This window comes from Chrysemys picta, chromosome 10 (genome assembly GCF_011386835.1).
Source record: "Chrysemys picta bellii isolate R12L10 chromosome 10, ASM1138683v2, whole genome shotgun sequence".
Taxonomy (NCBI): Eukaryota; Metazoa; Chordata; order Testudines; family Emydidae; genus Chrysemys; species Chrysemys picta.
The window spans coordinates 2,510,867-2,655,045 of record NC_088800.1 but is presented as its reverse complement, the minus strand read 5'-3'; the positions used below and the strand labels follow the sequence as shown (position 1 = coordinate 2,655,045).

General features: G+C 45.1%; 1 protein-coding gene across 3 annotated transcripts; it reads right to left on the bottom strand.

Annotated features, from left to right (window-relative positions):
- Window positions 1-75,071: 75,071 nt before the first annotated feature.
- UACA (uveal autoantigen with coiled-coil domains and ankyrin repeats) lies at window positions 75,072-143,932 on the bottom strand. Of its 3 annotated transcripts, none has more exons than XM_065559126.1 (19): window positions 143,776-143,932; window positions 106,177-106,310; window positions 103,846-103,934; window positions 102,965-103,029; window positions 101,389-101,446; window positions 99,183-99,253; window positions 98,961-99,067; window positions 97,491-97,672; window positions 96,820-96,857; window positions 95,244-95,330; window positions 93,381-93,488; window positions 90,640-90,672; window positions 89,849-89,947; window positions 89,580-89,610; window positions 88,601-88,653; window positions 81,444-84,155; window positions 80,150-80,302; window positions 77,879-77,944; window positions 75,072-77,130 (listed from the first exon to the last, which is right to left on the bottom strand). In XM_065559126.1, the coding sequence occupies exons 1-19, from the start codon at window positions 143,833-143,835 to the stop codon at window positions 77,059-77,061; spliced, it is 4,218 nt and encodes a 1,405-aa protein (XP_065415198.1). In that variant the 5' UTR covers window positions 143,836-143,932; the 3' UTR covers window positions 75,072-77,058. The 3 variants fall into 3 exon arrangements, with proteins under 3 accessions (XP_065415198.1, XP_065415199.1, XP_065415200.1); XM_065559127.1 differs by having other exon boundaries at window positions 95,244-95,312; XM_065559128.1 differs by lacking the exon at window positions 143,776-143,932 and adding an exon at window positions 111,000-111,461 and having other exon boundaries at window positions 95,244-95,312.
- Between the last annotated feature and the right edge of the window lie 247 nt (window positions 143,933-144,179).

Genomic DNA, 144,179 nt, shown 5'->3' with positions numbered 1-144,179 from the left:
CATTGGGATAGCACAGAGCCAGCGGGAGAGACAGGAAGAGGGCTTGTATCGGCCAACTCCTCAGTCCGCGCTCTCACGACATATCCTTAATAACAGCATGATGCTGTGCTGGTCACATTAGCATATCAGGATTTATATCTGTCTTTGAGATCCATTCATACGCTAGCAGACTTCTGCAGTGGCTTGGCTTCTCCCCTAAATCTAGGGTACGAGTCAGTTATTCTTTCAGCTGTGGAGGAACAAGGATGCTCAACACGTTCACTGAAATTTCTAAACAGGACCTGAATTAAGAAGCTTACGCCCTCCTACACCCCAACCGAACACGCAATTCTATGTGTCACTAATTCTTCCCGGGTGCTTTTCCATGGAGGAATTTACAGTCTAAAACTTGGGCTACAATTCAAAGGCGGCTCTCCTTGTTTTCACGAATTGTCCTGTAAGAGAGTCAGAGCCCCATAATCAGCTATGGGCTTCTCCTGCAGTGCTGGAGGAAACGTTTAAAGGCACTTGGATTTGCAAGGAGCATCAACAGGCCCATGAAGAAACTGATGGGAGTTTATCAGTATTTATTATACCGACTCTTCCTGCGTGCTCTCCACGGCTCCTCAGACGAGTGACAGTCAGCAGATCCCAGACCTCAGAGATCAAGATGGGTAACACCAGCTGCTTGTTGCGTGGAGTGAAGCAGCACTGATAACACTTAGGAGACAGTGTTCAGCTCTTAACATTTCCATGTCACCCAAACCCATCTTGCCTCTGTTGAAACTACGTGTCAAAAGGTTAGCGGTTAGTCATTCCTTGGGATTTTTTTCTTGTGGCCTGCTCTAGGTAGAAATTAGTCAGCTTTCCAAAGCAGAAACCTCAAGCGATAGCCACATTTCAGAACAAACTCATCACTGTCACCATTCCCCACAAACCACTTCCTTCCAGATTACTGGCAGGAGGTCAATGCAAGTTATTAAAGGAGCAGGAATTCTTGCACTTATCTGTATTGCACATCTGATAGCCAGAAGTGCCATCACATTCATCTGTAACACAACTGGCCACACAGAGAAGCGCCACTCAGTTGTGCCCTTTGCCTCCTTCCATTTTATGGCCAACAGGCGGTGAAAGCAAACAGTGTTGTAACTAGCCTGTGTGCCAGGAGTAAACCTTAAAGGTGTAGTGAAGAAAACAACATGGATGGCATTTGCATTGGGATAAACGGAGGATTGCTGGTATCCAAAAACAAGCAACCCCCTCGGTTGGCCTCACGCCTCCACACACACACCCAGTAGGCTGTATTATCCAATTAAAGGGGTGACGGACAACGATTGTCTAACCCAGCCTAAGTCAGGGCTTCCTTCTGCTTTTGTAGCCTCTGCCCTTCCTCTTAGTACTGGTCAATAGTTGCCAAACAGAAGGCTGGCATGCTGTGCTTAACTTGTAATGAAAGAGGTGCCGGGGCTCCAGCAATGTTTTTATTTTCATAACTGACACGGCAAGCCCAGAGGTGCCGGGGCTCTGAACCGCCAGGCCCAGATGCGCCGGGGCTAGGAACTGCCAGGCCTATAGTTGCCGGGCTCTGAACCACCAGGCCCAGAGGAGCCGGGGCTCTGAACCGCCAGGCCCAGAGGTGCCAGGGCTAGGAACTGCCAGGCCTATAGGTGCCGGGCTCTGAACCGCCAGGCCCAGAGGTGCCGGGGGCTCTGAACTGCCAGGCCCAGAGGAATGGAGGCTATGAACTGCCAGGCCCAGAGGAATGGGGGCTCTGAACTGCCAGGCACAGAGGTGCCGGGGCTCTGAACCGCCAGGCCCAGAGGGGCCGGGGCTCAGCCCTGGCAAGCCCCAGCACAAATAAGCACTGCTGTCACATCTTACTCAGCACAGAGAGTGGGATCAGCCTCGGAGGAAATCAGCCTCTCTGCTGAGGGACCTTTGTCTGGATGCAGGGCGGGCTTAGCACTGAATCAAATGTATGGGCCAGACTACACCAGGGACAAACCAGCTGTGGGGAGTGAGAATGGCAAACACAGGAAGTGGCTAACGTTGAAACTGAGCTAAGGTTCAGTGGCTCAGACAAAGTGGGTTGAGCAATTTCAGATCTGCTGGTGTTTAATGCTTTCTACACCTGCTAGCCCCACAGAAGCTACACCCCGCCTGATTCAAGCACCAGTAGAATTGTCAGCTTAGGCAAACACTGGAAAACTTGAGTGCCTGAAGTTAGGCACGTGAATAAAGCGGCCGGGGGCATTTCTGAGTTTCTAAGCAGAAGTGGTCAAAGTTTTCTCAGGGAGTCAAACTGATATTTATTTTGGGTTGAGTTCATTGAGTTGCATTCAGTGTGTTCAGGTCCAGTTCAAGCCACCAAAAAAAAATTACGGCTCAGTTACCAGTTCAAATCAAATTCCAGTCTTAGTGGAAGTAAATTCAAAGAGCTGAAACTTAAAATTGAAACTATTTTGATTTTTGACCTTTTTTTTTTTTTTTTTTTAAACTTTACATGAGTTTTCCTACTGTTTGCGTGTTGTCAAATAAACACGCTTTTGTTTTTTGTGAACAATTTGGGGGCGCGAACGAACATAACAACCTGTAAGATTTGCTGTCTCTTATTGGACCTCCGCGGTGAAAGGATCAATTGGAGTTTGGAGCATGGACCCTGCCTCCAGTGGGGAAAGTGGAGAGAAGAGCTGCCCCAGGGATTGGGGGTGGGTGAGAGGAGGCCTGTCTGAGGGGGAGAAGGATTAGGGAGTCATTACATTTTCCTTGGGCTTGAAGAGTTATTGTTAACTTCTGAGACCAGGGAACACCCCACCTCTTCTCTCCCCAGGAGGCAGTCTCAGAGATGGTTCATCTGTCTCCGGGGCCCCTGCTGCCTCATGTGTTATCCAGGCTTCCCCTCTCCCTCCCTGCTCTCATGGGCTGGCCTCCTTCTCTTCTCCTTCTCCTGGGCCAGGCCTTTCTGGTAGCAATCACATGCCTGTTTGTTATTGTCTTGGCTTGTTTTATAATGCAAATATGATCACCGTTTTTTAAAATATTAAGCTTTAAAAAATGCTGACCCTTTATTTTAACTGGTAACCCTTTTTTCAGTTCAGTTCTGGGTTGGGTTACTAAGGTAAAACAAAATTCTGGTTCTGGTTCAAGTAAAAATACCAATTCAAACTGGTTCTCCGGTTCAGTTCCCTGAATTTTCCAAGGGGGGGGGGGGGGAAATACACTGAAAAACTGAACTAATTTTTTCACAAAAAAATGTTTCAACAAAATATTTCAACTGGAAATTTTGAAACTTAATTTTTCCAGTTTCATTCCCATTGAAATTTTCATGCATGTTCGAAACCCAAATTTTCAAAACGTTGAAGTTTTGTTTTTTCCTGTTTCTCTTTTTTGGACGCTAAATCGAATAGAAAGAATCATATTGAGGGCAGGGAAAGAGGTCTCCCACTTTCTCTTTTTCTTTTTTCCCCCACTCTAACTTCTCAAATCTTCTCCAACATTGGGAAAGCGACAGGGAACAAAAGCAAACATAAGACTGCTACTGCCACTTTCCCAAAGTTACAGATGTTTGGAGACGTTATTGTGGAAAAGACAAAAAAGAAAAAAGAGAATGTGTGCGAGTGGGGCAGGGCTCCTGGAGACAGGTGGGGCACCACACTGCAGGAGCACAGTGAGTTCTCTACCGGGGGCAGCACATGGAGGCTCGGGCTTCAGCCCTGGGGTTGTCGGGAGGTGGGCTCCAGCGGTGGGACTTAGGGAGCCTGGCTGCACGGACCAGGGTTCCAGCCATGGGGCTTCAGGCACCAACATCCAGCTCCAGCTGCAGGATTTCGGGCGCTGATCCCCAGCTCTGGCCACGCGGCCCTGGCCTGTGGCCACGGGGCTTCCGTGCAGGCTCCAACCCCTGGCCACGCGGCAGCAGGCTCCATTCCCCGTCTCTGGCCACGCGGTGCCGGCCTAGGCCCCGACCCTCAATCCTAGCAGCAGTTGCTGGCCCTAAGCACCGACCCCTGACCCCAGCGGCAGCCGCTGGCCCCGGCACCAACCCCCAGTTGTGTGCTCTGACCCCCAGTCCTAGCTGCTGACCCCGGGTGCCGACTTATAGACCCAGCCATGCGGCAGCAGGTGCTGACTCCAGGTGCCAATCCCCGGCCCCGAGCGTGCAGCAGCAGACACCGATCCCTGACCCCAGGCATGCAGCAGCGGGTGCTGGCTTCAGCCTCGTGGGGGCAGGCACTGACTCCCGGATCTGGCCACGCGGCCCTGGGTTCCAGCACCCAGCTCCAGGCTCTGGTTGCGTGCCCTTGGGCACTGGCCCTCGGCTCCAATTCTCTGCCCCGGCCATGCAGCTCCTGCCTCCATGCAGCTCCTGCCCCCAGCTCCGGGCTCTGGCCACGGGCACTGACCCCTGGCTGGCCAGCAGCGGCCGCCAACCCCCGGCTCCAGCCACGCAGCTGCGGGGCTCACCACCCACCATCCTCTCTCTTGGCCCCACATCCATGCCCTCCTCCCCATCACCCCTGGATCCCACCGGCTTCCTGGCCCTGCATCAACCCCTCCATCACACGGACCCCCACTGCCTTCCCAGCCCACATCCCCCACTGCCTCGACCTCTGACCACCACCACCCCCCACACACACACACACAACCCAGGGCTTAAATTGTCCTGGAACTTGCTGAGAAAAGTGATATTAACAAACATGCAAGTATAACCTTTCACAGCCTTCCAGATAACTACTAAGTGTCCTGTGAAAAGTGATTGATACACCTCTACCTCAATATAACGCTGTCCTCGGGAGCCAAAAAATCTTACCACGTTATAGGTGAAACCGCGTTATATCGAACTTGCTTTGATCCACCGGAGTGCGTAGCCTCCCCACCCCCCGGAGCACTGCTTTACAACGTTATATCAGAATTTGTGTTATATTGGGTCACGTTATATCGGGGTAGAGGTGTATTAACAAACATACAAATATCACATTTCACAGTAATATTTTTATTATTGAGTCTGCAAAAAAAAAGCCTACATGTGTATGTGCTGTTTATCTGTTTTTCCTACAGTGAATCAAGTATTTTAGGAAGAAGGGTCAGGGTGGCCACCAGTAAGAGTTAGTGGCCGCACTCTAAGGCCACCAACATTTTTGTTGCGAGAACCCCTGCCTAGTGACTAAACTGAAAACAGAAGGACACAAACTAAAAGTGTTGAAATCAAAAGATCAGAGAAATACAGTGGATTCATTTCATTTTCCTATTGGTTAGTAAAATCCTGCATAGTAAACATAGAGGGATTCATTTCTTTTTCTTACAGTAGGCTGGAGTAAGTGCCCACATACATTTACTGAGACTTGTGCCAGTTTAAGAAGCAGCTAGATTAGTTTCTGAAATTACTCAACAGAAACTAGCTTCACCCCAATGTGTCTGAGCCAAAGAAGCTTAGTTCGGTTTCAAAGTTGACCACTTCCTCTGTTTGCCATTCTCAATTCCCACAGCTGGGTAGATGCTGGGGTAGTCTGACCTGTGTCACCCAGAGGTGGTGCATGTTTCTAGTCAGTGCTAAGCGTGCCCCACACCAGCACAGACTGCCCAATAGTGGCAAAACTACTTTCCTCCAAGCTGGAGCCCATCCCCTCCCACACACCTAGGAGAAGGGGTAGCCAGGCTGCTAAAGCAAACAGACTTTGTGGCCGCAGCATGTGGCTGGGTGGTGGGCGGCAGCCACTTCTCGCTCTCAGCACGAAAGAAGAAACGGAACCTGCTATTCTTGCAAAACCCTCTTTGGTGTGGATCATTCGGCTCTCGCTCTGCTGCAAAGCGCGTGAACACTCCTGGCTCGCCAGACCTGTCAGAATCCAACTCCCCATCTGGTTTAGATTCCAGCTGCTGGGGACTGACCACAGCCATTTGTCTCTCTTTAAAATGGATGTAGGCGTTTGCTTAAAAAAAAAAAAACAAAACAAAAAAAAACAAGCAGCCACCTTGGCCTATCTGAAACTGCAACACGCGGTGTGTTATTTGCCTACAAGACAGCACAGGGTGCGGTGCTGGGGGGGGGGTAGCTCCCCGGCGCTTGCCAAGTGACTCTCCAGCTATGAGTAGATTGACTGGAGCCGCAAAATCCATTTGCCTACGAGTACAAAACCACAGCGGAGGGGCTCACTTTCAGAAGCATGTGTTCCACCATCTGCCTCCTGCTTTCCTGTTCTCAGATGAGTCTGCCCAGGCAGGCGCTTTATGCCTTGGGGAGGGCAGGCAAGCCGAGAAGCCAGGGCTTTTGGAGAGCTGCACAAGACGCTGTAGCAGTCCCCAGAGGGATTGGCCCTTTGGGTCACCCTGGAGCAGAATTACAATTGCCACCCTCCAGCCTGCTCCACAGCGGTGCAGGGACACAGGCTAGGCCTCAAGTATGAGCAATACTGCACCGGACAGGACCCCAGTGGTCAGAGCGCGTGAGCTATATTGGAATGCATGAATACCTGTGTCACGTCACCCCCTTCTCTCTCTCTTTGGAGCACTGAATGTTGCCCTGGGCTCTCACCCAGCCAGCCCACGGGTTTCAGCAAGAACGTGCCAGGTCCATGTGATTTTCCCCTCCCAGGCCCTTCTGCCCACACCAGTGGCAGGTTTTACAGTGGAGGGTGTTTGGCCGGCCAGCAAAATGGCAAAGGTTCAAACCAGACAGTACACAAGAAGGCCGCTCCAGAGCTAGATTTCTGCAGTGCAGTCAACGTGCCTTCTCCTGAGGAGACGTGCATGAGAAACATCCAGCCACCCAGGGAAAACCAGGAGCACGCTGTACTCCCTTTACTGGGATAAAACTGGATCGTTTATCTGTGCGGACAAAATGGGTGAGGAACAAGGCTAGGTAGGCCTCTGGCACCTTGCCACCATCTTTCTAGAGGTACAACGTGGGTGGCAGGTGACTCATCTGCTCAATTGCAGCGTGTTACAGGTGCCAGTGTGGAGAAATCAAACCATCAAGAGTTAGAAAAAAATAAAAACAGCCACAAAAGGAGGGTGGGAAGGGGGAAATAATGAGTAATTAGAGGCTGTGGTTAGCCTGTAGCTGTAACACTTTGCGCTGTGATCCTGTCAGATGCCTCCAGCTTCAGCAGGGTTGGGTGGGGTCGTCACTTGGATGGAAGACCTACAAAGAAGCAGCCACGTGCTGCAAAATGGTGATTCAGGGGTGATGTTATCCCTCCATCTGAGACACTGCTGAGCCTGCCCTGCTGTTGTCTAAGGGGGCACACCGCTGTTAGGATGAGATGTCAGAATAGGGCCTGACTGCTTATGGTTACGAAAGATTGCATGGTGCTTTTTTTGTTGTTGCTGCTGCTGGCTAAGTTAGGGTGTTAACCCCAGGGCCCAAGCCAGACTCTACTTTCAGTAATTACCATCTGCCTCCCCACACTGTGAATTGCATATCGCGTTCTTCACCACTTCCTCCCTGAAACATTTCACGCCGGGCTGTGCAATAGCAAACAGCTTCTGAGTTACACCCAAGCTTTGGGTGACGTGTTCCCTTAGCTGCCCTCACAGGGGTGAGGTGAGGTGTGAGGTTTGAAAAGCACTTTGAGATCCCAGAGTGAAAGGTGCCACAGGATCAGAGTTACCTACTGGGTAAAAAAACACATGGACGGCAAGTGGGTATTACCCGAGGAGGCTTGGTGGGAATTATTTCCTGGCACTAATTCACTGTCCCCCCCCCAGGACTGGAGTCAACCAAAAGGCAGTCAGGTGTCTGGCAAAGCGAACGCGTGTGTGCATTTCCTGAAATGCAAGGCCAGCCGATGCTGGGCTGGGAGAGCAGAATTACAGTCAGAGTTCTCAGGGAAACAGGGCTCTTGCAGCTTGCATTAGAGTTCAGACTTCTTAACAAAGTGCATTTTCAACGACAAGGAGCAAGCCCCACGCTGCAGTGGAAATCCTGGGGGAGCAGCCTCCTTCAGTGACTTGGTTTTGTTGTATAGATCCTAGAGCAGTGGTTCTCAAACTAGGGCCGCCGCTTGTTCAGGGAAAGCCCCTGGCGGGCCGGGCCGGTTTGTTTACCTGCCGCGTCCGCAGGTTCGGCCGATCGCGGCTCCCACTGGCCACGGTTCACCACTCCAGGCAAATGGGGGCTGCGGGAAACGGCGGCCTGTACGTCCTTCAGCCCACGCCGCTTCCTACAGCTCCCATTGGCCTGGAGCAGCGAACCGTGGCCACTGGGAGCTGCGATCGGCCGAACCTGCGGACGCGGCAGGTAAACGGCCGATTGCCACCCTCCAACCTGCTCCACAGCAGCCTGCCAGGGGCTTTCCCTAAACAAGCGGCGGCCCTAGTTTGAGAACCACTGTCCTAGAGGATTCCCCTACATTCACGCCCAGCCAATGTATTACGGTAGCTATTCAGGGTGCTAGCATTAGTAGAGAAAGCACTCCACCCTACTCAGAGTTGTGTCCACGCAGTGGTCAATAGAAGACTCATTGAATCCAAAATCTTCACAGAGATCAGTGTGACATTAATCTGCGGGGCTGCAAGAGGAGAAGTAGTAAAATCAAATCTACTTCGATCAGTGGGATAAGGAGTCAAGTGCTCCAGGCCACCCTCCAATGAAAGCAAACAGATCTGTGTTCAGGGGAAGGGAATGACCTCACCATGAGCCATGCTGTTCTGGGATGCACATTCCATGTAATTACAGGTACTGAGAGTCAGTTTCTGTTACACCAGTTTAAATAGGGAATATCTCAGTTGCTTTCAATGGAGTTGTTCCAGATTAAAAAGTCATGATCTGACCCTGCATCCTAGGTTAACACAAGACAACCTCTAATCATACCTGGAACTAGATATTGCATGCTGCAGCCGAATTAAAAACACCACCACCACAATTATACTCTAAAAGAATGAGTGAAAGAAACTGCAAAGTATTTCTAGAGGAGGATGTTGAAAATGAAGCAAAAATTGTACTCATGGGTTTGGCTGGTTTCCAAATGTCTCTTATTGTAGCATCATATCACTTGGAGAAAATTTATATTCCCATCCAAAGCTACAGTCCAAAAATCACATGTCACTTTCCCCCCAGTTGCCCTAAGTACAAAATGACTTTCATGAATGACAAATTCTTGGCAGAGGACAGAGCAAGTTTATGATGCTGTACTGGTAACAAAAATACTTTGAACGAGGAGTACTTGTGGCACCTTAGAGACTAACAAATTTATTTGGGCATAAGCTTTCGTGGGCTACAGCCCACTTCACTTTCAAAATGTGTTAGTATTAAGACAACGTTCAAACAATTCACACTAATTAAACAGCATCTAAACTGTTGATTCCGGACAAAATTCCTCTCATCCTGCTCAAGGGATCACTCGAGTGTTCTCTGCATACATGCCCACTGCGGTCAGAGTGGTGTGGAGAATTGTGCCCTAAACTAAGGAATTCCTTGCTAGGGCCATTTCTTGGACTTTCACTTCAAAACATTTGCTAGAGATCATGAAAGGTGCCAGATGAGCAGTGGGAAATGCTCACTGGCTGGTCTACATCCTGGCCTTCCCCACCATTCACCACTGACTCAGCACCACTCATGGAACCTGGTGTCGACAAGGTTAAATGTTGTGCTGCCTAACCTGGCTCAAAGCACATCTACACAACATGGGAGTTTAATCACCAGCGCATTGTCTTAGACTAGTGCTCCCACCTTCGCAATCAGCAGCACTAGTCCTAATGTAGAGAAGGCCAGGTAACGCACCTAGGGATTAGAACCCAGGTCCGCGTGGCATGGGACGGCTGATAGTCTCACAGTGCCATTCGGAGGCCATGCAAAGGTACAGCCAGGGAGCTCTATGGAGAGTAGGCGCCACAGGAAGTACTGCCCAAAAGATTCAGATTGACGGTACCCTGCAGCCCTCTGAGTGGCCACGCACCCTACTTAACCCGAAGGGTTGTCCGCGCAACCACACAGACTTTGACCCTCTGCAATTCCAGACCTTGCTTGATCTCCTGCTCCCTCTCGATTCTAAGCTGGGACTGCCCCTGATCTCCATCTTCAACCCCAGCCTGACCCTGACTCTTGCTTACGGAACCTGGCTCTTACGATTCCTTCAGTTCCTGCCTGGCAATTACCATCCCCTGGTGGGCAGACCTCAGCCCAGCCGTGGCCGCTAGGCCGGACTGCCTATGCCCTGGTCCATTACAGCACGAGTGTTTTACAATGTATTGCCAATGGGCTTCATCCCTGACCAGTGGGACTGAAGCACTTTCTTACTTTCTTAAATGCCCCTCAAACAACATTTTGGAAGGAGCACCCCAACCTGTGTCAGATATATTGATAGCAAGTGGTTGGGCCAGTTCTAGGTACTTTCCTGATAGGAGCCCTAATCAGGTCTCTAGTAGGGATAGTTGAAAGTCTTCTGTCAAAACTGTTTTTGATGGGGGGGTGGGAATCAGGTTTTCAACTAAATGAGATTTTTCATGAAAAGAATCTGCTTTCTGAGCAAAAAGTTTGTTTTTTTCCCCTTTGGAAACTGGAATGTCCAGAAACTGAAATGTTCAGGTTTTGGCTGAAAACAACTGTTTTGATTCTGAAATGCCACCACAGTGCTTCATGGGAGTTGTAGTGCAGGTACCTCAGCCAGTCAGGCTTCATTTTCCATGCCCCTGGCAGTGAGAGAGACAACAACTGCGGTGAATCATGGGAAACGTAGTCCAACCAGTATGGGCCATGAACTGAGGGAGGCAGTGGATTCTCCCTCACTTGAAGTCTTTCAGTCAAGATAAGATTTTTTTTAAACAGCTCAGTCACAGGTTATAGGAAGCACTGGGTGAAATTCTTGGCCTGTGGTATACAGGACATCAGACTAGATGATCTCCATGGATCCTTCTGGCCTTAGAATCTATGAATAATGGCAGTTACAATGGTGCTTTTAGTAACGCAGACAATGTATTCACTAGGAACAGACCTGGAGACCCCCAAACTCATTTCAAACAGGCCCAATACCTATCAGAGGGTTACACTTGTCACGTTTTTTTTTTTTAATTAATGCTACACAAACATTTTTTGGAATTAGTCACATGTGTTACCCCTGGAAGCCATTTTTTATTTATACCATATAATAAACGGTGGCATGTCCAATTGGGACCCATTGCAGATCAGACGTTGGCTCGGCATTAATGAAAACGGAAGTGCCCAGGGAGCAAGGACTGAGAAAGCCTCCCCTTCTGTATAGAACCTTTTTAGCGCTTTTATCTGAGCAACTGAACATTTTAGGGTTGAGGGGTTTTTTTTTGTGTGTGTGCGCGCGCGTGTGTGGTTCTTGCTGTAATCTGCCTTGAATATTTGATATGGACTCCCTTGTGAGAGCAAGAAGTGGGCGCTGGAGGAAAAGCTCTCACAAAAGAAGAAGTAGTAATGAGCACCCATGAGTACCCTCTCGGTTTCACAACTGCCTGTGTTTAAAAATGAGCAGAAATTGGGCAAGTGGTTGTCATCTGGGAACTGAGAAATCTCTAGCTCTCAGCAGCACTCTGCCTTCCAGTAGCTCAGTACAGCCGAGCATCACTTGTTTATTCCAATTGAAGTTGACACCACAAGTATTCTAGACCAACCAGAGGAGCTCATGTGTGTTCTGTTTTATTTCCAGCTCAGATTAACAGCATCTCTTTAATTTCTAATGGCCCGTTCTGGGATTTGCAGACAATGTTCAAACAACATTATGGGCTGGGGTACTGCATGCCCCTCAACTTTTGTATTCCCCTGGCGGCCCCTATCATTTTGCACAAAGTTAGAGTTCTACATCCAAATTATAAAGGACAAACTTTCAGGACGCTTTTCATCGCACGCACGTCTTACTCGTGTCCAGGTCTCTGAATTTCACACAGCAGACACGATCCGTCTTCTTTTCAAAGGCTAAAAATTCCCTTTCATTTCCACCGCCCCCCCCTCCGGTGCAAACTCTGTATTGATCTGCACAGGGCCTCTGTGCTTCAACGGTGAAATAAATACATTGCAAAATTTCTGCACCTGTTGTAGTGAGTTTGCTGTGACTGTGTGTAACTCATACCGGCAGAGCCGCCCTCTAACGACTGGTCCACAGAAGATAAGAGTCCTTTATAGTTGCCAGTTAAGGGAATTACTTTTTTAGCTCAAGCAGTAGGCTAAAGCTTTCAGCAAGGACAGTCCTGGGTTCAAATCCTGCTGCTGGCCCAAGCAGGAATTCTTGTATGTGCTCACTCCCTTTCACTATTCCCCACTGGGCGGTGTTCTGGCAGACAGGATTACTGGCAGGAAAGTTTGCCAGAATCGTTCATTTTAAAGGAAGTATTGCAGGTTAGTGAAATGCAAATTCTGAATTCCCCCATTCACGCCATAAGCATGAGGCTGATCGAATCAGGGAAACAGACCCAGTACCATGTGACCGAAAGGCCCAATAATAGCATGACTTTTGAATATCAGAGAACATCAGTGAGGATACTGAGCTGCAGGAAAAGGCTCCGCATACAATATATTTTCACAGCTGCCGAGTAAGAGCCCAGTCCTGGTCACGTTATCCACTGAAGTGAGTTACTTGTAAGGCCAAACCATGGTATCCTTACACGTCTGTTTCCCCGAGTTACCAGGCCTTCCACAATGACAGCTACCCAGCAAGGCCACAGCTAATAATAGACACGATGTTTCCCAGCAGTAGTAATAGGAGTGATTCACGCACCACCTACATCACCTATGTACATTCGGGCACAGGGACCGGGCACTTGGCTATCATTCCCAGCCACCTCTCGGTCATAGTTCACCTCGCAGAACCAGCCAATATGGGCCTCTAGCCCATCACAACCCCTCTGCGAGTAACACATACTGGAGCACCCAGCGCAAACAGGTACTGGAGATATCAGCACCCAGCCGGGGCCACCTGCTGGGGGACTTAAATCACTGCCCTCAGGAGGTACCCCCAACACCTTTGCTCGTCTCCCCTTGAATAGCCTCTCAGGACCCATAGCCCCAAAAATCTCAGAGTCGTTAGCTGTTTATCGGGGGCAGCTCGTTAACTTCAGCCAGCGTCAATGACAGGGCCGCGATCGCGATCAGTGGCGGCAATTGGGAAAAAAAAAAAAGCCGCGATCGGCGTCGGCAATTCAGCGGCAGGTCCTTCGCTCCTAGAGGGAGTGAGGGACCTGCCGCCCCCGAATTGCTGCAGGTGCCGCCCCTCTCCCTTGGCCGCCCCAAGCACCTGCTTGTTAAGCTGGTCCACAGAACAATGACATGGGCTGGTAACAGGCGACCACCCCTAGCATAAGAGCAGAAGCCATATCAGCGAGGCTGGCTTGGCATAAGCAGGTCAATGAGGTCCCAGGTGTTTGGGGACCCTCTCAGTAGCTACATCACCTCACGGCTAGTGTCCCTCCCTTTTGGCCCCCTTCTGGTAACAGGAACGTCAGAGGAAGGAGTTATTCCGGTGTAAACAGTGCGAAATGGGGCCCAGTGACTCTGAAGCAAATTGTGAATGCTTGGCTAAGAACGCCAGACAGACATCTCCCTCCCTTTTCAGTGCTGACTGAGTGCCCTCTGCTGGCAACCGTTCCCGGCTGCTGGATTAATGCAATCCATCCCAGTGCCGTGTGGAGAGTTCACAGTCAAGGGGGTGGCTAAGCTCCGATGCCCCGTTTACTAACTCAGCTGGGTTTCTGAGCACTGGCAACATGGAGGCAGGCTGGGTTTCCACACTCCTGCTCCATCGACGGCCCGAGCAGTTCTCTGCCACATTTCTCTGTGCTCGGAGAACAAATACTAGTGCTCTGACTAAGATCTGAGAGACCTTCTCAGTGTTTTTCTGGCAACTGTGATGCTCTAGAGACACGCTGGGCAAAGGGCAGCTCGCTGGCCGCAGTTCAGGAAGCTGTTTCCAGCCTGCCAGCAACGTGATTGAGGAAGGGATGGTCTGCTGGGTAGGTGCTGCGTATTTTAGCATTGAGCAGTCAGGAGAGAAGGTCTAATAACACGGCTGCACTTAAGTTCAAGGAATACGTATGGATTCCAACATCAAGAGATGGGTTAAAGATAGACCCGCAGGCGAAATGGTGACGGTTACATCTCTTCCTGCACTTATCTCTATCCCTCCACTGTGGCTCTCTGGAAGAGACCAGGGAACGCTATTAAAAAAATGTCATGTTAGTTATCAATCATCAATTCACAGAACAATTCACTACTCGACGCTCTTTGCTTAACACCACACAGGGCTCTTCATTTAAGTAGCCTTGTCAAGAAGTGCCTGCGTTCAAGCAGCCTTTTCTGACAAGCGCGGAGGCAGGACTTGCCAGAAGGTGAGCTAGGAGAGTCCAGCCAAGCTTTTAAAGTGAGCACATTATTCTCCTGCTGCAGGATCTTGCTGCCCACCCATGGTGCTGCAGGGGAAGTGTCAGGGCTGATTTCCCACTCTGGCACTTCGAGTGCAGAAGGTGGGTCTGGCAAGGATTCTAAAAATTAATTCTGGCCGCTCCAGGCTTGTGTTAAACTCCCAAGGTTACAAGCTTTTCTCTGACCTTGGATGGGTAGATGCTGCCACCACTCAAGTGCAAAAACCCCTTTGAGAACCCAGGAAGGCGCAGTTGGGAATTCCTTCCTGTGGGGTACCCTCACACACACACACACACACACACACACACACACACACGGGGGAAGAGCTGAGAAAGAAAAAAAGGAGATCAGCTGTTGCCACCAGCTCATTAAACAACAAGCGCACAAACCTCTTAAGACACAAAAATCCAATTCTATTCTTTAAAAAGGTAAATTTTATTAATAAAGAAAAAGAAAGAAAATACATCTGGGAACTCAGGCTATTGCTAGATTTTAAAAGAGCAACTACAAGGATTAAGCACCAAAAATAGCTTTCTTGAGGTCCAGCTTAAAGGTTACAAGCAAAACAAAAACATCTGGGGTTAGCCCAGAGGAATCCACAAGCCATAAAGAAATCAAAGGGATAAACCTAATCGCATCTTTCTAGACATTTCCTGATCTACTTACATGTCTGGGGTTTTAAATGAGTAGTTTCTAGGTATGATACTGATGATTTTTCATACCTGGCCCAAGCTTCTTACAGCATAGCTCTGCCCTGTCCACCTCTCCCCGGGAGAACAACAGACAGACAAAAGGAGAGTCTTTACTCCATTTTAAAAAGTTCTAGCCTTCCCATTGGCTCTTTTGGCCAGGTGTCCATTCACTTCCTTTTATCTATGCATAGCAGTGAGACTTTTAACCCTTTACAGGTAGAGAACAACTACTATGAGCGATTTTATAGCTACTGGCTGGCTGGGTGTCCATAAAAGGGAGCTATCTCCCTCCCTTCATTTATCACAGGAAGGAAGGGACCCAGGTCAAACTGATCCCTGACATCACTTGGTTAGTTCCAGCTGAGTTGCTCCTGTTTACACCTGAGGCCCAGCGTTTTCCAAAGACTTTAAAAACCCCTCTTCACCCCAGACACCCCATTAAGTGTTCCCCTGTTACCCAGGGGAGAGGGGCAATTTATCGTTGTGCCATGGCCCCCCTTAGCCAGCTCAGAGGCTACAAAGATGCTAAATCCAGCTCAGCAGCAGGGCTGGCCCCAGCGAATGGCTGCTCCCTGCCCCTCCATAGCCTCTGATATCGGGGGGCAAGGCTGGGAAACGGGGTGTGGGCAGAGTGCTCCATGCTCCAGTTATTGCCAGCTGCCACACCAGCTCCTTGGCATCAGAGCAATAGGTAGGGCTGAATGTGGCCTAAAGCCACCCGTAAGCCCTGCTGGAGCTGGTGCCGAGTGGAGCTGGGTTGCACTGAGGATTGGGCCCACGGCGTTCCCACACCTCCGTGCCAGCCCCGTTCAGCTCCTTGTTCACGTCGCCTCATTCCACAGCCCTGAGGAAGGGAGAGGCTCAGCTCCCCCCCCCCCCCAGCCCCCGCCCCACCCTCCCCAGCCAGGTAACAGATGCACAGACCACATTCTGGGCTCTCAGGAACCCTTGTGGGGCACCCCACAACCCCACTAACTTCAACTGTCCTCACCGTGTACCTCGGCCAAACGGGCCCAGGCAGTGCTCAGGCGTCAGACCTCGCCCGGCCGAACGCCTGGCAGCCTTTCTGAAGTGAGCTCTGGTCAAACCTCGGAACGCGCTTGGAAACGCAGCCCCACGAACAAGACCCTGTTACACTGGACGGGAGGAGGAGTGGAGATCTGACCCATTTTCACTCTTTTCGAAGCGGTCGTCTGCAGCAGTCACCGGTCATTTTGCCCAAGCCACATAGTGTAGTTTACGCTGATTCAGTGCGTGGCCTGGGAAAGTCTATCGCCGAGTTTCCACTGCTGTCAAATGAGGATAATACTTAGCACCTGCCTCAGACAGGGGAGCGAAGGGGAGGAGTCATCACTCAGCAATGTACGCTTTGAATACGTCAGGACAGATTCTCCCTTTAGCTACTGCTGTTGGACACCTCCTGGTCTGCACCATGCAGCCCTATCGTCAGCAGAAGCAACTCTGGTGGGGGATCACCCCTGTGCAGCCCCACATGTCTCCGATTCTATGTTCGGTGCAGATGGACTCTCTGGAGAATTTATTTGCCAAACCCACCAGTCTCGACTGTGCAGATTTTTCAGAGGTTTACAGCTCTGCTAACTTTGTGCTAATATACATAGGGAGGACAAAGAACACATAATCTGACCCTTGGGTGACCCCCTGCCGTGCCAAATTTCAAGTCCCTGCTACAAAGCAGGGATATATGAGAGCTTATCAATGAAATCTTGTTTTGTTTTTGTTTTTTACATGACAAAACATTTTTTTCTAACCCCATTCTTAGAAATACCACTTTAGCTGAAACTTCCCCAAAACAAGATTTCAGGCCGAGGCAGACACCCCGCTTAGGAAATTTCAACACAGTTTAGCTTGGAGAAAGTAATCAGCAACTGAAAACAAGGGTTTATCATAGAAAGCGTTGGGTAGGTGACCCCACCTACACGGACTATAATTATACGAATACGTTCAGGCTAGATCCTCTTGGCTTGCTGTCTGCCATAGTCAAGTCCATATTTTCACAGCCATCCGTGGGAAGGACTATTGATCAAAGAATACTAAAAGCCCAGCCTGACCTTTCTGTTTGTGAGACGTCTCTTTGTAACTGATACAGTCTCAGATAGCACTGTAGACTCAGGGCTCTTCTACTCCTTTCAGAGATTTCTGGAATGTTTTAGAATTTGCTCTGCTCAGCTCCCCTTTTCAAAGGACACAAACCTAACCTTTACGTGTCACCAACCTTCCCAACTCCCCAAGAAATGCAATGGCCAATTGATGTTTAAAGTGTAGCAGACATGTTGCAATGTCTAGGGCTTTCCCATTTCCTGTGGCACCATTAAATCACAGCCACCATATTGGTTGCCTCTGATGACAGTACGGTCCACATCTGCTTAGATGCTCTGCTAAATCGACGACTCTCTGACTCAGTTTCCCCATCTGTAGAATGGGGAGAATATTTCCCCTCTCTCCTCCTTAAGCTTGTCTATTGAAATTGTAAGTTGTTTGGGGCAGGACCGTCTCTCACAATGGGTCTGTCCACCACCTAGCACAATAGGGTTTCCATTTCAGTTGGGGCCTCAAGGTGCTACCATCTGAACATATGTTTTTAAAGATTCCAAAGTGGCCTCTGGGATCCTCAGCCTGGGACAGATCCTTATAGCCAGTCCAGAGGCTTTGAAAACCTCTCCAGTGTTTTGACAGCAGATGTCATCTGTACTTACACATTAAGGAGGCACTGGACATTTATATTGATATCAAGAATATCCAGAGTTGTTATAGCTAATGATGATAAAAAATTGGAAGGGATATTAAACCTCATGCTTCAGGGTTTAAAGCCAGTCTCTAACTAGGGTGACCAGAGAGCAAATGTGAAAAATCGGGACAGGGAGTGTGTGTGTGTGGGGGGGGGGGTAATAGGAGGCTATATAAGAAAAAGACCCAAAAATCGGGACTGTCCCTATAAAATCGGGACATCTGGTCACCCTCTCTCTAACTATGGGAGATTAGAATGAGATTAATGTAGGGGGCAGATTATCCAACCACTGTGCGGATCTTGCACCTTCTTTTGAAGCATCTGGTGCTGGGCACTGTGGGAGACAGGATCCTGAACTAGGTGGACCGTGAATCTGATCCAATCTGGAAATTCCTATGTTGCTAATCAGCTCTTACCTCTTCCAAAGCAGCTATGGAGGCCCACTTGTGGCTGCCATTTTGGATTCACTCCTCTGAGGAGCAAGTTTCTGCGGCCATTTTGGAAGCCTTTTCTCCACAGAGATGTTGAAACTTGAAATGAACCTCTGAAAACAAACCAGCCGTAAGTTTTAACGCCTCGAGTGTGGCTATGGGTGAGCAGCTTCACAGAGAAGCACACCCAAGTTGGCAACTGCCGTTGTTATGTACACAAGAGCTCCTTGTGGGACAGGAACGTTTGGAGCCTATCAACAAGACCTCCAAACAATGGCATCTCAGCTTTGATATTTCAATCCCTTTGGCTCTTCTTGTGGAACAGCTATAAAAGCAAAAGAAGATTCTTCGGCATGCCCAATTTGTGGTCTTCCTCTCATTACTTCCACAGATTTAATTTGAAGTGATCCTCAACACCTCAGAGCTCTTTGTTCCTCAACCCTAAAAACTAATTACATCTGACAAAGGAAAGTTTTCCGATTTCATTTCTTTCTACTGAAAAAAATTACAAGAGAAACACCAGAGAGTAGAGAAATACAACACAATCCCATTAACAGAAACAAACATTCCCTAAAAAGCTTCTCATTACATGAAGTCTTAAGACCTTTACTTAATGATCATAATGAAATTGCTTTAAATTACAAATATTCCTGAATGTGAAACCCTCACAAGAGAGTAACTTGTACTACAGAAGGCCTGGAAGGCGTAAGATCAGAAAGCAACACGCTCTATCTAGTGCTTAGAACAGGAGACTTGTGGGTTCAGTTCCTGATTCTGCCAAGAGCTGCTATTGGACCTCTTGCAAGTCACATTAGGCTTAAGTATTTTCAAAGGGAACTTAAGGCAGCCTCCATTGCTGAGTCCCCAAAATAACTGCAGGTACAATTAGTTGCAGACACAAATGACGGCATGTAAACATCCAACCACCTGGCTGTGCCCACAAATCAGGTGGGCTCGTAATGCAACTCCTAGAAAGATTCCCAACACCAGACACTGCTGTGCAAAGGGGCTGACAAACCCCACCAATATAACCTCATGTATTTGTTTAAGCCAATGAATGAGATTAAGGGGGAAATGTGGTGTTTGGAGCTTGGAATGAGAGCCAGGAAGACGGATGCCACTGCGACAAAGCACAGCATATAGACAGGACAACCCCAGAAGCAGCAAGACTGGAGGGAAGCCAGCATGTTCTAGGTTACACTCTCCCTTCCAGTGGCTTGGAGTTGGGGAACAAGTCTATGCCAGAGGGAAATGGTGGCCCACCCATGGGCACCAACCTGCAGCGCTCAGCATGTTGGGTTTACATAGCCAAAGAGGGCCCAGCTGAAGGGAAGATGCCGCCGTCTGACAAAACTTTCTCCTGTTGCAGCTGGATCCTTCAGGCCAAATTCTGCTCTCACACCTGCATCGAGCAACCCATTGACGCCAACAGAAGTAGCTTGCAAACACACAAAAGCAGAATTTGCTCCTCACGTGCATCCTGTCTCCGTCTGAAACAATGTCCTACCCCCGTCTATTCCCCTTCACCAGACAGGCTGTTAGGGAGAATGGGAATCCTCCCCTTTAACTGCACAGGCTTTGGGTTCCATTATTTTACTGCCCCTACAATCTACGGCAATTTGAAATCATTCATTCCAACCTACCATGCTGGTCAAACTCCGCTAACAGTCCTTTCTCTGGGCACATATATGTGCAATATCCATGACTCATTAAGAGTCTGCAATTCCAATTCTCTCTCTGACTCAGACACATTTTGTGGCCTTGGACAAGTCACCTACTCCCTCTGTCCCACTTCTTCAGATTTCCTACATTCATAGCAAGGATTAGTTAATGTATGTGACGATGGAAAGCATTGTACAAATGTCACTTCTCTTCCTCTGATAGAAGCAGCAAGTTTCCTGGCCTCTTTGCCACCTACAATATCTTTTTCCTCCTGTCTCCAATCAATGTACAACAACAGAACACTGCACGTCAAATCTCGAGGTGGGTCCTCTCCCTGCTGTGGAATCCAGTCAGAGTTTAGAGGACACTGCGAGCGATGGGTTAGCTGCCTTTTCACATTTGTACTTACTGTGGTAGAGAGCAGGCACCTTGTTGAGAATCCTTTGAAGCAATAAGGTAAATAACACATCCAGATCCCTTTGGTTCCAGCAAAGCTGTGTAAGAAAAGGAAACCTCAGTTACACACTGTTTCCGCCGAGAAAGTGCTGTGAACTTGAATGGTTTGGTTCAAAAACTCAGCTTTGCTCCTGGAAATGCCCTTAGACTCCTTAGGCACCAGCCTCTCAGGGCGCCGTTAGTAACGCTACAGTAGGGCTGAGTGCTCTGGCTTGGAATGGCAGGAGCTGGTGACTCTGGGATGCTGGAGGGGACACAGGATCAAACAAGAAGCAGGAGAAAGGGCAGCAGGCTGGTCATGCGATGAAAGGGCATGGGACAGGTGGGACCTACAGAGGCAACAAATAGACGTAGCCAAAGGAGGCCGTTCCTGAGTGACACTGGACCTGCGGCTGGCAGGCTGACTAAGCAAGTAGTTGGTCTAGAGGCTGCAACCTGTGGTCAGCAAGAGATCTTCACATGCCAAGGGAACTGTGGCCAAAAGAATTCCCTCTCTTTGTTGTTTACCCTGAGGCAGCAGTGTGCAAAGTGCTTCACAGACCACTGTGCGTCCTGGCCTCACCCCACCCCAACTCCAGCCATCCATCTCTTTGGCTTCCCTCCAGTCCCGAATATCAAGGGCCAGGTTACTTGGGTGGCATGGTAAGAAGCCATACTGATCTTTGAGGGGGGGAGCAAGACCAAGGCACTTTTGTCCGGGTTCAACCTCACTGACCTCACTAATGGTACATGCCAACCAGGGGGCCGTTCCCTTCCCTAGCCAATAACACAACGGGAAAGCCTGCGTCAGTGAGATCAGCATTTTCCTCCAGTCATTTGCATGCACTGAACTGAAGGCTTTGCCTATTAGATCCTGCCCCTCCCCATGTGCACCCACAACGCTTGAATCCCAGTACAAACCCTATGACCAAGAGGGCTGAGCATCTCCCAGCATCTCTACCAAGAGAGCTTACACCTGCTAGAGGCAAAGACAACCACTTCTGCAACATTTCTGGCCATCCGTTGGACATCCCAGCCCGCATGTAAACCCATGTTTAACCCCAGCAGTCCACTTCCCTACCAGCCCATCTAAACCCCACTCATGTTCTTGGGTTAAAAACCCTCTCTGTGCCACCCCCTCCATGCATAGAGCAGCTGTAAATCTTCCACTGTTACAAATAACTAGAGGTGGACAGGTCGCAGGACCTCAGACCCCACCAGAGTAGCCAGTGGCAACCTCTAAACCCCCAATGACCACGGAGTCTTGGGGCCATTTTCACTGATGAGGAGTTGTAGAAGCATCACCCTGGCATGATACAGCTACTCATCAAGACAGCATCTCCATGGGCACAGTGCCATGTTCAGAAAATGGTGCCGTGTTGTTTGGGGGGGAGGGGTGCTCCAGAGATACATACAAATTTCCTGAACCATCCCGGATTGCTCCATAGCCATTATGCTTAGAAGCGCTCTCACAATCACGCTGAGCCTAGCTATGATTACTGTTGCTGTTAGTTAACGTTTCATGTTCCCATGTAAATACTCATGTTGGTCCAATAATGAAAAAGATGGATATATATATATATATATATAGCCATTGAATGAATTACTCGGACTAGATTCTCTTCTATTCACAAGGACAACGTTACCAGCTAGCTGTCAGTATTAGTACAGCCACTGGCTTTCATGAAAGTCTTCTCAATGCTTCACCTCTCTCTTATTCGCCCCCTCACTGCCATATATCTGAGCACCACTCAGCCATTCATCTTTTACTCCTGTGAGGTAGGGAAGATTTATTATTCCTATGTAATAGACAAGGAACTGAGAGAGAGTAAATGATTTAGCCAAGTTCACCCCAAAAAACTTGGCAGACCTGGGAATTGAAGGCAGATCGCCTGAGTCTCAGTTCTCCATCCTCCGTCACAGCCCTGTACAGAATGCATTATTCACCATTGGTTATTCTCCAGTTTACATTTCAGTCATCCAATCAGGAAACAGGAAACATACTAAGTGGCCAATCAGTCTGAAGCGAGTGAGTATTCCCCAGCCTGAACTACTAGGAGAATATTTATGAATAAAGAATATATTTGCAGAAATCAGGACAGGTCTGTGAGCAATAAATCAGTCAATCATCAGTCTCTTGGGCTCAATAAGTACTATGTGTGGGGTTCACACAAATATGATTCATAACTAGGGTTATTGTTACAAAGCGTGCCCATTCGTTATTACTGACTACACCACGTATTCTGAGCATGAGCACCAAGAATAAGATCTTTAAAGAGAGAATAGATATTTTTCTCTCAAAAGCACAACCTGATTCTTGTCATGTTATATTTTAAGCCTGCAAAAATTAGAAAGGTGCTTCTATTTCTTTCAAAGACCAGTATGATATCTCATCCATTTGTATGTATGACTTGTAGATCAAAGTCTATAGTCTACTGAATCTTCCTACTTCGAAATGAATCGCTCCAATACCATTTCTGTAAAATAATCCATACAATACCTTCAGGACACTTTTATAAAGACTGTTATCTCAGAAACTCAAAGATCCTGACCTATGCAGTTGAAGGATTTCTCTCTAATCCTAACGCACTTCAGAAATCTAACACAGTTAAGGGCTCAGCCCATGTATTAGACTTGCTGCCATGTATGTGTGTCTATGATAAGATCTGTTGCATTAGAGGAATACACACACACACACACACAGACACACACACACACACACACCCTGCAATCAATGAAACTTTATAAACTGGTTTGTTTGCACAAAGAGGCTGGTTTCAAAACCTGAAGTAGCCAAAGAATAACCTTAGAGTAAAGTATATCCCTAAGATCTGACTTCAGAACATTCGGGGCGTGGGACGGGCGGAAATCAGTGGTTTATCCAAAGCTCATTGTAGTCAGTAGAAAGATCCTTTTTACTTCAATGTACTTTGGATCAGGTCCTTAGTGATCACTGCATGGAAAATAGCACTTGCTATGAAATGTTCCTGCTTGTTGCCAACATATGCACAACTCCCAGATCATAACAAAACGGTCATCTCATACATAGGGCTTTACAATCCGCTGGGTGTCCCGCACCCAGCCACCTGCTTCCTCTACACTCAATCTCCTTATTTACCTAGACAGGGAGAATTTACATAGACGTATAAGCTCATGTACACTGCCATCTAAACAGGCCCAGAACTTCAAAGCTATAACTGGGAAATCAATATACCCTCCGCTTTAGTCCATTAATAAAAACAAGGCTGGAGCTGGCAGAGACGGTGCAGATAGACAGCAATACAAAATATCTCCTGGGAGCAGGAGTGGGGAAGGGTAAATACACCAAGGACATAAATCAACATGCTCATGCTGAATTTAAAAAAAACGTTACATTTCCCCACTCCAGCCTCACGAGGCAGGAATCACTCACAGAGGTAAATCACAATGCACCGGCGATTACTGTGTTATTTGTAAGGTGAAAACTGCAGTGGAGGAGGTAGGCAATTAGCAAGCTGTGTACACGGCAAGCATCCATTTCTGCAGTTTAATTTAATTGCAAGGAGAGCAATAAACCTTCCCGGGTTCGTAAAGCACGCATTCTGCTTTCACTGGACTCGGGCGTACTGCATTGATCATTATCCATGACAGAGGAGCAGGGAGGAAAAGCAGCAAGAAACAGAGGTAAACCCCAGGAATACAGTCAGTTTTAAAACACCTCAATGAACTTGAACGTGACTCATTTACAACCTACCGTAAACCCTTCCCTCAGAAAATAGCATTGGGCCAACAGACCGTCGTTGGATCTAGAATCTGTACATCAGAGAAACAGACTAAGAGCATACACACCCCTAGCAATTACTGTTTGAAGTGTAATGGCGACCCACTCACGGGTGTCGGCAGCGGGGATCAAACCTGGGACCTCTGGAGCTAAACACATGAGACTCACGTCTGTTAGCTAAGACTGTAGCAGGCTCATCATTTCTAGGGGCCCAAGCCACCACTAGAGGGAGACAAAGCACCCCTCCAACCAAGCTGGGGGTTACCTCAGAGTTCTGTATGTATATAGCTAATAAACGGAAAAGGTGCCAGTAGACGGCACTCGAGAACACATGGGCTTTGTAGGCCTAATAAAGTCCCTTGTGCATGGCAAATGGCTTCCTTTGTGCAGCTGTGAACATTTATAACCCAACAACAGTTAGTGGCACACAGCCCCAGGGAAACACACCTCTGGGACCTAGCCAACGAGTGGGACCAGCAGAAGGACAGGCTGACTCTGGGGCTTATGTGCAGCACAGAGTTTGTACCTAACGAGAGAAAAAACGGGGAGAACGACAGTTCAGACTAGCTGGGGAGGCGAGCGTTAGGGAGATGCATGTGGGCAAGCAGGAGACAGGACAGATGAGATCACATACAGCGCAGCGCACAAGGCACAAAGCAAGGCTGAAACGGCCGACATCTGCTTCTCGGCTTTGACTGTGTAACGACTCTCAAGAACGCAGGGCGTCAGTGCATTCGGAGGGTCTCCCTTGGAGTTTGGTGGAATCAGTGAGCATCCAGCATCCTGGGGGGGAAAACAGCTGACAGCTACTGATGGTTTGGGTAGGACTTTATTATAATCTTTGGCCCTCCACTGTAGATAGCATGGCCTGGAAATGCTCCACCACCTTCCATGCTTCCCAGATGACCCAGGTCAGATGAAGTGAGAGAGGAGATGGCTGGACGGCCAGCGGTGGAGAGCATGCCCTAAGCCCAGCTGACCGCAGTGTAGAGTTTTTTGGTTTGGGGTTTTGTTTCTGTTTTTTTAAGGCCGTGACTGTGTGAAACTTCTCCGTCGATCGAATCTGAAATCCTTGCCAAACCATCGGGTCTCCCAGGAGAACGCTCCAAGTAATCGTCGCTTTTTTTCCATGCCGAGTGCCAACTCCCCCTGGAGCCAGAACAGCACCCGGTACAAAGTGGAGAGAAATGCTACAGAGAAAACGAACCCCACACAAACAAGGGAAAGGAAATCCCATTTTGTAAAGTTTTCTATTTTCCTGGCTTGAAAAGGCTCCAGCTGATGCTGCCTCTATCAATAAGAAGTAAAGGAAAGGGGACAGGGTTAACTAGGCCACACTGAGAAGAGAGAAATCAGGTAAATTGTTGTTTGGCACCTTTCGATCATCGTCACTTTTAATTGGATCCAACAAGACAGTGAGCCTTGTGGCCCCGACCCAACAAAGCAGTTACACATACTTCAATGGCACTGCTTAAATGCTGACACTTAAGCATTTAAGCATGACACTGGGGGGAGGGATAGCTCAGTGGTTTTAGCACTGGCCTGCTAAACCCAGGGTTGTGAGTTCAATCCTTGAGGGGGCCATTTAGGGAACTGGGGTAAAAATCTGTCTGGGGATTGGTCCTGCTTTGAGCAGGGGGTTGGACTGGATGACCTCCTGAGGTCCCTTCCAACCCTGAGATTCTATGTGTGTAAGTGCTGTGTGGGATCCTGGTGCGAGTGTTCCCTGCCTCGCAGGAGTGAGTTAGTCGTGCAGCCGGTGCACGCTGTGGCACAGGACAGTAAAAGAGCTCTCTTGCACGTCTGTGTTGGGGCTGGGGAATAAAGTTGAGATGTTGAGTTTTAGAGACAAATATTAGATTGCACACATGTTCCCCTCCCCCGTAGATTGGTGGGAACGGGAGGCATAAAGCGCTAATTCAGATATCAAAATGCCATGGTAAAATGTACACTGATGGCGTAACACTGAATTGTGGGTAATTAGGAAATTTCCATTTCGATTCAAATACAAATTAAGCTCCAAGTTGTCATCAAAGAAAAGACGAAGATGAGGATCAAAGTGAGGCGACACTTTGGGAAAGGAAAAGATTAAAGAAAGTAAATGGAACAAGATTTTAAAGCGATATTAAAAGGTGTTAATGCAGCTAATGAAGAGAAATGCAGGCTATTCAATTAACATTTCTAGCAAGGAGAGGAGAGTGTTCTACACCTCCGCTAGCACATCAAAGGCTGAACGTTCTCTTATTAAAAGAGAACATCGAATATTTAAGAGGCAGAATAGATTAAAATAGATTTAGGATAATTATGTCTACATCCATAGTGGCAACAGTTTATCATTATATTCCAAAAACAAATCTAATAATATGTGCTGCACACTGTGCTTAGAAACCTGCTTTGAAGTGTCTGGAAAAAGCAGCAATTAAACTAAAGTATAGATGGGTGTGTGGTTTGTCTTGGTAACGGGACACTTGAAATGACCAGCTGAAGTTATGAACTTTGCCCCGCTCTACCCCCCCAAACAATGCAGTGAAGAGCGGTAATATCACAGATGAAAGGGTCGTCCACTCCTCCTGCACTAAGCATTGGAGGAATTAACTGCACTGCTACCAAAGAACAAAAGGATAGTCCGACTGGCTTATTAATCCGAGCTGACGATCCCATGCTGGGAGCCAGAATGAGAGAAAGCTCGCCGGACCCTTCAAGTGAAATTAAGGGACGTGTGTTATCACCAAGAGGGCCAACCGCTCAGGCTCACCCTTTGATCATCCTCAACACGACGAGCTCACAACAGCTTGGTCACAAAGCGGCGCCTCCCCTTTCCTTCGAGCTTTATTTTTAAAGAAGTTCCAGGCAAACGCAGACAGACAGAGCGGCCCAAAAACCCGCAAGTGCCAAATGACAAGCCAAAAGCTACTTTCGAAGCACCGCTCCAGTGCTTTGGTCCTGCTGCCAGAGGTGAAATTAAGCCTGTATGGTATGGTATGGTACGGCGTACCGGCAAGAGCCGGTACTTCGTGCCGGACCCGGCTGGCGATTTAAAAGGCCCGGGGCTCCCTGCAGCGGCCAGAGCCCCTGGCCCTTTAAATTGCTTCCCGAGCCCCACTGCCAGAGCCCTGGGGTAGCAGCAACAGGGCTCCGTCAGCGATTTAAAGAGCCCGGAGCTAGGCCCTTTAAATCGCCCCAGGGCTCCTAGCAGCCTCTGCAGCTGGTAGCTCTGTGGGTGATTTAAAGGCTCTGGGGCTCCCAGCCGCAGCCCCTCCTCTTCCGGTTGAGGCCACGCCCCTGCCCAGGACTCTGACGTACCAGTAAGTCCTTTAACTTACTTTCACCCCTGCCTGCTGCCAGCATGGGCCCCCACAGCACGCTGGCACTCCGCAGCCTCTCCGAGGCATTCGGCAAACTGCCCAGCACTCCTGTGCCGCCATCAGTTCGAGTGTAACCCAGCTTCTTCCAAGCTTTCTGTGTGATGGATGCTCAGACTGGAACTCCACGGGTTTATTTTTACATTGACCTATTTACAACCACCCCCCTGCTACGCAACTCAGAGCAAGTGCAATACAAATGCCTCCTTTCCGCCATGCAGCCTGGTTCGGTGCCGTGCACAAATTGGCGCTGCTGCATCTTCACCCAATAGGTGTCGCTCGCAGGTTCCGCAATGGGGACAGTCTTTTGTAGCAGGAGTGGGGGAAAAGGCTATAAAGGAGCCCTTTATTCAGGGCAAAAGCCCAGTTATTCACCCACTGGAACCAATGGGATTTGCAGAGGCCCCTCAGAGCAGAGGTGATCTGGGGACAGTGCGGAAAAGCACTTTGGGGGAAATGATGAGTTTTTGAGTTGCAGTCGGAGAGTTTAGGGCCAGAAGGGACCCCCCCCAGATCATCTGGTCTGACCTCCCGTTTAGCATAGGCCACTCCGACCCCCCAGCACCCGCACACTAAACTCAGCAGCCGAAATGAGACCCAAGTCTAACAGCCCCCGGGAACGAAACAATGATGTGCCACAGAGAGAGAATAGGAGGCCCTGAGACACGCCGGTGCCCGAGGTCTCTGCGAAAGCAGGAAAATGATTCTGTGAGATCTACACAGAGATTCCTGGCAAATGACCCACACGCTGCAGAGGAAGGTGAAAAACCCCCCAGGGTCGCTGCCAATCGGATCTGGAGGGAAAATCCCTTACTGACCCCACATGTGGCGCTCAGTTAGACCCTGGAGCCTGTGAGCAAGAACCGGCCAGCCATGCACCTGAGAGAGAGAACGCTCCGTGCCACCTCAGAGCCCTGGCCCTCCTCATCCAGGGTCCCATCTCCAGCCTTGGCCATCCCTGGTGGTCCAGAGGAAGGAATTTAAAAAAAAAAAAAAACTGAAACCATGCATTTCCTCTCTGAAGTTGAAACATCAGTGGCATTATGGTCACACCCAGAGGCTGCACCCAGGATACCCCACCGCAGCCACGCCGAGCTCGATCTCTCTGTACGTTCTACCACATGGGCCCCTCTCTAGCTCCTGCTTCTGCTTGTCTTTGTCTTGCCCCATAAAGGCTTCTCAGGGCAGAAATGTCAAACTTCCTTAGCCAATCAACAGAGAAATATCTTGGCACGCACACACCCATCCATCTTGGGCTGGGCTCTGAGGTCTACCCCTCGTGTGCCTGGCATGGGTTGAGGTGGTGAAGGATGAAGGTGGCTTTAAATCCCCTGTGTGCCACCCCTAACCCACCCACCCATAGAGGTGCTGCCAGGCACCTGGCTGATTGCAAGGCACAAATCAGATCAGCCCTCAGGGTATTCGAAGTTGCACCAGCTACCTATGGCCCTAAGAAGCCATTCACCAGCTAGCGTTAACTGGGACATAAGTAATCCCAGACCCTTCGCCTTTCCTCAGGCCACACCTACTGTCCAGGGGGTGGCCTGGGAACTCCTGCAGTAGGTCAACCCTGATGACTCTGATACCCTAGGGGAATCCACAAGTGGCCAGATCTTCTCCCTGGCTTTAAGGCAACCGGCCAGCAGCACAACGCTGCCCTGACGCAAGGCACTGACACAGAAAGGCTTCTCACCCACACACAATGTTCACGCTGATCAGGCGCTGGGGGTGCAGAAGCACAAAGCCACCAGGTTTTCAGAATTATTTTCTTTCTGGTTAAGGAAAGACAGATACTAAATGAACCCCCAGGCAAGATGTCGGCAGATTAGAATCTATGTGGATTTAATTTCCTCTTGAGATTCCGAGCAGCTTCTTAAGAACACAGGAGCCATCGGTGCCGCGTTCCAGGGTATCTCCAGCTGTGGACGAACCGGCTCAGACAATACAAAACCACCCCAACCATCAGCCGAGCGTCAGGAGAGTTTCAGCCAGCAGCATTTGTGGCCACCGTAGCTTTGCATTTTCAGACACTATCTGCACTTCTTGAATTTGGCCCAATAACCTTTGCTGAGCACTCTAGTGTGTTGTTTTTTTTTAAATCTGAAGAGCAATAGAATTGGGACCAATTTAAAAGGGAGGCTACCCCGATGCTGCTAACACAACCCCCCAACTGAGCCTCCAGCCCTCCCATCTCTACAGGCCAGCTATGAGCAGCTGCCTCCCTCTGTACCGGTGCCCCCTCCAACCGCTGTCCAAGGCTGAGGTTCCATCTCCATCTCCCAGCCCCACCCTGCCTGGCCCACGCATGCCTCTCGTCACTCCCAAATGAGGCACCCTGGACTTTTGCAGCTTGGACCCAGGGAATTTCTGGAGCAATTTCTGATCATTCTGTTGGAGTCCGAGCCCCTCTCCACCTTAACCCAATCTTCTGGGGCTCACCTAGGGCAGCTCTTTTCCTTTACACACAGGCTGCCCGCTGCCTCTCCAAAGCCAATCCAGACGCATTAGCAGGCTAGCTTCTTGCTGCTGCTAGGCAGCCATTGGCAGTAAGGGGTTAAACTGAAAGGACCAGAAGCAGAGCTGATGGAGCATTTCATATCCGCTAAAGCTAGCAAGGGCTCGTGCATTTTACCCACAGTTCTTTACCTTTTCTCTCATACGAGTCATACCCCAAACAGCGCCCGGCCCTGGCATCTGTCAAAGTCACATACAGCCGCCAGTCACAAAAGATTCCCTCTTCCTCACGTGCATTTCCTCTCCACGCCTCCGAACCGTTCTTGTTTCCAGTTCATTGAATTTGCCACTGAGCTGATTCACAATGTCAAAATCTCCCATGGCCATCTCACATAGCACCTCCATCCCAGCACTTCTGTCTGCTCCCTGAACGCCTCCATCCAATGGATCACAGCCCAGGCGAACTCCACCTTCCCCAAAGAATGAGAGTCCGATCGCAGCTTAGCCGCTCCACACACCCCACCCACCTACCCGCGCCTCTCCACATTCATGTCAGCTGGTACCTAGATCTCGGTACCCTACCTGCGTGCCCCCTCTCCCCAGGCAGTGGGACTTTTTCCTCAGCTCTCTCCTCAGCCACCCCACTCCACCCCCTGCGTGTACCATTCAGGATGCCCAGATTTTCACACCTGCAGCCCAGGTGTCTCTTAGGGAGCCAACTCTACACCTTTCAGCGACACAGGGCAGGTTTAAGCTGTTCCCCTTCCATCACTGTTCAGCATCAAGCTGTCCTAGAGGGGAGATCTTGATAAGCACTTGAGCCTTGTCCTGCTTGCAGGAGGTGTCACTTTTCATCTTATCATGTTTCATCATCAGTAGGTTCTGACTACCCAATTCAAGCACATTTCCTCCCTTGTCCTTTCCACGCTGGCCCCAAACCCGCTCCCAGCCGTCAAAGTCTCTTAGCACTTGGATGTTAAGGTCTCCGAGAAGCAAGAACAAATCATGCCCTTGTCTCCTGGGAGACCTGATTATTAACACTTCTCCAGCTTTGTGGGTGGGAAACTATCTTCAGTGCAGTTAATTTTCTATACCCCACTCCCTCCTCCGGAAAACCATCAGCAAGTCACTGCGAAACGTGCGAGAAGGGGCAGTTTGCCTTTGCACAAGAGGGTGCTTCTGTGGATTGGACACTCCTGAAAAGCAAACCTTTACTTTGCAATAATTGAGCATTTCTCTGGAAGAGAGTTAGTGAAACAGGCAGGCTTCGGGATAGAGGGTTGAGCCTGGTTAGCGGAGGGAAGGCAGGTTCTTTGCAGTCCAGGCAGGATGTATAAAACACACTGAAGTAGCAGAGCTCTTTATTCCAAGTGCCAGAGGATTTTGTTGAAGAGCTTCAGGGGCTCCGCAGCATGGCATAAGTCGGGTGACCTGAGCACCTTTATTGAAACAGCAGCAGAATCCGCTGCCTCTTTGCCATTAGAAACAACCTGAACTGGTTTGATTAATTGCATACCTGGGAACTCGCCCACCTGCCCCTCGGACAAGCTGGTTCTCTGCACAGCTGTTTGACGGGGCTGGCTGAAGTTTAGTCTGGGGAAAGTCTCCCCACAAACCCGTTGAATCGGGACAGGCATTCCTCATGGGGAACACATCAGTTCTGATGACAAAGTTTGATTTTTCCGGGGGAAACATCCAGACAAAGTTTTTCCTTTTGACTTAAAATGTTGTTTCGCTTTGATTCTTCAGTCAAAAACCCAACACGACATTTTAAGTCGAAAGGAGACAAAACAAATTTGTTTAAAAAATGTCGGTTCAGAACATTTTCATTTTGAGGCCATTCAAAACTCCCTGTGGGAAACCTAACATTTTACCATTCCAAGTTCTGAACAAAGATTTTTTTCATTCCAAATTTTTCCAACCGGAAGAAGGTTGGTTTTCCCGCCAGCTCCACTTTCTGAACTTAACCTTGTAATGAAGCAATTCGGGTGAGTTTTCCACTGCCAGTTGCCGGGTGGAATCAGAACTGCTCTTCCATCTGCACGCCAGAACTTCTCATCAGACATGATGTGCAGCGCAGTGACAACTGACCAAACAGCAAGTGTGAAAAAATCGGGACAGGGGGTGGGGGATAATAGGAGCCTATATCAGGGCCGGCTCCAGGGTTTTTGCCGCCCCAAACAGCGGAAAAAATAAATAAATAAAAAATGCAAAGCCGCGATCGCAATCGGCGACAGCTCTACAGCGCCACTTTCTTCTTCGGCGGCAATTTGGCGGCACGTCCTTCCCTCCGAGAGGGACCGAGGGACTTGCCGCCAAATTGCCACCGAAGAGCCCGACGTGCCGCCCCTTCCCCTTGGCCGTCCCAAGCACCTGCTTGCTGAGCTGGTGCCTGGAGCCGGCCCTGGCCTAGATAAGAAAAAGACTCAAAAATCGGGACTGTCCCTATAAAATCAGGCCATCTGGTCACCCTAGGAGTGCTAGATTCACTATAGGATCAACAAAAACGCCGTCGAACGAAAGAGGTGTATTTTGGGTGGTAGGGCTAAGCTGTTAACCTTAAAAACTTGCAATCCTATTCCAGGCAATTGAGGTGAAAGTGGGAAGCACGGCATAAGGTGAGGAGATGCTGCAAGGAGAGAAATCGCTGGAGAAAAGGCGAGTGTTAATTTCATCGTTCAAAGGGGAGCAGCGGCTCTCCCCACTTACACCCATGGGCATGAACGGCCGGCTGGGGGAGGCTAGCCCCCAGCCCCACCCCTTCTGCCTGAGGCCCCACACCCCTTCCACGCTGCAGAGCCCAAAGGTCCCCCCCCCTCCCCCCCCCCACACACACAGCCACTGCCCCCCGCGCAACCCCAGAGTGGGAGGCGCGGTCCCAGCCTTCCCCCCGCTCCGGAGCGTTGGAAGGGCAGGTGTTGCGACCCGAGCCAGGGCCACCCCACAGGGAGACTGGAGCCACCCGGAGCGGAAGCAGGAGGCGGGTCTGGGGACAGAGTATGGGCGGGGCCATGCCTGGCTGTTTGCGGGAAGACAGCCTCCCCCAGCCTACGATCCTCGCTGCCCATACACCTATCAAAAGCAAGATGCAGGCTGTAGCACTAACCACGGTGGGTTTTCTCACCAGAAAATGCTGATTCATCAAATCAGAGCTTTGCACTGAAACTTATCGGATTCAGAGCAGAACTGGACCCTGGATCACCCGCATCCCAGGCAAGCACCTGAACCACTGGGATGCCAGCTTTTCTGGGGAGGTGTGGTCCTCTCACTTGAAATTTTGAAAGGTCTTGTCTTGTTCCAATGTGGAACAAAAAAATAAATAAATTAAAATTGAAACCTTAATATTTTTTGTGAAATAGAATTTCTGTTTCCTAGACAGTCCTACTCAGAATTTGCACTGTGCATTTTTCAGTTTGTTGGCAATTCCAGAAAAAAAAAATCATTGAGGATTAAATGAAACTGTTTGTTTTGATTTTGGTCATTTTAAAATGTTTTTGATTACTTAAAAAAAAAACAAAGGACATTTTGATACGAAAAGTTGGTTTGAATAAAAAAAATTGAAATATTTCACTTCAAAAATATCAAAATGAAACATTTCAATTTGGGAATTTTTTTTCCGACCAAAACAATTTGGCAGCACCAATGTGAATTTGCAAAATGTTAATGTCACCAAATCTGCAGTGTTTGCCAAAAAAAAGTTTCATATGAAAATTTTTATTCCGTTCTACTCTGTATTTATAACCACTCATCTTCCATCCCTTACCTTGTTTCTCCTCCTGCCTTGTCGCATGCTTATTTAGGGCTAAATCTTGCAGATGGATCCGGACAGCCAACGCCCTGTGCCTAGGCACATCTATCCGCAGGATTTTGGCCTTACCTTGTAAACTCTCCAGGACAGACACTGTTTCTTCACTTGGATTGGTGCAGCACCCTAGCACAATGGGACTCTGAGCCGGAGGAGGGTATTTGGGTGCTACAGTAGAATAAGTAAGTGATCGATAAAACAGAACTGAATAGAGTCAGCTGAAAAATTTCACCCAAATAGTTTTATTCACCGAAAAATGCAGATTTGGGACAATCAAAACTATTCACAAGTTTTGGTCAATTTCGTCAATTTTTTTTTTTTTTGTAGAGCATTTAAAAAACCCAGAAAACATAAGAAAACGTTTAACTTTTTTGCTTTGCCCAGTAATTTGAAAAATGAACATTTTGGTTCAAACCTCAATGAATCTTATTGCTGATTTCAGCCGTTGAACCAAAATATCGGTTATTCACCCTGCTCTAGAGCAGAAATGGAATTCCCAATGAATAATTTACTCCAGGAACTTATCCTCCTTTCTGCTTCATGGAAAGTTACTTATTTGTCTCTTTTAGTCAATAAAAAATAAAATATTTTGCACAATATAAAAATATGTTGAATCCAGTTTATCCTGAAAAGTTACTAGGTTTTTTTTTCCCAGCTGCAACAACATCTCTGAGAATAAGTTGGCTCATGTAAGTGCCAGGCACTACTCTACAGTGAATATATAAAACAAGAGTAGGGTTGTAGACTGTTTATAGTGTCAGAGGGAGTATCCTTTGCTGTAACTTAAATACTAAGCTAGGAGTTACCATAACCAGCATCTGTATATTAGAAACTGGTGAAATGTTCACAATAAACCTAAAACTATGCAAAACTCCCTTGGCTCTGGCTGTCATTCCAGACTCCAAATTCACGCTGTTATCCAGCAGAAGGGTCACCCAGTTTTAAGTGAATTTTGTTGCATCAAGCTGATGAGAAATTCAGTTTCATATGGTTTTAACATGAAACTGAGACAGTGGGACTCAATTTGCTTAAGACTTTGGGTTCACTAGAAACTGAATCTCAAAGAAATTCATGCTTGTAATCTCACTCGGCCCAAAGGGCCTATACCTCCGGCACAGGGGCCTGCAAAGCGAGTGCACTAACCTTCCCACGGCTCTCATGGCTTGGCAATGACATTTGACGTCAACTGACTGCAGGAAATCAGGGGCGCTCGGGATCTAAGCGTGTTCCTGTGTCTGTGCCAGGCCTAGGGCTGGGAGCATCTGTCGCTTTAGGAGGGAAGAGGATATTAATCAGTCTGTTTGGAGTTGTGAGGCCGTGTGACCTGATCCCAGGACAGGGGTTGGCAACCTGCGACATGCGTGCCAAAGGCGGCACGCGGGCTGATTTTTAGTGGCACGCTGCTGCCAGCCAGGGTCCCGGTCGCTGGCCCCACTCAGCCCGCTGTCGGCCTGGATTACGGAACCCCAGACCAGCAGCAGGATGAGCCGCCCAACCCACTGCTGGTCTGGGGCTCCGGCCACCGGCCCTTGCCAGCCAGGGTCCCAACCGCCGGCCCCGCTCAGCCCTCTGCCAGCCTGGATGGACAGAACCCGGGCCGGCAGCGAGCTAAGCGGTGCCGGCAGCTGGGACCCCAGACCGGCAGCAGGCTGAGTGGCTCAGCCCACTGCCGATGTGGGGTTTGGTCTGCCGCTCGCGCTGCCGGTCTGGCACGCAAAACCTTTTACTGGCACGCAAAACCTTAGACTTGGCACACCACTTCCCACAGGTTGCCGACCCCTGTCCTAGGAGATGCTGGGGCCGAGTGCCTCCTGAGAAGAGGCCAGTGCAAGCTGCCAGGGATCAGTACCTTACATGATTTGGCCTAGAGGAGACATTTTGTGCACCCAGGGCAAAATTGGCTCGATCAAGGCCTATGCACCACCTAAGTCCTGAAAATGGGCCCTTCTGTGCAGAGGTGGGTTTGACCTGCACAGAAACACGTTCTGTTTATTACAGTAGTGCCTAGGGGTCCCCACAGAGATTAGCACCCCCCTGTGGTAGGCACTGTGTACGCACACACGCACACACACACACACACACACACACACGAATAGCCCCTGCCAGAACTCTAGTAGACAAGGCAGACAAAGGGGGGGGGGGAGGGAAACAGAGGGGGGAAGCAATTGGCCCAAGACCAGGCAGTATATTGGCAATAGAGCTTGGACTTCCAACAGCTCAGCGTCCTCTGCCCTACCCACTGGCTCACATACTGAAGCCCGTCGGAAAGGTTTACCAGAGGCTAGGCTACAGATTCTGGCCATGTTCATGTTTTAGTTTATAAATGGGAAAGCGACCAAGCAAGAAAGAGGCTGGAAGCAGAATTTTCACCTCAACTATGAATCTTTCTGATGGGAAGCACCAGCCAGCCTCTGTCCCACAGAAACACAAACCACTCCCACGACCCAGCTCACACAGCACAAAGTCAGAACTGTGCACGTCCCCTCTCCGTCTTAAAAACCAGCCTCTCGGCCCGAGCCTTTCGCCTGGCAGGGAACACCAGGCCCGTCTCCTCCCCACGCGTAACGTCTTCACGGGCTGCATCACCAGGCTAAGGCTTGAAAACGGTGAAATGCGGCGCAAGGCACAGACTCCTGAAGAGAGCCAGGGTGCCTGGAGGACAGCGGTGTCCATTTGAGTTAGACATCGCAAGCTGGAGGAAATGATCTCCCTTCATAAAGGGCTTACAAAGCGAGGGAGAGGAAAGCACAGGGCTGGCAAGGCCAGTAAACACCACTTCTGAGACCAGTTGACACCCACAGCTGTGGTGGTGGTGGGGAGGCGGGATTCAGGATTGCTCGCCTCTGTACAGCGTTTTCTCCCTGTAGAGTGAAGGAATTGTCACTTTGCTCTAATTAGCTAATTATATCCCTAATTACTCCAAGGAAGTGATTTCAGTTACAGAACCCTTGCTCCTCCAAACGGAGCGAGTCAGCCTGTCGTCAGCAAGAACGTCTGTTGCCTCGGCTGGCGTCAGCGCAGCGAGTGAGCGCAAATGACACCAATCGATTATTGCCTGGTGGGGGCAGCAGAAAGGTCTCCATTAACGGGCGCAAACAATATGTCATCCATGCAGCCTGCACCGCGTTGGCAGCTTGGGCCGCGCGTTGGAAACAGAACCCACCAAGATGGCATCTCCTCAGCAATGCGTTCCTTAGAAAGGGATCAGCTCATCACCATCTGTTGAGGGGATGAGCAACAGAATAACACGGTGTCTCTGCATTCTTCTGGGGCTGGCTTCTAGAGCGAATCCGAGCCAAGCTAACTGGAACTGGAACTGTCTAGCCAGAGCACACGTGCGTCCAGCCCCTTTGGTTCTGACTACAGATCATCCTGCCAACACCGCCACTACTAATGGGGGAGCAGAGCACCCTTCCATGTTCTCTTGTTGGGGCTGAGCCGGACACACCTCGGGAGCCTCTCAATCCCCACTGGCAGAGGGCCCCCCATAGCGTCACTCCCAGCAGGCCCAACCCCAGGGGCAGGCACTGGCATTTCAATGTGACCTCCTTTGGAGGGGCACGTTACACACACACACAAATGAAAGGTTTGTGTGACCCCCACCCTGGTTTCTCAGGACGCCTCCGGCGGGAACACCCGGCAGCGACACTCTCCAGGTCCCTGCAGCCCTGGAGGGAGGAAACAGCAGCGCGGCTGGCGGAGCTTCTCCCCTCACCCCTACAGCTGCTGCTTCTCCTTCCCTGCTGCTGGAGTCCAACGCTGCTGCCTGCTTTGCAGACACCCGCTGAGGTGAGTCAGGGGTGGAGGCATCACATGGGACTCCAGCAGCAGGAGATTTGGGGGGGGCGTGTCTCCGCTTGTCCCCTCCCCCCCCCCTTGTGCATGCCCCTGCCTGACACACTCCTTGCCCCAACACACTGTTGTCATAATATGCATCCCAAAGGTGTCCCGTAAAGCATCATACGTAAACTGGTGACCTGCTGCTCCCCAAACTCCCGGTGTGACGTAGGTACGGACTGTATACAAAGCGCCATGGGCGTGGGCTGGAAATGTCCTGAAAATGGGTTTGGGAGGCAGAGCATGAACCCCGCCTGCCCTAGACAGAGGAACATGTATTTACCTGTCTGACCAGCAAGCTCGCTGGCTGAGGGCAACCAACGGACATTTACATAGGAGACAGAGGCGTAGCGAGCGCCCTCCGTACCCTCCGACCGGAGGGGGCTACGCAAGGAAGGGGGCCCCTAAAAGTGGCAAAATAAATACCACATTCCAGTGTCTGCATTGTAAGGGGCCCCGCCCGGACATATGTTCGGAGGGGGCCACCGTTCGGAGGGGGCCACGTTCTTTGTTGCTACGGCCCTGATAGGAGATCAACAAAGCCCTCAAGCTAAACTCATGGGAGAGACCATTCAACAATCACACCAAGGAACAGAACCTGCGCCCCAGGAACCTTCCTGGCCCTTGAGGCAGAGGCAATGGATTTGAGTAACAGGCGGATATAGGAGAGATCCCTCACTCGGGGCCAGAAGGGGACAGCACCCTGTGAGCCTAGGAAAGCTGGATTCTCTTGGCCTGACAGGCAAGAGCTGCTAGAAACTTGATGTGAGTGAGAAACCTGCTTAGACAAAGATTAAATTTTAGTCCCTAGAAAGCACGTTTTGTTGGGTTAGATTTGTAACCAGACCAGTCTCCCTAATTCTTGCTCAGTATCACTTAAATCTCTGGTCTTTGTTAATAAACTCATTCTTCTTTTATTACAAAACCATCTCACTGCTGTGTGTTAAAGTGAAGTGTGCATTTTCAATTAACTTGCCTGTACCCTGAGCTACCCCTGCCTGGACATAGCCCCTCGCTACCTCTTCACTGCACCAAGCCACCATCCGGCCCACACGCAGCCCCTAGCTACCCCCTCCACACCCGGAGTTTTACCCCTACCCACACACAGCCCCTAGCTACCCCCTCCACACCCGGAGTTACACCCCTATCCACACGCAGCCCCTAGCTACCCTCCCTGCACACAGCCCCTAGCTAATCACCCCCTGCCTGAACATAGCCTCTTGCTACCCCTTCGCTGCACCAAGCCACCATCCTGCCCCCACACAGCCCCTAGCTACCCCTTCCACACCCAGAGTTACAGCCCTGCCCACACACAGCCCCTAGCTACCCTCCTGCCTGCACCTTGAGCAGTTTTCAAACTTTGAACTAAGCCCTCCCTCGCAACCAGAGTTAATCTTTTTGGTTGCACCCAGACCAAACCCAGACAGGTGGGTGGCCTGCTGAGGTGAGTCAGGGGAGCTGGTGGGGTATAAACTGCCCCATCTTAGCAATGAATGAGTTTATTCTGCCGTGTTAACCCAGCCAGGAGAACCGGCCTGGGAGCCCTTGGGGCTATTCCTGGATCTACTAGTGGGCTCGTTGTAGCAGCCAAGCGTGCTGTCTCCACAGCATTCCCAACTCTCGCCGGCGAAGAGACCGGCTGCTGGCCCTGCCGCTGCGCTCTTCCCCCGCCCCGTGTGGCGGAGTGTCATGGTGTCAGGCTAGCCCACGTGCATCTAAACACCCCGAGGTCCAGGGGGCAGAAGCCAAATGGGTGAGCCGGAGAAGGCTCAAACACCTGGGAGCGGGGGGAGGAGAGAAGCTGGAGATTGATCGCTGGAGCGGAGAGGTTCTTTCCCAGGCAGCCAGGAGAAGACAATTAGAGCTGTCCATGGGCCGGTCTCTCAGATTGGAGCTGGCCAAGCTCGAAGAGGCTTCTCTTTAGCCATTGTGCTTGTCACACTGCGGTGGCACCGGAGGAGGCTGAGGCCTGGTAACTAATAAGCCTTAAAGAACTGCAGGACTCGTGTGTTTCGGCTGGGCCGTAGGGTCTGGGAACGGCTGTAGGAGGGAGCAGCCCCCAGTGCACAGGCAAAGCAGGGTCGACGTAGCTATCAGAATGTGCGTTTGCCACCGTACGTGGCCTGACAAGCACAGAGCTGCCTGCAACAGCTTTAGCTTTCCACGTCTATGTAGATCTCTTGACCTTTTCAAATAGCACAAGTCCCGGCAGTTTAATTAGTGTCTCTCAAAGAAATTAAGTCCGAATCTTGCCAGATAACTCCTGTAGGAAATTCCCTTACCGCTCACAGAAACAATTCATAGCGACAAGGTCAGCAGAGCTCAGGGCAAACAGCTATCAGAGAACAGAGGTGCCTTGGATAAGTTAGCTGGGCTCTCAGGATCAGGCCCTTAGCTATTAGCAGCCTGTAAATTGCTTGTCTGACATGGTGCTTATTGGAGAGGTCTGTGTCCCACACACGGGGAGAATGAAGTTTGCTACTGACATTTTCGATCTGCAAGTTAGCAGCCAAAATCTGAGAAACGCTTGTATTCATTCCCAGCCATCAGAACAGGGAGGGGTAGGAAAACACCCCATCTTTTCCAAAGAGGCTCTGATAACACGCACGCTAAGCTGTTCCTTACAGGACGTGCACATGTGCACCGTACGCTTTTGCACTCATCTCGCTGCCTGCTGATGGCTAGGTATGAAAACGACTCAAAGGTGTGCCAAACGGTAACACACTGTACGCTGGGGGTGGGGTGTGTATCCCTTTGAGCACTCTACAAGGGGGGAGAGATTTGAAAATAGTTAAAGGAGACAGGGATCAATCTTGTTCCAAAGAGGGATTAGTCTGGTAGAACCCAGCTTTGTTCTTCTCGGGAGGAGGCTGTCGGCATAATGAAAAGCAGCCAGTCACAATGCCAAGTTCAAGGACCATGGGGTCAGTCTCCATTTGGGGCAATGGTTTCTTTTTGCTCCCTGAGGCTGTGTCTTTCAGCTCTTCATAGGTGCTTTGCAAGAGGAGGAGAGAAGCAGCATATTAGTCCGACACGAGCGTGGATCAGCTTCCCTGAGAACACAAACAAACACAAACACACACACTTTTCTATCAGGCGCTCACCTGCCCACCCTGTTTTCTAGACTGAGAGGTTCCAATACACCGGAGCTTGTATTAGGCTAACACCTCCAGGGCCCATCTGAGAGAAGGGTCCCACTGTGGTAAGTGCCGTGTGCAGAGAGAGAGACCATCCTGAAGAGCTTGTCTAAACACAGGAGACAGCCGAGGGACGTATTCTCAGCCCCATTTTACAGAGGGGCACACAGAGCACGTGATTTGCCCACAGTCACCCTGAACACCTGTGGTAGAGCTGGGAAGTGACCCCACGTCTGCTAAGTCCAGTCAGGTGCCTTAGTCATTGGCCATCCTCCTCCTTCCTCACCAGCGTCCATGGGTAAAAGTCATAGGGGGCCTGCCCTCACTCGGTCCGTTGTAGCTACAGTGACATTGACAGTGCTTCAGGGCAGAGTTCAGCAGCCAGTGTTTAGTTCCCGCTCTTCAGGGTCCTGGCCTCTGACCATCCCCCAGACTCACCCCGTCTTCCCACTAAAAACCCAGAGAGAGACCCTACAGATCCATGCACACAATGTAACGCTGTATCTGCCTGAGACACAACGGACGCCTGTGCACATGCAGGACGAATCATGTTGTCTAGTCAGACAGTGACTTCTCACAGCCAATATAATGAAATACTGCCTGACTGTGGGATGGTGAGAGGGTAACAGGTCTGTCCTGCTATAAACAGCCCCACTGGGACACCCAGGGGACAGCCGTGAGAGATCAGCCTTCAGACTTGGAAATCACAACGACAGCTAATGGCTTTTAGAAGTGATGATCTAATTGGATGTCCACAGGTACACGGTGGCTATTTTGCAGCCAAGTCAGGTAACCATTCAGACCAGCGCTAGAGAAATGTTTTAGCTGACACCGCATCTCCCATTGTGAATTGTCAGTGTCACAGGATCCTCCTCGAGCACCTGCCCGGCTGGAAAGGAGCAGAACCGCAGCAAGAGAAGTAGACCTATTTCCTAAGCATTGGCCTGCTAAACCCAGGGTTGTGAGTTCAATCCTTGAGGGGGCCACTTAGGGATCTGTGGCAAAAATCAGTACTTGGTCCTGCTAGTAAAGGCAGGGGGCTGGACTCGATGACCTTTCAGGGTCCCTTCCAGTTCTATGAGATAGGGATATCTCCATATATTATTAATTATATTATATTATATTAAGCATCACCGTAATTAGCTACAGAGATTAACACAAGGCAATTGCCCATTTTCCGCCATTCTCAGGTGATTTGCTAGACATTTCAAACAGAGATAAATACATATAACTATGTTTACAGCTCATCTAAATATTAATATGTCCTTTTGATCTCTGAATTAACAGAGTACAGCATAGCCACGGACTGTTTGATTACATTGTTAACCTCTTCCAGTATATAGGTGAACACACAAAATCACAAACATTATCTACCAATATGTCTTTAAGGGTTGAATTTGGGTCATTTATCCTGCAGGATGGTTAACCCTTTCTGGCCATGCGTCACAGCCACAAAACAAGCTAATCACCGGGGTCCATCTGGCATGAGCTTGGCATCTCGCTTTCTAACTAGTCACTGTTCCTCGTGCCTGCTGCCTACGTCACAAGGATATTTCCTTCCGAGCCCTTTGCCAAAGCCTCCTGGGCTGCAAGAAAGCTTGTTCTGCGGGGGAGCCAACATAATTACAAAGTGAAAAAGATAAATCTGGGCCCACCCATTCGCAAGGGTTCCCAGACAACGCTGCTGAAATGGGAGAGCATTTTTGCGACCTGAGCGACAGCTGTAATGATGGAGGGCACGGCTTCATGCTCTTAGTGGCCACTTTGGGTAAAGGAGAACTTCCTGCAGGAGCATAGAAGTAATTTGTGATTTGTTGTGGACCGTGCTGCTTATATAGGGATGTTCCCACATACAGCAGCAGCGTCTGCTTCCCTCAGCATTAGGAAGGTACCAGCTGTTGCTAACAGTGGGGGCGGTGCGGTCTCTTACCATGACAGAGCCAGTGTCACCATTAAAGGCCCAGTTGCCCCTCCACGCCAAGCTGGGCCTACCCCAGTGCTTTAGCTGGACGAAATCTCATGCGCTGAACATAGAGGCCTCCCTACCCCGTGCTAGACAGGGTTAGTTTTGTGCAAAACGGAAAACATTTCAGTTTGGTGGTTCTCAACATTCAGAACTTAAATACTGCACTGACACTCTCCAAAGGTAACTTGATTGTTAACGCTCAATGAGATCTTCAGGTTGCTCCAAGTTTGAACACAAAATTATGACCCTATCAATTTGGCAAACCAGTTTTAAAAAATGCATCTATTACATGAGAACGCCACATGCAGCTAAATCCCCTGGATTGAAGTGTGGGAGGACGGCTACTGATGCAGGTCAGTGTTTGCAGCATTGGGCCCTGACCTACCTCTGCACACACGCCTGGTGCATCTCCCTAAGGGCCCAACACCTTAAGGTGCTGAGCACCTTTAGCTACCAGCAATATCAGTGGGAGTTAAGGGCACTCAGCACCTTGCAGGATTGAACCCTAAGGCACTAATCCTGCAGTTGACATGTGTAACCCACTGGTAAGGGTGTGGTATAGGGCCCTCTCTGTGCCCAAGCTGCGTCTGCTAGCGGCCTGATTAGCAAGCCTTGGCTTTAGCTCAAGGTGTAATAACACAAGTCTAAAGCCTTAGTAGCGTTCAGTTCAATCCCTGGTGTACTGGCCAACATGGTGGCTATCACTTGCAGACAGACCCATCCACTGGCACACGTCTTCTTGCATCTGAGGGCCAAAGGGTGCAAGTGCTACACTCTTAACAAAAGGCAGCCCTGCTGTGCACGTGGTTTCCAAATGCTCCTACCCCTGGTGAGCGTGCGTTCACTTGCAGGAAACATCATTACGAATTTGCATGTGCACTTAAAATGGCTCTTTGGATTTCAGATGGGAAACCCAGCTGTGTTTGCTGTCCAAAGAGAGCAGCCTGATTTCAGTGCGGAACTGGATTTTTTTGGTAATGCTTTTATTAAGACTGTTTCAGATGCCAGTGGCCCCAGAAGGCAAAACTTATATGCCTCTGGGTTTTGCTTCTAACCCCGTCCCTGGGTGTTATTTCATTTAAGTGGTATCTGCAGTAATCAGCCTCTCTCATTATCAAAGCCACAGACCATCTGGTTCCACTTTCGCAAGGAGAGGGAGCGAGTGGAAATCTGGTTTGACTTGGGTTTTCCTTCCCTGGGTTACGGCTTGCTCTGGGTTTAGTGTTGTCAGTGCAATATGATATTTGGTCAGTGGGTGGCCCATTTCTCCCATTTGAATCTAATTCACAGCCGCATCTGGCAATAATGTTGCTTCACAGCAATTAGCACTGACAGAAATTAAACTGCACCGTGGACTTGATGGGTCAGGAAGCGATTCCCTGTTTGTAGGAAGAAAACCTTGTTTTGGGAGGGGAGGGGAAGGCGGGATGGAAGTGGCACCCGCACACCCTCTCTCTCTCTCTCCCAGTTTTGTTTCTTATTTAAGGAGCCGGCAAGTATTTTTTTTCTTAGCGATTTGCAGGGGAGAGCTTTAGCTCTATTCTAAATTCAACTTTCAGTTTAGTTATGGTAAAATCTGCACCTTATCACAGGGGTGGATGAATATGCTCAAGAATCCAAGAATGATAAACAGCCAGAATCCATCAACATTTCTGCCACTGCCCCCCCCCCACTGCCCCGCAAACTCCCACTTTGGGGGTTCCCCCAGAATTTTCCCTTCAGCTCTGTTCTCCCCCGACCATGCAAGGCATGGCCTCTCGCCAGCTCGCCTGCACTACCGTTCCCGATTCCTGATCCAGAACATGGGCATTTACTCCTCTGGGATAACAGGGCTGCAGTCTTTGGGGACTGCATCTGAGCACGGTAATAACCTACTTGTGGCATTTCTTTGAGGTATTTATCAGTCCCCTCTTCTTGTGCCTCAGACACTAACTGAGCCAGGTGAGCTGTTGGGTCAAGAGAGCCTGTGTTTGCTGCCCTGACACCTGGCAAGAAGTCACCTAATGCAATGACCTCCTCCAAGGGGAGCAGAGCAAGGCCTCTTTGTACCAGTGGCCTAGGTAGGAGTGGAAATGTGGGTGGGCCCCAACTTTCAGGTGACCAGGCAATGGTGGTGCTCGCTCAGCTTCTCTCCCGACGCCAAATCCTCTTCCTAGCCCTGGTGCCCCCAAACACAGGGCTTCACCTGCCAAGCTGGGCACACGCACGGGGCGGCTCAGACAATGGCCAGGCAGAGCTCCTGGAGCGTCTCTTTCTGCATAGCTATGCAGCCGAAGAAGTGAGGTTTTTACCCACGAAAGCTTATGCCCAAATAAATCTGTTAGTCTTTAAGGTGCCACCGGACTCCTTGTTGTTTCTGAAGGGCGGGCACAGAGCTCCATCCTGCATTTCAGGGGCCCAAGTGATGCTCCAGCCACTGTGGCAGCACTACGCCCCCTGGATAAATTCACGGTGGTTAAGTCCATTAATGGCTATTAGCCAGGACGGGTAAGGAATGGTGTCCCTAGCCTCTGTCTGTCAGAGGGTGGAGATGGATGGCAGGAGAGAGATCACTTGATCATTGCCTGTTAGGTTCACTCCCTCTGGGGCACCTGGCATTGGCCACTGTCGGCAGACAGGATACTGGGCTAGATGGACCTTTGGTCTGACCCGGTACGGCCTTTCTTATGTTCTTATGCTCAGATTTGGGTGGGCCTGGCTGCGAAGTGGGTGGGCTACAGTTTTGTACACTCTTCTCAACACAGACTCTTCCGGTCTCACTGAGCATTTCATAGAATCAGAGATTAGGGTTGGAAAAGACCTCAGGAGGTCATCTAGTCCAACCCCTGCTCAAAACAGGACCAACCCCAACTAAATCATCCCAGCCAGGGCTTTGTCAAGCCTGACCTTAAAAACGTCAAAAGGAAGGAGATTCCACCACCTCCCTAGGTAACCCCTTCCAGTGCTTCACCACCCTCCTAATGAAAAAGTGTTTCCTAATGTCCAACCTAGACCTCCCACACTGCAACTTGAGACCATTGCTCCTTGTTCTGTCATCTGCCACCACTGAGAACAGCTGAGCTCCATCCTCTTTGGAACCCCCTTTCAGGTAGTTGAAAGCAGCTATCAAATCCCCCTCATTCTTCTCTTCTGCAGACTAAACAATCCCAGTTCCCTCAGCCTCTCCTCATAAGTCATGTGCTCCAACCCCCTAATCATTTTCGTTGCCCTTTGCTGGACTCTCTCCCGTTTGTCCACATCCCTTCTGTAGTGGGGGGCCCAAAACTGGATGCAATACTCCAATGACTCCCCAGAATCGCAGGCTGCAGCGCTCTCTCCAGGGGCAGTGTTATTGATTTTATCTGGAAGGTGCTCAGATACTGCTGTGATGGGTGGCTGTATAAAATCCTAAGGGCTTGTCTACAGGTAGACTTCATGGGGAAGTTAATGCGGAATAGCTAGCATGTGAATGCAAAGTACAGTAACTATTCTGCACTATCTCCCTGTGTGAGCAGCCCTACTCTGCAGCAAGGGTGCCTTTGTGTGGCTAGTCAGTGGTTTAAGCTAACACACTCTTAGTCCCGGGTCAGAGTGTTCACACTGGGAGCGGTCACTGCTCAGTGTAGCCTTTGAGGAGAAAGAATCTGCCAGTCAGCCAGAATGCCTAGTGCCGGGTCGGTGACTTCTAAGGTACTAACAGCAGGATAGTTCTAGGAGCAGTGGAGATGCAGCCACAGATTTAGATGCAGAGAATTGCTGACAGTTTTTGGAATGATCCATTTTAACACAAGGGCTCTAGATGACAGCACAGAAATAAGTTCCAACTTTCAAGCATCTAACCAGCCCTGAGCGAAAACAACTTCCAAGAGGCACAAACCCGAGCTCCATTCCAGACTCCCCAGCGGAGGGAAAGGTTGCCATCTAGCAGACAAAGAAGAAAACCAGGCAGATAAGTGCCAAGAACTCCAGCCGCCTCATTGGCCCAAGTACTCTGTTGGAATGTCTGGTTAATAGTAATAAGTAATTAATGGAGATATCCTATCTCCTAGATCTGGAAGGGATCTTGAAAGGTCATCCAGTCCAGCCCCCTGCCTTCACTAGCAGGACCAAGTACTGATTTTGCCCCAGATCCCTAAGTAGCCTCCTCAAGGATTGAACTCACAACCCTGGGTTTAGCAGGCCAATGCTCAAACCACTGAGCTATCCCTCCCCCGGATGGCTAGATTGAAGCTGTTGAACTGGCCTCCAAGTGAATGTGGGTATTTCTGGACAGAAGGCAATGTTAAGAAGACCTTGTTTGCTTTAACAAGGCAACAACTGAAATGCATTGTTCTAGCCCTGGACACCAGGGATAATGTGAAGTCTCAGCTCCTGTAAAAAGCTTAGCTTTTGTAAAGGGAAATCATGCCTCACCAATCTATTAGAATTCTTTGAGTGAGTCAACAAACATGTGGATCAGGGTGATCAAGTGGATCTAGTGTACTTGGATTTTCAGAAAGCCTTTGACAAGGTCCCTCACCAAAGGCTCTTAAGCAAAGTAAGCAGTCATGGGATACGTGGGAAGGTGTTCTCCTAGATCAGGAACTGGTTAAAAGATAGGAAACAAAGGGTAGGAATAAATTATTAGTTTTCACTGTTGAGGGAAGGATCCCCCAAGCATCTGTACTGGAACTTGTGCTGTTCTACATATTCATAGTTGATCTGGAAAAAGGGATAAACTGCGGCCAAACAAATTAATTCTTGAATGCAGCATCTTACCCTTCTGCACCTTCAGCCTTCCACGCATGCAGACATGTGCCCAGACTCATCGCACACCCTTGCTTTGAGACTATGCCACCTCCCCACCCCTGAGGCCATCTCTAAAAGCAGGCCAGCTCCAATGACTCCTCGTAAGAGCTCATCGGTATCTTTCTTGGGGGCCAGGACTTTCAGAAGCCAGCTGTCGGCAAACCCTGGTGCCAAGAACTAGAATTGCTAAAGTTTGACTGAGCACCTTGCCCTTTGGCGATGCTGCCAGAGGAGAACTTGATGGAATCTTTGCTAACAGGAAGCCAAGAATGTCAAAATATTAGTGTACATCTGGGGAGAAGAAAGGAGACTGGAGGGCGGCTCCCAGTCAGCAAACCCCACTCAAGGCAAGAACATCAGAATCTATTGAAGGATGTGGAAAACTACTGACTTGAGCACCAGGGCAAGACGACAGGCACCCCTGCGACTGAGAAGAGCGGGGAGGACTCTTAACTCAAGGTGCCTTGGTCAGTGCTGTGAAATTTCCATGGCTTTGAAAACTGTGGCTCTTTTTGAAGACACGTTGCTCTCTAACACATACTCCCTTTGGCAGCACATTGTACAAGAGCTCATTCAAACCTCCAGGCTGCTGGACTGGTTTTAATCTAAGTTTTATTTCTGTAAGCTGCAAAGTTATGAAGAGAATGCGCCGAAAGCTCATTGTGGGGATAGATGGCAAGAGGCTGAGCCAGATTCTCTAATGGCTGGAGTGGAAACATTTTAGCTTCTTCAATTTTGGAGACCAAATGTGAAAAGCTTTTGATCTTAAAAATACCGGCCCTGTAAACAAGAGAAGAGGGAGAGCCTGCCTCCACTTTCCCCAGTGCAGATCCGCCTCCATCTTTGCTCGCCAGGCGCTATCCAAATAGGCTGTCAGGTCCATCTGGATTCACCACAGTGTGGTGATTAGTCACCTCTGTAAAGCCATAAGCCAAACTTGAAGACGATGTCCCCAGTCAGTAAGCAGCTGGTTATTCTACAGCAAATAAATCCCATCTGTGGGCCATTGCAAAACGAGATAAAAGTCACTCACCATCACCTTAGCCCCTCATCTGATTTGATCAGTGTATGCAGTGGAATTAACATCATACGTACGACAAAGCCAAGACGCACTGGAGCATTGTCAACAAATATGGTTGGACTAAGAAAGCCAAGTCTGCACTGGTTGCTTAACTCTACAGGTCTGGATCAGCCCAATGAGTGGCTCTTCCACAAGACTGTATGTAGCCATTTGGGCCCTGCCCCTTCGAAGGAGGCTTTGCCCATGATTTCAGGAAAAGCAGGAAACGGCAGAGGATGGGTATTTGGAAAACTGGAGAAAATTTTACCTCATCTGAAAGACAAGGAGATCTGGACCAGAGCTGGTCAGATCATTTTCAATGAAATGTCACCAAAATATGCGGTTTTGTCAAAGCCCAAATGTTTGTGTGGAGATGTATCAGTTTTGACCAAATTTTCAGCAGGAAAGGGGTCAAACAAGCTAGAGATACAGTCTAGAGCTGCTTAGGGGCACTGGCTTGGGCTCTGAGAGCCACAGGTTCAAGACCCTGCTCTGCTTGAGTCGGTAGTCTGGAATGGAAAACCCTGAATCAGGTAGAGTGGGGCCTTGAACTTGGGTTATCCACCTGTGACTCTTGCTGAATTGAAATGTTCAGGTTTTAATCTGAAAATGGGCATTTTGATGCAATTTCATTTTTGTTAGAATCATAGAATATTAAGGTTGGAAGGGACCTCAGGAGGTCATCTAGTCCAACCCCCTGCTCAAAGCAGGACCAATCCACAGACAGATTTTTACCCCCGTTTCCTAAATGGTCCCCTCAAGGATTGAACTCACAACCGTGGGTTTAGCAGGCCAATGCTCAAACCTCCCCCACTTGAAAGGTTTCGATTTTATGCCATTGTGGAACAAAAACAATTTTAAACCCTCAAAAGTTGCTGTGAAAGGGAACGGTCACCCTTTGGTCAGCTCTGGTTTGGACATCACCCCTTGTCCTGGGCAATTAAGAGCTATGGGCTAGACCGTGCTGATCACACATTTAAGGGTTGCCTGTATGCAGCAGAGTAATCCCACTGGCGTCAGTACAGCCAAGCTGTACCCAGCCTAAACCCATCTTAGAAGTACAGTGTCACATCAGGCATTTTTGTTTGTACATAGTTTTTTCTATAGATCCTGTCACTGACTGCAGGTCTTTCTGAACTAAATATATTTTGAACAGGAAAAAGAACAGTTAATACACTTGGAGATTCTTTTGCCATGACAAGATTAAATTCATTTCTGCCTTGCAGCTAATGCTGAACCGTGGTAATTGCACTAGATGTCTCTATCCAGTCTTGCTTTTTAGTGAAAACAATTAATTTGAAGAAAGTCTGTCTGCTCGTTTTCTATTTTTGTAACTAAACTTTGAGGCAGCTGATGTCCTGAAATGTGTTAAGTGCTCCCAAACTGAGCAATTAATCAAGTGACTTCAAGGATATTCAGAGCGAGGAGACATATGTTCTGGAACAAGTAAAATATCAGAGAGCGGAGAGCTGGCAAGCGGCTTGGTGCATGATGAAGCTCTGGGATGGATGAAGAGAACGAAGGAAACAGCATGTGTCTCTGGTTATCACATGCCCTCTGGTAAGGTGCTATTGGGTCTTCTTAGAGCGTCACACTAAACCTGCCCAAACGGTTGTGCGTGGCTCATGCTTCCAAAGCTGGGTTAGCAGCCCTGGCAAACAAAGCAGGTATTGACCTTACATGCAAGAGGATACCGCTTGCCCTTAGACACAGTATGGATTAGTGGGTGGGGCAATGGACAAGGCCTCGGAGGCGTGCCTTCCAGCCCTGGATCTGCCACGGATCTGCTGTGTGACTTTCAGCAAGTCACTCACTGCTCTTTTTACCCCCTTCCCCGTCCCTTCTTTGCTCTGTCCTGCCTACAAACCAGGAAGCTCTTCGGGGCAGGGACTATGTATGTGCACAATGGAGCCTTGGTCTCCACCTGGGCCTCAAGGAGACACTGGGAGCGAACTAACCCCACCAACCGGTCCCTACCCAAGAGCAATGACTCTCTAAAGGGCCTTATTAAAATGAATGTTTCTTCCACATCTGATTGTTATTTCTACTCCCCCCCCCATTAAATTGTAACATTCTCAGGCAAAGCACTGAACACAGGCAGGGGTCTTCTGTAATCATTCCCTTTGAAATCTCTTTCATTTCAGCTTCCCCCCCCCCCCCCCAAGTACTGCCTGATGTTACTCTTAGTTTTATGATGATGATTTCTTATTTCTAGCTAAGCACGTCGTTCACCCAATTCACCAGCTAGATTCGATCAGTGTTGTACAGCCGTGTAAGAGGTGCTTTTGCTCGTCTCCATAGTGCCACCTGCAGGCTGTACTCACCCCCACTTTCAGTGGCCCTGTTTTTCATTACAGTATTTGCACTGGAAAAATTAAAGGGTTGAGGTTGCAGGGGGACGGGACAGTTGGTTCTTTTAATATTTTCATTAAGCCTGGCAGAATAAAACAAATAATAATTCCAAGTAGAACCGTGATCACTATGGAAGAAAATCAACATACTGATTTCAAAGAGACATATTATTAGATAGGCAAATCTACAAAACCCCAAATCACTAAGTTTTGTTCGATCAGGTGAGGCAGAACAAACAACATTTTGAGCACAGATTTTAAAGCCAGCATCCCAATTAAGCTGATGATAGCAGCAAACTATGTACTGTACTTTTATGGCCCCCATCTCCCTCGTACCTCAGCATCTCATAAACTTTAATGTCTTTCTCCTCCCAACATCCCTGTGAGGCAGAGCAGTACTACTGTCCCCATTATACAGATAGGGAACTGAAGCACGAAGAGAGACTAAATGACTTGCCCAAAGTCATACAGGAAAGAACGTGGTGGACCTGGGAATTGAACCTAGGTTTCCTTAGTACTCTAACCACTGGACTTGCTTTCCTCTCCACCCTTCAAGGTGTATGAAGTTAAAACAACATTAGGTCCACTGAAGAGTGAACATGTTACAGCCTAAGGTCCTGATCCTACAAGAACTTACACACATGCTTAACTTTACCCACATGAGAATCATTCGCTTTCATTGCTTGACATCAGTGGAACTGCTCAAGTGGTTTCAATTAAGCGCACATGTAAAGACTTGCAAGATCAGGGCTTAAAGATCCCCATGCAAGTGATGAGGCATGAGCAACGCCAGTAGAGGGGAACCTGCCAATTCATGGAAGTTCTCAAAGACCATCACCAGGTTTCCTGTATAGCAGTGGTTCTCAAATTAGGGCCGTTGCTTGTGTAGGGAAAGCCCATGGCGGGCCGGGCCAGTTTGTTTACCTGACACGTCCGCAGATCCAGCTGATCGCAGCTCCCAGTGGCCACGGTTTGCTGCTCCAGGCCAATGGGGGCTACTGGAAGTGGCGGCCAGTATGTCCCTCAGCCCATGTCACTTCCCAGCAGCTCCCATTGGCCTGGAGCAGCGAACCGCGGCCAGTGGGAGCCGCGATCGGCCGGACCTGCGGACACAGCAGGTAAACAAACCAGCCCGGCCCGCCAGGCGCTTTCCCTGAACAAGCAGCGGACCTAGTTTGAGAACCACTGCTGTATAGTGCATTCACCGTGGTAATTCATAGGCACCTGTCTCAGAAGAACGCTGGCTAGGTATTGAAACACGGTGCACATGTATTCTGTGGCTGGCTCTCCCAGACAATCACAATAAGCATTGACCTGAACATTCACTGAACCAGCAGACTAAGTTGACCACAGCAGGCTGGGAAGAGCTGGTTGGGAATTTTCCATTGCAATGATTTCCAACCGAAAGGGTAGTTTCCATAAAATTGGAATTTTCCACGGGGGGGTGGGGGGGGAGAAAACAATCTCAATTTTGCTGAAAATTTTCAATTTTCTCTTGAAATTATTTCATATCAGGTTTTTTTCAAAATCAATTGGAATATTTCATTGTGTTGAACTGATCCAAAGCCCTTAGTTTTGAATCAATGCAATAAAAATATTAAACTGCATTTTCCTCTCAGCACATTGCCTTATGGGAGTTGTACTTTGGGCCCCTGTTCTCTCGTACTGGCCAAGCTCTCTGGAGGACTACATCTCCCATAATGCATTGGGGATTTCTCTCTGACCAAGCTCTGCGTGGTGCATCATGGGCGTAGCATGACTGGGTGCATCCTAGGAGATGTAGTGTGGTCAGGTTCCTGGCCCATAGGGGAGAGAGGGGGCATCAGGCTCCTGAACTACAGCTTCCCTGAGGCAATGCACCTCGATGGGACAATGCAGTTTAGTATTGAACTGAGTCTAAACGAAGGATTTCGGAGGAGTTCAGTAACTAGACATGAAACATTCTAACATTTCTGGAGTCGTGGAATTTTCAAAGTTTCAACTTTTTGTTCCAATTCGGGACTAAAAAAAAAACAACAACGTTGAAATGTCAGAATTTCTCACGGGACAGAAATTCAAATTGTGCTCGGCTCTAGGACTTTGTTCTGCCTGCCCATGCAACCTGCCCCCATTGGCTGATAATCAAGAGCAGAATTTGGAGCAAACCTATCCGGAGAGTCACAGATTGGAGGTATTTCTTCCTTTTAAACCGTTGAGGGGTCCAGGACACAGGAAAGCCATGGAGAAGGGCAATAAATAGGGATGGGTAGAGGAGTAAGTGGGGCTTTGCTGCCAACTTCAGGGCCTTTCTCTTTGGCCCATTAAAGGCAAAGGAGGCCACTCTGTAATTTGGGTGCTCTGTCTGTGTGGCTTCGCTTCTCTTTATTCTCCTTCCTTTTTTGTGTCTAAGGAGCGCGAGTGAACAAATTGCCATTGTGTCTCGACTGGTTTTGGCAGTAGAGGGAGGTTGTGGGGATGGGAAGGGCCATCAAACTCCAAAGAAACCATGCGGCATTGGCCGTCTATGTTCGCTCTACGAGGACGAGCTGCTCGCCTCCCTCCCCCACTGCCGGGCACTTCAGGGCAGGGAGCGACAACTGCACCCCGCGCATGGATTGAATTATTCACCCTATTGGAAGATGCCCATCACAAAGCTGTGCAGGGCCGTACAGCAGAGGGCAAAGGACACATCACTAAATCCAGCCAAAGAACCAAGCAAACCAGCCACAAGCACAGGCTGACAAGACCAGGGGCTCATGGCGCTGTGGGAAACGCAGGATCTTCGAGGCCAGCCATCCCACTGCAGCATGGGATCCCTTCCCAAACCATCGCACAGATGAGGAGAACAGGGGCAGCCGAGGGGGCAGGGTCCATAAACGATCAAGGGCAGGGCAGGCCCACTGAAATGGGTGGGCCCTTCCCCTGCGCCCGTCCGCCAGCCAAGCAGAGCACAGGCCCCCTCTGGTCCCATGACCACGGAGATTTGCCTGGTGCGGACTGTATCTGGGATGAAGAGCTGTGATTGCCAGGCAGGGGCTAGGGACAAGAGCTGATGGTCCAAGGCTGGCTCATGTCAGGGCTGGCCCTTTGGACACTCTACAGCCCAAAGCACCCGCACAATAAAGCCCTGGCCTCCAAAATGTGAGTGGTGTTCCTGGGAGTGTTGTCACACCCCTGGTATGACCATGCAGCTTTCATCCGTTCCTTTACCCGGCCACTTTTCCTGGCGTCCAGGTTCAGCAGTTCGAAGAGGGAGTCGGGAGCATCACACAATCCCTAGGCAAGTTAAGCAGTAGAAGAGTGCACCCCCTCGCGGCTGGGCCTGGCATAGCAAGTGTCCGTGGCTAGCCCCCCTGCCAAGAGCTGCTCCGGCCCTGCCGCGGTCTCGCTTTCGTCTCGTGACTTGGCCCTCCAGCCAGGACACCGTTAGCCCCCTCCCTTCCATGGCAACAGAAATAAACGTCCGGTCCCGCTGTCTGGTCTGCCTCCCTCTCTCCCCAGCCCAGTGCTCCATACACCCTTTTCTCAGGGCGCTCAAGAGTCCTTATCTCAGGGGCTTCACACCACCTTCCTTGGGGGCTGTTAAAGGAACCCAGGCCCATCCTCTACACTAGGTTCCAGTCCAAGCAGCAAAGGGTCACTCCACTAGTCTCCTGCTGCTACCTCCCACCAGCCTTTCCCTGGACTCTCTCCTCACCCTGCAAAAACCTTCATGGGCCCTACAGGTCTCTTCGCTCCCTACCACCAGGAGAGTAACTGCAAAGTCCCTCCCCTGCAGCCCCTTCTGTGCTAACATTCCTCTGTTTATAGCTCCGCCCAGCCCCTCCCTGGCTGGGTTTCATCACAAAGGCAGAGATATTTTAAGACTGACAGAACTCAGGCATGGTATCCCCCCTTTCCCTGTCACTAGCTGGTTCACTAGCTAGGCAGCCATTCCACTCGTACCATAGTCACTACTGAAGTCATCTTTTATCCACCATGACCAGTCTGCGGGAGCTGCCATACCGAGCTGGTTCCCTGTAGTTAGAGTCGGACGTTGCTGCAGTTTTCATAGGACAAGCTCTAGTGAGGAGCAAGGGCTGGCATGGTGATGAGGAAGTAGAAGAAAATGGTGGCCCCAGAATTATGGAAAAGCTAGAGGCCCAGTTCAGGCCAGAGAACCGGGTGCGGTGAGACTGGTGAGACACTTGGATAGCTGGGTCCCTGCCCACTTCCCATGCACAGACACATGACGAAGATTTTCAGATAAGATGGGAAGAGATCTCTTCTTGGCAACCCACAATCCCATGGGGCTGAGCAAAAGCCAAATGAAGTCAGTGGGACTGTTTCCAGGGCCTTCACTGGGCTTCAGTTCAAGCCCCTCTGGCCTGGTAGTTTCTGTGTTACCCAGCAAAGACCAGTGTGTGCTCAACAACAGCGCAATGAGGATGGGGTGGGGGGGCAGGGAGGTAAAGCTGAAAACTATTCAAAAGCATGAACATGGTTTTACAGGTTTTAGCACATTCTGTACTAATGGCTGTATTCCATGTGCCTCTGCTTTTCTGCCCGCAGGAACGACCTGCAGGCATCCAGCGATGATCAGGGGCTTTTGGCCATTTGGAAATCCAGGGCGCGGAGTTTGGAATTCATTTGTGTGCCATCTCTCATGTGCACCCTGGGCCAGCAGAGGGCCTGTTCGTTTTGTCTGTGTTTTAAATGATCATTAGGTGCATGATGCTTTACAAGAGGTGGAGGGAATATAAAAATCAACAAACAGGACCAAAACCCTGCTCCATGGAGCCTGTCGTCCAATGGGTTTGGACTTTAGCGTGCTCAAGACAATGGCCGGAGCTCAGCGACTGATCCATGCCTGTTCCAGAAAGAAGAGTTTGCATCTCCAAAACAGACTTTGCTCCCGGCTATTTATTGATCAAGCAAAGCCAGCCTAATTATTCAATTATTAAAGGCCAGCCAGATACTCGAAGTAACATCGTTCAGTAGGTCCCCTCTCCCATAGCTCAGAGAGCATAAACCCGGCCCCCAGCTGAATATTGTTTATTTTAATCAAAGCAGTGTCTGAAGCCAGGGAGCAGAAAAATTTAAGCCATGTACCAATGTCCACTTCATTTAGGAAATTCTTAGGAGCAGCAACTTTTTTCCTTCCAGTTATTGGCACAAACCAAATGTTTTCTCAACATGAATAAAAAATAAATGCCAGACATTTGCTGCAAAATGAATCTGCAATTAATTTAAAATAAGCCAAAAATCCCATAGAAATGCACTCGCTTGGCATTTTTATTAGAAATTATTTCCACTATATACGAGTACCAGAAAGTGAACGACAAATTGGATAGAAGAAACCCTCTTCGCCAGGCTGAGCTGTAATTCGGTTTCTCTCAAAGCTACACAAAAACGCTGGCCGGCTGGAGGATCAGCAGCTACCCAATAACGAGGAGAGAAAAGCAAGATCGCCACCTTGGAACCTCAAACATGTTTCCATGTCGGCCCCTTTTCAGCTTTCTGCATCTCCCCCTAAAGCCTAATCACATCAGCCTGGTAATTACAAGGTGGCTCAATGCACCTTTTACCCATTGATCTGGAGTGAACAAGTAAACCACAAACCCAGAGATGTTGTTATTTAGTTTTTGGCCCAGCTTCTGCTCAGCCATGCCCTGCCTACCACATTATAGGAGATGGTTTCCTGCTTTTGCCAGTACATAAACTTGATAAGGCTCTAACAACTTCCTCTAAAAACCAGCTACACCGATGGTTTTCAGCTCACCCTTTTGTCTGATGTGGGGCCAAGCCTTGGTTCCAGGCATAACAGAAGACAGAAGATGAAAGCTCAGGCTATTTCTTTCCAGCTTGGACCAGGTGTAGAGCTGGCATGAATGGCCTCCAACATTAACTTACTCCAGAGAAGACATGCTAAAGCAATAACATGAAAATGACTAACATGTGGCCCCAAAATGTCTATTCATTTCACTGATTTTCTATACATGAATTTTCCTGGGGCGCATTTTTTCAATGTTCTATTTTATAAGCATTAAAGGGTTTCAAAGACAGGGCAATCCCTCGGAGAATTTTGAAATGCCAACAAGCATGCCGCTTATAAACTAATAGCCTATTATTTACAATTGGGAGGGGCTCAAATAGCGGATTTAAAACCTTCAAATGACAAAAATTCCTCTGAGGCAAGATGCCAAAGTTGAGCAAACAATTTGTACGGTATGTTAAGTGCAAGAGGAAGCCAGGGAGCTGGTCTTGTGTTTCCAGTTGGAGGCAGGCAGGAGTGGCAGGCTACTGAACAACGTAACAAACTACAGGGAAAGCAAGGCAGGATGAATGGTCTTTTTGGTAGCTTGTTGGACACCATGACGCAGATTGATGCGGAGATGATGAATGCTGCAGTCAGCACAGAGACCAGCAGCTGCTTGTCAGACTCAACTTCAAATCGTAGAAATAATTTACATTTTAATTTCTGGCTCCCAACATGTGCAGTGAACCCCACAAATGGCAGCGGGGGGGGGGGGGAGGGCGAGATAACTGCCTCCTTCTCACTTCTCCTTTGGCCTAATTGCAGTTAATAGTTACAGAAAGCGATATTCACATCAGGAATGAAATTCTGTATTGGACTCCATTCTATAGAGGTTCTTATACCACCCTCATCACCGCAGCGTCCGAGCGCCTTCTAGCCGCGGACAAAGTAACACCAGTCACATGTTCGTTCTCTCTATTCTCCCCCGCGGAAGGCGTGTTTTGGTTTGGAGTTTTTGGATAATATCTACACACGCACACATTGCTCTGTGTTTATGTTAAAGGCAGCAGGTCAACGAAATGCCCCTGGCACTTGCAGTGGAAGGAGGGAAGGTCTGGGGTGGTCCTTTGTTTCTCTGGGGGTTTCATCCCACAGCTTGGGGACGGTCTCCAAGGCAGCGGTCTCCTGTGCAGATGAGCGTTACCCTTTCTGTAGGGATTCCCTCGTGGAAGGGGCGGGGCTAGGGTGTTCAGTTTTGTGTGGTTAGAAAGTTGGCAACCCTAACTCTGGGCCTGCTGTTTCCATGGTGATTCAAGCCCCCAGAGAACTGGTTTGATCCTCTTGGCTTTTCAAACTTGTTCTGAACATCTTATGCAAATAGCCTTTCTGAAGAGCTTCCCACTTCCTGAGGAACGCATCAGAAAGCCTCTTTGTAGAAGACATTCAGCCCAAATGTGCACATGCCAGAGGTTCAAATAAGCTTCGGGCCCCTCGCTGAATTTTGGTGTGTTTATTTGAATGGAACCTGAACTCTGACCCTTTGGTAGTTCCCCCAGCAGCGCTCACAGAACTTCTGTGGATCCAGCCCAGCTCGCCCACAACTCCCTGGATATCGTGGGAGTGGACTTTGTATGTCTAATTCTTGCCAGCACATCCCCATTAGAGAAGGGTGGTTTTGTAATTTACTTAATTAGGAAAGTCCATCTCAGCCCTGAGACCAGGAAGCCCTGTTCTTCACTCCTTTTTCCAGGTGCATTCACTGAGGGACAGAAATGTTCCCTGAACTCACTGCTGGTATACATTGACACTCAGTTCAGCTCTTTTGCTCTAACCCCCGTCGGCTGAGTTCTCCGAATGGTTACACATATTACGTAACTTATGCCAAGACCATAAGAAAGCATGTGGCTATAACCACTGACTTCAGTGGCATTACAACAGGAAGGAATTTGGCTCACTGGGTACTGTGCATGTATCGTTTCCTTGAAATAAACCATAATATGCAATTTGTCTATATAAAGAACAGGGATATTTGCACAGAAATGAGCTTCTACTAGGAGAGGAGAAAATCTAGTGGGGGGCCATAATAGAAATCATTTAGGCCACAGTGGCCAAGTCTGAATGTCATTACTTATTAAGATACGTCAATCACACACTGAAGCAATGCGTTTAACAGAGGGCTGAGCAAGAACATGCAATCAATGAGTAATAGCATATCTCCAATCTTGCCATACTCAGAGGACGAATGCGGTTAACAGAGAAACACAGCCAAAGCCAGTCTTGCTTCATAGTCACTCACCGTGAGCAATAATGCATTCTTACCACACTGTTTTGTTTGGCAAATGCATTGTAAAATAATGAATAACGTCAAGCTCAGAGCCTGCAGTTGATAGCATGCAGGCAGACTGTGCACCCGCTGACTCTCTGTGGGCACAGCGGTCCACCCACGTTATTAATTGCAGGATCCGAACCTTAATATGTTTGATACACTACAGGTCTGATCTGTAACGCTTACTGACTTGAGAAGTCCCTTAACCTCACTTGGCTTAACTGGATCAGGTGACCAGACAGCAAGTGTGAAAAATCGGGACAGGGAGTGGGGGGTAATAGGCACCTATATTAGACAACGCCCCAAATATCAGGACTGGCCCTATAAAATTGGGACATCGGGTCACCCTAATCAGGCCATATGAGTCCCAAACACTATCAATGGAACAACAAAAGGCCAATTAACAATAATTAAGAACCTGAATAAAACCAGATAGAAAAGACGACTGGCACGCCAGGTTTTTTACAGCGCTGCTACTACGATCTGACTCTCGCTAATTTAGGACCTGATTCAGCAGAGCACTTCAGCACATGCTGAATTTTAAGCACACTAGGTTGTCGCATGTGTCTCAAGTGCTCAGCTAGGTCTGAGCGGCTCTGGTTCTGCAAAGTCTGTGCAAGGAGCAGCACAAGGGGGCTGCTCTTGAGGCTGAAAAGTGCTTAAAGCAACAGTCAAATATTTATTTATATGGTTTTTAAAAAACGAAATACTGGCGATACTGGTATTGGTGCCACCCCCCACTAAACTTTTTTGTGAATTTTTTTGACAAAGATCCCCACACACAAACAATTCCCCCCCATACTCGCCTCTTTCCCTCCCTGCCCCACATCTTTTCCAGTGGCAACATTGAATTTAACAGGCTGGATTTTGACCAGCTGTAGTAAATAAATACACAGCCCAGCTGACATGCTCTTCCTGCAGAATCACATGCTAACATTCACCTCTGAGTCATTCCTTGTGAACGTCAGTCTGAATATTCAGTTCACCTTCCATCTTGCTGTTCGCGTGATCGTACCAGTAAGAGATGCTTACAGCCCTGCAAATTGTCATGCTAATTCCCAAAGCGTATAAAGCAAGACATTGAGTGCACAGCAAGCCTCCGCAGTTTTGAACTTCTCGGGGCACCCTATAATTAATACCTAGGTGCTGCTACCTGTGCTTTCAAGTTTCCTTTGATAGCCTGATGTTTTTTGGTACCTCTTGCGATTGTGGGCTCAGTGGCAGGGTACGACAGCAGCACAGGACATAGAAACACGACAGTTGGAACAGGAAACAGGTACGTTGGAGCATGGGTAAGTCACGATCCTGCAGCCATAGCTATATGGGTGCAGAGCCCAGAGCATCGGGACAGAATGCTGTGCAGTTCTAGACACGTTAATTCCTCTGCACAGGTGTGGAGACCAATTGGGAACATGCCACTAAACTAGGCAGGCGCAGAACGTCCAGTCTAGCAAGGATTTCATAGCACGCCACACCAGGTGCTCCATGGGCCTTCGCAATCCCAGCCCATTTTTATACGTTCCCATACCCTGTGCAGCTCCCTTCCCTTGCTCCCAAACATGTTTTCACTGGTATTGTAGCCAGGCGGCGAGCTCCATGGCAAGTCCTGCTGGCTCAGGCCAGCTCCCCTATTCTGCATCCCAGCAAGGACCAATCTGCCAAAGCCTTTCAACGTGATTGGAAGGGGGTGTCAGACAAGACCCACTCAGCCAGGCCGCTTCCAGCATGTGCTTCCATAGCCTGGCAAGTGGAGGGGGATACTGGCTCTTCATTCATTCACTAGTAGGCAGTTCTCCCCGGCCTGTGCTACTCATAGAATCTCAGGGCTGGAAGGGACCTCAGGAGGTATCTAGTCCAACCCCCTGCTCAAAGCAGGACCAATCCCCAGACAGATTTTTGCCCCAGATCCCTAAATGGCCCCCTCAAGGATTGAACTCACAACCCTGGGTTTAGCAGGCCAATGCTCAAACCACTGAGCTATCGCACCTGTGCCTGCCGGCATTCAGGGGCTGGCGGGGAGAATTTCCTGGCAGGAGCTAGAACATGTGTCCAACTAGTCTCAGGTAGAAGAGAACCTCTCTTCTCGCCCATAGGCTGGACGTAGTGCTGCCCATGGAGGGAAGCACCTAAGCAAAGCCAGCCCTCATGGAGCACAGGCTCTGAGCAAAATAAAATATCAAATAAATCCTGACTCTGCCGCTGACTAATGGGCCTGACAAGGCTGCATTACAGTCAGCAGAGCTTTCGTCTTGGCTCCCACGGCGCACGTATCCATCATATTGATGAGCCCTTTGCTCCATGGAAGCAAAGTTCAGAAAAGAGCAACTAAAATGATTAAGGGTTTGGAACGGGTCCCATATGAGGAGAGATTAAAGAGGCTAGGACTCTTCAGCTTGGAAAAGAGGAGACTAAGGGGGAGGGTACAGAGCACGGTGACCCCAATCCAAGGACGCTGTTAAGCAGGTGATCTTGGTGTTTGCCCTTGTGGGCTCAGAGGCAGAACGCTCAGAACCAGCCCTATTGGAGCAGGAGAAGCTTGTGGGGGAAAGAGCGAGTCCTTAGCTAGCCCTTGCTTGTGTTTTCCCCCAGGCAGCATTCCAGACATGAACCCTTCTCTAGCAGGGCTTAGGATCTGCGCATGGCAGGGTTAATCACAAGCAGCAGGGGGCAGTTTCTCGTGGTATTAAAATACTCTGTGGCAGTCTGATTTATGGACTGGTTCCATTCAGAATCCTCTGAGCAATGGGTGATGAGGAAGCTGTGGCGGGGGGATTATACCTTGAAACTCTGCGGGAGGGGAAGCTTTGACTTCTGAGCAATTCTGCTGGAGGCCTGTCCCGAGCGGGTGTTTAGTCCGGGCACTTTCCCATGCAGGTAGCTCTCTGCAGAGTGTCTCTCTTGAAAGGAACTTTGTGCCTCTGCTCCATGATCTCCACTGGCTTTCCAGTTATTCCAGGTACAATTGAAGGTGCTGGGTTTAGCCTTCAAAGGGCTGGGCCCCTCTGCTCCTGCTGCTATACCAGTTTAGAGCAGGTGAGGGGCTTGAGCAAAGAGCCCCCTGGTTTAACCGCCAGGGGGACTGGGGGCAGGACACTTGCACGGAGGCATGCCTGGCTGCGGAACTGGCTTACCTGGGAGCTGTCCAAGAGGAGGTACGCTAAGTGCTGCATTAGGGGGGCTGTGTTGGTGAGTATCTGAGTGCCTGCTGCTGGGACAGTTGGTCAGTTTGACCGTGTGCTTGATTGCTTGCTTGTTTGTTTGAAAAGTGTGAATTGGGAGTGCTTTGTTCCAGGTGGGCCTTGAGTGGGCCTGACTGGTATATAAGGGCAGTCAGCAGCGAACCAGCTGAGCGGCGAACAGCAGAGGCTAACAGCAGGAGTTTGCCTGGGAGCTGTCCAAGAGGAGGTACGCTAAGTGCTGCATTAGGGGGGCTGTGTTGGTGAGTATCTGAGTGCCTGCTGCTGGGACAGTTGGTCAGTTTGACCGTGTGCTTGATTGCTTGCTTGTTTGTTTGAAAAGTGTGAATTGGGAGTGCTTTGTTCCAGGTGGGCCTTGAGTGGGCCTGACTGGTATATAAGGGCAGTCAGCAGCGAACCAGCTGAGCGGCGAACAGCAGAGGCTAACAGCAGGAGTTTGCCTGGGAGCTGTCCAAGAGGAGGTACGCTAAGTGCTGCATTAGGGGGGCTGTGTTGGTGAGTATCTGAGTGCCTGCTGCTGGGACAGTTGGTCAGTTTGACCGTGTGCTTGATTGCTTGCTTGTTTGTTTGAAAAGTGTGAATTGGGAGTGCTTTGTTCCAGGTGGGCCTTGAGTGGGCCTGACTGGTATATAAGGGCAGTCAGCAGCGAACCAGCTGAGCGGCGAACAGCAGAGGCTAACAGCAGGAGTTTGCCTGGGAGCTGTCCAAGAGGAGGTACGCTAAGTGCTGCATTAGGGGGGCTGTGTTGGTGAGTATCTGAGTGCCTGCTGCTGGGACAGTTGGTCAGTTTGACCGTGTGCTTGATTGCTTGCTTGTTTGTTTGAAAAGTGTGAATTGGGAGTGCTTTGTTCCAGGTGGGCCTTGAGTGGGCCTGACTGGTATATAAGGGCAGTCAGCAGCGGCTAACAGCAGGAGTTTGCCTGGGAGTTCGCGTGGGGAGAGCGCACTGAGGCTTTCATCTGCAGGTTTCTCCGAGTAGTTCCTGCAACAGTTGAGGAAGCTCCTAAGAGGACGGTGATATGGAAGGTGAGCGATCAGCTGTTGTAACCTGCACAGGTTGTGCCATGTTTGTCTTTCTTCCGCAGGACAGAAGTGACTTTGTCTGTACAAAGTGCAAGCTGGTCTCCATATTGGAGGAGAAGGTTCGAGGGCTGGAGAAACAAGTATCGACTCTGCGTTGCATAAGGGAAAATGAAGATTTCCTGGACAGACGTCAGGAGATGCTTCTACGGCCACAATGTTCTGAAGATTCAGAGCAGGCGCAGCAGGGACAGAATAATTGTGAGGAGGTTTGGCAGCATGTGACCTCCAGAAGAAGAAAGAGGAGCGTCCATGCACCAGCAATGGAGATACAGGTGAGCAATCGTTTCCATGTTCTCTCTACAGGTGCTAATGCGGAGAGTGGACTAGATGGCCCATCTGAGGGAAGGGAGCAGAAGGAGACTCCACCGATTGGAAGGCAAAAGATGCACTGTCCTAGGGATGGGGGTTCCACGACCACCACTCCCAAGAGGAGGAGGAGGGTGGTGGTGGTCGGGGACTCCCTCCTCAGAGGGACTGAGTCATCTATCTGCCGCCCTGACCGGGAAAACCGAGAGGTCTGCTGCTTGCCAGGAGCTAGGATACACGATGTGACAGAGAGACTGCCGAGACTCATCAAGCCCTCGGATCGCTACCCCTTCCTGCTTCTCCACGTGGGCACCAATGATACTGCCAAGAATGACCTTGAGCGGATCACTGCAGACTACGTGGCTCTGGGAAGAAGGATAAAGGAGTTTGAGGCGCAAGTGGTGTTCTCGTCCATCCTCCCTGTGCAAGGAAAAGGCCGGGGTAGAGACCGTCGAATCGTGGAAGTCAACGAATGGCTACGCAGGTGGTGTCGGAGAGAAGGCTTTGGATTCTTCGACCATGGGATGGTGTTCCAAGAAGAAGGAGTGCTAGGCAGAGACGGGCTCCACCTAACGAAGAGAGGGAAGAGCATCTTCGCCAACAGGCTGGCTAACCTAGTGAGGAGGGCTTTAAACTAGGTTCACCGGGGGAAGGAGACCAAAGCCCTGAGGTAAGTGGGGAAATGGGATCCTGGGAGGAAGCACAAGCAGGAGAGCGCAAGAGGGGAGGACTCCTGTCTCATGCTGAGAAAGAGGGACGATCATTGAGTTATCTTAAGTGCCTATACACAAATGCAAGAAGCCTGGGAAACAAGCTGGGAGAACTGGAAGTCCTGGCACAGTCAGGGAACTATGATGTGATTGGAATAACAGAGACTTGGTGGGATAACTCACATGACTGGAGTACTGTCATGGATGGATATAAACTGTTCAGGAAGGACAGGCAGGGCAGAAAAGGTGGGGGAGTTGCGTTGTATGTAAGAGAGGAGTATGACTGCTCAGAGCTCCGGTATGATACTGCAGAAAAACCTGAGAGTCTCTGGATAAAGTTGAGAAGTGGGAGCAACAAGGGTGATGTCGTGGTTGGAGTCTGCTATAGACCACCAGACCAGGGGGATGAGGTGGACGAGGCTTTCTTCTGGCAACTAGCAGAAGTTGCTAGATCGCAGGCCCTGGTTCTCATGGGAGACTTTAATCACCCTGATATCTGCTGGGAGAGCAATACAGCGGTGCACAGGCAATCCAGGAAATTTTTGGAAAGCGTAGGGGACAATTTCCTGGTGCAAGTGCTGGAGGAACCAACTAGGGGCAAAGCTTTTCTTGACCTGCTGCTCACAAACAGGGAAGAACTAGTAGGGGAAGCAAAAGTGGATGGGAACCTGGGAGGCAGTGACCATGAGATGGTCGAGTTCAGGATCCTGACACAAGGAAGAAAGGAGAGCAGCAGAATATGGACCCTGGACTTCAGAAAAGCAGACTTTGACTCCCTCAGGGAACAGATGGGCAGGATCCCCTGGGAGAATAACATGAAGGGCAAAGGGGTCCAGGAGAGCTGGCTGTATTTTAAAGAATCCTTATTGAGGTTGCAGGAACAAACCATCCCGATGTGTAGAAAGAATAGTAAATATGGCAGGCGACCAGCTTGGCTAAACAGTGAAATCCTTGCTGATCTTAAACGCAAAAAAGAGGCTTATAAGAAGTGGAAGATTGGACAAATGACCAGGGAGGAGTATAAAAATATTGCTCAGGCGTGCAGGAGTGAAATCAGGAAGGCCAAATCACACTTGGAGTTGCAGTTAGCAAGAGATGTTAAGAGTAACAAGAAGGGTTTCTTCAGGTATGTTAGCAACAAGAAGAAAATCAAGGAAAGTGTGGGCCCCTTACTGAATGAGGGAGGCAACCTAGTGACCGAGGATGTGGAAAAAGCTAATGTACTCAATGATTTTTTTGCCTCTGTCTTCACGCACAAGGTCAGCTCCCAGATTGCTGCACTGGGCAGTACAGCATGGGGAGAAGGTGACCAGCCCTCTGTGGAGAAAGAAGTGGTTCGGGACTATTTAGAAAAACTGGATGTGCACAAGTCCATGGGGCCGGATGCGCTGCATCCGAGGGTGCTAAAGGAGTTGGCGGGTGAGATTGCAGAGCCATTAGCCATTATTTTTGAAAACTCATGGCGATCGGGGGAGGTCCCAGATGACTGGAAAAAGGCTAATGTAGTGCCCATCTTTAAAAAAGGGAAGAAGGAGGATCCGGGGAACTACAGGCCAGTCAGCCTCACCTCAGTCCCTGGAAAAATTATGGAGCAGGTCCTCAAGGAATCAATTATGAAACATCTAGAGGAAAGGAAAGTGATCAGGAACAGTCAGCATGGATTCACGAAGGGGAAGTCGTGCCTGACTAACCTAATTGCCTTCTATGATGAGATAACTGGCTCTGTGGATGAGGGGAAAGCAGTGGATGTGTTATTTCTTGACTTTAGCAAAGCTTTTGATACTGTCTCCCACAGTATTCTTGTCACCAAATTAAAGAAGTATGGGCTGGATGAATGGACTGTAAGGTGGATAGAAAGCTGGCTAGATCGTCGGGCTCAACGGGTAGTGATCAATGGCTCCATGTCTAGTTGGCAGCCGGTTTCAAGTGGAGTGCCCCAAGGGTCGGTCCTGGGGCCGGTTTTGTTTAATATCTTTATTAATGATCTGGAGGATGGTGTGGACTGCACTCTCAGCAAGTTTGCAGATGACACTAAACTAGGAGGCGTGGTAGATACACTAGAGGGTAGGGATCGGATACAGAGGGACCTAGACAAATTAGAGGATTGGGCAGAAAAAAACCTGATGAGGTTCAACAAGGACAAGTGCAGAGTCCTGCACTTAGGACGGAAGAATCCCATGCACTGCTACAGACTAGGGACCGAATGGCTAGGTAGCAGTTCTGCTGAAAAGGACCTAGGGGTCACAGTGGACGAGAAGCTGGATATGAGTCAACAGTGTGCTCTTGTTGCCAAGAAGGCTAACGGCATTTTGGGCTGTATAAGTAGGGGCATTGCCAGCAGATCGAGGAACGTGATCGTTCCCCTTTATTCGACATTGGTGAGGCCTCATCTGGAATACTGTGTCCAGTTTTGGGCCCCACACTACAAGAAGGATGTGGAAAAATTGGAAAGAGTCCAGCGGAGGGCAACAAAAATGATTAGGGGTCTGGAGCACATGACTTACGAGGAGAGGCTGAGAGAACTGGGATTGTTTAGTCTCCAGAAGAGAAGAATGAGGGGGGATTTGATAGCAGCCTTCAACTACCTGAAGGGGGGTTCCAAAGAGGATGGAGCTCGGCTGTTCTCAGTGGTGGCAGATGACAGAACAAGGAGCAATGGTCTCAAGTTGCGGTGGGGGAGGTCCAGGTTGGATATCAGGAAAAACTATTTCACTAGGAGGGTGGTGAAACACTGGAATGCGTTACCTAGGGAGGTGGTGGAGTCTCCTTCCTTGGAGGTTTTTAAGGCCCGGCTTGACAAAGCCCTGGCTGGGATGATTTAGCTGGGAATTGGTCCTGCTTTGAGCAGGGGGTTGGACTAGATGACCTCTTGAGGTCCCTTCCAACTCTGATATTCTATGATTCTATGATTCTATACCACAGCCTGCATGGCATGAGCTCCCTCTCACATTGCAATGCCCATCAGTTCCCCTGGGTGAGTCCTGCATGGGCGTGTGGCGCAGATGGGGCAGTCGGGCTGGAGCTGAGAGGTTCCAGCTTTTGAACCCCAGTTCTAGTTGGGTGTATTTTGTACAAAGCCCCAGGGATGGGTCCATTTCAGTCAGCCTAAGGAAACAGCAAGAAGAGTCCCGGTGAGCTGCTTCACACAGAGTGCATTAGAGATACAGGCGGCGGGACGCTGGGGGCCTTGCCCTGCTGAAGGAGTCTCACATTTAGCAGTTGAACCAGCAGGACAGTAACACTTACAAACCTGACGCAAGTGAGGGGAAGGCAGTAGGGGGCTGGGTGAGGGCCAGGCCAGCCTAGCAAACGAGGCTGAACAAAAACCCATTCCATGCAGAGTGGCTGATGGGAAAAGAACATGGACTTTAATAGATGTCTATTGACCAGCGGTCCAGGTTTCTTTAGCAAGGAGCCCCACAGGCTTGTTACATGGGCCTATAATTTGCTGGACGCGTACAGCTGCCCTCTCTGTGCACGCGGGGACTCCCATTCATCACTGCGGGAGGCGAGTCTGGAGACGGAGGCTGATCTGAGCACGGCCACAAGGAGGCGGCAAGCAGCCCCAAACGAAAGCAGAGCTGGCCTCCACCATCTCCACAGAAACTGCCTGCACAGAGGCCTGGCTCATCAGCACCATCCTGGCTAACAATGGACACAGTGAAGAAAAGGCAAACCAAGCCTGTGGAATCGCCGCTTTGTGCCGAATCCCTGAAAACAACAGGGGCTGGTCGGCCTTGCGCTCTGTCAGCAAGAGGTGGCCCATGCCGGAGACACTTCGTTCACATCCAACCTTCCCCAACGCTCCAGAACCAGTATCCAGGTTTGTACTCTGCTCTAGGGGCAACGGAGCAGCCATGCAGTCAGTGACTCAGGGCCATGGTCTCTAATTAGCCTATGGAACTCACCGCCTCAAGATATGATTGAGGCAAAGAGCTTGGCAAGATTTAAAGGAAGGACTCAAAAGACAGCATGACTAGAATAATAAATGCATGGGTTTTCTTCTCCTTGTGTATTGGTCAGAGGCCAATTTCCTTCCAGGCCTTGTTTGGGTCTTTTCCTCCACATTACAGGATTGCACACTTGGCCAAGTGCAGTGTAGGGGGTGGATTTTGCTATGCACTAGGCCTAGACTGCTGTGAAAAATGGGTTACTGGATTAGAGTCAATAGCCTTTTGCAGGCTGGCAGTTCCTGTCTTCTTACGCCTAAGAGGTTATATCTGGACTTCCTGCCAAACTGACCTGGAAACTGATCGGATGAGCTCCAGGTTAAATTAAAGATACAGAGATAGATGCCTCTTACATCTTCAGAGTTGTAAGGATTTTAGCTCCAAAGTGACACTGACCTCCCAGCCCTGAAGAAGCTCTGTGTGGCTCGAAAGCTTCTCTCTCTCCCCAGCAGAAGTTGGTCCAATAAAATGCATCACCTCACCCACCTTGTGTCTCTAATATCCTGAGACCCACATAGCTACAACATTGCATACAACACCCCCTGGCAGCCAATGCCTAAATCCCTGTGCCATTCAGAGAATTTCAGGGTCAGCCTCTGTCATTCACTGGAACGAACACAAATACCTTTTTTTTTTTTTTTTTTTTAAAGGCCATTAACCACCATTGTTATTTTCAAAGATACAAACATGCCTTGGAAACAGATCGGTTTATTTGCTACATGCAATTTCATTTAAAATGTGTCCCTTGGCTTCCCATAAATTGTTCTTGGAAATTGTTCTTACAAAGGTGTCCTGAGAAGTTTTTAGTCACATGCTCCCTGCAATGCAAAAAGAAAGCGGCCCAGGAGGGAGGGGAGGGTTAACATTGCTTAGCCCGTCTGAGGTCACGGGGCAGCTGTGAACTCTGGGTGGCTTCTTGGTTGTGCAAGCTTTAGCTGAGGAAGACTCTACCAATAACATGAGGAGAGGATGTCGAATCTGGCGCTCATTGATCTGTTAACAGAATGGGCATTTTAGGTTATCACATCATCCTTTCCTCTGCCCAGCAGGACTGGGAGCTGCAGAGCCGCTCGAGGGAACAAACAGATTTCTCATTTTAAAATGTTTTAAGTGAAATTAACACTAAGGTAAGGTGCTGTCTTGCATGTCCTAGAGACTAATGTCCTCTATTGACCCAGCACAGGTACAACAGATGTAAGGAGCAATGCACAACGTAACAGCTGGGAAGCTTTAGAAACATGGAATATGCCAACATCATTCTATTGAGGTGGGTCATGATGCAGCCCCATGGAACACGCAAAGACTACTGTGTTTATAAATGTCGTGTGTATCTTTACAGGCTGGCTAGTGACTGTATTCCTGGCTCAGTAGATAAGATAAAGAACATAAGAACAGCCACACTGGGTCAGACCAATGATCCACTAGCCCAGTATTCTGTCTTCTGACAGTGGCCAATGCCAGGTGCTTCAGAGGGAATGAACAGAACTGGGCAATTTATTGAGTGGTCCATTCCCTGGCAGGAGCCCAAGGCTATACAAACAACAGACCAGATAGTAGCTACTGTACCTCACAGCTCTGCAGGTCTGGATTTGAAATGGTGACAGGAGAGACCCAAATTCTCATTATCAGCTCCCTTAACACCCCAGTCCACTAGAGTCAACCCATTCTGCAATTCAGGGGAAACACACAAATGCTAAAATGGGGCTGGTTACAAATCCCCCCTGGTTGTGTGTTTAGTGAATGAGAAAGCTACGTGTAGTATGAATCTGGATCCACAGCCAAGTTCCTAGTACTGTATCCAAAATATCTCAGAAGTTGAATAAAAAGAACAGAGAGAGAACCACTTAAACGACTAGTGCAGGAGGAGTGCACTGGGGAAGTGCTGGTGATAATTAACCAAGCACAGCCAGAAAACTAGGGTAGAATTTCATAACCAGGTGTTTAAGGTGCCTGAGAAAGCTGTAATCCAGCACGTCATAAGAAACTGGAGTGCAGTTCTCATTTGAGCAATTGCTGGATACTGGCTCCTATACACTTGCGTTGGCAATTAGCTTTCTTTCATTAGTTCGATAGAAATTCCGCCCCCTATTGTATTAAACTGCAAATCCATCTGTGGCCTGACAGTAGGGAATAAATACACTTATTTGTTCCTGAACTGTCTGCAATAACCAAGCACATTGGTGTCAACACATTCTTGTTTCCATATTCTAATATTGTTCAGTGTATGGAGAGTGGTTGCTTGGTGGAAAGCACCTTTACGCCTGGCGGTTTCCGGTAGAACAGCTGTATTTATAAAGCGAGGCTATGGGAAATACAGTATAGCTCTTGCCATAGCATTGAATGCCGACATACAAATCCATATTCCAAACTCCCGCATACTAAGAATCCAGGTATAGCTACAGAGCTTCGGTTACATTACTTTAGAGGCATTTCAAAAGCTGAGGCCCTCATATTCCTTTTCACGCTTGGATTCAAATTAGAGCAAAATCTAAATCGCCACTGCCAGGATTCATATTTTTTTAAGCAGTTATAAAATGCAACCTAGAGTCTAAACCAAACAAAAGTCACTGAGAGGCGAGACCAGGAAGGGGAGAGGGAGAGATCTTCCATTAGACCCACTTGTGGTGGAGTGGAAGGGCCAAGCTTTTGAGCTACACGGAGCTGTTCTTCAGGGAAGGAAGTTCTTCCTGAAGTGAGGGGATCTCTTTTATTGGACCAACTTCTGTTGGTGAGAGAAGCTTTCGAGCTACACACCGAGCTTGTCTTCAGGTCTGGGAAAGGAACTGAGAGGGTCAGAGCTAAATACAAGATGGAACAGATTGTTTAGCACAAGTAGTTTACACCAATTGTAAGGTGAAGTCCTATGATGGAAGAGGTCAGGACACTTCACCAAGAGAATTCAAGGCAATAATAGAGAGATTACCTCACCCACCGCCTCAGGAACAGGTCATTGCAGGCTCAAATTAATACATGCTCAGAATATAGTTTGTGATCCTGTTCGAGATGATGCAGTGCAGTATCCTTATCTCCAATCTCAGGCCCATGCTCAGTGACTGTATTGCAGGATCAGGCCCGAAGTGGGAACTTGCTTATACCTAAAAAGAGAGTTTTCTCCCCTCCCATCATGTTCAACCCTCCATGCACTGGGAGCTAGTTTTAAAAGATGCTTCCCTGCAGTGAAACATCCCCATTGCATTATAATGCGCCTTAGCTCCATTTTGTGCAGGTAACAGTTTTTAAAATGGTCTCCATTGTCCTATACAAGCATTTAAGAAAAAACGCTACTTAATGAGGTGTAAAACTAGTTATTGTGAAATAAAACTCGCTCTTTATAATGTGTGTGGGGGGGGGGGAGGAGAAGAGAATTACATTCTCATGCCCTATTTTCTTTTAAAATGTGTGCCTTTCCCGTCATGAATGTCCTCCATAAACCTAAAAATAAATACTCTTCACAGCAGACTGCTGGCTTGGAGGCCTAGGATTCCCATAATAAAAAAGCCCTGCGGTGTAATGGTCCTTAAATGCTCCGCATCTTTTACACTTAATGTAAAATCCATCAGATCTAATAGCTGTGACTAAATTATATTCTACTTTTTTTCTATTAAAAGTTAATTTTCTGAGTTGGCAGAGCAATACAAGCATTAAATTATTCAGAAAGCAATAACCTCTACGTTTTTCTGAATTCAGAGATATTCCCAAGCCAGCTATCCCCAAAAAACCTTTTGCCTACCCACTTAAAAACAAGAGAGCCAGTATGGATAACAACATTGTGCCAACAATCAATTCTAAGCTGCATTACTTAGTGGTCTTGCTTTCATAGTTCATGGAACAGATCACAATGCATAGCACCCCTATGACGCATCCCTCACTCCTCTGGGTTTCTACAGGTATGTTAGCAACAAGATCATCAGGTAAAGTGTGGGACCCTTACTGAATGGAGGAGGCAACCTAGTGACAGATGTGGAAAAAGCTGAAGTATTCAATGCTTTTTTTGCCTCAGTCTTCACAGATAAGGTCAGCTCCCAGACTGCTGCACTGGATAGCACAGTACAGGGAGGAGGTGAGCAGCCCTCAGCGGTGAAAGAACAGGTTAAGGACTATTTAGAAGAGCTGGACATGCACAAGTCAATCTAATGCATCCGAGGGTGCTGAGGGAGTTGGCGGATGTGATGGCAGAGCCATTGGCCATTATCTTTGAAAACTCATGGCAATTGGGGGAAGTCCTGGATGATTGGAAACAGGCAAATATAGTGCCCATCTTTCAAAAAAGGAAGAAGGAGGATCTGGGGAACTACAGACCGGTCAGCCTCACCTCCGTCCCTGGAAAAATCATGGACCAGGTCCTCAAGGAAACCATTCTGAAGCACTTGGAAGAGGAAGGTGATCAGGAACAGTCAATAGAGATTCAACAAGGGCAAGTCATGCCTGACCAACCTGATTGCCCTCTATGATGAGATAACTGGGTCTGTGGATGTGGGGAAAGCAGTGGACACGATATATCTCGACCAAGATGCTGCAGTCTAGGGAGATCAGATATGCAGGTTAAAGGGAGAATAAATTTCTTTAGGATGGAAGTGGAAGAGCTTGTCCTCTGGAACGACAGAACACTCAGATACACTATTGCAGCTGAAACCAGAATTCCAGATTTCCTAGATCCCATGCTCTGACAATGCCTCTTTCTCAGACCAGAAAACCCACTACCAAAATATTTAGAGAAAGCTATTCTTATAGTATTTGTGGTCCAACAAGCATCGGAGAGTACCAGAAGTCCAGCAAGAATTCTGTTGTGATATTCCCAACCCAATTGTGCAGACTCAAAAGGTTCAGATAAGCATCCAAACTTGTTGAGTAGTTTACTTGTTTCAGATAGCACCAACTCACTCATAATCAATGTTTATCACTAATAAAGATGTGACAGTACTAAAAAATGCAGATTTTTATTTCCTAGCCCCAGTCACATGGTAGGGGTTAGATATTCCTGTCACATGGCAGGGAACAGTAGCTACAATTTCCTCTCAACCTGTCACAATACATCTTCTAAAGCTGACTGTATCCAAGTTTTTCTATTCACATGTTCATAGGAAAGATGTGGACAAATTGGAGAAAGTCCAGAGAAGAGCAACAAAAATGATTAAAGGTCTAGAAAACATGACCTATGAAGGAAGATTGAAAAATTTGGGTTTGTTTAGTCTGGAGAAGAGAAGACAGAGGACATGATAACAGCTTTCAAGTACAAACAAAGTTGTTACAAGGAGGAGGGAGAAAAATTGTTCTCCTTAACCTCTGAGGATAGGACAAGAAGCAATGGGCTTAAATTGCAGCAAGGGAGGTTATGGTTAGACATCAAGAAAAACTTCCTAACTGTCAGGGTGATTAAATTGCCTAGGGAGGTGGTGGAATCTCCATCACTCGGGATTTTTAAGAGCAGGTTGGACAAACACCTGTCAGGGATGGTCTAGATAATACTTAGTCCTGCCATGAGTGCAGGGGACTGGACTAGATGACCTCTCAAGGTCCCTTCCGGTTATATGATTCTAGGTATGCCTTTTTCCAGACTCCTTTCACTTCAACCTCGACAACTGCTGCAGCTGTCAAACCATGCAACATTCCACAATAGTGTCCATACATGCGTTTCCTTGTTACTCCATCAGTAGAACCAATTACAATAGCAATTAAGTCTATCTTGAAAACTGGTCACTAATATAAAGTGAGCAGTCCCATACTCATTGATATTAATAGGATTAATCACAAACGACGGTTCCACTTCACCAATATAAGTAGCAGGCTCGTACATGTGGTAGAAACATCAGATATTGCAAAAATTCTACAGCTCCAACTATTATGTCTGAAAGTTCATTGAACATTTCTGTCTTCTACTTTGCTGAACACATTGCTGCTTGTCGATCTCCATACAATTTCAGGATTACACGGTACTCTTGATTTTTATTCTTCCATATTACTGATATTAGAGTATACACGGGCAGCATTTCCAAGTTTCCACTGCATTGTAAGTTTGAAGGGTGTGAGAATTAATATCTTTCAATGTCATCTTACTCTTGAGAGGAGATTTTCAAGCTAGTGTTTAAATAATGTTATCTCATTTAAAAACAAAGATAGAAGTAAAAGACTCCCCCTGGAAACATTTATCGCCATTCAAAAGCTTTCAAATAACTGGCTGCAATATGAAGTAGGTAGCATGGTCAGAGATTAAATGATTTAAAAAAATCCAGAGAATGCATAAAGCCGATGACTGGTAAATCAGTGAAAACAGCTTCCAAATCAGGTCTGAGGAGCAAGTGTTGTAGCTTAGCCGATACTCATAGTAAGGTTAACAGATATAACACCTGCTGCTTGGAGGCTGCTTAGCCACATAAAACCACAACATTTTTTGACCCGACTGGCAGTGTCTCTTTAGGAAAGACTCAAATGTTTAGGTTCGGGTTGGAGATGTATTAGAAGAATTGAAGAAATATTTTCACAATACTTGCTTATACTCCCTGTTCTGAGTCACTTTTGTAAAATCTCCAAAGTTCTAAGAGAAAACGATCATTTATTGCATTTAGTCACAAGGCTCACTTTGCACTTCTCCCGAAGAACTTTCTGCACTCCCTCCTGTACTCGTTTCCTTCATGGACTTGGCCTGAACCATTATGGAAACTAATATGAAGCTAATATTTGGGGCTAGATATTGTTAGACCTCCAGGTCACCAGCTCCAATCCAGCCATTTTGGCAGCGCTCAGAAGTGAACACGTGAAGGCTGTTCAGTTTCCCACAAGAAGCGAGGCAGCAATCTCACAGCTGACACTTTTGTTGGCTGTAGCATCAGTAGTCCAGGATTGACTGGAGACAAACTGAACCGCTCAGTTTTGGAGGTGGAAAAGTTGGTAATCCCAGTATGTGCCTTGGCAATACACACACACTCTTTTCTAGTCAAAATTAAGACTAATATTCTCTTTCCCATAGACTATTTTGCCAATAAGCCACAAGGTACTATACTGCTTTACCATTTACCAGTGGACTGTTACAGTAAGATAAAACACTTTATTGATATGTAATACAAGAGAAAAAAAATACATAAAACTTCCCCCGGTACGGAAAAAATACAATACTAAAATAGGCCAGTATTAGTATATCAAAACAGTCAAATTTCTCTCCAACCAGAGCTTCAAGTAATGCAATTAGAAAAGAATTTCTAAAAACTAAAGAATACTTGGTGAACTCTCATCTCATGGGACTCCTCTAGGAAATTGAAGGAAAACAAGAGTGATCAATTGTCACACTACAGCTAAATATATTAAACATGCATTTTCACAACAGTTTGTTTTAGAAGTGCCTGCATCAACATCCTCTTTTCTATGTTTGGGGACTGCCATTTCAGTGATACAGCAGGAGCCCACACTCAAGGGCAGAGAGACTAAACTCTGTTGGAAAACAGGAAGCTTAACAGCTGCCAGGTACAGTTTGGGGGGTTGTATTTTAAACCCAGTTAACATAACCGTAGTTAGAGCAAGCACTTACAGCATTTACTGTACAACCCTGAAAGTCTAGTCACAGGAATAGAGAGGCTGAATTCTGTTCTGTCCGGTCTTGCCCTGCATCAGTGCCAGGATGACAGCCTCTTATTTGCTAATTATGGGCAAATGCTGACTGACAGGTGTAATGCTTGGTACTGAGCGTAGCACAGAGCTAGTGGGACTGTTCCTGGCAGCAAGAAGCATTATACCCCATAAGTAGCATTTACAGGGTCAGACGCTACTCTGCTTATTCTGAGACACTAAAAAAACAATAACTTTGTGGTTAGACTCTTGTTTCACTGCCATTTTCCTTGAAATATTCCCAATTTTTGTATTTCCTTCCATAAAACTGTAGATATTTCATTCTTTGGCATTATTGCACTTCCACTTAAAAAAAAATATGAAGCTCTGTTTTGTTTAACATGTGAATTTCAAATTAGATTTCGCTTTCTATGAATCTTACTATTTGCATCTTTCCCCATAAATAATCAAAAATTGATTATAGTACATAATTTACAGTGTTAAAAAACCAGAAAAACCTCTTAAGCTTTTGCTGGAAAATGGTTGAACATCTGACACTTAAACTAGATAATGTACAACTTTATGAAGTGTGTTACTCAAACAATCCAGGTCCATTTTATGCATAATGAAGTTTGTAAAAGTACATAAGAATAAAAATTGGACTATTGCATTTGAGACCGAAATGCTGTTCTACATTCATGATCTACTCCAGTCCTGCTGTTTCTCAGCCTATTGCAATCAGTGTTACAAAGCATTCATGAAAAAATAGATCTTGTAAAAAAGCATAAAAGTTAGTGTCTGATGGAAAAAACTGATTTGTACCTCTAGTAAAATGCTAAGGCACTAAATCTTAAATTACTTAAATAAAAGAATGTAACCTGGCCAGCCAAGCTACAATGTATACCTTGACACTATCCATCTTGTTCTGTAGTTGAGCTACTGTCAATCTGCTGATCAACTTAATATGATCACAAAAAGCACACTTTTTAACCATTAAAAAAAAACCCAACGGTTACAGTATTTCAGCTACAGTCACTTTAGTTTAAGCTCATTGTCATTCACCCTTTGGGAATTAACAATAGGATCAATTTGGAGGTGTTGGATATGGGTTTATTTATTTGTTCTAAAATGGTCAATCCGACATTAACAGAATGTAACTACTATGTCATCATTTTGACTGCCAGCTTGTACACCAATTGTAAAATAAATTCTACACAATTTATAATCCACATATTTGAAATGTCTAATATGAGCTAAAGGAGTTGTCCTATTGTTCTATTTTACAAGGGGTAAATGACTTCAGCCTCCTAATGTTTTGCATACTTGGAATAATTATTGGGGGGCGGGGGGGAGTGCATTCTTTTTACAGTTACCACGCCATAATGAGATAAAGGTCATGAAGGTTAATACAACTGTAATCACAGCACTCCTATGGGATGCAGCAGCCATGCTATAGAACCAGCATTAAGCATATTAACAAACAAGCCCCTGTCTCATTCGAATGATCTGGAGTAAGGCAGCTTGAACATCTTCATCCATGTGGCCCTGGAAGTGGTGGGGGGGGTGGAAGGGGAAAACAAAACAAACAGGATTTTTAAAAAACCAGACTGCATTATTCATGACTAAAATTAAAACAAATACCCTCCCAAAATGAATGCATGGTCAATCACCATCTCATTGGTAAAACTGAATTTAATGAACCTTATTAATGACTTTGTGTAAGCAGAGTTAATTTCCAACTTTGCAGCACAGTGGCAAGTTTCCTGTTTGAAATCACTGTTTTGATTTAGAGGTTGCTGTTCATATCTTCTAGACTGCCGGGCAGCCTCCTCCATTCTCTACCATACTCAGCCAGCTGAGCCATGTTATTGTAACTTGCTGCAGCCAGTAATTGTGGGGAAATGTTACTGGTCTTTGCATAAATTCATATTCCCTATTCAAAAGGAACAGGAGAGTTGAAAGTTCCCAACACTCATGCAACTCCTCCACTGCACTATTTGGGATAGGGACATGTATTGACAGCACTGTATTATCCCCCTTAAAGTGGGTCACCACTGTATGTTGTCTAGATGTCCATAAAAAAAAAAGACAAGCAGATGAAGGCAAACACAAAATTTAACATGCTGTGGTGCTCTTTTGCTTCTCAGTTTCCTTCTGGAGAAACACCAGGCACCGCAAAAAGCCTTTTCAAATATTTTAATGTGCATACAGGAAGCACTGACAGATATTACTCATTCACACACATTTACTTTGAAAGAGAATTTTCTAAAAAGAGTAACTTCAGCTAACATACCTGCACAGCACTAAGAAGATGCGTCCGATAAATTGAAATTACTTCTTGGTGCTGTCTATCAGCATCCTGTATGTAGAAGGCCAGGGGAAGGAGGAGAGAAGAATGTCAATATTTTCAACATCAATTCTTCATATAATTACAGTTTTGTTTGTTTGACTTCACTTGTTTAAGGGTCACGTGAGTTTAGAATGTCAAGGTTAGTGTTTACAAAATCCTAACCGAAAAATAGAGCCTTTCCGCTTTAGCATCAGCCTGAAGTGTTTTGCCTTCAAACAGGGCTATCTACAAGATACTCATTCTCCACGTCAGCCCAGAGGTTACCACTCCCAATCTACTTGGACAAGAATAGAATTTGACTTCTGTTCAGAAGCCCCTAACCCAAAGTCCCAATTTAAACTCACTTTATCACACTAAGTGGCAATGCTACACACACTACCAGGAATGTGACCCAATTCTCTGTAGATTTACACATATGTGTAACTTTGCGCTCAGGAGTAGTTCCACTGAAGTCAACAGTGCTACTACACACATGAACAAAGACACCTTTATGTATATTTATAGTAAAGCCCTGGCACTTACTACCATGAACTCCAATGAGGCTATTTACAGGACAACTCACAACAGTAAGTAGCACATTGGAATAAGTGTTTGCAGGCTTGGACACGGCAGCTGGGAGGACACCTCCCAGCACAGGTAGACATGCAGTAACTCCACCAGAATTAGTGTGCTAAAAATACCAGCACAGACAGAAGCTTGTGCTAGCCACTTGAGTACAATCCAGCCCAACCCTCCCGCTTGCATACTCAGGCCACTAGCCCAACCCACCACCTTTGCCATTGTGGCCCCACTGCTCTTTCTAGCAGGTTAGCTCAAACCTCCTAGCTTCTCACAAGCCTGAGATTGTTAATCCCTTGGGACAGAGACCACCTTCCTTTGTGTTATACTGCATAGGATACACTGCTGGTATGTGTAGTAGGCAATATTACTGCAGCACCTGCACACAGGACTTAGTCAATGATTTTGGATTAATACTGCAGTAAGAGAACACTTCATTTGGACAGGCTTTTCCAAAAGACACTGCTACCTCCTCATGGAGGCAAGTAAGCTGGGGCAAGTGGAAACCTCCAAAATATTCAATCATAAAGAAAGCACATAAGAAAGGCTGTACTGGGTGAGACCAAAGGTCCATCTAGCCCAGTATCCTGTCTTCCGACAGGGGCCAATACCAGGTGCCCCAGAGGGAATGAACAGAACAGGTAATCATCGAGTGATCCATCCCCTGTCGCCCATTCCCAGCTTCCGGCAAACAGAGACTAGGGACACCATCCCTGCCCATCCTGGCTAATAGCCATTGATGGACCTAACCTCCATGAATTTATCTAGTTCTTTTTTGAACCCTGTTATAGTCTTGGCCCCCACAAGATCCTTTGGCATGACTGTGCGTTGTGTGAAAAAATACTTCCTTCTGTTTTAAACCTGCTGACTATTAATTGAATTTGGTGACCCCTAGTTTGTGTGTTATGAGAAGGAGTAAACACTTCCTTATTTACTTTCTCCACACCAGTCATAATTTTATAGACCTCTATCGTATCCCCCCTTAGTTGTCTTTTTTCCAAGCTGAAAAGTCCCAGTCTTATTAATCTCTTCTCACATAGCAGCCGTTCCATACCTCTTATCATTTTTGTTGCCCTTTTCTGAATCTTTTCCAATTCCAATATATCTTTTTTGAGATGGGGTGACCACATGGATTTACATAGAGGCAATATGATATTTTCTGTCTTTATTATCTATCCCCAACTTTGTTCTTTTTTGACTGCAGCTGCACATTGAGTGGATGTTTTCAGAACTATCCACAATGACTCAAGATCTCTTTCTTGAGTGGTAACAGCTAATTTAGACCCCATCATTTTATATGCATAGTTGGGATTATGTTTTCCAATGTGCATTACTTTGCATTTATCAACATTGAATTTCATCTGCCATTTTGTTGCCCAGTCACCCAGTTTTGAGAGATCCTTTTGTAGCTTTTCGCAGTCTGCCTGGGACTTGACTATATTGAGAAGTTTTGCATCATCTGCAAATTTTGCCACCTCACTGTTTACCCCTTTTTCCAAATCACATTAAACAAGGCCATTCTTTTCCTCAGATGATCCTAGCTTCCTGCCCATCGCATTTCCCTGCTCGTAAACCACATATATTAAAGCTTATTCCACAACTTCTGACAAAAATAGTAACACGCCTTATGACTGAGCTCTGGAGCAAGGTACTTACAGCCAGCTGCTGCTGCAGGGTTTTCACCTGGTGCTGGAGCATTTCAACTTGTTGGTTCTGCCTCTTTGAGGGAACCCCACAGGTGTATGTAAGCTGAGACAGGCCATTAAGAGCCTGCTTTAGTCGCTCTACATCATTAAGCAGCTCTGTTATCTTTAAGAGAAATACAAAGATTATAATCTTTCATTTTCTGAACATGTTAATAGAGAATATTAGTTTGCAAGGTCAACTAAAGGTTAACAAGTGTATGAGGGGATCCTAATATTGACTTCTCAATGTAGCCCATCAATCTAGGTTTACTAGAAAAGGTTTGTAAGAGAAAAAGATGCTTTGAAAATATATCAGATACGGTTATTTTGCTCTTGGCTTCTTAGGATTCAGAAATCTGTAAGACATGGCCCATAGGTCAACCAGCCACTTAGCTAATTCGCACACTGAAGATAAGGCCCAGATTTCAAAGCAGGGCATCAACCTTATCTTTTTTTTTTGCAGGTGCAATGAATGCCCACTAGTGAGACTACCCTTAGGAAATTCGGCCGTAAAGGTATTCAATTCTTCAGAGGAAGAGTGCACACCGTACACATTAACTACAGAATTAGCCACTACTACTAGACGTGAAAACCTAGTTCTTTGGACGGTATAAAGGGCATATAACATTAATTCTGAAACATACTGTAGGATAAAGTTATAATGCTGTGCTCCTTAATCCTAGTATAACAATAATGCTTCCTGTTTTAAAACTAAAATTCCTTCATTAAAAATGGTGCAGGCACAATTTGGAATCTTTAATAAATAGCATTAAGAAAATTGCAAGTCTCTCTCATCACATATTCAGATGCTTTAAATCTTCTCTCTTACATTGACTTCCCAATATCATTTGGTGTTAAACTGGCAAGTAGCCGTGTCAAAATGACAAGGCAACACACAAAGGAAGCCGAGTATTACTTTATTTTTTTTAATAATCTGAAAAAAAAAAGTCTGCTAGTGGATGTAGTATGAATATTTTGAATTTGAATAAGATGCATTTAAAACCTGAAAATCCTGGTAAAACAGAAATTTGAATAGTTCTGTGTTATGAATCGCCACACTTTATTTACAAAAAACGGCAAAGTTTTTGGGGGATTAGATAGCACTTCACATAGGTCCTCAGCTTTGCGAATTTGGCCCAAATTCAGATGCTTACATCTAGGCATGTAAGTGAGAGTCTGTTTAAGTCACTACATTTGAAAATTTGGCCCTTTGGATCTAAATAGAGGCAGTTAATACTGTTAGATATTTGACACTTTCCACCTACCTTGTTATCTTTTGCTTCCACTTGCTTTGCAGATTCCTGTATTCTTTTTTGCAAATCAGTAATTGTTGTCAAAGATTTATCACATCTCTCTTTATGGTCCTTAATTTCTTGTTCAATGCTGAAGCTTCTTGACTGCAACAATTCTTTTTCATCTTTTGCAGAAAGCTCTTCTTTTTTGGCTTGCAAAGCCTCGTCACACATTTCCTCATATTTTCTATTCAAGCTGGCCAAGTTTCCAGATATGCTAGCAACCTGGGCCTCTAAGGCACTTTTCATGGATTTATACTCCGACATATCAACTACTTCTTTGCTCTCCAGTTCAGTTAAAGCTTGTTTAGTACTTTGAATCTCAGACTGGAGTTGAGAGATTTCCTTACTTTTTGCTTGGTTTTCTTCCGCCTCCTTTTTCAAGCTAGTTTTGACTGCTACAATTTCTTTTTCAAATTCTTCTTTCATCTGTGTGTGTTCAGCCAAAGATATTGAGGAGTTATGTAGATCAGCCAATTCCCGCTGCAGTTCTCTTACTTTTTCTAGTTCTCGGTCATAACATGCCTTCTTACTATTGAGGTCTTCTTTTAGGTCCTCTATCGTGTGGCCAAGCGTTCTCTTCAAGGCTTCAAACTGTTCCACTGGAACATAGTGACCCTGCATGCGAGTTTGCACAGCAAGGGCCTCGGAAATCTGTTTAGCACTCTCTTCTTGTAGCTTGTCTTTTTCATGTTTTATCTCGGTGTATTTTTGCAGTAATTCTCTCAATTGCTTATTCAGTTCTTCCATTTTGCTGGTGAACATTTTTTCCATTTCATGCGATTTCTCAGCAAGAATGTAATTTTGTTGCAAGTCGTTTTCGATAGACAAAACCCCATTCTTTAACTTCTCATTTTCCTGTTTGTATTTCTGTGTCTCCTCCTCCCATTCTCTGCATCTCTGTGTCTGTTCTAGCAACTGCTTTTTTAGTTCTTTCACCGTGGCTTCAAAGTTTTTCTCTCTCTCTTCAAAGCAGGCAACTGGGGCATATTTGAACTTAATGCATTCTTGAATTGTGTCAAGTTCCTTCTTCTGGGCTTCAATTTCTGCATGTAACTGTACGATTTCCTCTTGGCCTCTCTTATATTTAGCCAATGTCTCAGTGCTGTTGGCCTGTAACTCTTGCAGGCTTTTATTTAAGGTAGACACCTTACTCTCATGTTCTGTTACACTTACATACTCTGTTTGTATGTGGTTCTGTAGAAGTCTCAGCTTCTTTTTCAAAGTTCCATTCTCTTCATTTACTCTCATAAATTCTCGCTTTATGTCTTCAGTTTTTTCCTTCAGATCTGACAACTCTCTATTAGTCTTTTCCAATGTGCTGTTCAGGACGGTTTTAATCTCCTCGTGGGTTATGGCAGGTACATACTGATCATTCAGAGTGTCCCTCAGCGTTGTGTTTTCAGACACTAGTGTGGAGACTTTTGCTTGTTCAGCATCATATTTTTGATGAAGCTCAGCAAGCTGCCTTTTAAGTTCCACAACGCTGGATTTTACGGCTGCCACTTCTTTTTCGTGCTTTTCTGGAGACAGGTACACAGCCTGGAAGTGACCGACGGTCTCACTTAAACTGGTCTTTTCTATCATCAACTTCTCAGCTTCTGCTTTGTTTTCATTGCACTTTTGTGTTACTTCAGCAAGTTTTTTGGTCAGACCCCCAATAGTCAGATCACTTGTTTTTTTCATTTCTTCATTCAGTGTTAAAGGCACATATTGGCTTTTAATCTCCGTTTTTAAAGTGTGTATTTGCTGCTTAAGCAGCTTGTTGTCCATGTGAACCCTTTCCACTTCCTTCTGCAAGGTCTGATTCTTCGACAATTCAGAAATCGTTTTTTCCAGTTCTTCGGTTTTTCTCTCAAATCTGCCCCTCATTTGTTCGTGTTCCTCTGGCCTCACGTACTGAGAAAATTTAGCTTTCTGACTCTCAAATTCCCTCTTTAAGAGCCGAAGCTCTGCCTGCAGTTTGTCATACTCTCTTTCCATCTCTACTAATTTCTTTGCTTTCTCATTCACTTCAGTTGATAATAAACTCTTCATATTTTCAAATTTCTCAACAGGTACAGAGAGGACTAACTTTGCTGCCATTTCTTTTAGCTGCCCTTGTACCTCCAAGACATTTCTCCCACTCTTCTCTCGCTCCATCTCTAACATACCGAGTTCCTTCTGCAACCTTTTGTTTTCCTCCACCAGCCTCCCCTCATCTCTCTTAAATTCCGCAACTAACAATTCATTTTGCTTGATTTGGTTCCGTAGCTTGCCTACTTCTGCAGAAGCTCCTTCATATTTTGCTTTCATGTCTTTCAACTGATCCTTTAGATCTTCTGTTAACTTATTGCTTCCCATAGCTGCTTCGTTAGTCAGGTGATCTTTCAGCACAAGAAAGTGGGTTTGCATTTGCTTTACTTTGCCTTCTGAGTCAAACATTCTCTTCTGCACATCTTTTAAAGCATCTTCCAATTGCTTTATCTGTCCGTCAGATTCCTCCTTGGTTCTTTCACACTCTGATGCCAAAGCTTTGCATTCAGCTACCTTGTGAGACAACTCTTTCTGAAGTTTGCTTATTTCTTCTTTTGCTGTGCCATAAGAGAGTCTCATGTTGTCTAGCTCTCTCTTTAGAATTTCATTCTCGGAACTGGAAGATTGGTTAGATAATGACAGTTCCAGTGGTCTCAGCATAGACTTGGTCTGCAGATTAGTTGGCACAGAAATAGATACATGCTTAAAAACAGAAATTTGTTCAATTTACTCCATACATTACTTCTTTAACTATGCTCATCTAAAACATATAAGCTTTACCTTCATTGTATATTTCAGATTTACAAGCCGTTTATAATTTGTGAGCAGGAAAAATTAATGCAGGTAATTTAGACCAGGAGTCCAAAATATATTTTGGCTTACATAAGCAAAACTATCAGTATTACAGAGAAACTATGCAACTTTCCTTGTAGCCATCATTCAAACATCTAGAAGCATAATGATCTGAAGCTGTTAGAGTATAAAATAAATGTAAGTGTACTGAATGTATGCACATTTTCCATCATTTAGGAACTGAGACCACTCTCATAAGAGTCAGTGAAAAGATCCCCATTGGGCTACACTATAAATTGAACTGGGCCCTAAAGGTGTAGTTTGTTTTCACTGGAATTCAATGGACAAATTAAATTCACCTCAAGTTTAGCATAAAGGAGAAAATCTGTGGAGAAGGGCAACTGATTGTACTTTAATGCTATGAAATGCCCTGCTCCAGTGTTAAAAACTAGAAAAAAATTGCTTTTCAACTCGTATGCAGAGATTCCAAGGTCAGAATGGACCATCGTGATCATCTAGTCTGATTTCCCATATAACACAGGCCATAGATGTTCCCCATCCAATCTGGACTTTAAAATGGTCAGTGATGGAGAATCCACCATAGCTCTTGGTTGGTAATAGTTAGTTACTCTCTCCGTTAAAAATTTGCAGTCTGAATTTTTCTAGTTTCAACTTCCGGCTATTGGATTGTGTTGTACCTTTTTCTGCCAGGTTGAAGAGCCGATTAGCAAATATTTATCTAATCAAGTTTGAGCAACTTGAGTCTAACGCTATAAGGCAGGTTTTCTAATTCTTTAATCAATCTCAGGGCTCTCACCTGGATCATCTCCAAATTTTCAACTTCCTTCTTGAATTGTGGACACCAGAACTGGACACAGTATTCCAGAAGCTGTAGCATCAGTGCCACACACAGGTAAAATAATCAGAGGGGTAGCCGTGTTAGTCTGAATCTGTAAAAAGCAACAGAGGGTCCTGTGGCACCTTTGAGACTAACAGAAGTACTGGGAGCATAAGCTTTCGTGGGTAAGAACCTCACTTCTTCAGATGCAAGTAATGGAAATCTCCAGAGGCAGGTATATATCAGTGTGGAGATAACGAGGTTAGTTCAATCAGGGAGGGTGAGGTGCTCTGCTAGCAGTTGAGGTGTGAACCCCAAGGGAGGAGAAATGGTTTCTGTAGTTGGATAGCCATTCACAGTCTTCGTTTAATCCTGATCTGATGGTGTCAAATTTGCAAATGAACTGGAGCTCAGCAGTTTCTCTTTGGAGTCTGGTCCTGAAGTTTTTTTGCTGTAAGATGGCAACCTTTACATCTGCTATTGTGTGGCCAGGGAGGCTGAAGTGTTCTCCTACAGGTTTTTGTATATTGCCATTCCTGATATCTGACTTGTGTCCATTTATCCTCTTGCGTAGTGACTGTCCAGTTTGGCCAATGTACATAGCAGAGGGGCATTGCTGGCTCTGGCATTGTGAATGGCTATCCAACTACAGAAACAGTTTCTCCTCACTTGGTGTTCACACCTCAACTGCTAGCAGAGCACCTCACCCTCCCTGATTGAACTAACCTCGTTATCTCCACACTGATATATACCTGCCTCTGGAGATTTCCATTACTTGCATCTGAAGAAGTGAGGTTCTTACCCACGAAAGCTTATGCTCCCAGTACTTCTGTTAGTCTCAAAGGTGCCACAGGACCCTCTGTTGCTTTTTTACAGGTAAAATAATGTCCCTACTCTGACTTAAAATTCTCCTGTTTATGCATCCAAGGATCACATTAGCCATTTTGATCACCGCATCGTGCTAGGGGTTCATGTCCAGCTGATTGTCCACCACGACCCCAAAATCTTTTTCCACAGTCACTGCCTCCCAGGATAGAGTCCCAAATCTCATAAGTATTGAGATACTTGCTTTGTTCCTAGATGTCTGTATTAATATTTAGCCATATTAAAACACATATTGTACTCCATTTAAGAAGGAACAATCAGTTGCACACATACAAAATGGGAAATGACTGCCTATGAAGGAGTACTGCAGAAAGGGATCTGGGGGTCATAGTGGATCACAAGCTAAATGTGAGTCAACAGTGTAACACTGTTGCAAAAAAAAAAAAAAAAAAAAAAAAAGTGAACATCATTTTGGGATGTATTTAGCAGGAATGTTGTAAGCAAGACATGAGAAGTAATTCTTCCGCTCTGTCCTCTGGAACAATGGCCAAAGCACGAAGAGGCATACGAATATTTAGCGCATAAGAAGTGGGCAGCATTATCTCCCATAAATGCAAACAAATTTGTTTCTCTTAGCGATTGGCTGAACAAGATGTAGGACAGAGTGGACTTGCAGGCTCTAACGTTTTACATTGTTTTGTTATTGAGTGCAGTTATGTAACAAAAAACCCTACATTTGTAAGTTGCAATCTCTATCATGAAAGTGCACTACAGTACTTGTATGAGGTGAATTGAAAAATACTGGGTTTTTTTTCGTTTTGTTGATCATTTTTACAGTGCAAATATTTGTAATACAAAATAATATAAACTGAGCAGTGTACACTTTGTATTCTGTGTTGTAATTGAAATTTATATATTTGAAAATGAAGAAAAATATCCAAAAATATTTAATACATTTCAATTGGTATTCTATTGTTTAACAGTGCAATTAATTGTGATTAATTTTTTAATCGCGATTAATTTTTTTGAGTTAATTACGTAAGTTAACTGTGATTAATCAACAGCCCTACTTCTTAACTGCCATGGTGGTTAAGTACTGGAATAAATTGCCTAGGGAGGTTGTGGAATCTCCATCATTGGAGATTTTTAAGAGCACGTTAGACAAACACCTGTGAGTAATGGTCTAGATCAGTGGTTCTTAACCTGGGGTGCACACACCCCGTGGGGGTGCGAGACATGCCAGATTTTTTTTAGAAGATAAATCATCGAAAACACAAATTAAGCACAGGCACGTAAGTACAACTACATAGGTTTGATGAAACAATGTATTTATTAACATTATACATTTAACGATTACTGTAATATACAAACAAAAAATATATCTAGGTTTAAGGGGTGCGAGAACATCTTTTGATTTTTGATAAGGGGTGCGAGAACGTATTTTGAGAACCAAAGGGGGTGCAGGTTGCGGTTAAGAACCACCGGTCTAGATAATAAACTTAGTCCTGCCATGAGTGCAGGGACTGGACTAGATTACCTCTCAAGATCCCCTCCAGTTCTAGGATTCTATGACTGTTCGCTTGAGCCCAAATTATCAAACGATCCAGATTTGTCATCTTCATTATTTACCAGTCCCCCAATTTTTGTCTCCTCTGAAAACTTTCAGTAACAATTTTTATTTCCAGGTCACTGATAAAGATGTTAAATAATGTAGGGCCAAGAACTAATCCCTGCAGGACTGCACTAGAAACACACCCACTCAATGCTTCCTCATTTACAATTACATTGAGACCTACCAGTTAGCCAGTTTTTATCATTTCAATATGTGCCATGTTAATTTTATATCATTCTAGTTTTTTAAAATCAAAATTTCATGGGGTACCAAGTCAAACACCTTACAGAAGTCTAATTATACTACAATCAACACTATTCCCTTAATCAACCATATTTTTAATCTAAAAAAAAAAATCCAGTTAGACAGGATCTATTTTCCATAACCACATATTACCACCCTCCTTCAATTCTTTATCCATTCAGTCCCATATCAGAAATATTAAACAGGCTCCGTTTGAACTGAGCAACAATTTAAACAGCTATGCTACACATTTCCTCTAGAGGGCACCAGCAGTTACAAAAACAGTTTAGTAAGATTAATTTAGAGACAGGTTTCATAGGGGTAGCCGTGTTAGTCGGTATCAGTAAAAAGAACGAGTACTTGTGGCACCTTAGAGGCTAGAAAATGTATTTGGCATAAGCTTTCGTGGGCTAAAACCCATTTAATCAGATGGAGTGGAAAATACAGTAGGAAGATGTACACACCGGACAATCGCTAGAACGCGTGTCAATATAGCACAAATTCGCATACAACGCAATCACAGCCATGGATCCCAAATTTAATTACTTTAAATTGCAATTCATTTTAACGCGGTCCCCACGTTAATGCGGTACCGCGCATGGATCCCAAATACTGCATTCTAGCAAGGGTCTGGTGTATATGCAGAGAACATGAAATAATTTACTGTTTATTATAAAATACATTTCTGTCTTACAATTGTACCTACGTCAAGCACTGTTTACGTGCCCAGGAATACATACAGAAAGAGATACATCACAAATAGCCACACACAATGTTAATATAGTCTCAAAAAGTAAAGGTTACCTGTGATTCTGTAGCAAATACTTGACCCTGTTTAAGCAGCATATCTTCTTTCCCTATATTACCATAGAATAAGGGATAAGATAAAAACCTCTTCTTTCAAATAGCCATAGGACACCTTACTTCAATAAGTAGCCCCCACTGACTTGCATACAGGTTTATGACAGACCAAATAATGATTTTTATTTTTTTTACTACATAGATGTTAATGCTGTGCTCATTCAGATTAGTTGGTAATCAAACTTGAAAATTAAAAGTATACCCAAATCAAAAGAGGGGTGGTGTGTGAGCTCAAAAGCTTCAGAATACACACTACAAAGCTCTTGTAGATATAGATAGATAAGCTTGCACCAAAGCCTGTCAATCATTCGTACAGAAACTCACATTTAAGAAATATTCTACCAGCCATTCATACATAATATTAATTTACAAAACTAACACTGGACTTTTAAAAATCTCTTTAAATTGGGCCAACAATCTTTTTAAAAATAATCATTGATAAGAGCTCAGATTCTACAGCAACAAACACCAATATAGATTCCGAACAGACAACTTGATTAAATCAAGAACCTAAGACAAGTGATCTTAGATGTTGTTTGCAATCTTTGTATAGTTACAACATAACTATTCAAGTTGTCTTTTATCAACTATTCATTTTTTAATTTAAATGGGTTTAGTGATATTCACCCGCTATTACAGAATATGCATGCCTGTCCCTGTCAGAGGATAAATGTTAGATCACCCTTTGCTGTGTTTGGGGTGTGGGGAGTTAAATGAGATCAGGACAGGAACATCTACCCTTAAAGAATAAGTCCGAGTGTATAGAAGTGAGACCTATAGGTTAAATCCAGTTACAATTAAAATTTGCATGAGACTAGAAAGAAAAACAGAAAAAAAGGGCAACAGTTTCACTTGAATTTTTTGAGAATGCATAATGCATTTAAAGAGAGAAATTCTAAAAATAAAAATTAAACATTGTTACCAGAATCGCTTCCAGAGCCCCGATAGTCACGCTGAAATGAAACACACAGATTGCAGCAATTAACAAAAATAAAATATTCATTTTGTTCTAATTTTACATATAGAATGAGATGCTAATACAGGTACCTAATTTTCAGTTACAGTTTAAGTGGGATAAGATGATTTTCAGGACAATTATATTTCTGTTTTCAAGGCTATAACTGGTATTATTGCCCCAATATTTATGAAAAAAAGGTATATATTTATTGTTTGAGTTGAACTACAACATACCTCAGAGTGTCTAAGTTTAGATTTCAGAGCTTCAATACTTCTTAAGCTTTCTTCCTGCTGTTTTTCCTTGGCTGTTAAGAGTCTTCTCAGCTCATCTTTCTGAACAACAAGAGATGGTTGTGTTTGAGATCAGCTATCCACCACTATATCCAGACCCATAAGCATTTAGAACACTTATTAAAATCCTGAGTTAAAGTTTCAGGGGATCTCCCATTAGAGGTTAGCATTCAGAATTCCTTGCTTTCCAATGCCAGAGATTTCTCTCTGACACTAACGTCTGTACATTTATTAATCAAGTGAACATGTAAATGATGGCAGACACAAATCATCAACAACATGGCTGCATGCACCAGAAGTCTGCTGTGTCACTGAGAGTCACTATTTTAGTATTGAAAGATCTATAAAATGAGCAATATAATTCAAAGATGCAATGGCATGCTTTACACAACATTCTTGTGACAAGATCTATGGTGGTGATGCCAGGAACCTACATAACTAGTGCAAGGCAACACTCAATGTATATCATTTTGGCTTTCATTAATCAAAAGCGATTGCCTTCACTGTACACAAGTGGAAAACAGGGAAAGAACTCATACGGACAAAAATACAGGTGTGCAACTTTTCTATTAAAAGGTGAACATGTAGCATTTTAGTTTTAAAATAGCAATCATTAAAACTGCTATATAAATGTCACAATAAAAGTAATATGTTGAACTAAGGGAAGTATTTTACTCATGCTACAAGTTAATACTAAAATTTAAGGTAGAGAGGTGAAAAATCAGTTTTCCTACCTCACTTTCAAGATCATCTGCAACCATTTGCTCCTAGAAGGCAACCAAAAATCCCACACCCCCCAAAATCATTTCAGTTGTATGTTAACAGGCGTTAATGTGTATTTGATAAAACAATCACTATATTTCAGTCCATAAGAACATAAGAACAGCTGTACTGGGTCAGACCAAAGGTCCATCTAGCCCAGTATTCTGTCTGCCGACAGTGGCCAATGCCAGGGAGTGAACCTAACAGGTTCAAGTGATCTCTCTCCTGCCGTCCATCTCCACCCTCTGACAAACAGAAGCTAGGGACACCATTCCTTGCCCATCCTGGCTAATAGCCATTAATGGACTTAACCTCCATGAATTTATCCAGTTCTCTTTTAAACCCTGTTATAGTCCTAGCCTTCACAACCTCCTCAGGTAAGGAGTTGACTGTGCGCTGTGTGAAGAAGAACTTCCTTTTATTTGTTTTAAACCTGCTGCCTATTAATTTCATTTGGTGACCCCTAGTTCTTGTATTATGGGAATAAGTAAATAACTTTTCCTTATCTACTTTCTCCACATCACTCATGATTTTATATACCTCTATCATATCCCCCCTTAGTCTCCTCTTTTCCAAGCTGAAGAGTCCTAGCCTCTTTAATCTCTCCTCATATGGGACCCTTTCCAAACCCTTAATCATTTTAGTTGCCCTTCTCTGAACTTTTTCTAGTGCCAGTATATCTTTTTTGAGATGAGGAGACCACATCTGTACGCAGTATTCAAGACGTGGGCGTACCATCGGTTTATATAAGGGCAATAATATATTCTCCGTCTTATTCTCTATCCCCTTTTTAATGATTCCTAACATCCTGTTTGCTTTTTTGACCGCCTCTGCACACTGCGTGGACATCTTCAGAGAATGACGCCAAGATCTTTTTCCTGAATTGTTGTAGCTAAATTAGTCCCCATCATATTGTATGTATAGTTGGGGTTATTTTTTCCAATGTGCATTACTTTACATTTATCCACATTAGATTTCATTTGCCATTTTGTTGCCCAATCACTTAGCTTTGCGAGATCTTTTTGAAGTTCTTCACAGTCTGCTTTGGTCTTAACTATCTTGAGCAGTTTAGTATCATCTGCAAACTTTGCCACCTCACTTTTTACTCCTTTCTCCAGATCACTTATGAATAATCCAGAATGATATCTGCTACCAATATGTCTTTCCCCTCCATTTTCCACATTCCTCTAATTTTTGGCAGGAAGCACCCGCAGTCTGCCATATTCCAAATAAAAAAGCAGGAATTACATAATTTTGAAGTCTTAAAATGCATCTAATAGGACTGCTTGTGCTTCCAAATTATTGAGGTATGTATCCTTTCTTGAGTTATTTAACACGTTTTTGGTTGATTTTGGCTGAAAATGAATGCTAGACAAGTTTCTCTTGGTGCTGCTGCTCAAAGTAGTTAAAGGTTCACTTTGTTGTAATCATGACCATCAGGTATGAACATACCAATGGATGCCTATAACACACTGGAACTGAGTTATGCATACACGTGATGGGAGAATGTACACGCTTGATTTTTTGATTACTGCTGTTTAACTGATTACTGCTGTTTACGTTGAAAAAGTACTTGTGAAGAAAGTACAGGGGCAAAACCTGGCTCCCAGTAAACAAGGGGTTAACTCCAGCTTTATTTTCCTCTTCCATTGGACAAGCTCTCAGAGTGCTGTAAAGGCAGAGAGGGATACACAATGCCTCTGGAAAGGCAGGGCTTCAGACTCACTTGGTGAGAGCTGGGTGAGTCCCAAGTTGGGAATCTTTGTTTCGATTTCTGCTGATCACTCCTGTTAATTACTACAGTTTCATGTCTGCTGAGTCACCCCACCAGCTCTCAGTACTAAAATAGCAAAGCAATGCCCAGAAGCAATCTATTTACTAGTTAATGGATAATCACATTTGGGTTTTTTTCCAGCTGTTTTTAAATACAGAATAGAAGATACTATTAAAGGCAGAATATCTGCTTTTAGCCATGCATCTGAGATTAGTATTTGTTCTTAAAACTGTAACACGAACCATCACGTGCTCTACAGTCTTGATTGTGATGAAAGGCTGTCGCTCATATTTGAGTATCACTAGAACTACTTCTAACAGCAACTTTTCACCACATTCTAGAAATGACCACAGTATCAAAAGGTCATCTGCCTATGGATATACTGTATTGCAGCAAAAACCCAAGTGACAGTGAGTCAACAAGAACAGCTCACAGGGAAGCAATAAAAAAAAATTACAGACCTCAGTTATGTGTATTTTGCCCCCACCCAACCAGACAGGAATCTAAGCCACCCATTAAACTGAGAAAGTAAAATGATCAATGAAGAATCCTTCAGGAAGTGAGAGTGACAGCCTTCCCACGTGCATTCCTTTCAAAACAAGCATTGGTTATTCATCAAAGAACATCAAATTAAAGTTCAAAGCAGGACTTGTTTTTTAAAGTTAAATGAAGTAATTCCGTTTCCCACAGATGGCTCTATACAAGAGCAGAGAGGCTATTGGTTTCTTAAATCAAATAATCCACCAGGAAAACTAGCAACCCACCAATAAATCCCTGGCTCCTTTTTTAATGTGCAGTTCACTGTGAATTGTTGAAATTTCCATTTCAAGACTTTAGACAAAGCCATTCTGCTGTACTATGCCAACTTCAAAAGAATGGCTTTGTTATTCAAGTTAGATGATTGTTAGTTTTTAAACATGATACAAAATCTATTTTTACCTCATTCAGTTGTAGCTCCAATACACTGACTCTGTTTAAAAGGATTCTGTGATCCTGTTGAATCTCTCTCAATCGGTTTTTCAAATCTTCATTTTCTGCTTCCAGTTCCTGAAACAAAGAAAATTTAGGTGTCTTAACTAATAATTATAATGGTCATTCAGAACACCAATGACTGTTCAACAGAATTCATAACATATCTGTAGCCTCACTTTAGATAAGTTTACAGGTATAATGATTTAAAGTGCCTTCAGAGTCTCCACCACTAGAATGCTTGTCCCTGGATGTGTACACACAGGTTTTAATATAATCTCTCTCTGTCCATACTCCAATGCTGACAGCATTTCAAGAGCAACTTTTATCTCCTGGCTGTCAACATATAAAAAACAACTTGTGCTTAAAAAAAAAAAAAAATCTGAAACCCAGCCACTGTGTTTAAAGAATGTAATCTAAAAGACACTTCATCGGCATGAGGCATCGTGATAGCCTTTTAACATGCTGTATGCCTGAAGTGCATCGGATGTAACCTTAATCACGTCTATTAAGACAGAACAAATGCATTCTCTTTTTTAAATAAAGTGCAATTCTACCAATTAGCATAGTACCCTTTATCAGAATGAGATACATACAGGCTTTCTAAACTAAAATACGTTATTGGCCATTTTAATTTTTTATCCACTAATAAGAGACCATTTTATATATATTTATAAATAAATACATAAATAAATAAATAAATGGGCCTATTTAAACTGACAAAAGCTAAAAGTTCAGAGTTAAGCTACCATTACAGTAACGTCTCACAATGCACATAATAAGGTACTTTCACGGTAGGGTTATTACAACTGCATGATTGTCAGTTTGGGGACCTATGATTTCAAGTCATTCTCTTGTATACTAAAATATTTCATAATGGCAGCCTCAGTTTTAAATTGGCTAGTTTCCTTAGTTTAAAAAGTTATCCCCTCTATGTTATTTTACCTTTTTCAAATACTATACTGGCATACTAATAAGTGGAGGAAGGAAATGGCATTGATTATTCTAGCAATTATAGCAAGCAAATTCATTTTCTAGTAAGACACCTACTAATTGTATTTTATTTTATATTTTCCTTAATTCAGTGAAATGCTTAAAAGGTTGAAATAAAAAGTTAGCTTATTACACTACCATTTATCAACATTTGAGTGCTCTTTACAGAATCTACCTATTTTAACTAATAAAAGCCTCCGCAGAACATATTGTAAAATAGACACGACATACGACATAGGGCACAAAAGGGAGAAATCGCTTTAAAATGGCCTGCTCACAGTTATCAGGTAGAATTAGTAAGAGTATGTCTCATAAATCATGAGGAAACACTAGGTAAATTTTGTAAGGCCTATTTCTTGCTTTTATAATTTACATTTTCTCTACCATGTACAAGACTCAATTATAAACCAGTAATTCCCTCACTGTTGCCTCAATCCTGAAAAGTAGCAGACACCTTCATCTCTCACTCTACAGGCGATACACAACACCTAAGAGAATCAGCATCTACATAAAGAGAAATGTTGTTTAATAGTGCAACCTTAGGCTGTCTGATTGAGCTGATTAGCACGCATTTTAAGTGGAAGACTTTTTTTTTTTTTTAATAACTTTTTAGTCTGATAAAACACAGCAGAGATTTTATCCCTTTTTAAAAGACGGGTAACAGATCACACACTTGCAACATTGCATGTCAGTAATATTGAGAACGGAAATATTGCATTCCTCTTACAGGAATAGACAACGTGATTTATAACAAAACCCTAATCTTTAATCAGACTTGTTGATTATCACATAAAATATACAAAGCACAAACCCCTTCCTGCTCTTTTTATTCTGAGTTACCTGCATGCTTAGCTGTTCCCTCTGATACTGCTTGAAGTTCACTTCTTGTGCATACAGCTGATTCCGTTTCTGTGACACATTAGTAACCTGTTATTGCAGCATTAAAGCATAAAATAGTAACTTTAAGCAAACTAAACTCATGCTCTTTCGCTTTCTGGATACAACATGGAAGCCCAGTGTTTTCCAACTGAGATCAGCATTATACTTCGTTATATGTCCCACAGGGAGGCAGTGTTATTACTAGTGCACGCTTACTCTGCTATGCTATATTTCACAGAGGATAAAAATCAGAAATTTGTCAGGCAATCTAATCTACAGAGATAAATTGTGGTAGTCTTATTTCAAATCCCCGAACTAATATGCATATCATTTAAATATCAAGGCCCAGATTGTCATCTACAACCAACAAGCACTGAATGCAGCTGAAGAGGGGTGTCACTTCCGCACCAGTGCCTATGTTTAATTTCAGCTGCTTTGAGCCCACCCTAAACTATGCCAGCAGTCAGAGATCACCATGCCATGCCACGTGTCCTTCACCCCAGGCACACATATGTACATTAGTGGCCTAGACAAAAATGTTGTATGAGCTGCTATTGTGGTTTTACGCCGCTGCAGCATTCCCCTGTGCTAGGGAATCTTCCATTAGCTCTCTAAACCAATTGAAGAGGTCTGAGAATCATGCTTCAAATACATTCAGACTGTTAGAGAGCCAAGTTTCAAAATAACCACATACAAATGAAGAAAACCAGCACTTATGCTCACAAAGATGCACAGTGTAATGATTTTCCATTACATGGACCATGCAATTTTAGTAAATAAAAAAATCAGGCTCGTGGGCAACATGAAGTACTATTGAGCAAATATTTTTAAAATGTGAGGTTAACTATGAGCAGGCATGGAAATGTTTCCCATACTAGTTGTGCTATACTACTGGACTGATAGACAGCAAGTGGGGGGAAATATACAATAGCAACTTTTTTAAAGTTTTAGAAAACAGTAATTTAACTAATGAATTACTTTTATTCATTTGCCCACTGGATGGAGTTTAAAGCAGTGTTACCGTTTACTGCACGTTAATAAAAGTTAGAAACCCCAGAAACACCTGGGAGTCACATTCTGTATAAGCATTTCAGCATTAGCCACAAAGGATCATTTAGATGGAACAAACACTTAAGAGAAAATATTACTGAGGATGGATTTAGAATAGAACTTTGATTCCCCCGGTGTCTTTCACAAACTTGGTGGCAGTGCAGTAATGGTGTACAAACAGCCACCACTGTGCTCACCAATAGCTCATATGCAGCTCAGGACAACAGAAAAGGTTTTATTGACAAAAAATTTGGCCAGAACAACAGGGATGTCCCTATTCATTCTGAGAAGTACTGTATCATAATAAGGTGTTCTTTCTAGGCAGTCATCAGACATGGGCAAAGAGGACACAGGGTCAACATCTTGCCAGAATGAAACCTTTACAAGCGTACAACATGTAGTGTCCGTAATGCTTATAACATATGAGCTTCCTCAGTGACAGATATTTAGTGAGACATTTAGCATAGGGGGGAAAAAAAAGTCTTACCTTATATTCCGGCTGTCCTTTCTTCATAAGGTCCTTTGCTAAAAAGCAACAAAAGTTAGGTTTTTAATACACACACACACACACACACACTTAATTCAAGCTAGACATTGATTTAACAGTAATATTAGAGGAAATATTTAATTACCAATTTGTTAACTGAAAGAATAATCACAAATCCAAATAGTTTTACTATTGGTAAGATTGACTGTTTCTCATGATCATTGATAAAGCTATACCAATTTCAAGAGCGGTCTAAACAACTAGTCTTGTTTAAAATGTATCATTTCGATTTTTGATTATTTTCCAAATGTATAACATATTTACATCATATACAGTGTTAGCTTTTGTAACATTACAACAGAGTATCCCAGGATTAGATAAATTTAAATGTTCCCATTCTAAATAGAAGTGACAGTCTGTCCTCCAAGGTTAGCATGCCGTATACTGTGATAATATCACATCCTTATATTGAATAAACTTATTTCCAAAAAGACATTGTCCACAAAATGTAATTCCAGTATTTTTTAAAAAAAACATTATAATGCTTATATTAATACTATCTGCCCACTCAAGAGCCAACACTCCCTGTAAGAGGAATAATAAGCATGAAAACAAAAAACCCAGAAGGAAAGAAGAGAAATCTCTCCCAAATACAGGAATGCTTTTCATACCTTTGCTGGAATCCTCAATGGCAGTCTTTATTAGGGTCAAAATGTCAATATTGTCACCAATTCTGGCATAGTAAGAACAGTCATGACCAAGGGCATCAACCAAACTAACATCTGCACCATTTTTGAGCAAAACTTCGACCGCATCCTTGCAGCCATATTCACAGCCTAACATTACAGCAGTCCTGGGAGCAGGGAGAAAGACCACACACACACACCAGACACGTAAGGAGACAATATTTGCAATGGACAGCTTACTTAAAGCAGTAATCACTACTTTTTTGTAAACTCAATTATAGAAGCCTGTGCTTAGAGAAAGAACCTTTCCTCGATGCATCTTCATGTAATTGGATTTTTCTATTTAACCAATACATGAAGTATTATGTTACTAAAACCACTGAGCTAAAATGCTTTATTCACAGAGAAAATTAAAGTAAACCCAAGTCTTATTCTCCTCAAGAGACTCGTGATTTTCAAAACATAGGTTTATTATCCCATCCTTCATTTCAAGTTTTACTAAGAAGTTCAGCATAGAAGTTACAAATACCATAAAAAAAAAAAAAAGGTATCAAAAAAGAGAGACACAAATAAACCTCAGACCAAATTCTGAATGTGCCTGGAAACATGTAATCCCACCCAAACAAGTGCATATGCACCTTTCAAAAGTATTGTTGCAAGCTCCCATATTCTACCCAAGACAAGCCCCCTGCCCACCCCTCAGCATAGTGTATTTATAATCCAAGCAGAAAAAGTGGCTGTGCATGAAACTCAGAACACATGTGTAAACGCACAAGGTAAGAATTACAAGAGTAAAAATTACTAAATCACTTAGGAGTAGGATGACCAGATAGCAAGTGTGAAAAATCGAGGATTGGGGGAGGAGGGGGGGTAATAGGTACCTATATAAGAAAAAGCCCCAAATATTGGGATTGTCCCTATAAAATCAGGACATCTGGTCACTCTACTTATGAGCCTTAATGGGATTTGGGTGCTTTTAAAAATGTGACTTGGGGAGGAGCAGCAGACAGGCAACACAGGGCACCGTGAAGGGATATGTTGTGAAGATGAATTTTTTCACAAGTGCCTGAGTTCAGAGAAGAGGTAATCCCTTTCACTTGGGTCTTTCAGCTGTCAGCTCTACTTCTCTCCAGTTTACTATAAGCACCAGTTTACATTCTCTACACAAGTCAACAGTCTTTCAGCTGCATAAGCCAGGAATACGTACAATGAAAAATAGAAGATTGTTATGGAAATTATGGACTTTGTTTGTGGAAATAGGCATTTTGTGAATGCGGTCTCATTTATATTACTTGAATTGGCTAATCAACATTTGAAGTAAGTCTTAATTTAGTATATTTTTCAGCTGTTCAGCTTAACAAGTTTATTTTACAACTTGAAAGCCTGAAAGCTGAGAGAGCCCTGTTGTTTAAGAATACAAATACATTGCCAACGTATCCCAACAGAATGTATTACCTGTTTTGTCTGTCTCTGGCATTCACATCAGCTCCCCTGTCAATCAGAAGCTGACATACTGTTGGACGACACATCTGAGTGGCCAGCACTAGGGGTGTCCTCCCATCCTGGAAAACAGGAAAAGTTGGGAAAGGGCACATTCTCAAAGAGGGAAAAAAACAAACACATAGCATTCCATTAGATTCCGAAGAGAAGGAAGGATAGCAATAACTAGTGACTTACTCCATCTTTGGCATTCACTGAGGCACCATGATCACACAGTAGCTGAATACTAGAGGAACAGTCTGACATAGCTTTTGGGAACAAAGAAAAGAAAGAGCGGTTTAAGTGTCTGAGGACAGCCTTCCATGGAGTCCCAAGTACGCCTACGATTCCACTTTTAAGCCTTCATCTGCCAAGCTCCACTGTGCAGCCACCATTCCTCCAGCTCAGCAGGACCAGAAAGGAATCAAACTTGTTGCTGCCTTTTAATTTGCCACAGGAGTTGCTGACCAGAATGAGGCACTCCCCCATATGCACTCCTTACCATGAGCTAAGTGCTCCTTGAATGCTGCTCGCAGCCTATGGAGCAAGATACTTAGAATCAAACCCAAACGAGATGCTCGTATTTTATTCTATGCTGGACAACACAGATAACTATAGAACAGAGGTAGGCAACCTATGGCACGCGTGCTGAAGGCAGCACACGAGCTGATTTTCAGTGGCACTCACACTGCCTGGGTCCTGGCCACCGGTCCGGGGGCTCTGCATTTTAATTTAATTTTAAATGAAGCTTCTTAAACATTTTAAAGACCTTATTTACTTTACATACAACAGTTTAGGTATACATTATAGACGTATAGAGAGAGACCTTCTAAAAACGTTAAAATGTATGACTGGCACACGAAGCCTTAAATTAGAGTGAATCAATGAAGATTCGGCACACCACTGCTGAAAGGTTGCCGAGCCCGGCTATAGAATATGAATTCAATAATTGACTATTTTGATCATAGTGCTGTGCTTTTGAATTGACTCTAAGGAAAGTGACAGCTATATTCTTCAGCATACATCTAAAAGTTTACTGTGCAAGAAAAGTTCACCAGCAGGAACAAACATTCCTGTACTAAAATTCTGAACAACTGGCCTTAGCCTTATGCTGGAGGTGGCAACTTAATTAGAAAGCAGTGTCATTTGGTGGCATATCTGTGCAAGATCCCTCCAGAATACCATAACACAGCTTCCAGCCTCCAATACATTGTTTCTGAGGAAAGTCAAATTCAACACACACACACACACACACACACACACACACACACAAAACGAAGAGTGTCTTATGCTTTAGGATTCAGTGAACTCTGGTGTTATGCTCTCGAAAGCATGTGGAATTTGCAATGAACACAAAACCATAGTCCAAAATGTTAAGGAGGGGCACAGAGTTTTGGAAAGATTTAGACTGATCGAGACTAAACTATCTAAAGTTATGTCTACACTACGCAGCTTTTAGCGACACAGTTGTGCTGCTACAGCCGTGCTGCTAAAAGGCGCGCAGTGTAGCTGCTGTTTGTCAGCAGGAGAGAGCTCTCCCACCGACAAAAAAAATCTTTCACCCCCAACGAGCGGGGGTAGCGTTGCTGGCAGGAGAGCGGTCCTGTCAACAATGCACTGTCCACACTGGCGCTTTTCCTTGACAAGACAAAAAAAAAAAAAAAAAAACACCCACCCAAAAGAGAAGTTAACACCTCTAAACGACAAAAGTTTTGTTGTTCACTTGCCATTGTAGACAAAGCCTTAGTCTACTAACATCTTACACCAGTGTTCAGAGCATCGTCTTTTGCCATATTGTAAAATTTCAGTGAAAAACTCATTTGTTGTATGCAGTTTTCTAATGTCTTTTGTTCTTGTTTCTAAACTGATTGATGACCTGTCAAAGGCACATTTTCCTCTATGAGGACAAAGTCTATGGACAAAGTTTTAAGCAGCAGCCATTTGGGTAAGAGTGCAAAACCTCATCTTTAAAAATTGGTCTTTAGCAATAATCCACTTCCTCACACTGATCTAAAAATGAATAAAATTTTCTCAAGCCCCACTCCCTCTGCCCCCACAGTCACAGATACACTTTTAGCTTAGAAGCAGGAGATTTTTCAACCAAAGAGTTTCTCTCAAAATTTTAGGCACCTGAAAACAGAACTCACGTATGAGTGCTTCTCAACACTATAGATCTTAGCTGAGTGACATAAGAAAAATTTTTCAGATAAATATTTTCTACCACAGGTTTAATAAGATCAATTGAAGGGGAAAAAATAAACTATGCCAATTTCTTCTACAGTAGATACATTATGATAGAGTATCCTTCTCAGTGAGAAATACAATTTAAAGGAGAACCTTTTAAAACGAACTGAAATAAAGAGCTTCATGCAGCAGTTCCTGGAATGGCAAACACACTGCTTACCGGCATCATGAAGAGCAGTTCTACCATGAAGATCCAGATTTTCAGTTGGACAATTGTACTGTTAAAAGAATAATCCTTAATTACTAGATAGGTATCAATTAAGATTTAGTTCCAATGTTTGGAACTCAGGCTTACAAGTAAAAACTAGAAATCACTGAACTAGAAAGATTTAAACAAGGGCTGTTGATTAATCGCAGTTAACTCACGCGATTAACTCAAAAATTAATTGATTATTTGCAGTTGTAATCGCACTGTTAAATGGTAGAATAGAGTGTTCCCTCTCATTTTTTATGTCCATGTGCGGAATGAATTTTGTTATGTGCACCAACGCGGAATATTGGTGCACATAACAAAAGTCATGTGGTGGGGGTGGGGCTGAGGGTTCAGAGTGTGGGAGGGGGCTCAGGGTTGGATGCAGGGAGTGAGTGCCCCAGCTAAGGGTGAAGGCTCTGGGGTGGGGCCGGGGGGAGGGAGGGAGAATGAGGGCTCTGGGGTGGAGCTGGGGATGAGGGGTTCAGAGTGTGGGAGGGGGCTAAGGACTGGGGCAGAGCATTGGGTGCAGGGGGTGAGTGCCCCAGCTAGGGGTGAAGGCTCTTGGGTGGGGCCAGGAATGAGGGGTTTGGGATGCGGGAGGGGGCTCAGGGTTGGGGTATGGGTGGGGTGCAGGCTCTGAGGTGGGGCCAGGGATGAGGGGTTTGGAGTGCAGGCTGCCCCGGGGCTGTGTGAGAGAGAGAGCGAGAGCACGCGAACTCCTCCCGGCCCTCTCCCCAGCCGCAGCAGCTTTGGCGGGGCTGAGCCAGGCCAAAAGAGGAGCTTCTCCCCCGGCCGCAGCAAGTCCGGTGCCTCTCCCCACTGGGGCCGGTCCGTGCCGGGGGAGAGGCATCTCTCCCCGCCGCAGCCCTTAATAGGCAGCTACGCGGCTGTGCAGCTTACAGGGAACTCGGGTAGAATACCAATTAAAATTTATTACATATTTTGGATGTTTTTCTACATTTTTAAATATAATGATTTCAATTACAACAGAATACAAAGCGCACAGTGCTCACTTTGTATTATTTTTATTACAAATATTTGCACTGTAAAAATTATAAACAAAATATTATTAAATTCACCTCATACAAGTACTGTAATGCAATCTCTTTATCGTGAAAGTGCAACTTACAAAACTAGATTTTTTTTGTTACATAACTGAACTCAAAAAACAAAACAATGTAAAACTTTAGAGCATACAAGTCCACTCAGTCCTACTTCTTATCCAGCCAATTGCTAAGAGAAACAAGTTTGTTTACATTTACAGGAGATAATGCTGCCCACTTCTTATTTACGTCACCTGAAAGTGAGAACAGCATTCACATGGTACTTCTGTAGCCAGCATTGCAAGGTATTTACGTGCCAATGTGCTAAAGATTCACATAATCAAAAGGGGAATTTAGGGGCAGGTGCAATACCACAAACTACTTTAAATTTTGTTTTTAAACTAACTATGAAATTAACAGCATCTCTTGAAGAACACATACTTCCCTTTTATGTCTAAATATAAAATGTGGCACAAAGATTGATTTACTGTCTTCAATACCTGTAATAACTTTTGCAAACAAAGAGAATGTCCATATTTTGCAGCAAGATGCAACGCATTTCTCCCTACGGATTAAATATACATAAAAGCATTAAATTGGGAACTACAGTAGGGCTACCAGTATGAACATGCAATAAAATATACCATAAAGACATTTAATATGTTTCCCTTGTATCCAGATATTTCACTATTCATAATGCAATGTTGTAATTTATAAGGAACAAGAAATTTGACAGATAAAATAACCAAATTTTTGTTTATTTCTTCTTTTCACCACCTTCTTAGTTTTCATATGCCCACATTTCTCACTACTAAATTCAGAACCTTGATAGAACTTCAAGGTTATGAAAATCGCATGAGATTTCTAGACTGGAGGAAAGGCAATTCAGAGAAGCATCCGCATGATTTTACATACTACTCAGAATCAAAACCTTTTGAAATTCTCCCAGCACTTTTTCCAAACTCCATAAACCATGCTGTTCCCATACATATTTTAAATTTTATGTATTAAGATTTACTTAGCTAGAATAGCAAATGTAGACAAGTCCATATTCAGAGGAGCCAGAGTACTTAAAATCATTTAAACTCTTGAGTTGAACTTTTCTATTCCCTGGAAATTTGTTCAATTCGGAGAACCTAAACTATATCCAACACAGAATCAGACAGTCTGAAGTACGTTCTCTATGCCATGTTTCTAGCCATGAGGAAGCAAAGAATTTCAAGCAGATATTCAACACGTGCTCAAGTCTGCATCTATTTTAGTCTGTTCCATACTACAGGACAAGTTATAAGCATTTAACGTAGATTTTGTTTTGGGATAGAAATCAGACCTATGCCAAGTGTTTTTGAAAATGTCTCCCTTAAACTTTAATGAAACATACCTGCAGCATCACTGGCTACGATATCAACCCCATGTACAAGAATGGTATTCAAACAATCCAGGTTTCCTTTCGACGCTACAACATGAAATCTAACAAAAAAAAAAAAAAGATACTATGCATTTCTTGGCTTAGACAGACTAGTTTTGCATGGAAGAAGAAAAAGAAAAAAAAAAAGGGTAACAGAGGCAGAGTTCACAATAATAATAATAAAAAACAGTTGTACAGTGAAGTGTTACGTAGGTTAAAACCAGATTTCACTCAAGTAGTTTGAGCTTGGAAAGTCTAGTGTTGTATGTAGCATGTCCTGACCGAATTAAAAGGGGGGGGGGGGGGGAAGAGGCAGAAGAGGGCGGGGAGAGAAGGAAGCATTTCTTTCAATAAAACCAGTACACTACACTACACTACTTTTGTGCCTGTGTCAGAGAATGAGTAAAATCATCGATAAGCTTTCCCTTTCCAAATCATGATTCAAATTTACGAGGACTAAGCATTAGCATAGTCAAAGCAATGCTACTTCTATCACTTCCGTTGGAAATTGTAGCCGCCTGGATTTCTGTTAACGTTTGTGAACGTACCTTGAGGAAGGATGGTCAAGCTGACTGTTCTAAGAACCAGCTCAAACGTCTCCTATCAATCCAAATTTTAAAGATGGAGGATAACTTCTGGTAAAGAGCAATTCCTCATCCTCCTCTCTCCTTTACCTTTCCTCCCCACAAAATCTAACAGTTCCCTCTATATTTATTGTCTAGTTCCTTGCTTTTCAATTGGCTGCATCTCACACTCTGATCAACCCCAGCTCCAGTTTTATTTGTGTATTTGCTAATGCATTCTGGGATTTGATAAGTACAGTAAAGATACAGGGTAGCATTGGGGCCCCAAAAGTAGTGCTGCTGGATCCCACTATTTTTAATGCTGAGGGGGCTGCAGAAAGATAGGGTACTCCATAGGCTTGGAAATTCCCTCAAAAGGCTATTAAGGATGCTTCAATCCAGAGGAGCTATTGGGTTTGGTCCACCTATTACAACCATGGTTGTAGTTCAGTTTGTAACCAGAATCCCTCCTATTTCAGACAGGATGATACAAGATGATTCAAGAACCTGAAATGATTAGCAGAATCAGGCAGACAGCCAAAGATTACACTGTAATATTATTAAGTTTGATGGCTATAGGAATGTTCCACCCAAACATGCATATTTCTTTTACCTATTATTACCTACCACAAATCATACAGTATTAATGCTGTTGAACTACCTAGAAATACAGTCTCAACACCGGTAATTTGAGACAAAATGGTTGGCAGTAATATCTGGAGAATGCTTTTCAAATCTTCTTTTTAGTTTAGTTTTGATAATTCTAAAAATACTAACTATTTTCCTATAACATCCATTATGAAAAGAATTAAATTAGCAAACCCAAAAGGGGCTTAGGAAACATTTTAGATGACACACGGTAGGGATTTGTTTAGATTTAGGGAGAAAGTGTTCATTTTAAAGAAATTTAAGATAAATTACTCCATATACGATTACATACAAACAAGAAAAGCCAGTTACATATATAGATTCAGTTTGTGCAATGGGAAAGAATTAAAAATGACAGCCAGCCACTGCTGGACTGGCTAGATCTCTTACTTTTGGCTTCATGGGCAAGCCTCTATCATGCTGTGGACTTTTGAATTCATGGACTCAACCCCTGGATCACAGATTTATGTTGAGTAGGTTTTCCTGATCTTTCCCCATCCTCCTGCTTTCAGATCTCTTTTCAAGCCTCCCTCTCGCTATACTGTAGAGTACTCCACTCTTACCTAATCAATCCCCTACAAGCCCCTCAACCACTCACAGTGCCCAATATAACTTCCTTCAGATTATCACCATCTCAATTTTGCTACCCGAGGCTCTACTGATTTGCACCTTTTTGCCTTTCCAGTTCACATAATAGGACTTCACACATCTCTTTGAGGGGCGGATGTCAAGGAGTATGCATTCCTATTTCCCCAGTACTGCTAAATGAACCTGACTAACAGGAGGTTGACAGCCCTCAGAGCAATGGTATGTGACTAGATGAAGTGCGAATTTCTATCTAGGATGGTACAGTGGGGAGCTTATTTTAGTAAAGTATGGAATTTGTGTACACTCTTCTTTTGCTTAAAATCTTCTACCTCTAATAGATATGTAATTCTGGAACTCTAATTCTGTAATCTGCTGTTTGTTTCAGATGGGGAAGAGTAATACACAGCATCAGTAAACATGGGATATAATGAAGAAAGATTTACAGTCTAAACAGATTTCACTACTTGTGCCATCATCCTCCACTACATTCTTGGGAATTACTTACGCGGATCTCCCTTCCACATCCAGTTTAGTAGGATTGACTCCCTTTTTGGCAAGGATAGAGGAAATTTTGTCCACATCTCCCCTTTCAGCTGCTTTCATCAACCGATCATCATATTTGTTCCAATCTGTATTCAGCTGCATAAAGACAGAAGTAAAAAAACCATCACCACAAGTGAGTTAACTGCATAATGTGAACCCATTAAGTTTACCCCATCATAAAAAAAATTAATCTCAATTTGCTCCTATTCCCAGGCAAGAAATCTTCATTAAATTACAGTTTAATTTGTCAATATCTATTACAGACACAGAGCAGCATGTATACTTAAAAACCCTACCAAAGGCTCCACGCTCCTGCACACCGTTCTCCCACTGGGGAAAGCATAAGAGAAAAACCATGCAGCAGATGTGTAGACAACACTGCTTAATTCACTAAAGGAAGATGCCCACATCCTACAGTGATGAGAACATAAGAACTATATAGAATATAATATCACACACTTAAGGTGAAAAGTCCCCTTAGAATTCTGTAGGCTTCTCTAAAGACCCATGTGCTATGAAGTCCAGAAACAAAACAAAAAAAAGTTTGCATTAAAAGCATAAAATCCAATATGAAAGTATGAAAACAACCATAGGGCATAAGGTTAAAGAATCGTAACTCTGCCTCTGCCAACTTTCCAGCCTGCATGCTGCATTCTACTTAAGTGCAAGATGAAGACATTTTACTGAAGGATATCTGATAAGTACAAAGTTTGCAGCCCGAAGCTATCAACATCCTAAATTCACTTTAGGGTTTGACTCCACACACAAAATACAAAGACCACATCTTTGATTTTGCATACACATCTAGGATACGAAATCACAACCTAATACGACTCAGCACAGTGAGGATGCAAATTTAGTAGCATTTGGACCAGCTCTTAATAGGTCAGTAGCCCCAGAAAAGTTATCTAAGATTCCATGCCACGTCTCAAACCAGGAAACTAGTTTTACATTTGAAAAATACATATATGGGGGTAGTCACATAACAAGGATTTTGCAATGGGGTGGAGGGGCCATATGAAAGTTTACATAGCTATTACCATCTTTATGAAGGAGTGACTTCCATGATAACAAAAACTTCACACAAGAGCCATACCACACAGCAGAGCAGTTAATTACAGGTTGATGAGTCTGTGTTCTGGGCTAACTATGAACACACACCTCTGAGTGCATCTTTCTTTATTATTATCCAACATTTATGCTGCAGCAGAGTCCTAGAAGCCTAAGCCAGGTTGGGGCCCCACTCAACTAACGTGTGGTAAATACCAGTCCCCTGTCCAAAAGAGCTTACAAATGAAGAGACAAGACATAACAAGTGGATGAAATGTAAGTGGGCAGCAGGAAGGAGTAACCAAAATAAGCCGTTTCAGCACAGAATATTTGCAGTAGTAAAATTACAACTTGGCACCTCTATCTAGACATTTTCAAATACAGGTTTCTGTATAGCAGCCAAGAGGGTTAATGAGGACCATTGAGGACAGAGTGGTGTCTATAGATTTTGATTGGGAGACTTTTCCCCCCACATACAAGAAAGGAGTGGTGTGGAAAAAAATGCAATGGGGTATATCTAAACTAAATTTAATTTATGATCCTTATGCGTAGGATATCAAGTGACTAGAAGAGAGCAATGTGATTGGCAAAATACTCCAACTGCTGCCAGTTTGGCATTCAGCATTATGTAAAATAAGTGTAGCCAATTTGACCCCAAATTCATCTTTAGTTTAATCTGGTGCAAATTCCGTTAACGTAAGTGGCTGTTATATCCGCTTATTCCATGGCTAAAACTCACCACAGGATTGCAAGGAAGTGGTGCTGGCATAAGTAACTGCTTTTATCTTACACACTTCCAAGTTGTTTCCTGGCACACTCCTCTCCTGCACCTTGGAGAAGTAACTTATACTTGCAATGTACACAACTGAATGCCCAACTGATGCAAATTACACTATTTTGTCCCTTATACCCACAAACTCAATTTATGGGCAACTAACACCTCCAACACACATTTACTTCAGCACCAAGATTCCCATCCGAGTTCCATTCCTTGTTGAATTTGGCCGATTAAAACACCACAAAAAAGTAATGGCTGAACTATAGAAGAACCAGCTACTTAACTTTCTAATTTCACAATGAAAAGCTGATGCTGGAAACAAACAAGAGAAGATCAGGTTCCCTGTGCAGCTCTCTCCTATCACCAGTGCAGGTATTTTAGCTTTCCTCAAGCAGTTTGAAAATGAGGAAGTTCACGGAGTTGTTTCAAATTGCCTGCAAAATCATGCAGATTTTGTAAAGGCGGCATACATCATTTTTAATAACTAAGTAATTCACCCACCAATACTAGTCAGACAACACTCATCAAAACCAAAACACACAAAACACCCAACCCAATCCAACAAATTCAGAGATTCAGCACACTTGGTCTAAGAGATCTGACAAGCCAAAACATATTAGGAGTCTATCCTAATAAGTGAAACCCACTTCCATTTCTGACCTATATGCCTCCAAATCACTTTATCCAAATTGCCCTTTTCATTCCAGAAAAATTCCACTTTGAGCTAAAATCCTGCATGCAACATTTCAAACTGATCAGTGAAGTTGCTGGCAGAAGACGGTGGTGAGAGACCAAAAAAATCAGGATTGTAATGGAATGTTAGCTGCAAGTTTGGTTCCTAGAGACTAGCTTCTCTATGTAATTCACTAAAAAACAACAACAAGCTATTTCCAGCTGCTGCAGGTCACTGAATACAAGTTTTAAAGTTCTTGATTTAGTGAGAACCAAATCTACCAAACCAGCATTCAGCAAACCTAACAAATTTCCAAAGAAAAGAGGCTGAATCATTTTTGTGTTTGATAAAAACATTGCAAACTGATATTGTTAATGTAACATTTAAATTTATGCACTGCAAGAAATAGATTTTGTTCCAGTCTTAAATTGTCAAAAACATCAATCTATGATTTCTGGATCTTTAAGCAGGAGAGCCTGGTCAGTCTTTATATGGACATGAAGGAAGGAAAACAAGAAAAAAAAAAGGTACATAAAATAAGAATACAGATTCATGTAAAAAATGTTTTTAAAAAATCAAGTTAAGTCTTGGGCAGAAAAAAAACACTGTTAGAATTCTAAAAACTTTGCCTCATTAGGGAACATTGGTCTTTCCAAGTGTGTTTAATAAAGTCGCGTATAGATAATCCATACAAGACGACAGCTGTCTCTAGTAACCTCTTTACTAATAGCAATACTTGTGTGCTGTAGCAAGGTCTCATTTTGCTATTTGAAGAAGTGACTCTTATTCTGCAGAATGCCTTATACAGTGGAGCTGCAAACAGGATTGGAACCTCTATTCTGTATTGTAATGGATCTCTCTTTTACTAAACATCCTACCAACAACAGGTACTATTAGTACATTGAAAGAAGAACAGGAGTACTTTTTGCGGATTCAGACTAACATGGCTGCTACTCTGAAACCTATTAGTACATTAAGGACCAACTAAGTAGAAGTAAACAACTGTCAAAGTGAAGTGTGTTGTGTAATGCGTTCACACCCTTGCTTTTGTTGTTCATTGACTTGTCAATTAAAATCTATTTTGGAATTTCTCTCCCAGTCCACCCAAATTAGCTAAATTTTACTGTATTACAACACCTTTGTCTTTTTGGTGTTCAGCTAAAGCCAGTCACTGCTTCCATACTAAACCCGCAAGTGCACTAGTCCTGGAGAGGATAAGTTGTTTTGCTCTGAAAACTGGCAATTTTTCTTGTCACTCTAAATTTCTTTGTATGTGTAAGTTTATATACTTTAAAAACTACATATGGAGCATCCTCTTGCTGCCTCTAAATACTCTAATACAGTGAAAAAAGAACAGGAGTACTTGTGGCACCTTAGAGACTAACAAATTTATTAGAGCATAAGCTTTCGTGGACTACAGCCCACTTCTTCGGATGCATCCGTGGGCTGTAGTCCAAGTGGGCTGTAGTCCACGAAAGCTTATGCTCTAATAAATTTGTTAGTCTCTAAGGTGCCACAAGTACTCCTGTTCTTTTTGTGGATACAGACTAACACGGCTGCTACTCTGAAATCTAATACAGTGGTTTTCAACTTGTGGTCCGCAGACCCCCAGGGGACTGCAAACGATGTCTAAGATTTCCAAAGGGGTCAAACCTCCATTTGATGTTTTTTAGGAGTCCACAAATGAAAAAAGGCTGAAAACCACTGCTCTAATATATTCAGTGTGTTAGGTTCAAAAGGAATTCAATAAAATGTTTTGCACGCAGACAGATACTTTAAATTGTCAAAGATCTTCAGGCTTAACCTTCAAGCTCTTACATCTAAGTGTGAACAAATTCAAACACCTCAATAAAACTCCTTTTAAAGTGAGAAAAATACTCCAGATGAAACCACTACTATGTTACGTCGTTATACCCATAATTAAGATCTTCACAAATTTAGAATGATTAGTATAAAAAAAAGTTTAGTATCAAGTCCTAAGAAAACAATGTACAATATAAAGGTTAGTGACTTCTGCACAGATTATTTTCAATTATGTCAAATTACTATGGTCCACGAAACCAAGTAATTGTCAATTAAGAAGTGGTTCACAGCACTGTTTATTTTAACCTTTTTATAGTAGAAACTGCCAACAAGAAACAAACACTATTGTAGTGGCTACAGACATAACTGATGCTAAATAAAAAGTAAGGAACAGCTTGAATATTTACAAAATTTAAACTGGTGCAGAAAGGGTTACTAAAAAAACCCTCTCTTCCATTAATAAGAAATACAAGATACCTACTGTGTTTCTAGCAGCACAGGAAAACCAACAACTCATCATAGAACTTGCGACTCCTTGTTGTCAGCAACAAATAATTTACCTCACATTCAGTTACAAACTGCTGCAGTTTACAAGGCAAGCCCCCAACCAGAGGTCAAAACAGGCTGCTCTAAGCAATATACTATTCTTTCTGCCCTGCATTCATTTTGTTCCATCCTTCGCTTAGCTTGGATCCCCAACTATATTTTCTCCATCTTCAGGATCTTCTTCAGACTTCATAACTCTTACAAAAATAAGGTCTTTTCCCTTAAAGACTGCCCAGGGACAGCCTAAGACAGGTACAGGAGGAGTTCCTTCTTTTGTACTGCTTAGGCTGTCCCTTTCTGGCACTTCACATGAAAACCCTACATACAGCTTTTGTTTCCACAGCCTCTGTGCTGCAGCACAGACTACCACAGTGACGGACTCACAGTAATATTCCCCAGATCTGAAATATCCTGTAAACAATATGCAGACAGTCTCACAACAGCCCAGTTCTATTTTTTGATTGTCCAGTACTTGATAGCTGAGTGATAGAAAGGAATAGCTAATAATACATTTTATGCATGCTCATCCTGTGAGTAACACATTTTATGCTTATGGGTAGCAAATGAGAGAAGCACGTGTAAAACTACCACCATGGTGCCACATTTTGCAGATGTGCAAACGTTCACCTTAAAGGAACAAACATGTTAGTCAAATTAACTTTTGACCGACACTATATGAGGGTCACCGTTATCACTGTTAAACGGGATGTTACAAATAATGGCAGGAACAGATTTAGCTATTCCACCAAACAACACTGAAAGCTGGAATCAGCTTTATGATCATCTGACTTTAGACAAAGTTATGACTACATAGAATCACCCAGTCTGTGTTCTATTTTGACAAAAATGTGTCCGATTTTAATTTAGAAAAAGCACATGCCTTTGCTTTAAAAAAAATTCTCCTTTTACAAGTATGAATCCCATTCTGAATACAACCAGGTTTCAGCTTACCGCTGCTGCCAGTCTGTCTCCCCAACACGTGAAATGAGAGGAGCCACAGAGGCTGTCAAACCATTAAATAGACAGTGTAATGATTAACAGTACTGAAGATGTAGGGTCCTCTTTCACACATTTTAAATTTAACAGTGGAAATCTCCTAAACACCATATTTAGTGGAGTAGGTCAACATCGTGACTATTGGCTGTTTTGTCCGCAGGAGATATAAACGCGGTGCACAGTCATAAAAAAGAAAATATGCAGGACACCACAAGCCTGTTAAACATATACAGTCAGTGAGACTGCAAGTACAATTTTCTGTGGAGACCTTTTTGGAAAACAGACATTTCACAGTACACTATGCCTCCTCCTTCTGTCCACATTTGGGGTTGCGTGCACACAACTGCCGTCACACAAAAATGCAATCATTTTTCATAATACTGAAAGAAGTCATACATCTTATCTGCTGCCTTCAGGGCAGACCCTATGCCAATTAAAACACTTTTTCCCCTTGAAAGCACGTGTTCCAAGGACTTATTTGCAGTCAAAGTTTCCACATGACAGGAGCATTCCAACAAAACAAAGTTTAAGGGAATTTTATACAGTCTGTGTCATACCAGCAGTTATCTTATCACCATGAAACAAGTCAACCTCCTACAGCTATAAAAGGTATTTTGGAAAACATAAGCCTACCCTGAACACTAAATGAAGATAAAGTTAGCACTCTGATTTTGAAAAGGATATGTTTAAAAGCACAACTGAAATCAAAACAGGTCACATTGACTCAGACTGGTGGGTTTGCAACAGCATAAGTCACCAGCATGCCAAAGAACTTTAGAAAATATGTGTTTGAATTTTCACCTTTGAGAGAGAGGAACATGGACATATTACAAAGAGAAAATCCTTAGAGAAAGGAGCAGGAAAAACATGCTAGCCAGTTCTACAAATATCAACAGTCAGCCCACAGGGGAGCAGCGTATGCCACCAGAACTAGAGAATATTGTAACATACATAAGGCCATAAGAAGTATTCTCAGAAGGAAGTAGCAACAGGAACTTTATGTTTGCTCAGTTCACAAGGGGGCTGGACAAGAAAGTCCCAATAGGCCAATTAAAAAGGCTCATCAATACTGCACAAGATCCAGAAGAAAAAAAAATTGCACCCTTACTTTGATGAATCAAAGCTTAAAGGAACACTTCCAACAGCAGCCTGAAAACCAAGAGCTCGTGCCAAAGATTAATTTCTGAGTCAATATCACAGTGATGAGGGCAATATAGATGCTTGGCTAGATACAGTTCTTGGCTCCATTTATCACCCTGGTGCATGATTTCAGTTAAGACTGTGGCCGGCTCACAGCCAGGCTGCTTCTTTTCAATTTCACCCAACCAAGAGTTTTGCTATTCTCACATTTCTATCTGCTGACAGATCAATATTTATCCAAGTCTCCTGGACTTCACTTCACTTCTCCTGTGGCTGCCAAAAACTTCTTAGACTGCAAGTTCCAACATGAGGCATCCTGCCTATCATTGCCTTTGGGGGTCTCATGCCACAAAATACTGTTCCTATTTCGTGCCCACTTAAGGCCAAATAGTCAAAGATGTGGCCACCCGGAAAGGGTATCAGCTACAAGGCAGCTCTGAATAAACCCTACCCAGCAGCCGATTGGAATGATAGTAAAGGTTCTCCTGGTTAGCTAGGCTCTACACAGCTTGAAGGGTGGAAAATAATGAAAGACTATAGGGGGAAAATCCTCCTCTTTGAAAGATGTCCAAAAGCAACACAATGTGCCATTTTAAGAAAAAAAAAAAAAAAAAAAAAAAACAGAAAATGACTTTTTTAAAATTTTATTTTATATTTTAAGATTTGCATTGAAAGGGAGAAAATATCTGCACCAAAGTATTTTAAAGAGTACAGTTCTTACACAGTGGATATGTTAAATGGTGTATGCAAAACAATAAGCAGCAGCGAAGGTCTGTATAAATCTTTTACTAATGGCATCAACTGGGATGCAAGGAAAATTATTAAAAAGCTTGTGATAAAGGGGAATTTACTCAAGACAAAACATTCTGCCCATAAAAAAATTAAAATATGGAAAGAATTTAAAGACAGCCATTGATGATGATGCTTCTGCCACATTCTCTCAGTATGAACAAGTTTAAATTTATAGCACTGCTTTTTCTCTTTTGGAACAGAATTAGTCATCAAATATGAAAACAGTGCAGAAATCTAAAGCTGCTAAATTAATTGCCAACAGACCAAGGGTTTCTTTGCAGGGTAATATAGCCAGTGCTCGCTTAACACAGAGCAGCTGTTTTGCTAAGTGGGTGTAAAGGCCAAGAACTTTAGTCAAGGCGAAGGGATTGATTTGAAAATATCTTGGAAGTAGATTTACTGGCATCTGCCAATAAAATACCTTTAAAGTTCTGTCTCCCTGAAATCAGGAAGACTGCCTTGAAAAGGTATGTACAATGTATTTTCTAGTTTCTTACCCAAAAGTGCCCTAAATAAATTAGACATGCACTAGTGATCAATATATTAAAACAGAGAACTCGTAGGAGCATCAGTGGCTATTAGAGATGCCTTCACATGAGGATCAATTCAACAAATGCCTTGCAAAAGCAGAACAAAAATGGACAGAGTTTTCCATGTTGTATTGTCAACCAACTGGCAAAAAGGTACCATTAAGCTAGTGGAGAACTTACAGTGAAGTTGCCTCCAACATTATTGCTCAGCTCTCTACAAACTTCAGCAAATATACCTATGGTGAAAGGTTATAGTTAAGCGTTGTTTACAAAACCTGTAGACCTGATCTTGATTCTTGGGTAGATAAACAATGGAGGAGATATTGGCAACGAAGAGACCATTAGTTAAAGTGTTGCTGAAAGTAACCCAATATCCTGTCACAATATCTAAGGATTTGTTACTCTGCCAACAACTGTGGCTACTGGGGAAATGTCCATTTTCCATTCTTGGCGCACTGCAGTCTCCAAATGTTTGAACTGATCAGCTCTGCTGTTTATTTCTTGAGAGCTGACTAAAGACACAAAATACAAGCTACTTTGCGAGACATCCAGTACCACTAACATTAGTGGTGCACACAAGCATGTGAGTTCATGTAGTTTTCTTTCATTAAAATGTTGCTAATTTGCATTTTGCTTTACTCCTTATCCTCTGGATGCACTGCTGGTTGCAAGGGGGAGGAGATTACAAGAGAGGGTTAAGGTAGGGTTACCATACGTCCTCTTTTTCCCCGGACATGTCCGGCTTTTCGGCACTCAAACCCCCATCCGGGGGGAATTGCCAAAAAGCCGAACATGTCCGGGAAAATGGCGGCTCTGCTCCTCCCCCGACTCTTTGGCTCTGTTTAAGAGCTGGGCTGCCCGAGCGCTACCAGCTTCGGGCAGCCCCCATGCCTCCGGACCCTGCGCCGCCGGAGCCCGGGAGGGGAAGTGCCCGGCTGGGGGCACAGGGTCCGGAGGCAAGGGGGCTGCCCGAAGCCCGAGCGCTACCGGCTTCACAGTTTGCCGGGCAGCCTCCAGACCCTGCGCCCCTGGCTGGGCGCTTCCCCTCCTGGGCTCCAGCTGCGCTGGGGAAGCGCCGGCCGAGGGCGCAGGGTCTGGGGGCTGCCCGGCAAACCGTGAAGCCAGTAGCGCTCGGGAGGCCTTTCCCCGTGGCTGGGAGTGGGAGGGAGGAGGGGGGCGGAGTTAGGGCAGGGAAGGGGCGGAGTTGGGGCAGGGCTGGGGGTGGGGAAATGGGCGGGGCCAGGGTCTGTGGAGGGTCCTCTTTTTTTATTTAATAGATATGGTAACCCTAGTTAAGGAGTTCTGAAGCTTGTCTTATGATGGAGACAAGACTTGTTGAAAGTCTCTGGGTTAGGATAAAAGGGGTAAAAAAAAAAACAAGAGTGATGTCATGGTAGGAGTCTACTACAGACCACCTACCCAGGAAGAAGAGGATGAGGCTCTTTTTAAACAACTAACAAAATCATCCAAAGCACCGGACTTGGTGGTGATGGGGCACTTAAACTACCCAGACATATGTTGGGAAAACAACACAGTAGGGCACAGATTATCCAATAAGTTCCTGGAATGTATTGGAGACAATTTTTTATTTCAGAAGGTGGAAACAGCTACCAGGGGAGAGGCTGTTCTAGATTTGATTTTGACAAATAGGGAGGAACTGGTTGAGAATTTGAAAATGGAAGGCAGGTTGAGTAAAAGTGATCATGAAATGGTAGAGTTCATAATTCTAAGGAATGGTAGGAGGGAGAACAGCAAAATAAAGACAATGGATTTCAAGGCGGTGGACTTTAGCAAACTCGGAGTTGGTAGGTAAGAGTCCATGGGAAGCAATTCTAAGGGGGAAAACAATAGAAGACAGTTGGCAGGTTTTCAAAGAGACATTATTAAGGGCACATGAGCAAACTATCCCACTGCGTAGGAAAAATAGGAAGTATGGCAAATATGGCTTAACCAGGAGATCTTCAATGATCTAAAAATAAAAGAGTCCTACAAAAAGTGGAAACTAGGTCAAATTACAAAGGATGAATATAAACAAACAACACAAGTATGCAGGGACAAAATTAGAAAGCCCAAGGCACAAAACAAGATCAAACTAGCTGAAGACAAAGGATAACAAGAAAACGTTCGACAAATACATTAGAAGCAAGAGGAAGACCCAGGATAGGCCCATTACTCAATGAGGGAGGAAAGGGGAGAGAGAAAGAGAAAATAACAGAAAATGTGGAAATGTCAGAGGTGCTTCAATGACTTCCTTGTTTCGGTTTTCACCAAGAAGGTTGGTGGCGATTGGATGTCTAAGGTGAATACCAGTGAAAATGAGGTAGGATCAGAAGAGGTTAAAATAGGGAAAGAACAAGTTAAAAATTACTTGGATAAATTAGATGTCTTCAAGTCACCAGGGCCTGGTGAAATGCATCCTAGAATACTCAAGGAGCAGACTGGGGAGATATCTGAGCCATTAGCAATTATCTTTGAAAAGTCATGGAAGACGGGAGAGATTCCAGAAGACTGGAAAAGGGCAAATCTAGTGCCCATCTATAAAAAGGGAAATAAAGACAATCCAGGAAATTACAGACCACTCAGCTTAACTTCTGTACTCAGAGATAATGGAGCAAATAATTAAGCAATCAATTTGCAAACATCTATAAGATAATAAGGTGATAAACAACAGTCAGCATGGATTTGTCAAGAACAAATTGTGTCAAATCAACTTGATAGCTTTTTTTGACAGGGTAACAAACCTTGTGGATGGGGGGGAAGCAGTAGACATGGTATATCTTGATTTTAGTAAAGCTTTTGATATTGTCCCACATGACTCTCTCATAAATAAACTAGGGAAATATAACCTAAATGGAGCTACTGTAAGGTGGGTGCAAAACTGGTTGGAAAACCATTCCCAGAGAGTAGTCATCAGTGGTTCGCATCAGGCTGGAAGGGCATAACGAGTGGGGTCCTGCAGGGATCAGTTCTGGGTCAGGTTCTGTTCAATATCTTCATCAGTGATTTAGATAATGGCATACAGAATACACTTATAAAGTTTGCGGACGATACCAAGCTGGGAGGGGTTGCAAGTGCTTTGGAGGATGGGATTAAAATTCAAAATGATCTGGACAAACTGGAGAAATGGTCTGAAGTAAATAGGATGAAATTCAATAAGGACAAATGCTAAGTACTCCACTTAGGAAAGATCAGTTACACACATACGAAATGGGAAATGACTGCCTAGGAAGGAGTACTGCGAAAAGGGATGTGGGGATCATAGTGGATCAAAGGCTAAATTAGAGTCAATGTAACACTGTTGCAAAAAAAAAAAAAAAAAAGCAAATATCATTTTGGGATGTATAAGCAGGAGTGTTGTAAGCAAGACATGAGAAGTAATTCTTCGGCTCTACTCCACGCTGATTAGGCCTCAACTGGAGTATTGTGTCCAGTTCTGGGCACCACATTTAAGGAAGGATGTGGACAAATTGGACAGAGTCCAGAAAAGCGCAACAAAAATGATTAAAGGTCTAGAAAACATGACCTATGAAGGAATATGGAAAAAACTGGGTTTGTTTAGTCTGGAAAAGAGAAGACTGAGGGGACATGATAACAGTTTTCAAGTATGTAAAAGGTTGTTACAAGGAGGTGGGAGAAAAATTGTTCTCCTTAACCTCTGAGAATAGGACAAGAAGCAATGGGCTTAAATTGCAGCAAGGGAGGTTTAGGTTGGACATTAGGAAAAGCTTCCTGTCAGAGTGGTTAAGCACTGGAATAACTTGCCTAGGGAGGTTGTGGAATCTCCATCATTGGAGATTTTTAAGAGCAGGTTGGACAAACACCTGTCAGGGATGGTCTAGATCAGGAGTCAGCAACCTTTGGTGGTGTGCCGAGTCTTCATTTATTCACTCTAATTTAAGGTTTTGCGTGCCATACATTTTAATGTTTTTAGAAGGTCTAAATCTACAATATATAACTAGACTATTGTTGTATGTAAAGTAAATAAGGTTTTTAAAATGTTTAAGGAGTTTCATTTAAAAATTAAAACACAGAGCCCCCCAAACCGGTGGCCAGGACCCAGGCAGTATGAGTGCCACTGAAAATCAGCTCACGTGCCACCTTTGGCACACGTGCCATAGGTTGCCTACCCCTGGGCTAGATAATTAGTCCTGTCATGAGTGCAGGGACTGGACTAGATGACCTCTCGAGGTCCGTTCCAGTCCCGTGATTCTATGTCCCACTAGGGTTGCTAACTTTCTACTCACATAAAACTGAACATCCTTGCCCCGCCCCCCACACTCCACCCCATCCCCTTGCTCACTTTCACTACCCTCACTCACTTGCTCACTTTCACCAGGCTGAGGCAATGAGTTGGGATGCAGGAGGGGGTCTGGGGATGAAGGGTTTGGCGTGCACTAGGGTGCTCTGGGCTGGAGCAGAGGGGTTTGGAGGGAGGGAGAGAGGGGGGGGGCAGGACTGGGGCAGGGCGTTGGGGCGTGGGAGAGAGTCAGGGGTGCAAGCTCCAGGCGGCGCTTACCTGAAGCAGCTCCCAGAAGCTGCAACATGTTCCCCCTTGGCTCCTACACGGAGGCGCAGCCAGGCGGATCTCTGCGCTGCCTAATCCGTAGGCGCAGTCCCCTGCGGTTCCCGGCCAATGGGAGTTATGAAGCCGGTGCTTGGGGCGGGGGCATGCGCAGAGGCAGCCAGGGAGCTCCACACGCTAGGAGCCGGAGTGGGGGACATGCCACTGCTTCCGGGAGCTGTGCAGAGCCACAGCAGGCAGGGAGCCTGCCTTAGCCCCACTGCGCCGCCAACTGGACTTTTAATGGCCCTGACCAGAGCTGGTGCTGACCAGAGCTGCCAGGGTCCCTTTTCAACCGGGCGTTCCAGTCGAAAAATCAGACACATAGCAAGAAGAGAAACAGGGACTTGGTGGCATAGAGGCAACTGCATTGAACTGGCTAGTCAGCATTGGAAGGAAATATTGCAACCCCCTCATTTCCTGTTAGTTTCTAAAATGTTATTGGAACAGCCCTGCCACAGGGACATACTAATTAATTTGATCTTAGCCTATTCAGTGCCCTTCAAGGGAAGAGAGTCCTAAATAAACTGAAGGGAAAGAAGGCCAAAGAAAGTTCTGGAAGCAAGAGTGAGCTAAGAACTCATGCTGTTCACTCTGTTCCAAAACATAGAGGATAGGATGCTAACTACCTGAGCTGATGTTCAACAGCTTTACAGTGACATTATTCACTTGTGGCTGTTCAACTTACATAATCAGCAGGAGAGAGACCATTGAAAGGGCGGTTTGATGGCAGCTGTCCATTCAGAGTAAGAGGCATCGGTGTGACAGCTCCAGAAAGCGGAGGACGACTGGGGCAGGGGTGAGAGGAATGGATGTCTACTTTCATTCTAGCTCTATAAGATTTCCACTGCAGGTATAGTGCCTTAATGTTAGCTGTACTGATACACCTATTTGGAGCAGCGTGCAAGGATGGAATGCTAATACAGTGAGATCCTGGTTAAAAGGATGGTAGATGTAGTAATTTCTTTTGTTTATTGTCCCTTCTCCCATGTAATATTATAAACTAAAGCATTCCAATTTAATAAACCTGCAAAGGAATCAAGTCACAAGGGAAACATATTTGGCCAGCTGGTACCATTGTACAAAAAGCTAACCTTAAGGGAGCTTTAAGAAAAACAACAGTCATAGTGCACTTTGTACAGCTTCCCACAAAGAGTTTTTAAAGTAAGTGCCAATGGTGTCCCCCACCTTCACTTCCCACATTCCCCCCCCACTTCAAGAACCTTCCCTCCTCCCCCCAACACACACACACACACACACACACACACACACACCTTATAGAAATAAAGGAGATTGTTAGGAACCAGCTGTTAGGATTAAAAAAAAAAAAAAAAAAATCAAGGCTCCTCACCCCAGGATGTCTGATCCTTTAATGCAGCTTGTGTACTTTATCCAAGTAGCTAAAATGTCTCCGCTGATGTCCAAATATTTTTAAACAATGCAGTATTATACAAGGATCCAACATTTACCCTATAAAAATATCTAAATAAATCAGTATGAGTGAACACCAGAGGCCTTAACTGGCTTTGACCGAAAAGATAAATTGCTCTGACTTTCTACATTTGGATTTGGTTCAATACAAAAACAAAAGTTATCTAAAGCTCTGGCGTAACAATATGGTCCTTACAGGAGTAACAGCTGCCAAATCCCGGTTAGCTTTATACTTGGAAAAAAGCCTTGTTTTGAAAGGAAAAAAAATATTTTATTGGACTAACTGTTCTCATCAAACTCAGTAAGTAAAACTCCTATTGGGAACACACGGACAAGTAGAGAGTGCTTTTGAAAAATCCCACTCACCTACACAGTGGGTAGCCGCCTCCCTCATTCCAGGAATGGAAATGTCATTGATGTCAATACAAGTTTTGATTAGAATGATTTGCCTGAACACACACTTTGTTTACAGTATAAGGAGGAAATGAAGATCTGGAATACATATGCCCAGGAATTCAAACAGTCTTTTGGGGGTTTGTGTGTGTGTTTAAAATCCACACTCAACAGGTATAAAACAGAAAAAACAAAAATGTTTCATTTACCTGATATTCACGCTGCTTAGAGCTTTTGCTACTAGCAGTATGTTTAAAAAAAGTCTACTGCTGAACCACAAAAGCAGTACATAGACTTGAAAGAGCATTTTGACCCTTCTGTTTTTACGAAAAAAAGTACACGATCTTGCAGCTACCTATTACAAAAACCAGAAGATGGGTTAGCTACTACAAAGCCCAAGGACATATCTATAAAGATTAAAACAAGGTGTATAATTGGCACTCTTTTCCCCCTTTCTGCCCACAATTTCAAACCTGTAATTGCAGAGTTTAAACAGAAACTTCCCCCCCAGGGCAGCAAAACATATATTTAAACAAAAAGGATAAAAAAAGACATGGGAAATTGCAAGATAATGTTTTCATCCTATTTAATTTGTAAACAGGCCCTTCTGGTTTAGTTTATGGTGGGAAGTGAACAGGCTGGTTTATGAAAAACAGACAATTCAGCTTTGCATTTCATGATTAAGGCATGCACCCACATTATAGCAATTACTACTTCAATTCAAAACTAGCTGTTTTTAGGCTGTTCTAGCACATAAACTTTGCATTCTGATCCCATTGAATCACGTAAACACATGGAGTTCAATAGTGCCAAACAAAAGTTAGTCACAGAGAAAACAGTTTACTTCCACAGAGCTCAACATTGTTTTTTGTTTTAATAGGTGATCTCAGAGAGCACAACTTTGCCAGTTATCCTTTATAAGTCAATGTATCAGGGGGTAGTTGGAACAGATAATTTTTGAGCAAGACCTTTAAGTCTAAAACTATTAGCTTGTGATGCAAATTTTGGATTAAGTTAAAAATATACACATCTGATATTACAATTTTAAACATTTTGAGTACATATAGGAGGGGATGTTTTAAAAGCAAAGCCAGTGCCAGATAAATCTCCCTGGGTGTAACGATTTCCAACACTTTATGCGTATAGAATACCTTTCATCTATAATTAACTGTTGGTAAAGGCCTTAGAGATGGAAAGTGCTCTAAAAGCCCATCAAGTATTTTCGATCATTACATCCAGGTAATTAGAGTACTTTGCAGGAAGAGGACTGCTAGAGAAAACATCATTTGATGAGATTACCACAAGGAACAAGATGACCACAAGCAGGTAATAGATATGTAATAAATATGTAGATTATATTTAAGGTTCTCGGTCTAATTAACCAATGTTTGTAACGACCTTAGACCCAGAACTTAAAAGCTTGCTGCACAACAACTGCAAGAATCTGGCAGCTTTTAAGGAATCCCCTGATTTCCCTTGTCCCACATGGGGAAGGATGCTGACTTGGGAGAACTAACAGCAGCTCATTCTGAACAGAAATAGCCCCGCTCTCTGCTCTTTGGCTGCTTGCTGGCCAGAATGGGATAGATCCCCTTCTGTAACTGCTGTGGTAGCCTCTGCTCAGGGCAGATGTGCCCTGCTCTGCCCCCATTCAGCTAAACAATTAACTTTCAGAAGTGAGAGGGGGGCTTTGGACCACTTCTCCCAGACCCCAGTTGATGCCGCATTTCAGAGTTCTTAAACAGTATCTGTATACAGCAAGCAGCAGCCCACAGCAGTGAGTCTCAGAGTCCACAGACTAGGGTTCACACTACAGAGCACCAGCTCTGAAAGGGGTCAGGGGCCACTTCAGAGCTTAAGCCCCAGCCCCAACACCTGTACTGCTATTTTTAGCACACGAACTCAGGCAGTGTTAGCTCTGCTTGTCACACTCCTAGCTGTAGTGCAGACATACCCATAGGCTCTTACCAATCTTCTCCCCCACAAGTGTTCCAATTGAGCAGGTCCCAAACTAAGTGCCCTCTACAGAGCAGTGATTTTATTTGTTTTTGTTCTGCTTCAATGTTCATGCTACATTTCTCCCTCCATCAGCTGCTTCTCTTTTAGCTTCCAAGAGAGCACCAAGTTCTCAGCCATGGACTCAAATGTTCAAACACTAGATCATCGGAGGGAGGGGGGGCGGGGCGCGCAAAACAAATAAACACACTTTTACCACTTGGGGCTTGAAATATCCTTGTAGTAGCCAGTTGCATCCTAAACCCCTCAGCTACCTGGGGCCCATGGGATATCACTGTCCACTTTCCTTCCTTCCACCCTCAACGTCCACAGAGTTGTCACCTGTGGCCCTGCCCCCTTTGAGTCACAAAATCCTACTGAACATATTGCCAAATTTAGGAAGATTTTCCACCTTTCTTCCACTCACCCCACAATATTTCCCTTCTCAGAAGCATTTCCTACCCTCTGACCTCAGCACACAGCAATAAGACATCTTCAGAACTCTAACAAGCAGCACAGATCTTCTCCACGGGACAAGACACCAGAAAGAAATTCAGCAGGGAACAGTCTACACCAAAATGTCAAAGGCAACATTTGAAAGGTGAACAATGTGTTTATATATTAGCTTCCATCACCTTCTAACAATGAAATATTGGAATTCTGTTCTGTGGAACCAGAAGTAAGATAGCTGGAGAAGCTATCTAGAGCAGACACCTAATAATTTATATACTGCTATAATCTTTTCCTTTTGACAATGGCTACCCTCAAACACAGATACTTCCAGTGCTGCTGGAAATTGCAAATAATATATTTTATTTTTCAAATGAAGGATGTATATTTATCTAATAGTGAGAGATCACACATCACACTGCCTCACTCAGAATCGTTGGTAGTTTTCACTTTAACTGCTCTTCAAGCCCATGTAAAAATAGTTCAGTCTCACAATGTCAAAGTTCACCTTGAAGCATTACAAGCAAGTCAGACCCCAATCCCAATAAAAAAGGCACACAGCAGCCAGTCTCACTGAGTTCATTGAGTACTCGCCTAAATTACCCTGAACAAGAACAGAAGGAGGGATGGATCAGCAAGGAAAGCTACCTCTGGAGGTCAGAAAGTGTAGAGAAAAAGTGAACTGGGAAAAGCCACGCAGAGATGGACTTTGCAAAAGAAATTAAAACCAATTGTAAAAGAACCTTAGTCATAAATAAAAAGAAAACAAGGAAAGAAGAATTGGGACTGCTAAACACTGAGAATGGGGTGGAGATTAAAGATGATCCAACCATGGCCTAACAACTAAATGAACACTCTGCCTCAGTTTTGAATAAGAGTAACGAGAAGCCTGGGCACAGAGACAGGGTGGCTAATGGGAACGAGGATATGGAGACAGATGACCACATCTGAGGTGACACACAAACTGCTTAATAGGACCAGACCAGGGGGCCTGGATAATCTCCATCCAAGAATATTAAAGGAACTGGCACATGAAATTGCCAGTCTAATATAGCAAGGATTTTTAATTAATCCATAAACTCAGAGGCCATACCCTATGACTAGAGAATTGCAAATTCAGCATCTATATTTAAGGAAAAAAAGTGATCAGGGGAAAACAGGCCCGTTGCCTTGACCTCAATTGTTTGCAGGGTCTTAGAACAAAATTTGAAAGAGAAAGTACAGTAGTTAAGAACATCGAGGTAAATGGTAACTGGGACAGAATACATTATTTTACAAAAAGCTATATTGTGCCAGACCAACTTGATTTTTTTTTTTTTTTAAGATAAAACCACGACAAAGGAAATGCAGATCTAATCTGCCTGCACTTCAGTAAGGCATTTGATACAGTTCCATATACAGAATTATTAAAGTGGAGAAGATCAGGATTAATACAAGAATCAAAAGGTGGGTAAGGAACTGGTTAAAGGGGATGCTAGAGTTGATAATGCTGAAAGATGAACTGTGAGACTGGACGCAGGTTACTAGTGAAGTTCCTCAGGGTTCAGTCTTTCTTGGGACCAAACTTATTTAACATTTTAATTAATGACCTTGGCACACAAAGTGGGAGTGTGCTAATAAAATTTGTAAATGACAAGGTTGGGAGGTTTTGCCAATACGGAGGAGGACTAGAATATCATACAAGAAGATCTGGATGACCTTGAAAACTGGAGTAATAGAAATGGGATGAATAGTGCAAAGTCGTGCACTTAGGTACCAACAATTACAAAATTCGCTACAAGGTGGGGACCTATTGGTTGGAAGCGACAAAGGAGGAGAAAGACCTGGGTGTATTGTTCAGTGACAGAATGACTATGAGCCACCAATGTGATGCAGCCACGCAAAAGGCTAATGCAATCAATCCTAGGATGCATCAGGCAAAGTATTGCCAGTAGAGATAGGGAAATGTTATCATTATACAAGGCACTGGTGAGACCTCATCCAGAATCCTATGTGCAATTCAGACACCCATGTTTAAGATCAATTCAGACTGAAACAAGTGTTGAAGAAGGGCTACTAGGATGATCAGAGGAATGGAAAACATACCTTACAAGAGGAGACTTAAGAAACTGGGCTTGTTTAACCTAACAAAGAAGCTGAGCAGAGATATGGTTACTCTCTATAAATACGTCAGAGGGATAAACACCAGTGAGGGAGAAGAGTTATTTAAGTTAAAGGCCAATGTTGGCACAAGAACAAATGGATATAAACTGGCCTTCAATAAGTTTAGGCTTGAAATTAGACAAAGGTTTCTAACTATCCAAAAGTGGGGGCAAAAAACCTAACTTGTTTCAAGACTGAGCTTGATAAGTTTATGCAGGGTATGGTATGATGTTACCTACAATGGCATATGGCCCTTCCACAACTGATATTAGCAAATGTCTCCAGTGGCTGGAGATGGGACACTAGAGGGGGAGGGCTCTAGTTACTACAAAGAATTCTTTCACAGACTTTTGGCCAGTGGGTCTCACCCACATGCTCAGGGTCTAACTCAGTGCCATATTTTGGGGACAGGAAGGACTTTTCCCCCAGGTCAGACTGGCAGATACACTGGGGGTTTTTCCCATCTTCCTCTACAGAGTGGGGCCTGGGTCACTTGCTGGTTTGAACTGGAGTAAATGGTAGATTCTCTGTAACTTGAAGTCTTTCAATCAAGAGTTGAAAATTAGGTAACTGAATACACAATTAAATTCCACCTTGAATGGGAACCAATAGGAACTGTCTGAAAGAACTATAAAAACCAACTGGCACCTGAAGTCTTCTCCATCATTTTAAAGAAATGGAAAATTATCTAAAAATAAACTAGTGCAGGCAAGGTGATAAGAAATTGACATATAAACCAAATTAAAGGGTAAGAAAGAAAGTCCAGTACAATGATGCTTTTTGCATTATATAACAGCTTAAGCAGGTGGTAATTGGATTTTTAAGGCACTTGTTTGCCAGTAGTTGAGAAAATGAAAACTATTCAATCAATCCCCTCTAATCATTTACAGCTGAGAGCTGCCACTAATTTACACTTACCCTGCATATTATAGCTTTAGAGGTAACAACGTACTCTCTCTCTTTCTCTCTCTCTCATTTCCCTGCAGCTTTGAAACATGTCCCTCCCTCTCCCCACTTTGTGCTGCTCAAGAATTCGTTTACAGCACTTAATTTGATGGGGGGGGGGGGGGGGAGTGCAAAGATGACCAACAGTTTAAATAGTAGCATTTTAAAAGGAATGTAAAATCTGCCCTACCAACCTTAGCAATGTCCCTTAGAATGAATGGGACCTTCAAAAAACAAACTTCCCCACCTGCTATTTCAACTAAGTAGTGAATAAATGAGGGCCTGCCAGTAGAGGTCCTTGAAGTACATATGGTACATCATTCACAGTACATATGGTACCAAGAATGGTGATTACTCTTGCAGTTCTGGAAAAAGAGACACAGGATGTTCTTAAGTTACCAGAGGTAGCAGAAAGGACACAGAGCTGCTGAGAATGTAGGGAATGACAATCACAGGATGAGATCAGCAATACAGTTGGTTATTTATAGACTATCCTTGTAGAAGGCTTAGAGCAGTGGTCTTCAACCTTTTTATGCACAAGATCACATTTTGAATTTAAAATCAACTCAGGATCTACCCCACCCCTTCCCCAAGGGCCCGCCCTTCCCCGAGGCCCCACCCCACTCACTCCATTCCCTCCTCCCTCCCTCCCTCCCCCACCCTCACTCACTTTCACCGGGCTGAGGCAGGGGGTTGGGGTGCGGGCTCTGGGCTGAGACCAAGGGGTTTGGAGTGTGGGAGGGGGCTCTGGGCTGAGCCTGGGGCAGGGCTGCAGGAGTGAGGGGTGCAAGCTCTGGGAGGGAGTATGGGTGCAGGGGTCATGTAGTCACACTGCACCTAATCTCAGAATCCACTGGACATTTCATGAGTTTTACTTTTTATTACTGTCATTTGTGGTTTATAGATCCAACATCCTTCAGGGATGGTCACCAATCAATGTAATATTCTCAAGTGTGGGGTGTGCATTGGCTGAGCATGGGCAGGGGTTGGGGTGCAGGAGTGGGGGGTGCAAGCTCTGGGAGGGATTTTAGTGCAGAAGGGTGCTCCAGGCTGGTGCAGGGGATTGGGGTGCAGGAGGGGATATGGGGTGTGTGCTCTAGGAGGGAGTTTGGTACAGGAGGGGGCTCCAGGCTGGGGTAGGGGTGTAAGAGAGGGTGTGAGGTGTAGGTTCCAGCCGGGAGGTGCTTACCACAGGCGGCTCCTGGTCAGTGGCGCAGCGGGGCTCAGGCAGGCCAATGGAAGCTGGGGGGGGGGGGCAGCACTTGCGCGGGCAGAGCATGGAGACCGGCTGCCCCCCTCCTCCCCAGAGGCCGCAGAGACATGCCAGCAGCCAGCCAGCCACTTCCGGGAGTGGCATGGGGTCACGGCAGGCAGGCAGCCTGCTGGAGAGCCCTGCTGCACCACCTGGCCACGGAGATTGCGATCGACTGGCAGAGGCTCCAGGATCAACCAGTTGGTGATCACGATCGATGGGTTGGTGACCACTGGCTTAGAGTTTTTCAGGTTCGATTATCACAGCAGCAATTAACAGGTCCAATAGACCATCATACGTACAATGCATCCACACCTAAAGGGCTTCAGTTTGCATCTCCTGGGTGCTGTTTCAGTAGTAGACTGACAGGTAGCAGAATGTCCTCAAACAAGGTGCTTTGGAGTCTATTAGTTTAGTCACACCCCAGTCTACTTTCCTAACTCAGCAGAGCATCTCCCTGCTCACTTGTTTTAGTTAGGATATTGAGATGATCTCCCACCACTGAATGCCTTCAAAGACGACAATGACAGTAGCAGACAATATCCCTTCTCCCCCCAAAGTATTTTCCCCTGCATGCAGAATCGGGGGGCAGACGCTTCACAAAACCACCAGTTAGGAGCCAAGTAAGGCTTCAGTACCAGCAGAGACCAGGCAGAAGGGAAACACACACCAAGAGAGAGTACCAGTGTAAGAAGTAAGCCAACATATTGTGAGACACGCCTCAAATGCAGCAGTTATGCCAGACCCTACCCTGACACACACACACACACACACACACACACACACCCCCCAAACTGTTTATACACAAGGAGAAAAAGGCAAAAACCTTTGTGCTACCCTGCAAGGCTCACCATTCCTTAAGGCTGTGATTATCTGGGGAATGTACAGCTTACTAACTGTTTGATATTGAGGCCTCTCTATGGATGTGTGTCAGACAGCAAACTCCATTTTGAGCGTGGGGTTTGTATGCCTTTTTTGCTGAATTTTGCCTCCATGTTGAGCTGAAACCCACAGGAGGTGACAGGAGAAATTCTTGCACCTGGCACAAAGCTAACAGTGGAGGGTCATTAAATTTTGACGGCCTATTCATATGGAGCACTCATGAACAAAGACGGCTACCACCCAGAGCAAGCCAGTTTTTCAAGTCCGAACTCCAAGAGGATGGTAATCAGGCAGCAAATCCCCTGGTGTAAGACGAATGGGGGGGGGGGGGGGGCGCGCGCAAGACTCTTCTAGTATTAGCCTACATTCCAGGAGACACATCATGTACCAGGCATTTGCTCTCTCTCACTACTGTTAGAATCATTCAAAATCACCAAGTTAGATTTCGAAGACGGAGCAAGCACATGAATCCTCATTCACAAGGATGCAAGTCAAATCTGCAAGAAAAGCTCTTTCACACTGCCAGCTGCCTCCATGATACAGCAAAGGGGATCCCAAGAGTCCCAGCTAAAAGTGTGGACACTAGAGTGAGGAAAGCCTGGTAACGGTGTCCATGGATAGAAAAGCTGTCCGACAGTTTCGATAGCTCTTCCCTTGCACACAAGGGATATGTAACGGGATCTGTAACAGGTTGCTAGGTTCTAGAAGCATTGTTTTTCCTTTAAATCATTCCAGAAGGAAAACTGCCCCTCTCTAAATAAAACTATTGTTTAAGGAAATGTGTTACAAATTTCAGAGATTGTGGCTCCCCAAGCCCATTTCCATTTGTTGCTGGGGTAGAACAACACACAGTTTTTCACACTGAGCAGTGCTGCTTTATCTACTGGGAAACTTCCAGACATGCCAACTCATATGAATTAATCGCAAGAGATGCGATTTCTAAGTAAAATTAAGCCTGATTCATGATCTCGTGAGTCTCATGATCTTAAAAAGAGAAGCATTATAAACAACGCCTGATGATATTCAGCAGCAAGAAAGATCTAAATTCTGAAGCAAGACCCTGTTTTCTGTAGCTCTCCAATTCAGCAGACTGAGATTCTGTAGCATTTTCAGGTACATTTTTTAAAATGGACACTTTATTGAGTGAAAGAAGAAACCACCACAATAGGCAGTCACTATAGTACCCGGTTATTTTGATATTAAATTCAATTTTGTTTACTGTACCATGATCTCTTCAGTTTTCCCCCACAGATCAATGTTAACACACCACAAGTACATTGTAGAAATTGGAGTAGCAGGTGGGCGCGATAGTTAGATGTTTAGGAGCAGAGATGGGGACATATGGGGCTTTTGGCCTTTGGGAAGAACTGTGGGAGAAGCACATTAATCCATATTAATGAACAGAATAAGAACCTATACAGAACAGGATGTGTCTACTATAATGGTCAGTGGTGAAATAGTTAGCAGTGTTGACATTTGAGGTTTCAGGACTAGCTCACACCCCTTACTGCTATTGGCAACGCCATCTGCAGACTCAAGACAACAAGACACTCAAGACATCAGCTGCTATAGCAAATTCTGCCACAAGGGGTAAATTTTGCAGCAGGTTCCAGAACACACAGGGTCTGGGTCACATATAAAGCACATGGTCAGTGTTCCAGTGTTTTTTTTTTTTTTTTTTTTTTTAAAAAAGCCTTTTCTAATATCAATTTCAAACTAAAATCTGATCACACTCCTCCCTTTTTACAACTTGTTGCTAGTATCTATGAGAAATGAATGGTATGTGTTTACATCCTCTTACTTCCTCCTATGTGCTGGCCCAGACTTGCATGCTTCGGGGGCTTGGTAGTAGCTCGTCAGCTTCGCTGCCAGCTCATTCTGGCCTAAGTTTCAGTCAGCACACAGAACCCTTTATTTAAGGAAGATGGGCAACACCAATGCAATGGGTTTCTCAACTGATTGTACTCAACTTTCTCATTCGACTGGATAGGAAAGCTAGGTAAGCATAAATATCCAAGTGCACTGTAGGTTGACATTAGTACATTTGTTAGTACTTTATACCACGAGTAAATAGCTACATTTTCCATTTAAGCAAGGACTAGGTGGCATTTCTTCCCTTCCTACACTAGATGTAGCGTATCATATACGCTTACCTGTACCTCTCTCTTAATCACTTATTTAAAGCCTATAGAATGTCATTTTCACCAGTGGTCCTTGTGTTTTCACCCACAGGCTATACGCATTACACTTATTTAAACGTTCAAAAAAAATTCTTCAGCATCCAAAATAATGGAACTCGACAACAATACCTGCAAAATGAAAACCGTTGATGTCACCTTCTCTTTCCAGCAGACAATTGGTTGGATTTGTTCTTACCAGAAGTCAGCTCACATATTGCCAAGATTGCAGCAGTTCTCAAGGTCAGGACCCCAAAGTGAGTTGTGACCCCGTTTTAATGGGGTCGCCAGGACTGGCTCAGATTTGCTGGGGCCCAAGGCAGAAGCCAAAGCCCCACCTCCTAGGGCTGAAGCCGAAGCCTGAGGACTTCAGCCCTGTGCAGCGGTGCTCAAGTTGCAGGCCCCCTGCCTGGGGCTGAAGCCCTTTGGCTTCGGTCCCCCAATCTGGGGCAATGAGGTTTGGCCCTCCCCCACCCAGGGCGGCAGGGTTCAGCCAGGCTCAGGCTTTGGTCTCCACTTCTGGGGTCATGTAGTAATTTTTGTTGTCAGAAAGGGGTCATGGTGCAATGAAGTTTGAGAACCCCTGCAATATTGCGTGTGAGAGCGGAAAGGGATGGAACACAAGAGAGGCAGACTGTGGGAGACCTGATCTTTCAGTATCAGCGATCAGTTTATACTATGAACAGGGCAATAAACTGCATGCTTTGCAAAGGTCAGAGTACATTTGCCTTTGATTAAAATTGACACTGGAAAGACTCACCTGTGAACTTATACAGAGAAATGATAATGAAAAGTTGGGTTTAAAAACTCTCTTGCATGGGTTGAAGAGATTACAGAGAACTAGGTTGGACTGAGATTGTCATGAGAACGGACGCTGGGAACAAGTTTCAAACACTCCTATTTTGCCAGCTGTTCTTTCTGTCCTAGTACAGAACAGTGTCAGCTAGTTCCCTTCCCTACCCCCACGCTGGTAAAGAGACTCTCAGGCCTGCTGCATTTTCACATCATCAAGCTATTTTAATGAAGAATTGACATTGACAGTGGAGTGCTAGACTGGAATGTTTTAAATGTAGATCTCCACCCTGTAATTAATATTGGATAATGAGTTAAGACATCTGCTAATGGCTGGATAAATAAGACATGTAAGATGTTCACTATTTTTGTTTTTTCTTTCAGCTAAGAACTTATACGTAACAGCACTCCCTGCTTGAGAGAACACTGAAGCTTCAAGGCAGACCAGTAGGGGAATGTTTACATTGGAATAAAAACCCTTCAGTTGGCCTGGATCAGTTCACTCGGGCTCACAGGCTGAAAAACTGCTGTGTAGATATCTGGGCTTGGGCCCAAGCTCTGGAACCCTGCGAGGGGTCCTATGTTGTTTGGGATTAATTGAAGGAGGGTAATATAATTGTTAATCAAGTCCTGCATCAGCCAATCAATTATCCTGACCGGAATCAATGTCAGACTGACAGGCCTATAACCCGGGTCATCCCATTTACTTTTTTAAAATATTGACATTAACATTAGTTTTCTTCCCATCTTCTGGGACTTCCCCAGTGTTTCAAGATTACTGAAAAGTGTCTTGGATGCAAATTATCTGGACCTGCTGATTTAAAAATGTAACTTTAGTAGCTTCTATTTAACATCTTCCTCAGATACAAGTGGAATTGAAAGTGCGTTCTGATCATCTGATACGACTATATCCTCTGTTTCCCCCACCCCCCAAATACAGAACAGAAATATTAACGGAACACTTTCTTTTCTGCATTATTATTGATAATTCTACCATTTCCATCCAATAGTGGACCAACACCATTGTTAGGATTCTTTGTGTTCCTAATATACTTAAACTCCTTATGGTCTTTAACTCTGCTGGCCATAGCTTTCTCCTTGTGTCCCTTTGTTTCCTTTATCAATTTTCTACAATTCCTAGCTTTTGATTTATATTTATTCCTATCAACTCCATTTGTTATAGCTGCCTTCACTTCCACTCCAGACCACAGCAGTTCTTCCACCAATATGGCCTTCTTCCTCAATTGTGGCTTTTAGGGCAGCTAGCAAAATGTTCTTAAACAATTCCCCCTTACTCACTTTTTTTAATTAAATTCTTCCTCCCAGCTGATTTATCTCATGATTGTTTTCAGCTTTGTGAAACTGACCATTTTAATGCAACAAATCTCTCTCAGGTCTGGATTTTATTCTGTTTGCACATTATAAAAGTGATCAAGTCATGATAACTTGTACATATGCTACCGTTAATTTTTAGTTCTGTGATCAGTTCCTTAAACTGTCTAGATTTTAGTGCATGCATTCAAACAAATTAATTGAATAATCACACTGTTAAACAGTAATAGAATACCATTTATTTAAATAGTTTTGGATATTTTCTACATTTTCAAATATATTAATTTCAATTATAACAGAATACAAAGTGTGATAAAAAATTTTATCGCAATTAATTTTTCTGAATTATTCGTGTGAGTTAACTGCGATTAATCGACAGCCCTAATTATCTCTCTTCTGGATGAAAGCAGATGGGAGGCCTTTGTACCCTGTAAAGAAGATCAGAGAATCAAGTCCTTCTTGGCCAGAATTACTAGTACTGCTTCTCTCCTGAACTTCTGTAGCATTCTGGTGAGGAGAGAAAAAGGGAGGGAAGGCACATAATAGTCCCTTTTGGCCATCTTTGCAACAAGGCAGAACTTTGGCTTGGTGAACCCACTGATAAGAGAATAAAACTGAAATCTTGTGATTTGCGGGGAGACAAATTTAGCAACAGATCTAAGACTAAGTTTCTTTACCAACAGAGAAATACCTCTAGGTGTAGTTCAAATTCTGGATGATCTAACTTTGGCCTGATGAGCCAGTCGGCAACAACAGTCAATTTGCTTTGGATGGGAAGGGAACAAATTGACTGCAGATTGTCCTTTCCCAAGACATCAGGAAGTGAACTTCTCTTTGAACAACAGTAGACCACGTTCCCTTTGTCTGTCGATGAATGACATGGCTGAAGTATTGTCTGTCATGACCAGCACTTGAGGTAAGTCCAGATATTGGAGCAGAACATTGAGACCACATTGGATTGCCCTGAGCTCTCGCCAGTTTATGCTGTGCTTGCTCTCTTATTTATGGGAGGTCAAGGACTGTCAAGGAATGACTGGAGAATCCTCAAGGGAGATATTTTTGTGAGTGGTGGATAAGAGATTGTTTAGGCAGGGATAAGAGGAAGCTCTGTAGTAGCCTCATGTGAGCACAGACTCCCTAAGAATATCCACAGGGAGACCACTGGTCTTAGAAGAGACAGAAGCATATGAATTGGAACTCCCCTTGAAAGGTTGATTGTTTTGATAAGATTCCCCCCCTTCTCCTGTCTTTCCTGTAATAAGCAATTTAGTAGATTACAATGACCAATCCCACTCAGGTTGGGAATACACAGAACTAATTCACTCTCACAAAACCGTGGCTCTGCAGCATCCTGATTGCTCAGCGGTAGAACGTACAACTGACTCTGGATGAGGCTTGGATAAGGTGGTCACCCAGGAAAGGTGAGACACAGACCGCTTCCTTTTGACAGCTACTAGTAACACTACCAGCCCTGTTGCTAAACCCTAGGGCAACTGGTAATGTACTCTGAGAGCAAAGCTTAGGAAGCAACTGTAAGACTGTCGAACTGGGATACGAAGACAAGCATTCTTCACATCTTTAGAAGTCATACAGCCCCCTCCACTGATGTCAGCTAGTGTGGATTTGAAGGTGTCCATCTTGATTTTTGTTAAATGGATCTGTTTGATACTTTCGGGAAGTGCACTGTAGTTTTCTGGGCTTGTTTTAGATTGTTTAACTAGGAATAATATGGAGTAAGGCCTTTCTGTCCTGTGAAGAGGAGAGATAGGTTCAATTGCTCCCATTCACAGGAGATCCAAGACGGCTACCTGCATGCCCTGACTCCTCCACTAACAGAAGCTCTTAGGCATATGTTTTTTTTGTTTGTTTTTTTTATTAAATAGTTTGAGAGAGACCATATTTGCAATACTGCCCACCAATGTTGGCATTGCTTGTAAGAGCATGCAAGTGCACTCAGGGTGTCAGATGACAAAATTATTTTGTCTTGTCTGATGCCCTAGGTAGTTGGCATGATGCCCTCAATAGTTTTCATGCCTGAAAGTGCGGGTTGAGGTGATGCTTGCCTAGACTTGGTTGCCTGTGAAGAGCCTGTATAGCAAGAAGGCCACTTCCAGGTAAAAAAAATTTCCTAAGTAGAAATGACGAGTCCTTGACGACCAGGAAAAAAGGCACATTCATCTTCGGTAGTGACACCAAGATCAATTTTGACTGGTGCACACCAAGGAATGTTCTGGCCTTGCAGAATGGAGACAGAAAGAAAAAGAAAAGAAAAATGGTGGGCCAGGAAGCCCCTCACTGCCTGCCAGTTGTTCTGCATGGGAACTGCTGTCAACTTATCATTCCATAGCCAGCTGCTGGGGAAGGAGGTGGAGGCAGTATTGAGGCGGGGCAATCTGCACCAGAAGCTGGGAACAATAACCAGGACATTAGGGCCTGATGACAACTGGAATGACAGCCCAATAGTTAAGTCATGGCGACCTGAAGTGGCAGCTGAAGATGACAGCCTGATGTTTTCCCCGTCTTTAGGTGTGGCAGGACATCCCTGTCCTGCTATTACACACTCCCAGGGTGTATTAGGAGGTATATACAGCCATAGTTTGACTAAGGCATCTGTAGATCTCAAATGTAGCTCACAATACACAGTACAGTTTTCCTGAAAGTCTGTTCTCTGTGCACAGGGTTTTTTGTTTCTTTAATAATTATTATTTTAGTTTTTAGCTCCGATTTGGAGTGTTGACCTTCCGCCCCTAAGCAAAGAGAACTCCTATTGTGGAGTTGTGTGTATGCACGCCTAGAGGAAACAGCACACATCTCTGGCATGGTCTTTTCAACACTGAATTGCCAATGCTGCACTCTGTGAGGGTGAGCAGTTACTGAAGAATGCCTGCCCTGTTGCACTCCATAAAGATAAACAGGGGAATCAGATGCTGAGAATTATCTGCACTCTGCAGATTTACAGAGTTTGAAGGAAACAGATTTCACTTTGTGCCTCCTAGGGTACGCCCACCCTGCAATAAAAAGCCCACGGCTGTGACTCTTAGAGCCTGGATCAACTGACTTGGGCTCACAAGGCTCAAACTGTGGGGCAAAAAATTGCAGTGTAGACATTCAGGATCAGGCTGGAGCCTGGGCTCTGAGACCCACCCCTCTCATGGGATTTCAGAGCCCAGGGTCCAGCCCCAGCCTGAACATCCACACTGCAATTTTCAACCCTGCAGCCTCAGCGTGCTGACCCAGGCTGGCCAGAGGTCTTTTATTGCTGTGTCGACACCCCCTTAGAGGAAACCCTTGAGTAAGACTCTTCAGAAGATGGAAGAGACTGGGGGTGCCAGAACCTATGTAAAAGTGGGGGTGCTACCAGCACTGGAACCGAGGCCCTTCCCTCTACCCTTCCTCACCCTCCCAAGGTCCCACTCCCTGTTCCGCCTCTTCTGAGGCCCCGCCCCCTGACCAGGCCAGAAGCTGGACCATTCCAAGAGTCACTCAGGGAGCCCGGACTGCTCATGGTTCTCTGGAGGTGGGAGAGGGACCTTCTGATTACTCTTTTGAGCAGCTTTCGTGCCTTGGGAAAAAGGGGGTTTGTGTGGGACTGGGCCCACGCTTTGTTCAGGTGAAATTCCTGGACAGGGCCTGGGGGTAGGCTGATCCTAGGCTAGGGGCACCAAGCTCTAGTCATACAAAGAGAGTCCGTGGCCATTTTGTCGCACTGGGATGCAAGAAGGGACTGACGCTGTTGGCAGAGAATAACTGTGAGCCACTGCAGAGCTGAAGGGGATCCACGCTGCAGAACAGAGGGAGGGGCTGGGTCTGAGCACACATTCCCAGGCTCTCCTTGCTCTGTCCCTGGAACCACCACTGCAGGGGAGGGGGCCGGGCAGCTGCTCCATGGGGCTGTGAATGCAGGCTCCAGGGGTTGGGTGGAAAGCTTCCCTGGCCCTTTGACACTGTGCTTCAACCTAAGCTCCCCCACATGGGGAGGGGAGGGAGCAGCTGCTGGCTGGTCCCAGGACTGCTGTGCTCATCTGTGCCAGGAACAGGGGATTTTGCTGCTGAGGTGCTGCTGCTACTTCAATAACCTACATTATTTAAAGGAGAAGAATTTGAGGGGACTCTGCTGCTCCACAGATCTCCATGGAGGCAATTAATCAGCAGGGGAGGCACAGGAGACATCTGATTTTCCCCTTCTCTGCCATGCTGCATTCCACATGGCTGATCAGAGGTGACAGAGTACCAGCCACTGAGGAGTAAGGGAATCCTCTGGCAGGAGAGGCAGACCTTCACAGCCAGGAGATTTTAAGCCTTCCCCCTCCCCCAGGCTTATGAAAGGGTCATACAGTTTTTGCTATTTTTACCAAACCATCTTGGGGGGTCAGCTTATAAACGAACCGGCTAATGAACGAGTATATATGGTACGTATTTTAGGGAAAAGTGTGAGAGCAGCCACCAGCCACCAAAAAATTTGTCCTGAGAACCCCAGCATTAGCCTGAACTTTTCCTCAGATTTCTTACCACTGCCAGCAACAATGGGAGCACTAGTGTTGAATGGTCATGAGCATTTTAATCGCCATGTTTTCAAGACATGCTTTCAGCAAGCAGCGTTCGACAACACAAAGGTTAAAATGCTGATGGCCAGCCCCTTACCTACACTCTAGCTCTCACCAAAGACAGCAACAGCAGAAACTTGAATTTAAAAAGGCCACAGAGAACAAGGTTTTGCCCAAACTAAAAATATGATTTTCAAGCATGGTTCTACCATTTATTTTTGCACTCCACAATGGCAGAAACAAACCATGCTATAACACATTATTGCTATACCCATGTATTAAACATAGTTATTTTTATAGTGTAGACAGGGCCTCAGATAGATGCATGTCATTGCTAATTGACTAGCTAATCCAGGGGTTACAACATACTTCAGTTCTGATAACAATACAAGAGTGATTGCACTCAGTCATTTTACTATCAGCGGTGGATAAAGAGGAGTTCCACTCCTTACATAAAGAAATGTGGAGGAAAAGTCATTTATATAATAGAATACAGCAACATCCTCAGAACTTGCTTTACATACATATAACTTTAGGAACATTTAACTGTCACTAACTACAGAGATTGCTCAGAGACTACAGTTTAATAATGTGTTACTTGGATTAATGCACAAGGGTACTGCTTGGAAACCTATTTTAGTACAAATAGGTTTGTGAAAAGAGCCCATCTTAATTTCAGACAATAGCCACCATAACAAAATATTAGGCACAGACTTGAGAATTGCTCCCTCCAGGCCTCCTTCAGGATTCTGCTTATTCTGGATATTTAAATATGAAGGTGAGGAGAGAGCAATTTTTAAAACGTCAGCCTAAAACCATCAGCCAGCAAACTTTACTAAACTAACGGTCTATCCCCCAAGCCCATTCATTTTGCACCATGAACTGCTTACTGTTTTTCAGTGCATCAAAAAGCTTGTTCTAAGAATAGACATTTTAATTATACACAAAGCTTTTCGTAATTTTTTTAACAACAAAAGTCAAGCTGTACAAGCATCCAATCACTAGTTGTTCTAACGTTTCAGTTCAGCTTTCAGGAACACAGCTTTTTTAAAAACACACATATGCCTGACAGAAGTATGAGAATTATTCAAGATACAGTATCAATTAACTAAAACTAGGAGGAGATATTTCCCATTTTAATCTAGTGAAGGATGATCAGACCTGGTTCAGTTTTGAGTATCACCTTTTGGGATAAGAAACCACATCTTACAAAACAGAATTATATTTTGCCAAGCATATGTATTACAAGCTTCACCCCTCTATTTCATTTTGGAGTAAACATGCCACAATTTGTTCTCAGAAATTATCAGATGATCAATAACCAAAATTGTTGGCACTTAATTCTTAGCAGTACATATAGCAAGAGTAAGATCTGTGATAGCATTTGGACAACTGGATTAAAGGTTGACGGGAGTTTACCATATCAGATTGGACCACACATACACTTATTCCAGTATTCTGTGTCTAGCAATGACCCATGCCTAATGATTCTGAGGAAGACAAAAAAAACTCAGTGCACTAAGACAATAGTGGAGTTACATAGCAAGGTGGGAATTTTTTTTTCCTGACTCCTCTAGACAAGAACACTTAAACACACACACCAAAAAACACCCACTTCTCATTTTGGATAGCGACCATGGTCAGTGGTCATATAATTATCCATCCACCTCTTTTTCAACATTCTGTGTGGAATATAAATCTTGACCACCCACAGTAATGAATTCTCAGACTGTGCAATGAATAAAGTAACATTTCTTTATGAGTTCTGAACATAGTTTAATTTTGATTATTTATCCTCCCCTCCCTCCCCAAATATTTTCTCCAGTCTTACATTACAGAATGAGTTAAAGAAATTTGTTTTTAATATGCCCTTTATTTGGAATCTCTCAGAGTCCCCTCAAACTCTTCTCCTTTAAATAATGTAGGTTACTGAAATTTCATATGTGCAGATTTTAATAGTTTCTAATCATCTTTGATGTCCTCCACTAGACATTCTCAGCCTCCACTAAATCTTTCAAGTGTGGCAGATAACTGGAACCAGATGTGGACATACAACCACTCAATGATCTAATTTAAATAATTTATCTTAACTGCCATTGCATGATGTCAGTGACCTTTCCAAAGGATCTCCTACAGCTTTTCTCCCCTGAAACTCCAGAGCCTATCAGTACACATGTGAAGGTTATGCTATTTTTGTCAACAAGCATTACCTTACATTTGTACAAGTTAAGTTGCATTTGCCATCCATACTGCCCTATCGGGCAATTTGTTTAAAGCTTCCGTTTTTAAATTCATGTTTAGGAAGTTGTCCACTCATTTCTAGCATATCAATACAGATTATTTAGAATTGAGAGGCAGTGGAAGTGTTTCCAAAAATACAATGCTAAAGGGATATTTAAGTCAGTCTCGTTGAGATATTTTCAATAAATATTAGTTTTCCACCTAGAATGTAGTGGCTAGGTCTCAATATATCACACTATTTTAGATTTAGCAACAAAATAAAGTTAGTTTTACAAGACTGAACAAAAATATTTAATGAAGCATTATAAATATATGAATTGTGGAAACAAAAAATCTGCAATATAACATAATAGCAAAAGATAGCCTTAATGTACTGGGAAGTCATATAAACAATATTGACCAGATCTGATGCAGATGACAACTACTAGAATGACAACTTAACTCTAAAGAGAAAGTTTTAGTTACTAGTGGCTATAGTACTTCTAAACTACATGATTTAATGAAAAAATCATTTGTCTGACAAACCACTTCTGAAACTGCATAATAAAGTATTCCGATTCTGGCTCAGTCAACAGATGCTAAAACAATAAAAAAAATAATTCACAGAGCCTATGCAAGAGATTGCTTTATTTAAAGTGAGAAATTATAAGACAAAACTAGACTGGAGGACTGTGAGGGAAAGCATGGAGCAAGCTTTGACATTATGAAAGACATTAAATTTACTACATTAGCGCAATGACATTCCTCTGTTTCCTACCCACTACCCAGTCCTCCCACTTTACTCCTCCCTTTTCCCTCCCACACTAAGCTTTATGACTACCATGCTCTTCCTTATCCCTACAAACTCTCCTTCCCTTCTAACCAACCTCCTCCAGCATTCCACCCTCATTAACAATCCCTTTCTTCTCAAAGTGCTGTGCATGTCATATTTCTCACTGGGACTGGGCACGTGCTTATACACTTCTATCCCAATATAACACGGTAAAGCAGTGCGCCGGGGGGGATGGGCTGCACACTCCAGCGGATCAAAGCAAGTTTGATATAATGCGGTAAGATTTTTTGGCTCCCAAGGACAGCTTTATATCGAGGTAGAGGTGTATTTGTAGAGCACGCTAAAATTATAAAATCTGTGTATGATGCTGTAATAACTATTAGCATATAATATAATACAAGTACAAGAAATCTGAACAATCCCAGAAAAAACTTTCAGTCCCAAAGAGTACAACTTTGACAAATAAAGAAACTTGATGGAATGAACTAATACACAATCTCTATCACCTCGAATTCAGAGGTGATTCAGCAGCCATTGCTCTTTCTTGATACACAACTAATCTTTTGCATTTAATTTGTTCCGAAGTGAGGATGAGTCTCTTCACTGAACACCTAGTGTAACTTGCAAGAATGCAGTCCCTCAACAGTAACTGGACCACCCAAAGACATTTACAGCATCAGTACATGTTGGAATCTCAAGAATGTAGAATATTTAGGGTTGAATGCTGCTGTGACCACCTCTAAACATGAGCAACTGACATCTATAAGGTGACATACACCTTGAGACCATTGGTGAATAAGACACTTTCCTTGATAAGAGGTGGCGGAGGGTGCGCTAAGCCCTCAATTTATGTAGAATTTAGCTTTTTATTTTAGGAAGTTTCTAGACCCTACAGTTGCAAAATTAACCTCCCAAATGTGAAACACAGCAGCACTGTTCACCTGAGTCTGATCTGAGACCATTCACGTGACTGAATGGGCTGCTTAAAGCTTTCCCAAGCAGCAACACAAGACTGGATAACAATTATTAAAAACTTTGTAGACAGCAGAGGAACTGACACTAATTCTGTCAATTTCACTCTGCTACTGCTTGAGAAAGCTATGAAAAGCACCAGAGCCATGCATAGAGGCTACTTGTGAAGAACGACCCTCCAAACATATAGAAGCTGTGGGAGAATCTCACTTGGAGAAAAAGGTTCAGGAAACAAGGGGTTTGAAAAGAAGTACCTTTCTGCCTTCCAGGGGCTAGATGAGGGTGTGGGAGCTTAGAATTTATTGGACACCTACTAGCCAAAATCTAATAATAAAGAGAGAGAGAGAGAGAGAGAGAGAGAGCGCGCTCCCACGATGGATCCTGGGACAGCATCTCAGCAGGATTCCCACTATCTTCCCTCCCACAGCAGTTAGGAACAGGGCCTGGAATTCTCCAAGGCATTTCCCTTTACTTGTATTAACAGCCACCCACACAAAGTTTTTCCATAGTAAACTTACAAGCTAAGGTGCCACAAGTACTCCTGTTCTTCTTTTTACAAGCTAGAGTTTGGTATGTACCTGGTAAATATTTCAAGGTCTGATTATCTCAAAATTACACACCAAGAAGTTAATAGTTAGTACCCACAATACACCTCAATCTTGTGGCATACTGACACCCAGCCAAAACTCACGCTGTGCACCATATCATCATCTCCTCCGTCTACATTTGACCATGAACTTCTTCATTTCTGCATGCCAAATCACCCTAGCAATAGCCATTTCATATCACTCAGTTCCTTCTCAGAAAGTTAGTTTCTGCTCAGTCGTGATCCTCAATGTTTCAAAATCTCAGCAAAAGCAATTTACTGTCATACATCAAAATAATCTCAACTTTACAAAAAATATCTTGTTGAGGTAAATGAATCGCATTTATTTGAGGTGGGAGGGTACTTGACCAAAATCCTGTATCTTCATATTTTCCCTCAAAATCAATTACTGAATACCAATGTTGTGATTTACTAAAGCATTTCTTAACATTTAAGTATCCCATGTTAGACTTGCTCTGAAAAAGCAAAGCTGCAACAGATGACTTTTAATGACTACCAATAGACAGTGCAAGTCTATACATTATACATCAAGCTTAAAGACACTTCTGAACGTATTTATTTTGTAACAACGTTAAACGTGGTACTGTGCTACAGAGAAGAATTAGCATTATACCAAGCAAGCTTCCAGAGCACCGTTCTACAAACATGAGGGCTGTGTTTCTACGCCTCTTTCCAATAAGCCACATTTCCAAGCGTACAGTAGATAGAAATTTCCTGAGAGATAAAAACCCATTTGCAGTGCACGTACACGGTTTAAAAAATAGCTAGTGATCTTTAAGAGAAGTGACAGAATACAACAGGCTGGCTCTGGAGAGCTGGGATGGGCAGGGAATTCCATCACACATACCCCCACTGCCCCACAACTCCCCCCGCGGTGCCCCACAACCCACACTCCTCCGGCCAAGCCCCAGCCCAGCCCTCCCCCCACTGCCCCGTGACCCCCCCCACACAGCCCTCCCCCCACTGCCCCACGACCACCCCCACACACAGCCCTCCCCACACTGCCCCATGACCGCCCCCCACAGCCCAGCACAGCGCTCCCCCCACTGCCCCGCGACCCCCCCACATACAGCCCAGCCCCCCCACTGCCCCATGACCGCCCCACACAGCCCATCCCTCCCCCCACTGCCCCGTGACCCCCCACACACAGCCCAGCCCCGCCCCCACTGCCCCGTGACTCCCCCCACACAGCCCTCCCCCCACTGCCCCGCGACCCCCCCACACAGCCCAGCCCCCCCACTGCCCCGCGACCCCCCCACACAGCCCAGCCCCCCACTGCCCCGCGACCCCCCACACACAGCCCAGTCCCGCCCCCAACGCCCCGTGACCCCCCCAGCACAGCCCTCCCCCAACGCCCCGTGACCCCCCCAGCACAGCCCTCCCCCCAACGCCCCGTGACCCCCCCAGCACAGCACAGCACTCCCCCCACTGCCCCGCGACCCCCCCAGCACAGCACAGCACTCCCCCCACTGCCCCGCGACCCCCCCAGCACAGCACAGCACTCCCCCCACTGCCCCGCGACCCCCCCAGCACAGCACAGCACTCCCCCCACTGCCCCGCGACCCCCCACACACAGCCCAGCCCCCCCACTGCCCCATGACCCCCCCACACAGCCCAGCCCCGCCCCCACTGCCCCGTGACCCCCCCAACACAGCCCAGCCCTCCCCGCAACGCCCCCAGTCCAACCCTCGCCCCGCGCAGCCCCCAGCTGAGATCTTGGCCCCCACGCGCGCACAGAGGGGGGCCTCCGCCCGCCGGGACTCACCGCGCCCCCGCCCACCGACACTTCGTGCTGCTTCTTCAGCCGGGACTTGAGGCTCTTCATGGTGCGGCCGGAGCTCGCTCTGCCGCCAGCGGGACGGAGCCAGACTTGGCGGCTCCAGCGGGGCCGCCCCTCCGCCCGCCGCACCCAATCACCGGCCGCCGGCGCGGGCGCGCTCGCCAATGGGAAGGGAGCGCGGGGGCGGGACTTCCCCTTAGAAAAAGGCTCCGCGAGCCTCACCTGGGCGGGGGCGGGGCCTGCGCACCTGGCTGCTCAGAGCCCCGCCCCCTGGGCCGCAGCCGCCGCAGGGCCCGAGCGCGGCCACCAGGGGGCCCTGCAGCGGCCCCCCAGCACTCACTGGGGGGGGGGGCTGCTCCCTGCAGTGCGGGGTGTGTGTGTGTGTATAT

What these genes read in the sequence shown, in the direction of transcription:
- UACA (XM_065559126.1), bottom strand. Translation starts at nt 143,835, where the DNA reads ATGAAGAGCCTCAAGTCCCGGCTGAAGAAGCAGCACGAAGTGTCGGTG. An exon ending in CATTGAGGATTCCAGCAAAG is followed by an intron (nt 96,858 to 97,490) that starts GTATGAAAAGCA and finishes GTTGCTTTTTAG; the next exon opens with CAAAGGACCTTATGAAGAAA. An exon ending in GGGCTCTGGAAGCGATTCTG is followed by an intron (nt 88,654 to 89,579) that starts GTAACAATGTTT and finishes ATGGTAATATAG; the next exon opens with GGAAAGAAGATATGCTGCTT.